The sequence below is a fragment of the Battus philenor genome, unplaced genomic scaffold (assembly GCF_028537555.1).
Source record: "Battus philenor isolate CCGP_79_NKW_IND1 unplaced genomic scaffold, ilBatPhil1.0.hap1 SCAF_5, whole genome shotgun sequence".
Taxonomy (NCBI): Eukaryota; Metazoa; Arthropoda; class Insecta; order Lepidoptera; family Papilionidae; genus Battus; species Battus philenor.
Window position 1 is genome coordinate 4,112,517 of NW_027181715.1, and position 144,179 is coordinate 4,256,695.

A 144,179-nucleotide genomic window follows, 5' to 3' on the forward strand; every position below is an offset into this window, starting at 1 on the left:
ATGAAAATTTAAATTTATCGTAGACTTCCTTCTTTATTCAGCGTGTGTGGCGACGGGAGAGGAATTTGAAGGTGATTTATTCTTATATTTTTATTTTTTTTTAATTCGAAGCACGTATTGAGATGTCTAGCACATAGTTACCCGAACACCGTTCACTTCGACATACCTTAGTTTAAATTTCATGTTATTCAACTTTCAAAGCGTGTGGATGTTCTGCAAATCTTTACAATCACCATTTCTTTTTACATTTATTGTATTGAAAATTTTTAATTGTATATTCAAATTATGAGATAATTTTAATTGAAGTTCATTTCTTTTTCCTTGTTTTCTTATGACTGAGGATCGTGAACAATCGTGCTAGGCTCCGTTATTATTTTTCTTGAAGATTTTAAGATACGATTTCGTATTTTATAGTAAAGCTTTTTCAATAAATATATTTTCAATATAAATATAAATGAGAAATAATATAAATGAGAAAACTTTTAAAATATAATGACCAATACACTAATCTTTAAATATTTTGAATACGAACGAAGGAAAAAAAAATGGGGTTAGTAGATCACTTATTTTAATATATACCAAGTTATTTAAAGACTATTTTTTATTTATATAAAGATACAACTAAAATATTATATTTCATGTTAATTGATGAATATAAACATACTCGTTACAAAACTGTATAAAGAAATTTAACTTAAACTGATATTAGAATTAGAAAGATTTCTGTTAAATACGCAGTTACATTATGTTCAACAGCCGTATCCACATAAACCATTTTTTTAACTTCTTTACTTTTAGTAGGCACAATGATTTGTTACAAGGTCTCGTATTTATAACCCTTCTAAAACCGGGTAATGTGCTGAATAAAAGATCTAGTTTTTTGTCAATAGTTTTATTTTTTTGTGATTTCAAAACCTATGAAATCGTTTGGATTATTTTTATGTTTGAGTTTTCGTAACTGTCCCGTTTCTTTTAATGAACTAATTACTCATTACTTATATCATTACTTCAATCAAATCTCAATTATTATTCTTCTTTTCAGACGCAGAACATTCGATGCTGGCCATTGGTTTCATCCATTGATTTCCGCGAAGAGTGTACACGAAGTTTTTTTTTGTTGATATTTTATTTTTATTATCTCTCATAAAATAGGTTTTAAATCACGCGCAATATTTGCGTGTATCAAAGGATTTAATTACTATTACATAAAAAACCGTAAACAATAATTTTAGATAATCTAAATTATTAAATTTTATGTAATAACTTCAACTGTAAAGTTAAATTAGTGCAACAAATTGTGATTCGAATAAATATATTTCCACGAAATTTCTAGAACAGCACATTTGAAGATCAAAGTTCAGTTTTATAATAGATGTACGAGGAGCATTTGAAAATTTGGCTATATGTAAGCCTGAGGACTTTTTGTGCAATGTTACAAAACTCTTCTATGCAATATCATCGACCGGAAGTAGAAATAGTCATCTAACATTATCAAACGTCATTACGTCACGCGCATACGCTGACAGTTGTATGGGTCATTTTTTATAACAACGCAATGAATGGTGATATGTCAACTTACATAAAGAATTGAAGCGTTAAGATATAATAGCAAAGATATTGAAAATTCTGAATGAATTTTTATATAACAATATTCATCCTATAAGATAATAAAAAGCTTCATTGATAGTAGTTCGTATTTTTCCTGATAGTAAATGTTGTTCTTAGGAAGTCATTTTAGCGGTAAAAAATGGGCTTTATTTTCCATCTAACCCTATGGTTTTCCAAATCGTTAAAGCAATATAACTCTCGTAAGATGATTATTATTTATATCCTAATTTTGTAAAGCATTCAGGACATAATTCTTTGGGGTCCCGTCTAATACGTGCAACTTAAACCACTAAACTAGCAATATTTCTTGACACTTCAAAGTAAGTAAAAGGACTGGACCCTGGAATTTGAAAGTCCTGACGTAAAAAAAAGGTTACAGATGAAAGATAGCTCAGCAATAGCAATTTACGTTGATCCTTTACAAGGTGATTCACTGGATTGTTGTAATCTATCTGTTTAAGTCTAAAGTTGTTTATTAATTTTATTTTATAATTTATTTTTTAAATTTACATTAAAAAATTAAAATAAACAAAAAAAGAAAGACAAAGGCCGGTTTTAATACAAACGGCGATTTCTTCGAGACAAAGAATGAATCGACTTATTTATCAAGGTAGTCATCGAGTAATGGAAGGGGTTAGAAATTCGATGTATCTGTATTTTATCTCTGTATCGAAAGATTAAAATAAAGAGTATATATATATAAAGCAACACGGTATTAATACTTTGGTAGCGGTTACATTAAGTATTAATTGATTTCAATGAACTTTTTGTTAGTTTTTTACCTTTAGTTATAGTAAGTGAATATTTCTTACTCATCTACTTTATGTATACTTAGTCGAATATGTGAAAAAGTTGATTGCAAAAAAAAGTTAAATTAAAAAACAAAACTCTAAATTATGTCAAGTTACGCGATCGTTTTAATTAAATCGCCCTACATAAATAGTAATATTTAGGCACAGATACAGGTTATATTGAAACTAAAAATTAAGCAATTATTATGCAACTTCTTACGTCAGTATAGACTTTAAAATACGCCATTTCCAAGAAATTCGTGTATTATTGTGATAACTATTCGTGCACCATAGTAATAAAACTCATTTACAGCAGTTATGTAGTCAATTTAATAAGTAAGGAATAGTTCTAAATACATTTATTTAGAGTGTTATTTTCACAAATCTCTTTTTGCCAAAGTATCTATATAAAAGCTCTCTTGAAATATTATTACAATGATTTGTGCTCATTAACAGTACACTGAAAGCTTTTAGAATACGAAAAATTAAGCTAAAACCTATTTATAAATGAGTTTTCGATTTTTAAAATGCCCATTAACAATATATGCCTTATTAGTGGGTCGACTTCTTTCTGGGGTATTTACAAATCCGTTTTCGAATGCCGCCACCACTCCTTGAATATGGTATTCCGTGAAGTTATCCTTTTTTATTTTGATTATAATTTATTTACGTTATTCGCAGGTTGAAGTGTCGGTCCTGTTATAAACATGACTTAATAATTCCACACCAGTATCTCCAGACGCGTTGTCCTGACCATAACTATTCAAGCTTCTGAATTTTTTTCAAACCAACGGACAAACAAATGCCATCGTATCCACTGTTACTGTTTGTTGTTCCTGCAGGATAATTGTTGCATAATATCCTGTCTGACCAAAGAACGATGCGGTTGTTGTTTCCCTAAATGCCATTTCTCTTCTCTTAATTTTGTAAGATTTTTTTTTAAAGTAAACGCTCACTGTAAACATTGTTTGTTTTACTTTGTCAAATATAACATTTGAAGTATCGTATGAAAATAAATATTAATTCACAAAGCCAATTATCAGAATGGTGTTTTTGCGCTTAGGCCAAAATATAAGGAACCTATTTAACACAAAGCTTTTTAACGATGCGCAAATAATTGTGAAAAATATTTTCAATTACACATACTAAAGCTTGCTTAAATTTGCTATTAGGTGATTAATTATCTTGTTTCTCTGTCATGTGTCGCATAGGTTCGATATTAATTTCAGTAGTCATTGTTTAAGGGCGTACCTTACGTGGATCATCGCTGAGATTAGTACGACCTCATTTTAACTTGTTAAATCTGTTGTAGTACAAAATAGAGCTTTATCACCAAAAGCTTATCGTGTTTGAGATAGCAAACAAAATCGTAAGAAATTATATAATTATAAAAAACAATGAATATTTTCTCGTCTTTTAACATTTGTCAATATTGTTAATTTTTTACTATAGATATCGTACTCTTGTGGGTGTAAATATAACATGTGTATCATTTAATAAATATCATTATAAATACATGCAGATTTAGTTAAAAACTTAGATGCTCTGGTTTTTTTAACAGTATAAAGATATGAAATAAAAAGTGACATCCATTTTTTTTACCATGAAATTTAGAATGAAAGTATTGCAGTGGTCATCAAAATAAAAGTAATTGAGTATATCTTCTACGCCCATATATACGAATGTTAAATAGTTTTTTTTTCAACTACATTAGTGTTGCGAATATTATTTTTAATATTTAATTTTTAGCCGTAATTTGGTGTGCCTGACATTACTATGGTAGGTCAGTCTCTTTTGCTTGAAGCTGTGTTTGGAATTTTTCCTGCTAAATAATAGTTTTTATTCTTTACTACTGAGCTAATAAATTATACCATTTAATCACTTAACTGACGGGTGTAAATACTCTCGTAATTTTAAACTATTACCTTGGTAGTGACTCATATGGGTGGGTTGTATATAAAGGGTGATTGTTTATCCTTGTAAAAGCCTTGAACGGCCGAATGTAAGGCACTATTAGTTAATATAATAAGAAAAAGCGTTTTAAAATTCGAATTGCTACATATTAAAATGAATTATAGTTACTCTATCTGTCCCTGCAGACGTAGTGGCTAGAAGTTATTGCTCTGTCGCATTCAATAGAAAAAATATTTAAAGTAACAGATTTCAAAGTAATCACTTCATACATAGTAGTGCTTGGCCAATGAGCTTTTTTTACATTTACCCCTTTAAAACACTTACATCTATGACCAATCACGCTGTATACATTCATTGAAGTGGTACGCGTTTGAACAATGACTCAATAAGAAAGTATGCAGACATTAATCAGGTTTTTGTTCATGCTAAAATGTGTTGGATATATTGTACGAATTGTAATAACGTATCGAACATTAGAGATGTAATTATAAGATGAAAAGTTAAAAACAGAGTACAGATAAATGTTATTGTTTTCTATAACTTGCGAATTAACGTGTTATAGTTTACCACTTTGTAATGGTTATAAATATTCAGTTTACCGGATGTTGATTTGTTAATGTTATTTTATGAATTTGTATTTCGCTAGAAACTCAGCTTCTGGATCAAGTTTTTAAGGTCAAATGATTTCTTAATATTCATGCAAAATTAGTTGTCTACTTAAAAAACTAAACGTTTCACAAGAGCAGACCATGTGCATTATTAAAACCGGTCCTAAATCTAGGCGATAAACTGACTTGCAGACAATAAGAGTGGGTTTAACAATGGGTACTTTCACAGTATGTGTTACTATTTGTATTTTTAAACGAATGATTTGTCACTTAACTTAATTTCGCATAGCGTTTTCGAATATTTTGTTTATTAGATAATACAAAAGTAATTTAGTCATGTGTTAATAAAATAGTTATAGTTTAAGTATTTGCTGTGTTATCGGTATTTGATTAATAAATTTGTAAGAGGTTTTATATTAAAAACATAACTTTGGCACGTTTTAAGATTTATTCAAAATAAAGGATGAGAGATAATTGAACTTAAATTAAATGTAACGGTGTTATACCGAGATATCTAAATGAAGACATATTTTCGGGCACGATACAAGAAACTGTTAACAAATAGTAATGAATTTTTCTATTGTTTCATTTCTAGTTTAGATTTTTTTATTTGATCTATATCTCGTGTTTGAAACTTATCTAAAATAGTTGTGCATTATAGTCGATTGAGAATTAAATTTACGTTAACATTAAATATAATAAGCTAGATTTTTGTGAATATACAAATTAAAGATAGTATTTAAATAATAGTTAGCTCTTGGTATTTAATAAAATTATTAACACGCGTAAAATTATAATTAGAAAAAAGAAACAAACAAATTACGAGTAAAAAACAAAAATACTTCTACTAACAAAAATATTATTGCAAACAATAGTCTAAAATATTCGCTATAAATAAACTAGGTTTATAAAAATATAAATGTTATGGATGATTTTTTTCCATAAAGTATTTATTAAACGAAGGATCACTTCAAAACTATATAAAATATTACCTTCATTGACATAACTTCAATTTCTGTTCTATGTCATTGAAAGTATAATTGTCAAAGTGAGATGTCAATTGTATGAAAAACAAAAACACATGATAAACATAAGAATATCATGAAATTACTGACGGACGGTGGCTTCTATCTTTAGAAGCGAAGAATAAAATTCAATTGGAAGCCAATTTGCAGAGCCCTGAAATTATTGTCAAATCCCAAGTCAAAATCGCTCAATATGATAGTTGCTCTGCAAACTTTGATATACTTCCGAGAGTCGCTGTTGAATGTGTTGGAACGACTGATTGGACCCTATTACAAACGTCTCAGATTTTCAAAAATAAAAAAAATCAGCAATCCAGATGAAGAAGACTCCGAGGAACAAGTATTTGCTGAATTTGATGAAGAAAAGGGGGTAGTGTTTTATCCGCCCATGTATGCTCAACGGTATGCTGCAGTTAACGATTGTCTTTTAGATGAAAGATGGCTTGCAAAATTAGAAAAGGTAACCGTTTTGTGCTGTATTGTAATAATGTTTCCATCTGGAAAGGCATACTATGGAATATAGCCATAGCTTGCTTCAAGTGTTTTATTTGTTGTTTAAAGAGTGTTCTTAAAACAAAAAATGAATTGAAATGTAATATGTACTCATTGTAAATACTTTGCCTTTTATAAAATATTAAATGTGGTACTTTGAGTTGTGCAGGGTATTGAATCTGGTCTTTTTTCAGGTTGTTGACCTTGGTTATCATGATATGAGTTTTATAAAATATTTAAAAGAAGTACCAGGAGTAAAACATATTATTGGAGTAGATATAGAAACTGTACCACTGCGGTGCTCTCCAGATCTACTTGCTCATGGAGAATATGTACCAAAACGAGAAAGTCCTTTGCAAATAACTGTATGTAATTTAATTAACAATTTCTATAGTCATTTAACTTATATTTCGTTATGATTATGATAAAGTCTAATCTGTCTAAATTAAAGAAAGAAAAATTTAAATAACTTCTCAATGACTGACGGATTTTCAGGACCTTAGGGAAGTTGTTTTAACTATATGATCTACATATTTTAATAGACGTTTTGTATTTATTATTAGCATATGCACCTACTATGCACATCATAAATATAGTTTTTATTCATTATTAATTTTCCATTTATAAACAGCTTAGATAGCTGACCATAAACAGAAAAACTGTTTTTTGACATTATAATTGCACATAGTTTAGTATAAATAAGCTCTTTCAAAACATTAGTATATAAAATTAATATTTTTTTTCTTATACACTTTTGACCCTTGTTGTAAAATTATTTAACCCATTTATACATTTTTCTAGCTTTTTGAAGGCAATGCAGCAGATCCTGATTACCGGCTTATTGGTTGTGATGCTGTAGTTGCAATTGAAGTGATAGAACATATGTTACCTCATGACTTGGATAGACTTGTTCACAACATATTTGGCTTCATACAGCCATGGATTGCAATAGTAACAACACCTAATTCAGATTTCAATGTCCTGTTTAAAGCTATGGAAAATAATGGTCTCAGAAGATGGGACCATTTGTTTGAGTGGAGCAGAGAACAGTTTCATGATTGGTACTATCTTTTAAATATTCTGTTTCTTGTTTAATGCTACTTTTAAAAATAAAGATAAGAATATAATTTGTAATTGAGAAGAGTACATAGAATAGATCAAGTATTGGACTGTATAATACAATTATAGAGGTGAATGTCTTTATTTTGTTTTGATTGGATAATATTTCCTATGCTATATAAAAGTTCACTGAAGCTGACAGGGTTATGAAAGATCTGTACTCATAAGATTTCACCTGGTAGTCATCCTCAATTTGGAGAGGCTCTGGAATCTTTTGCATGAAGGCCAATGCTGGAATGCTGAACCATTCTGGTACAGTTGCATAGACTATTTCTTGTCATTGATAAATAAAAATCTCTCTTCACACAATCAAGCAGAAATATATTACACGCAATTGTTTACATCATAATATGTAAAGATATATGCATCATTTTGTTTTAGGTGTAGCAATATTGTGGTAAGATACCCAAACTATACAGTGACATGCAAAGGTGTTGGGCCTGGTCCCCCGGGAACTGTTCATTATGGCTGTTGCAGTCAACTAGCTCTTTTTGTATCCAAGAATTATCACAAACAACAAGACTTAACTATTGACAGCATGGCCTTAGTAAAAAGTATGTTTTTTTAAATATATTCATTATTTCTGAAATTAAGCAAATAGTAATGATTGTAGAGTGTAACTGTACAATTTTTATGGTGGATACGAGGGTCAAACTGAAAGTTCTTAGAAAATCAAAAACTGAGCATTCTAGCAAGTTATTAGTTTTATTATAACTTTTCAAAATAGCGTCCATTTACATCAATACATCGCTGCATTCGATGGAACCATTGAGAAAAGCACCTTGCCCACTCGGCCTTAGGGTCTCTTCGACGGCGTTTTGAAACGCAGCCACTGCTTCTTCGGCGTCCATAAAATGTTTTCCTCGAAGTTTTTCTTTTATTTTCGGGAATAAATAAAAATCGCAGGGTGCGAGGTCGGGGCTATACGGCGGGTGACCCAGTAATTCCACGTCTGAGGTCGCCAAATAGTCGATCGTTTGCCTGGCGGTGTGCGACGAGGCATTGTCGTGATGAAGGAGGATCCTGCTGCGAGGTCGTTTCTCTCGAACTTTTTCCAAGACAAGTGGCAAACAGTTGTTAGTGTACCACTCTGCATTAACCGTTTTCTGATCCTCTAAGACAACTGTCGCGTAATGACCTTTCTTTCCGAAGAACGAGGCCACCATCTTTTTTCCAACACTTCGACCTCTCTTCACTTTAGTTGGCAACTCTTCGGAAGGAAACACCCACTGAGCAGACTGTCTTTTGGTTTCCGGATCATAACAGTAAATCCAGCTTTCGTCACCCGTTAGTATGTCGAACACAGCATTTGAGTCACCTCCGTTAAATTTTTGGATCATTTCTCGGCACCAATCAACACGGCGGAGTTTTTGAGCCTCGGTCAAATTATGCGGTATCCAGCGGGCACAAAGCTGCCTGACCGCTAAATGTTCATGGAGGATTTTGTGCACTTGACTCATACCTATGCCTAGACTTGTCCGAATCTGCTGATAGGTCACTCTTTTGTCAGTCTCTATCATACGCCGCACAACACTGATATTGTCTTCATTCGTCGCTGTAGAAGGCCGTCCCTCACGCAAATCATCGGTGAGATTAGTTCGACCACGTTTGAATTCATTAAACCAGTTGTAAACTGTGGCACGAGATGGGGCTTCATCGTGAAAAGCCAATCGAAGTCTATCATAACTTTCTTGTTGACTTATATGACATCGAAAGTCATAAAAAATCATTGCACGAAAATTTTCTCGGCTTAAATTCATTCTGACGTGCACAGACAATTTTCAATTTGCCGCCAAATCGTAAAACAAATGACAAATGAATGAAATGTATACTCAATATTATTGGTAAAGAGTTCTATTTTCAAAATTTAAACTTATTTTTTTAATATAATGCTTTTAAGTTGCCAGTTCTAAAAACTTTCAGTTTGGCCCTCGTATATATTTTATCATATTTAAAAAATAAATGTCTCAATGGATTTAAAATATTTAAACATATACAAATTTAATAATTCTGTATTTAGTGTAACATGAATCAACCAACTAATGATTAACAACAATTGTTTAATATTGTAATATACGGCAGTTATAATAGCAAACTAAATTATGTCTCAAATTTTTCATGCTAATTTCTTTTTTTCCGACTTAAAATAACATAATTATGTAAAACTATTTAAAAGATCATCATATAATTAATGTTAGGTAAGTTTAAATTACTAAGTTATTATAAAACAATAAATTACTACTTTTATTCAATTTTTTTTTTATAGAAAAACTAAAAGGTTACAAAAAATCTTTAAACTGTTCTAGCCTATTAAAATATGTTAGTGATTCTTTGAGAAATCAATATCAACACTGCCCACAGTTTGTCTCACCAATTTGTTCTAAGACTTCTAAAGTAATTTTATCTATATTAATGTACTACGAAATGTAAGGATGAATGTGTCTTAATAATGATTGAGTATTTAAGTATTTTTTCACTTGCACCATATTTAGAAATTTCAACACTTTAATTTTCTTTAAATCTCTTAAATGATATAATATGTCATAGTCATGTACATACATACATGCTGTCTTAATATTTTTTTAATAATAATCCAAATGTATTGTAAAATTAAACTACTATTTTTTTTAAATGTTTAACTTTTATTTAATTTTCAGGTCTCCCAAATGAAAACACTTTGAGTGACATGGAACAAAGCTTAGCACAAAGTGATTCAATACATGAGAACAATATGATATGCGCACCTTACAAGTTAGTATTAAACATGAAATTCTCAGCCCTACTACAAAAATTCTTTCCTTTTACCCATAAATTCCTTACTGATTTTTATTTCATCATCACCATATCCATATCAGCTTTAGGATGTCAGTTACTGGACATGGACCTCTCCCATAGAATTTTAATAAAACTGGTTGGAAGTACCTGCATCCACCATCTTCCAAAATCTTTTTGTTTTCAATCTGTTAAAAAATAGATGATCAGAATTTCCCTAGAAGCCAAAATTTAAGGACGCCATTATAATTTTTTTTCTTTTATACTGGTTTGACGTATTATGTATATTATGTTTAAAATATAGAATAAAATAAAGTTAAATCCAATTGAGAACAGCTAAGAGCTTGTATTTCATGCTATTTATTTTATATCATAATGTGAAACCTACAGTCTAATAAAGTAATGTAGATTTATGTTGTTTGAAGAAATATAATGTATTTACAGCCAGTGTGAAAACCCATAAAATTTCTTAAGAGTGGTGTACCTTTAATAGATACAGATAACAGATAATCTAGTTATTTTTGGGTTGCTTTTGAAAATTTGTTTGTTTTTTAATTATTTTCGTAGCATAGAGTCCTTTTCTGAACTCCCATTTCCTGAGAAAAGGTCGTGCATGACCATTGTTATTATGACTTCACCGCCACTGGATACTCTTGAGTACAGAGATAATACTTCACAGTGCAATATAGATAAAGAGATTGGAAGAAGCTATTTAATGTTTGACGAAGATCTCTGTGACAATGTACTTGTACCACGGAGGCGGATTAGTAATAGAATGTATGAGATTGAAGATGTTTCTAGCAGGTTATAATTTAGTGTTTACTAATCACAAACCTAACTTGATAAACAATGTATTGTAATTCTCATTAATATGTAAACAGTAAGAATTTATTGTCATTATCATTATCTGCTGTTGTAGAAACTATATGTAAACATATTTTGTCTTCAACATATACCTGGTCTAGCCATAAATTCTGTTACTGGGTGTTTACATATATTTAAAAAAAAACATTTATCTGAATTTCGAAAACTATTATTATTTTGTTTTTTGTTAGAAATTATTTGTTTTGAAAATCGAATGGGGCATTAAAGAGATTGGTATTGCAGTAATTGCAATGTGCAAAGTAGATAAGGAGCCAGCTCACATTTTTGATACATTAAAAAGCTGGAGATTAGCCGAATGTTTGTGTATAGTATCATCCAAAGGTTTACTAAAAAACCATGTCTTGATGATCGTGAGAAATCCTGCCGACCGCGGTCTATCGAAGAAACCAGGCCGTTAATGCAGTGAAGGCCAGAATTCGTCGAAATCCCATAAGTAAGCAGAAAATCTTTTCCAGAGACGAGAATCCCACGGGTACTTTCTCGAATTATCAAACAAAACTTAGGTCTAGGGCTAATCAGGCTAAACCACGCACTAAAACAAAAGAGAGTCGAAAGATCAAAACAGCTGTTGCATCGATTCGCGGACGAAAAGCACAGAAAAAATCTCTTACCGATGAAATTTTTTTACAATCGAAGAGCACTACAACACTAAATGATCGACTGTATGCACCCAGCTCTAAAGAAGCTTCCGAGGTAGTGGTCAAAGCTCAGCGAAGCCATCATCCAGCATACGTCATAGTTTGGTGGAGTGTCTCCTACCAAGGGGTTAGAAAATTCCATTTTTGCGAAAAATGGGGTGAAAACTTCAGCCAGAGTGTATCAAGATACCGTGTTAGAAGCGGTAGTTAAACCTCTCAACAACACCTGATTCAATAACGAAGTGTGGACATTCCAACAGGATTCGGCCCCGGGCCATAAGGCTCGCATTACCCCAATTTACCTTGAGCAAAATGTCCAAGACGCCAAAGGCTGATGATTGGCCTTCGGCTAGTCCGGACCTAAACCCTTTGGACTGTAAATTGTGGTCTGTGCACAGGACATGGTCTGCTCTAAGCTTTGTTAATATTGAGTCACTCGAGAAATCTTAGGAGGCAGCAGTGACCAATTTTCCAACGGAAACCGTTCGTAAATCCATCGACACATGGCCCGACCGTTTAAAAGCGTGCGTTAAGGATGGCCACTTTGAATAACTAATTTAGTACGTTAACATATCTTTTTCACTCTACATAATCACACATAAAACTTTAAAATAATTTTTTTTTTAAATTATCGGATATTTTCTTTGTAACCGAACTTATGGCTAGACTAGGTAATTTTCTTATTCATGCCTTTCCGTGTATTTAATTTTGTGAGGTATTTTCTTACTTAACATGGAAGAAAAGATCTCAAATTAGGAATTAAGAACTTGTACCAATTAAAATAATCAAGTTAGCCATCTCTGAGCGGGGGCATATGCAATTGTGGTAAACTGCGAAAAGTATAGCGGGATATCGTTATTCTAAACTCCTTTATTTCCAAAATTCCTCCTCCACCGTCAAAGCAAAGGCAGTGGCGCCTGTTCGACCCCACTATAATTAACCTGCTGGCTATTTAGATTCTCTTTCGCTTCACTGTAGGCAACGAGCTACCACAGGAAGCCTGGAACCAGATCAAGAGGAGCACTTGCGCAGAAAAGAGTAGCAGATATCTTAGGAATATGATTAATTAATTGATTATGTTATTAAAACAAAAATTAATTGGTACATAATTCGTTAATGTTAAAATACTTTTAGGTTAAATTGTTCCATGCTACAAGTGAGAAAGTTTTCCAAAATGACACAGAATTTGATGGCAAAAAACAAAATAGATTCTATTATTCATACCAGAGAAGTTGTCGATGAGATTAGACAGCTGACCAAAATGTTGAACTTCGATAAGAGTACATTGGATCAACAACCAAAAATGTATACTTGGAATAATATAAACTGGGGTGAAAACGCTCCATATTGGAACCAATATTACAAGATAGTGAAGGATTATAGCTATCCATTTGAAGTAAGTACAAACTCACCTCTTCTGTATAATGAATTTCAGATGGACAATCGGTGTATAAAAAGAGCGGTTATAGGTATAAAAGCTCTAAAGGGCAGAATATATAGCATATTTGTTATCAATTAATCTATGGTACACAAAAAATCAACGGTTTCATAAATAAAATTAATTATTGTTGACTATCTGTCTCTGCAGACTTTGTACTGCCAGAAGTTATTGGCCTGCGTCATTCTAAAAGAAAAAATAAATTATTGTAAAATATCTCAAAGAGGACACTTCATAAAGGCTGATTCAACTTACATTCACTCTTTCAAAACTTTTACTCCTATTACCAATCATCTGTATAAAGATTTCCTGAACGTCGTCAATCCCCGTGCGAGTAAGAGCATGTGTATACTAGAACTAATATTTACAACATCACTGTTTTTCAGAATAAATCTGAAGAATGCCGGATCATAGACTTGATATCAGATGAAATTAATTTTCTGATAGACGCTCAATGCTCACGAGAAGGTTCGGCTGGCAGTGAAAAATTAGAAATACCTTTAGATTACCTAATGAGCGCTGTGGAGCATATTACAGATGATGTAGAAAAAGTCAAGTGAGTTAACCAGAAAGAATCTTCAGGACATTTATTTTCATAGTCTTTTGTTAAAATCAATTAATAGATTTTTTACAGTCGAGTACATAAAATTGGTCCATATGATTAAACAAGCATCTTGATTTTTGTTTATTTACTTGATTTAACCAAGACAGAGAAAGTAAAAACTGTATTTATAATCGATAAAAGAAAGAATTCTAAGTCCAATGTTTATTGTCTCGGTTATTTATTGCCATCTCTGTGATTTATTGTTTGAAATATAACTTTACTAAGAAGAAAATAAAACAGCAGAATATTTCCAAATTATTATTTTTTTTTCAGAGATCTTCTTGAATGGAATGGATATGAAGTAACTAACAATATCGTGATACATTCGCGTCTTTTAATGGAAAATATTTCTATGACCACACCTGATAACGAATGTCAAGACAACGACTTGTACTCCGATGTAAAAACACAATTTGAATTTGTAGACGTTAATGATGTCATGTAGATTTATTACAAATGTAGCGTATATTTAGTAATCACCTTATTTGCTATAAATGTTCAGTTAATTCGTCTTAAGTTTTGTTGTCGTTTAAATTGAATAAGATTAATTTTAGTCGAAATAATAGGATATAGGTTTAAATGATTATCTCAAAAGCTGAAACTAAACGCCATGGTTTTTAAAATTAGCGTTAGGGTATTATTTTAAGCATCAGTTTAAGTTATATGTATGTGTGACTGCAATTATTACAATTTTGTTCCTGTGATGATTTTGGTTTTGATTTGAACTTTGCATTAATGGAAGTAATTTATGTAGTCAAAGACTGAAATTATATAGCTTTATTTCGTTATTTCTAGTTGCATTAATAAATTACTTTGTTATAAATTGATTATTTACGTATATGTAAGTTATTAAAATTGATATTCTTTGAGTGTTGTTTTTATTTAAAAAAAGGTTTTTTTTACTTGTCCAGGCCCTTCGAATTTATCTTTCTGGTGAAGTCCAAGATTAAGTACATTAAAATAATTTCTAGTGTCAGGTTTTCTATTATTTTATAATTATGAGTTCACTTTTTTCCAGTGGGATGTCACGGATTTACATTCCACTTCATACTCCAATGCAAGTGCCAATTCGTCTCAACAAAATGGTTGGTCCTAATTACCTCTACATTTTCACATTTTTGCGTTTTACTTTATTACAATAAAAATATGTAATGTAAATAGAATGAGAATAGGAAGTGTGTATTTCAATTAATATATATTGCAATTTAAATAGTATGGAGGTTAAAATATTTTTATTTGATTATTTGACACTGAAAAATATCATTGAGACAGTACAGGTTTCATTCATTAGACTAGTAAGCCAAGGTTGTCATAAAAATATTGGTTGATTAACATGCATATTTTTTTTCTGATGCTAATTAGTCGTTCAATTATAATTAATTTTCACTGTATCTCTCCTAGAATATCGAATAGGTAATGTAGCTTTATCATCGTCATTTCAACGGTAAAACCTCCACTGCTCCTTTATTTATTTCAAATATTGTAAGGGACACGCATCTTCTTCCGACGGTCTTAACAAGGTCGTTTGTCCGCCTGTCCTTATCTTCCTTGTTTTGCTAAATGCTGTTTCTTTCCTTAATGTTATGCTAAAACTACATAATGATCCATTAAAGTTTACTCAAATCTTAGTTGTGTACTTTTGGAATAAGAATTACTTAAAGAAATGCACAGCTTTTTGACATTAAGCCATCCAGGGAAAATGATTTCCAACGTACATCTTATTACGGACACGCCAGCGCGTCTGGCGTACGAACGTACGTAATATGATTGTACAATTTTAAAATTATAATTAACATTTGGAAAATATTCCTATCCATGCTATTAATTTACGCAGAAATACAATAATAGCTTAAATTATCCTGATCACTGGTTCACAACGAAGAATGCATATTTGTCCCAATTACGTGTATATCACCGCTTATTAATTTATTCATGTTAGTAACTTAGGGTCATTTAAAAATAGCCCATAACAAGCACAACCGTTTTTTTGATACATCCTTAATATCGTAATATGTACAAGATATAATACTTACGTAGTGAAATAATTTATTAACAAGCTTTATTATTCTCCCACTGCAGAAAATTTTTAGGTAAATTTATTACATCATAATTCAGAGACATTACATGGTATATTGCGATAAACTTCTCTTTTTTTAGTTGCTTACAATATTTACAAACAACAACAATTTTCCTGAAGCCTGCAGAAAAGTATATCTTGTTAATCTTATTTTCTGCTCCGAACATTAAGTATTAGAAACCAGAGTCACAGTTTTGCTATCTTTACAGTCTCTGGTTGTAGTTAGTTTTGTAGAGGCTTGTTGTCATTAAGTTAAATGAAAGATATGACAGGCTGTAATAGCTTTTGAAACATTTATTTTTATTTAGGTAAATGGCTTCAACGTTCACTGGACATGAAAGTTCGTAAACTGCGTTCTTTGCTGACGGCGGACGAAGATATAACAACCGAGTTAGACCGAGTCGTATGTCGACTTATGAAATTGGCTTTGAAGACGAGTAGGAACCGGGACATACCGCCCCCGACTACATGGCTGCAATGTAAACTTCTAGACCTGCTAACGTTGACGGAAAGAGCGATCGAAAGAAGGAAACGACATTTATTTAATAAAAATCCATTATCCGTCACTGTCCCAGAGGGTACATTTATTGTTTATTATTTTTTAATCATGTCCATAATTTTTGTAGAAGCCATACATTTCACAACAACAATTTTGTAACGAAAACATGCATCCTAACGTCAGTCAATAATATGCACATAATTTAAAGGAGGAAATGTTAATTATTATCGGTTTGTGATGTCGACCTTAAAATCTAAAATTAATTATTAAAGACTTTAACGAATATTAATTTTGCGCAAGTATCCTTGAGAATCAAAATACCCGTTCATATCATATTAATGTTTGCCGCACTTAATATAGGCGAAAGATTTTGTGATCATTCTCCACATTGTACGATATGCATTCGCTTGAAAATAATTAATATTAATAAAAAATAATTAAATTAATGCGTCATTATACCTAATATTTATTTTTCACTATTTAGATATTCGGCAAAACCATACCCTAGACAGGATTAAGTTTTCAAAGATAAACGATAATGATACGACGTAAGTACAGATCGGAAACATGAATTTTCTAATGTTTATATGTGACTTTATTGTTTCAATATTTACATTACAGGCAAGATATTGTGGACAAATACACACCGTATATACACACAACAGGTGCATATCATTGTGTTTTTATTTTGTCCGTCTCTCGGAGTAAAATTAATATATCAAAATTCGTGGATAATATCGATATATTAAATTTTAAAATTTTTCAGTTTTTAATTTTTGTCGATAGTTTCAGATGAAAAAGCTAATTATAATACATCTCCGGATGGATCTCTTCGGTATACACAGTTAGATGTAGAAGATGACACAAGCGTTACGAGTAATGAATTTATTAAAAGTAGGTACATCGTGTATATCTCTGCTTTATTCACTTGTGTTATTTAATTAACTGGTAACTCTTTTCAACAGTTTATGATTGCAATAATCGAGAAAGTAGTTCATCACCCACAAGTTGCGACAGACACAAAAGTAATAAAAACAAGCTAACGGAACGCAATAGTTCATCTGCAAAACATCATAAACTAGATATTTATTCGGGAGTTAGTAGTTCTGGTGACACTGATAGCATCAGAAACCATCGAGGCAGATACAAAAAATCTAGTAAGAAATGTAATAAAAATTCAAATTCAAAAATCACGAAAAATAAAAAATCGAATAGCAAAGAAAATAATAACAACGATAAGAGTGTTACAAGAAAGAGATTGTTAACAAAGATTATTAGAAAGAAAAACTTATGTGGATATGTATTTAAAAAAAACAGTTCGTCTATTGAATGTGAATATTATAAACTTAGAATTAAAAGAAAAATTAAGCCGCCGCAGCAATTAAACACTGTGCCGAAACCTGTGAGTATTTGTACAACAAAGTTTTTTTTTTTGTAAAATAATGAGAATATTATTATATTTACAAAATAACATCACAACTTTTTCTCATTTAAGATCTCAAATAGCTTATTGAATCTTTGCCAACAAAATGTTAATACGAAAAAAACCGTTACCGACTTGATACAACCAATAAGTTATAAAAGGGAAGAACTGCATTTTAAAAATAAAGAATCAATAGCTTTTACAGAACAGAGTTGTATTATTGAAATAGTTACGGACAATACGAATGAAACCATAGCTCTGCGCAGGACCGTTGCCACAGATTCTAACGACTATTATTTCTATCAAAGTGAACAACTAATGCCAATTGAATCTGAGCCCAGATTAGACGGCATCTCTGTTTTAACAAAGAGTGTTTGCTCCATTAATAAACTTGTTGTGAAAGCAGAAAATAAAGAATCACAAGCTATATTTTTGTATGGTAATTGTTATTTGCTTCTTCCTATTTTCAGTTACTTTGTTATCTTATTGCAACGATTGTCACTGACTGATTGACATCTATCGCCATACGTAGATTACAAATATTTTTAGTCCCAGTAATCGTTTCATTAATTTAGGCTGATTATACAGTAATTTTTTTGGGGGATTAAGACATTATGTGCCTTGGTTTCAGATATTAACGAACCTAGTACTTCAAAAGGTGTTCGTCATGTTAATATGGATGTTCAATGTGGCCCTGATACTGGTTTCCTATGTCCAGCCCCATCCGTAACAATGTCTTTGAACAATATTCCACATAATACGGATGACTTTAAAAATGAAATTGATTCTGATATTAATGAACGTGAACAATGTATTGAGCATGATATGCCCGAAGATGATTTAACAAAATCTGAAAACGTAATGGTTTCTCGAGGAAAAACGAACGGTATTCAAATTAAAGATTCTAATAATGCAATTCTTGAAGAGCAGGAGAATTTTGCTACGATGGCCTCTATTGAAGATTTTAATGTTGAAGGTGATAATTACACCAATTCGTCTTCACAAAAGTTACCCTTGGATGATTCTGTTTTAGAAGATAAAAGGAATTCTATTAGTGATTTGAATAAAGACATGCGTTTAAGTGATCAATGCGAAAGCGATATGTTAGAAAAGTTTTCACCGGATACAATAGGTGACACTAAATTAAAGCAAGAACATTTAAGTGAAACAATTGATGTTGTAAATAACATTTCTATTCCTAGCCACATTCAGCGTAAACTCACACGTGGAGGTATTTATATTCATAGTTACAAGGATAGAATAACATGCGAGGACATAATGTATCAAGGAGAATGGCAGCGTTTCACACAAAAGAATATTGCAAAGAAAGATCCTTTAAAAGTATTTCTCATCAAGAAAAATACAGAACAATATAGTAATGTGAGGAGAAATAAGAATAATTTAATATGTAAAAATCTTGCAAAGACCAACATTAACAACGAGTTTCACAACGAATCGCAGGAAAAAAATGATAATGTAAGAGTTAGGAAACAATTGTTTTCTAGGGACTCCGAGAAGTTCGAAGCACGCAAATCAATCAAACATAGCAAAAATTTGGATAAGGTAAAGAAACAATACTAACAAGCATTGTCGATTTTATATTTCCATATTTTTCTACTATTTAATTATTTATAATATTTCAGGTAACCTGTAAGACCGCATGGAAGTAAGTATTATAATATGTTTTATTAAGTATTATTAAGCTTTCGTAATTTAACCACTTTTTAAATTTTAGCTCTACTTCACCTAAAAATATAAAAAATGAACTTGCAGTGAAGAAAGATGCTAATAAATCTCAAAATGCTAAGAAAGATAAGAAATTTATAACTTTAACGAAAAATTATGTTCCCAAAGATCCACCTAGTTATAAAAATGCCATCACTATAAAAAATAAGCTGCAGCAAAGCGTGATGAGTTCACAAATAAATAAAAATCTTATTAAAGATAGTTACTTCTTAACAAGTATGAAAAAAATGAACATTAAAAAAGAATTATTAAAGTTCGTTCGCGACCCACGTCAAACCATTAGCTATGCTGTATTTCGTAATAAAATTGAAAAGGAAACCGATACTAATAAACAAAGTTCACCTATAAAAGAATTTCGCAACAATACAGATCTTAAACCTATTCGTAATATACAGTCTGCAAACAGTTCAAGTTCATCTACAAATAGTGTGGCTACAATTCGTCAGCTGTCGCCACAGAACAAAAGAAAGTTTACATCCTCGAAAATGGCTTTGAAAATCAATAATATACCAAAGACCTCATCGCCCATTAGAAAAATTAATACAATCGAATGTACTAAGCGAACATCTGTAATCTTTGATGATAAGGAAAACGACCCACAATCATCAAACCTTTGTGAGATTCCGATAAACAAAGCAAGCAAACAAGATCTTGAAAGAAGTAAAAGTACTTTAGTGCCCCGCAATGTCACATCTAAGCACAAAAATAGGTCTTCGAACAACAGTCTTAAAAAAACTTACGACACCTTTGAAAAAAAGATTTGTACGTCGAGTTCGTCCACATGTAAAAAAGTTTCTATATCTGATACTATTGAAAACGCAATTCCTACAAGACAGCTTCATTCTGATTCAAACCTAGCGAATTTGGTATTAGTTTTAGAATCATATAAAAAAGTTGCTGCCGTGGAAAGTGAAAAGCTACCTTCTTATATATCTGAATCTGAAATTAATAAAAAGTCAACTCTAGTGAATAAAAACTTGGAAGTTTTAGATGGTAATGGAAATATTGATACATACAATAACATTAGGGCTTTAATTGAGGAAAAGCTCAATAATGGTATCGGGGAGCACCTAAATAAGCCCTCTAAAAGTGTCAAGAATAAATACATAATTCATAGTGACCGTACGAAAAATTGTGAAAAAGTTCATTTTAACGAAAACTTTGACAATAACGCTGCTACTACTTCTCTTGACTCTGGATCAAAACAAGTCAATGTTGATTTAATTTCTTTTAAATCCTTTGCTTCTATATCAGGATATTCAGAATATTTCTTAGCTGACAATGAATTAAGCGCAAATTTACAATCTTTGCAAACTCTAACACCGCCTAAGAAGTCTGTGCATGAGTTATTTGAAAGACATGAACAAATACGTCTCCCGGTAAGCTTGTTTGACGAAATAGTTTTTGAAATATACTCTTTAAAAGTATTTCTTGTATGTGTTGTGTACTTTTTTATTTGTAGTACGCGGGAGGCACCGTCCAGGGATTTAGCGGATTTTCAATAAATGAACGAGTGATAGGCGATCAACCAGATTACGTGAATTTAATTGACTCTGAAACTGGAAGTGTGGCCCATAGCATGGATGTAAGGCGTGCTGTAAGTAAATTGCTTTTCGTGCAATTTAAAATCACGAATGTTTAGTTACATCGAAATATTTCTATCTTTATAGACGTCAGAAGAAGTATTTACATCTGGTCGATCATCTGATACTTACGTGTCTTGCCAAGTTGACGACGACACGTTGGTACCACAGTGGCTTTTCCATGCAATCAACCAACAACGTTCCGTAAGAGCCTTTTTTAATTTTTATTAAACTATCAACTACGTTGTTAATATTCAAGGTGTATTCATAAGAAAAAAAATTATGGTAGAGCTTATTATTGTTTTACAAAAATTTTCAATATTTGACTTAGTAATGAAAAATTTGGTTAGGTGTTAGTGCTACTAATTAAAATCGATTTTAGACTCAATACCGGTATCATCGGTACTTTCTTAGATATTTTTATCAAGGTTATTACTAAGATTTCTTATTAGGGTCTGTCATTCATTTTAATGTAAAATCATTTTAATGTAAAATGTCTAATATTTTCAATATCTATTTTTAGATTTTCTAGCCTATAAGATTTTTAAAATGTAGGTATGCAGTTGTTTGCTATTGACGTTTAAAAAATTTTGCTCAAATTTGTACTTTATGGCTCCGTTATCATCACTTCAGCAAATATTTGGGAAATACGATCTTCGAGCAAATATGGCAACACGTAGCAATGAGTCTAAGTCATATTTGGTTTTACTGCTGGTATGAATGTAATCAAACTTTATAGATCAAAAGCATAAGAATAGCGACAAGAGGTTTTTATTAAAAAATATTTGTTTTCCATTTATACAAAATTTGATAAATTTAATAAAGAAATAATATAATCAAAAATTAATTTATTTTCTTTAAATTCAGTTATAGCTCGCAGTGGTTGGTAGCCCTGCGGTAATGAACTACGAGTTGCGATCGTATGTCGCAAGTTCGATTCTTTGGATACAGTTTCTATTTAAATAAATGTTTTGGAAATGTAATTATCGATTTTTTATGTTGAAGTTCCAGTATATTAAAAATACTTCAGAGTTAGCTTATAAGGAATAAATAATGAACTGCACTTGTTGCACTTGTGCTATTTTGTAGTTTAACAAATGTGAAGTAATGTAGGTATGCTATTGTTAAAGCTAGCTGATTTCGCTAGCCCATACTAGATGCATTCGGTTGCAAATCTGATCCGGCCCCCGCACTGCATATATTATCTAATTTTAATAGCTACGCATCACAGTACACTTTTTATTATTTTTAAGACCGCTGGCTCAATATATCTGTTTCATTTTTAAAGTCGTCATAGTATTTTATTTACATAAATTCAACCTAGGGGTCTTCCTAGGGAGAATTATTACTAACTTAAAATACGCAATGAAACTGTTTTAGGAGGAAGAGAATGAACCACAGAGAGTTCTGTTACCTATGCCGTTACCTATCGTAGAACCTGAATTAGATATTAATGCAAACATTTTGGAGCCGAGTGTCGGTGTGGGAGCTGGTGCCGGCGACGGGCGTGGTATTCACAGTGACCAAGATAGCTCTGGACGCGATACTTCCATGAGCTCTACGGAAACGTCATCTGGACAGCAAAGCGAAGTATGTTTTTTTTTTCACTAAGATTTAGATGTAATAGGTCATAATCATCATTTCAATCGTAGGATGCCCACAGCTGGACATAGCCCTTTTCTATAGATTTCCAAGAGAACCAGTTACAAGGAATTTGCATCCAGCGTTTTCCGGCGATCGTAACAAGGTCATCTATACACCTTGTTTGATGGATAATGCAATTATCTTATTGTACTGTTTTTATAAATGAAACATAAACTGTAACGTTATTCTACACTGCAACTGTTTTGAAATAAATATAACTTTGTTTACAGGCTATATTGGTCGAACCCTCAGCCTACGCTACCAACATTGAATTTTTAAGAGAACCGAGTAGCCGTCCTTTCTTTCAACTAGCTTCCTCGGGTTCTCCTGATTCATCTTTTCGAACAGTTGAAGGTTAAATAATCAATTTATTTTACCCGTTTACCATACTAAGAGTTTTGATAACAAAGCGTATCGCAGCCAAAGTCAAACATAATTTATTTTATCAATAATCAACATTCGTTAAGAGATGTTACTTATGTAATTTCTTTATTTTATATTTTTATAACATCGATGCATGGCATAAGTCGGCAGCGTAGAATCTTCTAGTTTGTTATAGCTGTCAACTCACGGCGTTGAGCTGTGTGACTCTTAGTAAAATCCTGTCAAAATCATCATCATCGTCGATATCATCACTATGATCATTGAATATATAACCCCTAACACTTTACTATACCATCATCATCAGCATTTCAACCGTAGGACGTTCACGGCTTATTGGCATTCCCATAGATTTCACATCTGACGATCTTAACTAGATCGTCCGTTCACTTTGTGGTTGCTCGTACTTCACTCCAATACCACTTGACCTTTACGTTTGTATAGGTTCGGAAAATGAAAACGCATTCTCGGTGAGTGCGGGCTCAACCCGGAATGATTTAAACCTTGGAATGATACAGAGTGACCGAGATGCTGACGTGAGTTCCTTGGATACGGACATAGCAGATTTCTCTGATAATTAACTTTTGTCATATGTTATGTAATTTCAAAAATTTTTGTTAATGATATGTTTGTTGAATGTTTTCATTTTCTTGGTCTTATAATAAACTAAATTATTGAAGTAACTAGTATTTCGATCTGTAAGGTTTCTCTAAATGAAAATTTAATAAAACTTACCCTACCTTTTTATGTTGGCTAATGCCACCTTGGTGATGAAATGGTACCTTTGAAATTCGTTATAACCGGTTGCATGTAATGTTGTTACAACACAAATGACATCGTTGCACGACTAGTCAACACTGCACGTCAAGTTCCTTAAAATAAATGTCACATTGATTTGAAGTTTGTTTGTTTGTAATACATAAGCAAAGTAGGTATAATGATTTGTAGCCGCCAGTGTCACCGCCTAACTACAATGAGAAAAGCTTTCTAACGGGGCTATATTGGTCAATTTCCAAGGTGGAAAATTTGACCTTGACAAACTAGGAACTATTTTGACAATTATTAACAGCAATAAGTGACTCTTCAAGCTTAATGATGATTCAATGATAAAATATCACAAAATAATTAAGGATAAAATCGGCATCATAATTAACCAGTGAAAATGTTCCTGAATTTAGATTAGGCATCAAAAATTGGCGTGTCTGAGATACCCATCGAAATTGAGAACTTTATTGTTCTGCTTATTTAATCTAGTCATCTGCATTTTTTTAACTGCTTTCCAAGATTCTGCTGTGCATTCAAAGATTCTGCTAGTTCACGGCGGCTAAACGTAGAGGAAGCATTGATTATGACCTATTTAAGGTAGCGAAGCTCGAAGGCTCCCGCAGTGGCCTCGACTCGGGCTCATACATAGTACTATTTTACGAGATTAGAAGACTACCTTCATCTGCAGACATTATGCTCGGCTAAGAGAAATCTTGCTCGGACGACTCCGACAATACAGAGTAATACGAGAATAGTTCCCTCTACTAGAAACAGGGTCTTCGGATCCACGTGTGTTTATCGTAGAACCCCTAAATTCTCACTAGGCCCAATCACTCTGAAGCGGACAATGGATTGATGTGGTTTCAAACCATTGTGATAGCAACGCGATGGTTTCAGGAGTGGCGTGAACAACGTATGTCGGGGACGGGCTATCTATAGCACAGCGCAAGGGTCTGTGGGAATAAAAAAGATTTTTAGATGAAGTGCAAAGGCCGACCACTTGAGTACGTCGGAATTCCACATAACCCTTTCCTTCTCCCCGAGACAGCGAATCTTGAACATCAAGAAAAATTCTTCCGGGCACTAAAAAAAGTCATCTGGAGTCACAAGGCTTTCATTTAATCGACTGCTATATTAATAGTACGTAAAAACAATTTGTAACAGTGAACAAGATTAGTCTGAGATCTGAATTTATAATTATCACCAAATAAAACTGATGATGGATTGATATAAATTAACATACTTTAGTACAGGTTACAAATTAGGCTTTTTATGGTAATTCATGCCACATATCTTCTTAGTGCACGATTTTTTAAATCTTTACTTTTTTCTCACGTAACCGTTTTTGATAACTTGTAATAAAATAAAAGAGTAATCGCATCATTTAATAATATTAGTCTTTAGCCATTTTAATGATCTTAAGTTTGTTATAAAAATGTCTAAAGCAAACATTGATCGGTGTGAACAGATTATTCAGTAATTCGAACGCACGTTTACTTTATCTTTATACCTTTTATAACTTTATCATTGCGTTATTGTTATTTTTAAAAACATTGATATTTGGATAGGTTTTAATTAACTGACAGCAAATTGAAGAACACTAACCTTTTTTTTAAACCTTTCCCTTTCCAATTTTACATTTGTAATTACTCTGTATATTAAACCTTTTTTAATTTATTTTACTCAGAGTCGCAATGAAAATATATTTTTAGTATCGAGTATCGTGTACTGCAAAAATTAATTGTCATAATTTAATATTAACGGAATTACTTTGAAATTATAATCAACGATGATAAAGATGAAGAGCCTTTTACTTTTGTAATCAGATAAATAAATTGGACATAGAACATAAGGTTTGCTTGTTTTTTCCAATTGAAGGGTATCATACGTAAATAGTAAGTGCTATTGAAAATAAATACAACATTTCGAGGAAATTTCGTTTTTGCATTTATTCATATTGTACAATCTTATAATGACTCATTCTGCAAAATTTTACAGGCGACCAAGAATTCATATATAAAACAGCAGCTCCTTCGTATTGTACATAACCATTTATCAGTATAGTGAAAACATGCGTATAGTATTTAGTTTTAGGATAATAAATTACTTAAATACTAATTTTAAGTTTGGTTCTTTATTAATACAATATCAATAGGATCGCACTATTTTGCAAAGTTATTGGAACGTACCAAAAAAACTATGGTGCTTTTTCGATGCCGATGAACTTTCTATGCTAAACATGCGATAATAATTACAAATCCGTTATAAAATATAATAATTTTTCGACAAGCGGTTACACTGTATAAGGCAGGCATCAGGCTACCTGAGATCTGGCTTAACTCACTTCGGTAAGTTCGCTGATTCACAGCCAAGCTTACGCATAGCGACTTTAGGCGAAGGTATAGATTACAGTTTAATACCTATCAATAAAAATTCAATGAATATATTGAAAATTTTAATTTTATGACGAACACGCCAAATATGTTTGTACGAACAATAATAGTAATTATTTTCAAAGTAAGCCCCGCCTCTCCTTTGTAAACTTCGAACGAAATGAGTTAAGGCAGTTACAAATTCAATATTTTTTTTTTCGTAACATAAGTTAAAGAATGTTTATTGCAGATTTAATGTGAAAATATCGAAGATTTAAGTTTGTTTATAAACTACAAAACATTAACGTGTTCAGTGTGAATGACAGAAATCTAAATGAAATCAGAGAAGACACCATTTTGTATTGAATTATTAAATTAATAAATTTGTATTGCGCCTTACATGTAGTAGTTAGATAACTATTACATCAAACATTTTCTTCATTAATTTAAGGCAGTGAAACACCCAACGTAAATAAAGGAAGTTGGGAACGAGATTACCTAGCTAACATTAATATTAACTAGTAACGTATCACTAGACATTTTCACAGACGGCCTCTACATAGCGGCCGCGTAATATATTACAATATTTACACCTCTTAAACACGTATGTAATGAAACATCGTCGTAACCATTGCGAGGGAGTCACGAACACTAAAGCGGGACGCACTCTGTATTTCTATTCCACTCAGTCATCGAAAGTCCATCGGCTAACTTTATCCTAACACCCCAAATATGAATGAGAAAACGAAAAAACCCGTACATCTATACAATAACAATATAACATATACCATGAGTCAATCTGGTTAAACAATAAACCTACAAAGAAGAAATCTAACACTCTGAAATCGTGGGTAACAAGATGTATGCGGGATTCGCATTCCGTAGCGATTGTTATGTAAAACAATTGATTTAAAATTATCTAACGTTGCGGTTTTACACAGTAATATCGGTAACGGTTCGCGGTTCTGAAGTAATATCAGTTCACATTCGAATGCAATTCGAGAAAGATGAACTTGGTTCAAATGCCGTTTATAAACCTCAAAGAAACGGCGAGTAAATAAGTTCATTCTACCTCAGAGCCTTATTACTGTGACAAATGTTCAAAATGCCGAAATTAAATAATTACAAACGTCGATAATAACTCGAGGCCTAAATACTTTGTACTATTAACAGAGGTAAAATATAAAAAAAAAAACATTTAAAAGCTATTCTTACAACTCGCACATGGTCACCGTAACGATCAACAACAGCCATAATATGAGAGCATTAATATCCAAATCGACTACTAATATAGAAGTCTGCTATGGTAGTAATGGTCTTAACGACTTTGATTTGACGTCGTTTAAAAAAAAGCAAATTTCATTATTTCTTATTACAACATTTGTGTTCTCACTGTTTGAAATTCTCTGTTAGCCGGTAGAACAAAATTGAAAAATATTTAATATAAAAAATAATAAAGTTTAAATAAAGCAGTCGTAAATAACGCTACAAAATTGTTTCTTTTTCACGATTTTGACCACATTGTCAACATAAATTTCTCTTGAATAAAGAATGTCTTGACATTTTTCTATTACAACTAAATTCAGAAAAATAGACCAAAAAACTTGTCTCCCTATACTTGTAAAAAAATTGTCTGAACTTTTCTTGAGCCCGGCTAACGGAAAAGTTCTTAAACTTTTATTAAAATTCTTTAGTACTAGAGTATAAAATAGTAAATAACTATGTTGAGATAATTTCTAAAATTGCAATAGTAAAAACAATACAAAGTTAGGTAAAGAACAGAAGAAACCGACTCAGGACTATCAAAGTACAGGTACTATAATTTTTTGTAACTATTGTATTATGTTAGCAAATATTAACGCGAATCTGAATGTTTTATGTAATTATTTAGATAAGTATTTAAAGTGCAAAATTCTGAATTGAACGTCCTAATATCAAAGTCGCAAGAACATTTATTTAAATAATCGTACAGCGCCTCCGACAAATAATCAACTTTCCTATGCAATCACACAGTTCTAATAATCCCATTTTCCACATGTTATCACAGAAAATTATGTATTTACAATTTTGTCGTACTATAGTGACGTACATATTCTACAGTTTGCCGCGTAACAATGGTGGTGGATGGTGTTCAACAAATTAACCTCGTGCATCCACTATTGTATCGTTATTAAAAAGCGAAATTAAATAAATAAATTATGAGTTCGATTTAAAATTTTTAATATCGATTATACATAATATGGAATATATTATATACTTCGATATAATTACAAGTGGTTTAAAAACTTTTAAAGATAGATCGTTATTGTGTAGGATACTTAATTTGAACAAGGAAGATCGTCATCATTTGCATTATATTTATGAATCTCTAGACATTACGTTATCATAAGTATTCAGAAAAAAATAGAACTAAACTATGTAATCCCTTTTCCTCCTATAACTGAAAAAAATAAACCTTTATATCTTTTCGCTTGCAAAATATTTTAAATTCTTATATAATTTTGTACTTTTATTTCAAATTATCACACAATAAGTACAATAAAAATAATTATCATGTAACAGGATACAATAGATGGTTTCGAGGTAACCTATTGAAAATATATGGCGATGGATTTAATATATCGAGTCGTAATATAACATTATCTAAAGCATAATCGCTTCAAGAATTGGTTTACTACTTCAACTAAAAAAAATGAAGTTTTAACTGAAACACAATGGTTCAATGCGCATATATATGAAGCCGTAAACCAATTCGATACAAATATATTATCAACAGATTTTGTGCCTGGCGATGGATCCATTGCTTTGGTGCATATTTTTTGAACATTGTTACCATAATGAAAAAAATTTAAATATACGAGTAAATATTGAAGTAATCAACATACTTATATAAGGAAATTGTACAAAGAAAAAGTTAAAATCATTTTATGTTTGGTGACATCAACCAGGCTACAAAATCCCTCTTAATCCTATAAATATCGATTCAGTAAAGTAGCGACTTACAACAGATTTTTGTCACATTTGGTATTACCTTCCCAAATTCTTGTCGTCATGTGATAATTTATTTGTAAAAATTATTAAACGAGCATTTATCTTGTGAATTGTGCTATTTAAATAGTGATTAAATAATGTAAGAAGTTTGTAACAAAAAACTTTTTCTTTGTCCTTATATAAAATTAATCACCAAATGTAACAAAATGAGACCTGCCTATTGATTGGCCTACACACGATTTAACAATTTACGTAATAATATAATGTGGAAATATATTTTCAAAGTTTACATACAATCCATATTATTTATTTTTATTTGTATTTAAATTTAAACAACGTAGATATAAAGCACTTATGGGAATGACAGCAAATTCAATTAAAAATGTTTAATTATTTATTTAGTATAATATTAACTAAGTAAAATTATTTGCTATGTAAATATTTTATACAATACTAGTATTAATTTGTCCGACGACGAGTCACTAGTGTTTCTCCAACGTCAACTCGAAGTCGAAACGCGGGGAGCGAAGTGCGTCGAGCGCACACCGCGCCGGCCGTTTCAGCAGCGATACGTAATGACTTTATATAGTGCAAATTTAATGTAGAAAGTTTACTTTTACAATACAGACTAATAATTTCATTTTATGTAAAAATCCTAGCGCAAACCGAGTTGCCTGGCACTGTATTTTACAACGATCGTCTTAACCCGTAATATAAATTAAAGAGTAAAATTTTAGCGAATTAAAAATTAAATTTTCCAAAACTTTGTAAATACTAGAATTTGGATATAGCTCATGGATACACGACGCCGGCGGTCCAGGAGAACGTCCAAACTCCTGAGCAACGAGAGTCTGTACATGTAGAGGCGGCGCGCACTGCGCACACGGAGCGCGCGGTCGGCGGCGAACGACCGGGGCCGTCGGCAGCGACGCGTCAGAAGGTGTGCGCGTGAGGCCGCACCGCGCGCACGTCCCGCCGGGAGCGCGCGCGGCCGCGCTGCTAGCACCAGTCGTCCTCATCCGAGTCCGAGTGGCGCGCGCGCGGCTTGTACCCGTTGGGCAGCCGCGGCGCCGGCGCCGGCGACGGCAGCGCGCGCGCTCCCCCGCCGCGGCCCATTGCCAGCGCCGCCTCGTACGATAGCGGCGCCTCGTACGCCCGCCCACGTTCTGATTCGTAGCCCCTGCCACGTCTGCAATATTTATACATTCAAAAAATTGCCGGCAGTAGGCTAGTGACCGCTGGGGTCTTAAGGTTTTGGAGAGAAAACTACGGACGCACGTTAACCCAAGGTAGACAGACGGCCTGTGGGTAAGATCGCGAATACGCTGGATGCAAGTCGTTTCGCACCAGTTTTATTGTAAATTTTTGGTGAGATGACTATAACCAGCCGTGGACGCCCTTTGGCTAAAATGATTATAATGAAGAACTCTAGAACAACAAATTTTCAGCCTATTTAAAAACTATTATTATTAATCGTCATAGATAATGCTATTGTAGCACGTTACTGTTATTCCCAACACATTTATAGAGGTACATGTACTTTGAAGAGGATTGTACGACGACCTCAACGATCACGAATACTCTGCTAAGAGCATACGACTAGAAAGATCTTCTAGAGACATCTTTCATCGTAGATAGATTCCCGTTAAGCACCATAATTTTTCAAATGTTACACAATCCACTGCTAATGAACAAAAGGAAATAATAAAGGAATAAGAAAGGGTCATGAGGAACCTGAGATCAGAAAGATGTATGACATTCACTTGTCGCATCAGACCCTTGCGGTGAACAACCTCTGTCTGTATGTAGTTTTTCGAAATAACTAGTTAAATTTAAAGCAACGTTTGAACAATCCTCTCACCTTATAGACTATAAGCAGCGAGAAAAGAGTATTTGAGATATGCAGTTCCAAGCTGTCACGCTTTATAAATCGTAACACTTATTGGTGACCAATACATTATATAATAGCCTTTTAAGAGAGAATCTATTATTTTAAGTTTAAAAATTTAAATAGTCATGTGAGATATTAAATACTAAGTAAAATTAGTTAAATATTAAGAATATAAAAGGACGATATTGACTCACCTCTCTCTAGATCTATAATCTCGGTGTATCAGTCTTTCAACTTCTCGGCCATACTCATACTCATCGTGGAGAGGCTCTACAGGTTCTCTAACTGTATGCCTTAGCGATAACTGAAAATTTATTATAAAATTAAATATTACGAGTATTTTCAATTTAAAGAATAGAGAAGTGAGAGGGGAGTAGCAAATATGATAGTTACGTGGGAGGGGCTGTGGCTGATTCTCGTGAACGGTGGCTGCGGTTTGACTTGCAGCGTGGACGGCTTGGTAGGCGTTGGAGGTAGCTGGCGACCGCGGCCTCTTCTCGTACCCTCGCGCTCCCATGACCGCTCCCGCCACTCCCTCCACTCCCGGTCCCGTTCGCGATCCCGCTCTCCAACTATGGGAGCCCAAACTGTTCTTTGAATAATTTGGAAGTTCTTTTCTCCGAAAAAACGTTTGGATAACCATGAGAATGATTACAAAGTCTCTTGTCAACACCTTTTGATGAATATAAAATGAAAAGGAATGCAATGAACACTTTATAAACAGATGTGCAAACAATTTTCTTATCTAGATTATTACGCTCTCCTTTTGAATAAGCAAGCGCTTTTTCACTAGACAAATACGCATAAAGCCAATCTTTATATTGGTGTTATATCAAAACTTTAGACAAACAGATTAGATAGCAAAAGGTCTTAATAGGCAATTATTATTAAAAGGGCATCTGCCAATATTTTCTTATCGACAGACCTTTTGCTTTACAATTTTTGATAATTTTTAGACGTAAACAAATCAAGGCTCAAAATCAAATTAAAAATCTAATTCTTTTAATATCCCATAAAACGTTTTAAAGTAATGACTTCCGATTTTCAATTCTGCAATGTCGAGTGAACGGAATGATATAAAAGTGAATTTCAAAAGCGAGCTAGAACTGAACGTTACAAAATTTGATTTAAACAGACAATTCATTTCGGTTGTAGCTCCGTTTGGTTAGGGTTTGACATAAGCGTATTGCGTGTAGTCTGTGGTGAGGGTGTGGTCCGATGTGTGTGGCGAGTGGATCTCACCGTAGGTGTGGTGTGGCGGGCTGGGTGACCGCGAGGGCTGGCTCAGGCTGGTCGTAGGATGCGGCGCTCTCCACTCCTTTCCTGCTGTCAGGAATACCTTCATGTACCTTCCACCACGCTTTACCCTAAGCCCGTCGGAGATTACCGACCTAATTTTCTTGCTCACAAAGGTGACTCTAAAAGTTTTGGGTGTCTGTCGAAGGTGATTACAAACAGAAAGGTTGTGGACACGGATTTGGAAAACCAAGGAATGGATTTCTTGCTCTGTATGGAATAAGTTGTGTGTCCAAATGTTGTTATAATTTTTGTCTGACATATATTTTCCTAAAGTATTACAATAATTAAAAATAAATCATAAAGGTTTCTAAGTTAACTACATCATACAAATCTGCACTATTCGATTTTTAAGCTTTTACATGCTGCATGTGTTATTTTGGGTTTATTATGTAATTTACATGCGCTTCAGGCATCGTTGCTTCGTTCGAAATTTTATTAAAGCTATTAGATAAAGGTGCAGAGAACTATAATAGTTTATGGGCACCAAAATATTATTAGCATGCAGCAGGCAAAATAATTCCAATATATAATATTATAAAAAATTACATGTCAATTAATTTACGAGGTCAACTTTGAGGGAAAAAATTATAACGAATTTTCAATTATTTATTATCTATTTCTTAATCTAAATCTCAATAATAGGTATTGGTCATATCGATTTAATATCTAACAATAAATAATTAGCATATGATAGAGCAGTTGTAAAACAGAACTAAAATGTAGCTACTAAAAACTTTTTTACAGAACTAGCTTGTGGAATGTTCGTTATGGCTAGATTACACAATCTAAATCTAACTTCACCAACTTATTTATTAACAGCACAACGGCTTCGCACGTTGATCTTAAATACTACATCTACAAATTATGAATATCTACGTCTACTATAAAGCTAGACTTGTCGTCTTCTCACAAAACTTTCAGAGTACCTTTATGAGAAGAAAAATGTTTGCAAAACTGTTTTGGTCGATTAAATCGAAGCTAAATGAATTGTTACGCTTATTCTATGTATTTTGATGTGAATAAATACTATATGAGGTTAACGATGAAACTGGCGTATACATAGGCTCGGTTTGCTACCCCTATCTTGTAGGTAATTTTAATGTATTTAAATGCAAATGCAAAAATTTCAGTAGCTTCAAGCCGATATGGTAAATCTGCTGCTATAAGGAATATTACATTTGTAATGAAACTATTTAATGGGAACATGAGGCAAACAGCAGATTTACGTGATTGATCATTGAAATATTACAATGTGTTTTTAAAATTAGCAATAAGTTGGCTTAGTTAATTCCACCTACCATGTGGGTGATAGTGATGAGGAGCTCGATGAGTTCGCCCGTGCTTTTGATGCTCGTGTTTGACTATCTCAACGACATTATTGACAGTGTCGGAGAAACCAATATCGTGATGATAGCCGCCATAGTGGCCACGTCTTCGTGGGCTCGGAGTCCGCCTGTTATTATAAATCCTTTTAGTAAATATACAAATATTAGGATAAGAAACTACTTACCCAAACCCGGTCAAATATAACAATGCTCATAAAAAAATAAAAGATTAAATACACATAAAGCAAAAAACAATTTAAAATGAAGATATTCATGCAAATACTCAAGATAAAAATAAGATTGATGTTATTAATGGATAATTTTCCAATGGATGATGAATTTAACAGTATACATTTAATTTTTATCAAGCAATTTGGTAAAAGATCATCCAAATATCGTTTTGTAATGTAAAAGAATATTGATGATACATTTGTAACTGCTACACTTAAACCTACATATAAGTTAGAGTCCAATTACTAAGTAGTGAATGCTGTCATTGATAGACAACGGACTTTAAGTAACGCCTAAAGTGTAAAACGACGCGTATTGACAAACGTTGCCACAACGTGCCACTTGTGCGCCGTGCGACTGTGAGAGTCTTTTATGACACTATTCCCGCAGGCGTATAAACAGAAATTAACATTTTCATAGACATTACATGCGGTCTACTTCACGTCCCTAATTTCATTTAGGAAAGAAAATCTTCTTTACTTCAAGAGTCTCAATTCCTAAACAACTTTAAATTGCATTTAAAATTAGGAAAAACTTTCAATTGTAATGCATATATTATTAATTACGTGCCGAATTTCGTAAAATTTTATTGAATTCATGGCAAGCGTTACCAAACGTAGCCAACACGGATGAACACATGGCCGTGTCACCAACAAGAAAAAAAAGATATTTCTCACTTCAATAAGTACTTTACGTTTTAGTAAATTTTACATTTAATTTTGATTAATAATTTTAATAACATCTTTCTAGATGGACCATTAAGTGTTAAATTTTTACATCATTAAAACATTCTGCATGCGTTAGTAAAGAGTTAATAATAATAGGGTTAGTAAAATCAAAACAATAATGAAATAACCGATGTTATAAGCTGGTAGGGTTATTTTGGTCACCAACGGATTTTTGAATCAGTTCGACATACCCTTGTCTTAAAACGACAACTCTCACTTCCGTCAAATGATCGATGGCACTATAAATAAAAATAAAAGAATGAAAACAAAATTAAAATAAATGGTAAATGATTAAGCAAATTAATGAAACGACATTAAAATAGGTGCGTAAGGTACCTTAAACTCGATGATCTTCCGTGGTGACCATTTTGGTAAGTATGAGGCGGTTGTAATTTTGCTTCGTCTAAAGATTCCATAGACGCATGATGTGATCCAACATCTTGTAGCTCCAATACCTAAAATTAAACTCTTATTACGATCATGCCTTTTGTACATAATGCATGTAACAGGAAGTCTATAATATTCACGACAAAACTTACTGTCCCATATTTACAAAATCTGCTTTATTGTCACAACACCAACGCAAACACCATGTGTAAGATATGCAAAACATGCAATGCATACCGTGCACGTGCTGCAGGCACAATAACATCAATAACGTACTTACCCAACACCTCTGAGCTAGTGCAAGATATCTATTAGAATCATGCATATTAAAATTTCATAACTTAAATCCCATGCAATTTAATAATATATCTCTAGAAGATCTTTTGTTTACATGTTATTTAGTTAGTAATGACTATGAATGTAATGTGAGAGTGTTAGTGTATTGATTCTGAAAGTGCTGTCTAAGGAAATAAATTGTTTTAGTTAATTATTTATCAGACAATAAAGTACATAATACAACCACAAACTTAGTAGTTTCTAAATATCATTAAAACTTCTCTATTCACTACATTTTCATAAAACATTTAATCCTGTATTACTGTATTTTTACCTAAATTATCGACAACCATCTGTAAATTTGAAACAATTAATAACATCGTGTAAACACAATCTATTTATAATTTTGGGTCTAAGCCCCTAACTAGCGTCATTTACCAAAAAAAACTTAGCCTAGATTTCTTAAAATCGTAGCTAATACAAACAATATTCAATACAATTAATTATACCGGTTAACTAACAAAACATCGAAACAGCATTTTTCTAACATAAAACAACATCAACTATCTATGACAAATGGAATGCATCGGTATGACTTGTTACTAAACGACACACCCAGTAGCACATACGTTAAGAATTGAACATCCTTAACCCAGAACATTAACGAGACGAGTAATTATTATATATTATAATCAATGTTCCAATTGATTTTGCAACGTGGCTTAAAAAAGTTGCGGTTAGAAATTTTGATGGCGTTATTTTTTGTATTAGTGTATATAATGATTGGGTCAATATGTTCATCTTTTCGGAGGGATTAATCACCTTTTTATTGTTCCTGAAACAAAGAAGACAATTTTTAATAAGTATATTCTTAAATAAACCACTAAAGGGGACTTCAATTTTATTTAAGTCTCAGAGTGGTTAAAAACAGTAACAGTAAAATATGAGGATATCAATGTGTAAAAGGTAAGAAACTGTATATTTGATACTTCACAACAATGACATTTGAAAATATTTTAAACAAATTAAAAGCTTTATTTTATTTAAAATTAATCTATTGTCATCAAGCACCAGTCAACTTAATAATATTTAAATTCAGGTTGGTTTTATTATTTATTAATTTAACTTACTTGCTTGATTTTCTGGTACTGCGTCTTGCGAAGTTAGCTAATGTGTGAGGATCATCTGGATGACTTTCAGCAGTTGTTATCAGAGGACCTTCCTGACTTAGAGAACCTGTTCGTGACCCTGGCCCCAGTCCAGCAGCGACATCCAGCAGGCAGTTAAAGAAGGACGCCTTCTGCACCACCCACCCCACATCACGCACCAAACTCAAATAACCTCACACTTGCGCATTCTCATGTCACTCGATGTATGATATACTCTGGGCTCAATGACACTGGTCTAAGTCCTAAAGCCTACATGAGTTTGCGCAAACATCTCATACACCATGTCCATGCTGGAGTTCTTTTGATAAAATGATAATGTGTTTATCGTTTCGTGTCTATGTAAAGTGTAAATAGAAATTATGAAGAATTCCAACGGATGGACAGTGTAGATAGAGTAAGATGTTACCATGTTTATGGACATGAATCGCAGCTAGAGGCAGATCTGAGAACACAACTGTCAAATGTTTAATGTAGACGTGTTAAAATTGTCCGTGAAAATTGTTCTGAAATAACAATAAAATAGAATCCAAAAAACCAAAAAAATATAGAAAGTTCAAATTTTGAAAGGGGACAAAAACAAAGAAGCCAATTGTGGTGCCAAAGTAGAAATTCTGTGCAATAATATTGAAGCCAGAGGCAGATTTCCGCTGCATAATATATTTGATTTCTGAAGTGTACATTGTTATTAACAATTCGGCATGCTTTTTTAGTAGGAACAAAAAATAACAATTATAGTGAAATCCATAATAACAAGGATAAAGTATAATAACATTAAATATTAAGCAGTAATAAAGATTTCAAATTTATTTTAATAGCTGATTTCTGTTTCCTTAATTGAGCCAAAATGTAATTGAGAGAAGTAATTTTTGTCTAAAGTAGTGCGATAGAATTTTCTGTAAGTTACATGTAAGAGTATGCATGCATAACCTCTATTATAAAACCTAGAGTAAATATTTGTATTGTAATAAGTTAAGTCTTATATGAACTGTTAAAAACTTTAGTAAATCGGGCATCTAGATAACAGAAGCAAAAAGTAAACTGAGACGTCACAACTAAGAAATAGAATCAAATCTACGAAAGACAATTCTAGTACTACAAGAAACCAAAACCAAACAACTCTTCACACGAACACATTCTATATACTATTTAAGAATTTTGCAACTATAGGACAGGTCACTAATTTGTGGTTTACGATGCCCTTAATTATATCTTGTAGACAACGTTGTGCTGAGTAAGCACAAATTTGATCAATCTATTAAAAGGAAGTGCGATTTTATGACTAAAACTATTGTAAAATCGTATCGTATCACTATTCTACAAGATTTACAAATTCATCTATCAAAAGTTCAATTTTTGTACCATCATGTCTTTGGCTAGTACAATAAAAGAAGTTACTTATAGTTCAAACAAGATGCGAAAAAGTTATGATAAAAAAAGAAAATATAAGAGAAAAACTAGTAAAAGTGCAGGAAAAGTTGAATATTCGTTCCTTAAAGTTTTAAATACTACCGGCTGATTGGCCGTAGGGCTATTCTCGCTGAATGCCTGAAAAGTAAACCACCAATGTAGTCGACTCGATAGAGTCGATTTCAACTAAAGTGACTTTGTATTGTTGTAGTCTCCGAGGGTCGTATAGAGAGCCAATTGAAAGAAGACAATGTTTTTAAGATTAAATTCATTAAAAGAAATGTCAATTTACACAACAATACATCCACGGGAAGATAACACAAATTCTATTTAGCTAACTATTTAACGACAATTTGTCAACTAAATATAAGGAAAAATTACGGGTTATTAACAAACACTACTTTCAAAAGTGTAGTTAACCTACCCTCTTAGGGTTACATTTGGCTCAAAGTTACGAAATCTGTGCGGATTTAATACAATCAGTTGTAGCCAAACAAATAACTCTGGCTTCGTATAAATCTACGAACAACTCGACGACACTTTAGTATCTAATTAAGTTAACATAAGAAATAAATAAATACGGTGCGTAGAATGTTTTGTTTATATATCTTACCGGAACACCTTGTGGCTCAGTCTGACCAAACCTAGTCGATCTCCAGCTCTCTAGAATAAGCAATCCCGCGTAGATCTTCCCGACTGTCAATTTTCCTGCGTTAAGAACATCGTTGCGAGGCACCAGCAAGTCTAACATCTTCTTCGCTTGGAGAGGCCAAATTTGTGTTATGGTTTGTCTCAATTCCTGGTCCGCTTGATCCATTTCTTCGGCTTAAAAAAACATTTATTGTCTTTATTATAAGATTTGTACTTGAGCGTAACAAAAAACAAATTAAGTTATAATTACCTGATCTCATTTTAATATTTAAGTTTTCTCGGATTAAGGCAAATAATGTTGTCGTGAAGTTCACTTTCCCTTCTTCGTCAAGCGGCATGTTCATTCTTATTAATTTTTTATATGCTAATCTATTAGGGCACTTGTTGCCAAACCCCAATGGTGGATCCATGTTTTTTAGCATATCGTACATTTCCGTGTAATGGATTTTCCCCCTTAATTTTAATGAAAAAAATTAATGATAGATATAAATTTTAAGCGTCACGTTATAGTGCTACCGAAACTGTAGTATCACACCTAACCACCACGAAGCGCGGCGATGTGAGAGTTGACTCTCACTTGACATTGACTCTCAGGAAAAAGAGAATCAGCGTCGCCGCCACCAACCTTAACGGTTGACTATTGGATACTCCCTTAAACTCGCTGTGTGTACACCTAAGGCGCGGTACAGCGGTCCCGGTAGCACTTTTGACTATAATACTTACGTAGCATTAGGGTCATATTCGGCCCATATTCTAACAAATTCATCTAGATGATGCGCTCCTAGTATAGACGAGTCTCTTGTTAAATAATCAAAGTTATCCATGATAACAGCAACAAACAGGTTCAACATCTGAAAACGAACATAGAATATGTCAAAATTTAGAAATTACATATTAGAGATTTAGAAAATAAAGAATATATTACTTACGAGAAATGAACAAAAGAAGATGAAGGAAACGAAGTAAGCATAGGCAAGTGTGCTGCCGCATTCCTCTTGAGGTGGTTTACCGGCTTTTTCGTCGCATTTTGCCGGTTTTAAACAGTCCAACATAATGTTGGGCCACGACTCTCCCGTCGCACACCTAAATGGAAAATATATATATATTTAAAACAATTAAAAATTTAACCGTACTCTTCATATAATTAAAATGTTTTGATTGGTAATAGATTGCTTGGTTTTCTATCTTCCTTTTTATTTACAATGACAGTGCACGATGTAATTTACAAGAATTCTCTAGTATATAAGTCACGGGCTAAGTCTAGCTTACATATTAGATTATTGTTGTCGTACAGCTAAATAACTAGCTATCGATAAAGTTGTAGTAAAATAATATTAAGTTGATAAAAACTAATAGATTTAATCGTAAAACACAAAAATTAATGAAATAATGCATCGTTATATGGACGCCCACCGCTAGGCATAGGCCTCGCTGGTTGATTATCGAAGTGTGGTAATATGGTACACACAAGACACTGTAATAATATTGTATATTTTTTATTAAAACAATAAAGTTTAAAGTCTGCTAGATGGTCACAAAATTCACATCAGCGACTACAAACCAGAATAAAGCAACGCTTGTAATCCACTATTTAGCCGCAGATTTAATTTCTCTAGAGATATTTTCTTAGTAAGAGGGACCGTCTGCCTTTAGAAAATAAATACAATTTGACTTAAATAAAATTTCAATTCACTTACAAACCATTGAACTATCACTTGCAATGATTTGAAAGCTGACGAAAATACGCATATTTAGCAAATTTATGATAATACAATTTTTAACTCATGAGCATACTTTATTCTATTGAAATTATATTTCTTTATGTTATATCGCTTCAATAATTATTTGCTTGATTTTATTATTTTTGTTGATATTATTCTCATGCAGGTGGTTATTTATGGATGAGAAAACTTTAAACGGGTGAATGTATAATTTATTTGGCAGGAAATAACATCAGAGCTTTTGAAACCTATATTTCAATACCCTGAATAAAGTGTTTACTCTGAAATATGTCACATTTTTTTTTTCGGAAATTAATTTTTTTTTTATTGACTACAACGTGCCGTAGTACAAAGTCAGGATCGATGTTCAGTTCAGGGATTGATGATTGAAGTTTTGATATGTTATAAAATTGAAATGACAAATTAATTATTTTAATATGTAACCGTTTTTTGAAAATGATTTTCCTTAGAATAGGATAATTACGTTATTTATTATTTCTGAAACTATAAATGTTTATGTTGGGTCTACCATATATCCATTGAAAGCAAATGAGCTATACATTCACACTATTAAAGCAATTATACCTTTTTATTTATTTATTTATTCATTCATTTAGTTAGTTTAGTTATTCAATATTCTTATTTATATTACAATTGAGAAACACTTCAATTAATTGTTATAATGTTCTGCTAGAGGTCCGCTTTAAAACTTTTATCTATATTACATATATTTTATATTGTTTTATATATAAATGTATTATACATCTTTATTTAAATAATTTACCTGAATAATAACATCAGTGCTTGAATGAAACTCTGAAAATTATTATGCCTGTTCATAGCTGTTTCCGGTGCATTTTCTATATTGCCAAACACCTGAAATTACAAACATTTAATAAGAATCTTGTCGGTATTAATCAGAGGTAATTATTTTAATAAATAAGAGTTTTGTTTTACCAAAAAAATCTTTTACGCATGTTGTTACGTTCAATGATATTGTTAGATTTATACTATAATGCTATTTTTCTTATTACCGCAACAACCAACGGTTTGTGGATGACATCCTTTGTCAAGTCACAAATTATGCGTCGACTAATAATCGAACACGCGACCCACTGTTTCTATGTTTTATTTCAGTTAGGTGGGAAGAGAAGTTTGGTCGGAGAAGGTAAACGTCAATACATTGCAAAGAGACCTGAATTCTTCCATAAGCCTGCTACGTGGGCCATCAGCGCTACTACGATGGACTCGGCACTCATATAGAGTATCCATGAAACGAGAAGTTACGTCTCTATTTCGGTGTTTTTTATCTGTGCATGATTAATTTTGAATAATTTTGTGGGTTGGACCTATATTGCATAACCACAGCCTTTTGTAGACGGTAATAATAATAGAGTCGTACATATAATCCAAACAGGCCTGTCCTAAACCTGAGTCGTCTGTATTTTCTGATAAGCAGTTTGAAAACACACTGTGTACTTATTAAAAGTATGCTCACAGATATATGGTATAGGTTCACTCATATATGCATATATTCACGAGCATATGTATACGCAAGCACTATTCACTTCCCTACAACGCTATGGATCTTGCACCCTTACGGTGATTCCATACAAAGCTGAGAAGTTAATTTTCATGGTCATGCCAGCTGATAGATGCCCAATGCAAGGCATAGGCGCTATCCACCTTCCGCGATCTTGACTAAGTTGTTGATCCACAAGTGAGGGGTCTAGTTACGTTAAGTTACATATGTTTAAATTTAAAATCACGACTCAAAGCAATAAAGATCATACCTGCATTCCAATAATAGCGTATATGAAGAATAGCATCGCGATGAGAAGGCACACGTAAGGTAAGGCTTTAAAACTCTGCACGAAAGTCCACAGTAGTATTCGAATCGTGTACCCCTGTCTGAGCAGCTTGATCAGTCGCGCGGCTCGGAACAGGCGTAAGAAACCAACGTTGAATGTATTCTCCTGGAAATATAATACATACCGTTTATTCAATTGGAAAAAATAAATTTTCGTATATTCTTCACAAAACTTACACTAAAAGTAATCGTTACTTATTTATACTAGTATAAACTTTTAATCTAATTATATTTCTTTAAGTTAAAAATTATTTAAATACATTTTCTACGAAAACTAGTCAAGGGTATTTTTAAAAACAATCAATCAAAATATTTATAAATAACTTACAATAATAAAAAGTAATAAACAACAACAGTTTATTATAACAGGGTTGCTTAGTAATAAAGGATAAATATTAGTATTAAAATCCTTACGTGAAACTACACAAAAAGGTTTCAAAAGGTCACAAAATGATTATGTGTTATAAATCCATGAATTACATTCGACGACAAATTTTCTTTTGTTTTCTTATTTAATTAATTTTATGTATAATTCACAAATACTTGGTTTAGACCGTTCATTCGTAAAAGATATATAAAAAGTTATATTGATTACAGTTTGCATACCTGTCTCGTAAAAAGACATCCAAGAATTTATGAATTGCACTGGCAACAAAATACAAAGTGAAGCGGAAATGATTTAGCGGGACTACAGTTTATATAGTATAGTTGGAAAATATCACAAGTTCTCTATAAATTCTATTACACGTCACTAAACAATATCGAATGTGAAGCTCTAGTCGATCGACCTAGATGTCAGAACACACTTTTAAACTAGCCAATCTACGTTTATCTAAACTTCCTAATCGACGTAATTAACTTTCACAACAAACAGTAAAAATTTAAGTATATAGCAAATTTTACTAGATAGCGACAATACTCTCTATGTTTCTTTGTCAAAGACATAATTGTACCATAATCAATATTTACTAATCAAACCCACAACATGTACGAAAGTATCTCTTCTGTTTCTAAACAATCAATAGATTACAAAAATCTAACACTACCAACATCGTATCTTCCATAAAAAACATTTTCTAAATTTATTACAAATCTGATTCAGTACTAGTCTAAAGTTCCTAGCAGTCAAAAGATAAATTTTTACCTGCTGACAGGATATGTCAGCACAGTTTTCTGCAAGGTCGCTCTGGAATAAGGATATTTCCTTTACATAAACTCCGAGAAATAAAAATGTAGACAGTTTGAAAACATTTAAACCTACATAAATCATTAGGGTTATTGTATGTGTATAAGAAACATAAACAAAGTTTACTTACGCCAAACTCCATTATAAGAGCATCAATAATACTTCCAATGACCGTTATGAAATCAAAAATATTCCATGGGTCTTTGAAAAAATTCTGGAAACATAACATTTGAAATTACTAATACAATATAATGGTTAAAACAAACCGTGTACTGCAGGTTGAAAATTAAGTAAAAAAGATGGTTAGTCATCAATTAACAAAAATTTAAACAAATTATTTTTTAAAAACTAGTACAAAGATGGCTATTTATGGGTATAATGGAATACTAAAAATATTTCTTTCATATAATTGCACTTGCAAAAGAAATGAGTTATTCAACAAAACTATACCTGTATACAAATGTACTCTTCCTATATTCAACGCGATTTATAAACGGGAGAAATTAAGGATGGGATTAGGAAATTTCTCTCGACTTAAATTAAACGATGATAAAAATTCTAAGGAAAACTTATTATCGTGAAACTGTAAAACTATTAAGAACCTGTGTTTAATAAAAAGCGGCATCTCAAAATATGAATCACATAGTAATAACTCTATATTCAAGTCAAAGTTGAACTTAGTAAACTAAACTAATTTAATTTCAAAATGTGTACTTAAGTGGCAAACGCAGTTCGCATCGCACAATGAGTAAAAAGCGTAAACATACCTCGAGCTTAATAATCGCAAATCAAAGTATAGTGTGATATTGAAGATACATTCGTTTTTTACTCACATGGCGATGACTGTTTTATTCGCACACACAGAGTTTTAACAATATATCTTTAAAACTGATAAAACTCCGCGTATAACATAACATAGCGTTATATGCTTAAATATAAAATTATTTTAAACTCTTACCGTACATCCGAAGGCAATTAGCTTCAAAACGGTCTCGAGTAGAAAGAAGAACGTAAAGACGATGTTCATGAATGTTAACGTGTCCATGAGTACTGGTGGAGCCTCGTGAAACTACCACAAATGAAGACCAAATTTTTTAGACTTTTATAAGTCAAAATTAAAGCTATATGCTAGAGTCCTTGTATCATGAAAATGTCATAACGGTTATTCGATTTAGCATTTAGCTTTTATGCTGATTATAAAATATTTCATACTACTACCTGCTATATATAAAATAACTAAAACATTTGTCACACAATCATCATGTAACGGTTTTGTGTGTATGTGTGTGTTTTTGGTTTGGATCGATATTTGAGCCAATCTTCAAATTGTGTTGTGGTTAGTTTATGGCTAGTGCACGTGCTTCATGCAGAGCCGGAATACAAACATGCTCGTAGGGTTATAACAAACACATGTGTCGTTTCCGAAATATAGCAAATATTAAAAGCGAAACCCACAGTATATATACATTTACATTTCCCAATAGTTGTGATACATTATTAAAAAAACATTGATCACTTACCTTATTACTTTGACCGGTTTCACGATAGTCTGAACGTAGCCTTGAATTACAATGTTAGTTATTAAAGCATTTGTTAAATGTATCTTGTGTTTCAAAGGAGCATGCATTAGATAGGCCATGCGTTATACGTAATGCGCTGATAATATTTCAATGTATAAGATATACGTAGAGAGAAACCAGTAGAGGATGGTCGGAAGAAAATACTTTTACATGAACAAAAATAATTCCATACGGTCACATTATATACAACGTCACGATGTCAACAGAAAGTGTACATTTGTATCAGTTTTTTATTGTAAATATCTGCGATTTATTCAATAAATAATGTTTGAGTCAGTCAAACAACGCTTGTGTACTTACTTTGACACCATAAGCGATGATTTTCAACACCGTTTCCACGGAAAACATTCCAGTAAACCCCATATTCGAATACTTGAGGATATCCGAGTAGAGGTCATTTTGATTATAGTACTGCCATTTTGTGATCACGTGTAGGAAAAGCCCAATAAAAATAAATTCATTTTACTTGATAATCGAATAACGAAAACATGATTTGAAATTAGAATAAAGTTAGATTGTGAAGTATGAAAATGTAATAGACATGTAGGGTACAACTTAAAAACAGGGAGAAAACTAAGAGAGGCATGTTGTTATTGTATTGATGTAGTATTGACGCTATACGTGCATCGTCATTAAACAAAATTTATATTTTTTAATCCAAAATGAAATTAGATAAAAATAAAAAAATCTACAACATAAAAATGAAACTTATAATAATTTAAATTACATGCATAAAATAAAAAATATATATGTCCTGCTACAACTGAAATGAACTAAATAAGCGATTTTTAAGTATGGCGATCCTAGATATATATATTTCGAGTTCTTTATTATTTTCTTAACGATTTCGTAATAAGCGGCACAAGTTCCTCAAATAGTATAATGGCTCCTTCACTTTACTACAATCATGCATATACGTTACACCGATGACTGTAAAGTTTTGAAAAAACATCATGCAACACCAACAACATAAATGGCGCGCATGCCGCGGCCAAACGGAACCCGGAGACAATGTGCATTGACAGGCACAAACAACAATATAGATAGGTGTTATTCCCTGTGCCATGGACGTACGTAAATTTAAGCTTAACGTGCATTTATAGATACATACATAAGTCACAGCAAGCAAGGAGTCACAATAGGTTCACGAAACAAAACACCGAAATTAAAAATAAATAAAAATAAACAATCCTGGCGTACAATGAAGGGATAGGCTCGGTCAGATTTTTGAACACGGCGCATTCCATTGCAGTGTGTGTTGCCGATATATGAAGCTCGCTGTATACTGTCCGTGTGTGTATGTGGATATGTGGTTGTGTGTAATGTTATAATGAGAACTATAGGCAGTACTAGCGCTTGTCAATTAAAATTTAATTGACCGTTTCCTTTTTTGAAAAATTACACGAGTAATTAATAACACTTAATTGAGACAACGCATATTTCTATTCTACTTACAAAACATTTTACATGTATCGCCCAAGCTAGAGATTTTTCTTTACTTTATAAAAGTAATTAACTTAACTCTCTAGTAAGGGAGAGTGCAAGTTGTCGTACAACACAAATTTTGATACTAGTCTAACATGAAATATATGTGCACTGTGATTTCGACATACTTTTCCTTTTCATATATGTAAAAAGGACAATTTACTGCGTGCCACAAATTTATCTGTTACCATACTGACAACACATAGTGTTTGTGCTTCATCGTAATAATGTCATGTTTTGTGGACATATAAATTATGTATTCGTCGTATATTATGGATATGATCTTCTTAAATATCTTATACGTACCTTCATCATAAGTAATAATGTATTAAGGACGATGAGTGTCATGATGAAGTACTCGAAAGGCGTAGAGACAACTATTCTCCACACTTTGTACTTAAAACTTCCTCGTTTACTTGGCATATACCTCTCGAGAGGACGGGCCTCGATCGTAAAATCGATACAAGACTTCTGTAAACAAATTAAACATATGTGGGCAAAGTTATAATGGGCTGGTATAAGACATACATAAACACGTATTAGAAATACTAACCTGGTTTTTATCGATTTCACCATCTTGCAACTCAGCTTCACCCTGCTCTTGAAATGTGATAATAATAAGAGCTACGAATATGTTGACGAAGAAGAACGGAAACACCACAAAGTAAACAATATAAAATATGGACATTTCTATACGAAAATTTTGTATGGGTCCCCTGTCTTCATACGTTGCAGCCATTGAGTTTTGCAACACTCTGTAAAAATATTCATATATTAAATTAAATCATTTCGAAAAACTAAAGTTACAGGGTAATTTATAAAAGGAAGGGTATTATCATATATACATGCGATGCATCTGGTTGGGCCATACATACGATTCATTATAAAACAGTCGGACTTTTAAAACCACAAAGCACTCGATTAATTATTTTTCACTGTTAATTTTATTTACAATTAGCTTATCCAACGGTCGTAATATAAAATGTATTTCAAGGTGATCACTTTATTTATAAGGTTTTCTTAATAAAGAACCTTTCGTTACAAAAATTAAATTTTCTGGTTATCACACTATAATAATTGTTCACTTTTTTAATTTTATCCCTTTTGGATTAAGGATATTTTCTGTCTGATTATATCCAAACATCCCTTTTTTGCTACGTCGGATCACGTCTGGTTATAATTATTTTGAACAGCTTTTTTTTTAATTTTTTTTCTCGTAATTTTTCGTTTTTCTCTCTCGATAAGAACTTCCAAAAGTACAATAATAAAGGGAAAAACTACTCAAAACTTTTTCTAGTTTTGTGTTTAGTGTTTGGCAATGATTTTTAATTTTTCTTTAGATTCGTTCAAAAGAAGAACCGAATCACCCATCATATCTATATGCAATCACTTATCACCACTCCCAAACAGTATTTTTATGGCATTGGGTAAATAACAATACGCGAAAACAAATAATTAATTTAAACTAAAATTTGAAGATATTTTTGTGTAAATAATGAAATAAAGTTTTCGATACTAACTGTGGCCATCCTTCCCCAGTCTGTACTGCAAACAGGGTCAGCATTGCAGTTGCCACGTTGTCGTAATGAAAGGCTTGCGTATCCCACTTCCGTTTAACCACACGCGGAAGTAAACTGTTCGCCTCGTAGACGAAATACGATCCTCTGTGGTAACAAATTTTGACATAAATAGCTTTACAAGTAGATGCATAAGCAAAGTTGTTGGTAGTAATATATGAAATAACTTTCCTATTCATGAAAACCAATAGGTCGTTAGTTTCCTAACATAACACGAACGTTTACTAAATTATAGAATCTTAAATACATACAGTGGAATATTTCCATACATTACCATAAGGAACAAGGTTGGCTGGTTATTTATCTGTTAAAAACATAAAAATGCAGGGTAGTATAATAATTGTAAAATGTACTCACTGGCAGTCTTGAAGAGTATTCTTACTTATATCGTTGCAGTTAAAAAATTTACCATTAAAAAGTTGAACTGCTATTACAGCGAATATGAATTGAAACAATATATACACAATGAGAATGTTAATGACATTTTTCAAAGAGTTCACAACACAGTCAAACACTGCTTTTAATTTTGGAACACGTTTTATAGTCTTTAACGGTCTAAGCACTCTCAACACTCTTAACGACTTTATTGTTGACAGATTCTGTCCTGCCCCTTTTTTGACACCTCTGTAATAAGAAAAAGAGTTTATTTGAATATAATATTCGTTTTTGTAACTCATTGTTTAGCTTTTCATTTTTGTATAAACCGTAATCATTATCAGTGAAGATTTTTTTTATCTTTTACTCATATTGAATACTCTACCTGATCAAATACAGGAATAATGAGATTTGTAAACGAACGAAAATTTGAAGTTGCAGTGGTCAGGTCATATAGTACGCAGAAGGACACAGGATCCTTTTCTGGAGTGTAGGCCATAGATCGGCGAACATAGCGTAAGGCGTTCACTCATAAGGTTGACAAATGATCTTGTTGAAAATCTCTGAGAGAGGCCTTTGTCTAGTAATGGACGTCTTACAAATGAAAAGATAATTGAATTAGGATGATGTGAGATAAGACAAAGTTTTACATGAAATTGGTCGATTAATAAACAACAGATCCGGCATTTTTAGTTAATCAAAAGTTTAAACGATGTCTACAGTACGATATTTTATTTTGCCAAAATATTGGTAATTAGACAAAACTATTAGAATAAGAGGTTTGAACGAACCCAATTTCAAAACCGAAGCTGACAAGTGCGCAGATGACGACGGCCGCATCCATGATATTCCACAAGTCGCGTAAGTACGCGCCCGGATGGAACAGTATGCCGAGGTCGACAATCTTCAACAGCATCTCCACAGTGAACACCCCCGTGAATGCATAGTCAAAGTAGTTCAAGATTTTATTCCTATAACATTAGAAATAGAAAATAAAGTTACATTATATTTTTTAGATAATAGCATAAATATTTATTTATTTTAAATAGGTACGCCGATAGCAAGGCATCTTAAACGTTTACGTTAGTTTTAGATTTCGATCTGCTTGCATATTGTCTCCGCTCAGAGCCCTGGCCATGACTATGGCAGCTTATATTTAAAATGTAATAAATGAATTAAACATACAAGTAATTAAACGGATCTCTAAATAATAATAAAATAAAACGATAATAAACTGTGTTAAGTTATAGATAATATAAATATAAAACTTTAATTTTATAGAAAAAAGTTACTAATTAACGAAAAGTCTCCATAAATGTCCAACTCGAATATTTCTTCATTGAGTTGATTGTAAAATGTATAAATTTGGAAAACGGGTGGTGTAGTCCCAGTTTAGCACTACTTCGTGGAAAATTTCCTATTCATTAATATATTTATTTATTTCATTAAATGTAGTGCCAAAGTGCACTGGAAGGTTTATGATACATTTAGGAAAAGTCAGAGCAGTTTTATGAAAGATACGTCTCCACAATGAATATAAAGACAACTGTTGACATAAGCATTTGAGGATTACTCTGTCAATGATAGAATAACAATACAAATTTCACTAAACAGTTTACATACTAGTTTGCCCGGTCCGCTATGCTCTTTTCTGTTTATAAAGTGTGTGCTCACCGTGGTTATTAAGATTACTGGACTAATAAAAATCATAGGTTAACTTTGTAAACATTATACTTCCATGCACATACACATGAGTGATGGTGAAATATATAACTCACCTTTCACTTTCTTCAACTACTGGATCTTCTGCCGCTAAAGCCATTGAACTCATACATATAACTAACATGATAAAAACATCAAAATATCTTAAATTTACAACCCAGTGTGCGCCTCGCCTAATTCTGTGAAAGACAAAAACAGAAATGAAAAAATGTCTTTTTTTATTATACCAATAATTAGTAGCAAAGGAAACTTACGGATTGGTGGGTGACAAAATAAACATTGACGAATATGGCAGCATTGGTTTTGGTCCATCTGGTATCTCTTCCTCTTCCTTTTTGGCCTCTTCTTTCTTTTTATTCTGAAAAATGTTACACGTTGGTGTTATTTAAAATAGCCTTTAAAAGCTGTAATGAAATGTTTAACTTCTGGTTAAATATTGTTAATGCAATTGTTGTTAGTATATATTATTTCTTTTATAGCTTACAGATCATTAGGTTAAGCATAAGCCAATTTCTTGTTAAACTATTTAAAATAAACCAGAAAATGATTGCTTTTATAAAAATTAATCAACAAATGAATTTATCGACTTATAATCATGCATTACATTTATAATGAAATAACAAGTTATGTACATAATAGCGCACCTTTAAGCTATATCATGATTAAATATCGCTATCCCAAAACAATAACAAAATTAAAGTGATAAAACATTTATATATTTACTATAAACCAAGTTACATAAGTTTTGTTAAAGTACACATTATTGTCTATTAACTGTAGACTCACATAAGCGACACTGAATTGCTTTTCTTAGATAACATCTAAAATATTGTTGAGAAATATATGAGAGTATAATTTTATTGCAAGAGTTTAGATAATTTAAATAGGAATATTAACTTAGGTACAGTAATTACCCTAAAATGGCAAAAATTGACGAACTTTTTGAGTCAAGGAACCAAGAAGCGTTTTAATAACAAATCAACAATATTTTATAATGTCCCAATACGGTTAAGCATAGCTGAGCACCATCACCAACAGCTTTTACCTTCCTACTTGCCGCTGATGTAGGACTTAAGTCTATCCGAGGTGGAGTTCCATCTACCGCATGTAATGCCCCCATCTCTTTCTCCAATTCCTAATTAGCCGAAACAGAGGTTGTCGTATGAAAAACAATTTTGGCTTCATTTGTATACAATCGAATAGTTTTGTTCATACAACAACCGTAACTTTTGCGGAAAATCGTATAAGCACAACCGACGATTATCATGACGCACAGTTAAAAGCTGAAACTTACTTGTAATTGTTTTTCCTTATCCTCTTCGACCTGTTCCTCTTCGGCTGCGGTTAACTCCTGGAAATACAGAACAGCAACATGTATGCGAGAAGCCGCGTCCATATACAATTAGCATTTACATCAATACAACAAAAATCAATCCAATTTTCGATTTGTCATGATTTTATATATTTTGACAATCTGTACATCATGTAATAAAATTCGTTGTTAATACTTCACCTGTGCATTAGCCAAATTGTCGACAGCGATGGCAAGAAACACGTTTAGCAATGTGTAGTTTCCAAACAGTACAAGAATGACAAAGTAAAGAGAATAAATCATGCCTTTCTGTATACCACCCTGAGATTGGATTCCGTAATACATTACTTCGTTCCAATCTTCACCTGTTAAAATCTAAAAAATAAATGTCAGCGTCATTGTCTTATTATTACAAAGTTTTACTTTTCGTTTTAATAAAAATGTTATCAACTCCATACCTGGAATACAGTAAGTAAGGCAATCGGAAAAGTATTGAAATTGGTCGGCGGTGTGCCATCTTCGAAGTTGAATTGACCTCCGAATAACTGCATACCGAGAAGAGCGAAGATGAGAATAAATAAGAACAGAAGAAACAGCAACGAAATAATAGATCTCATAGAGTTTAGGAGTGATATCACAAGATTCCGCAGCGACGACCAGTATTTTGTAACCTGAAAATTAAAAATTTAAAGTCAGTATTTCTTTTAGATTTTTTCATATCAATATTTCGAAAATATTTTACCTTGAATATCCTTAACAATCTTAACGCTCTAAGAACAGAGAGGCCAAAAGAACCACCTTTAACCTCTGACCATACTACTTCAAAAATAGAGCCGGATATAACGACACAGTCGAAACGATTGAATGATGACTCAAAATATATACGTGGACCTAATGCATATACTTTTATCCACATTTCCATCATAAATAGTCCGAGAAACACAAATTCGGCAAAGTCTGTAAAAGACAAATTGAATAATTAGATTTCAAATTAAAAACATGTCATCGATAAATTATGTAACACTTACATAAAAAGGAAGTTAACCACGGTGGTTGCCCGTAGTGTTCAACTGCGACACATATGGTGTTGAACAGTACCAATATGATGACGAACCAATAGAACCATTGTGTTTTTACGGTGTGTCTGATCCAAAAACGAAACCTCTTCTCAGCTCGCCAAAAGTCGGCACATTTGCCAGCTGAACGGGTTTTGCTTTTCAGAAACCCTGTTTTAAACATACTTGTTAGATATAGAATAGAATACATCTTACGTTGCACTAATATGTGTATATACCACATTGTAATATTTACAACTTCTTTTTTACGGCACCGTACATTGTGTTGTAAACATATCCTGTTTATTATTTAATCTACTCTAGTTATGCTAGTGTATTGTCAATTTTGATGATGACTTCAAACTTATAAGATGTTTGCAAAACACAACGGTTTTTATAACCGAAAGAATATTTGAGGGATATTGTTGGTATTTAAATTTTATTAGTGTATCACTAAGAGTTACGTTTTATGGTAACTTTTTGAATGATAGTGATAAATTTACGTAACTAAAGCTTTGGACTTACGTATCTAAACAATTTAATGAAGTAGAAAGTAGAAATTCGTTAGTTAAGAAAATCTGAAGAGGAAGGAAGAGGATGATTACAGCTAATGTTAATTCAGCTGGTATAAAGGGATCACTATGCCTACAACTACAACTAAACTATATCGTCTACTTAAAAAATGAAAAGGAATATTCTACCAGCATCACGTTTGATCCCATACCTTGCTTTTTCTTTGGAACTGTAAACAACCAACACACAAATACATCACCGTATGGAATGAAATGAACAAGAAACAGTTTAAAGATTCAATAGATACAATGAGTCATGCAACATTCTAAAACATTACTTTTAATGGACTTTATGATACTACTTTTTTAATGTAAATATACATCGATTTTTACTTATAACTTTTAATAATTTCGAAATCTATATTTAACTAAAGGTTAATTAAATGAATGTACCAATTGAAGCAAACTGTTTATAGTGGATATAACGTAAATAAATGATAAAAAGAGAGGAATGGTTAACTCTGACACACAACACACCGAGCAATACAATTGAGTGAATAATTTAAGTACGATATACTGACCATCATCACCACAGTCTTCGTCTTGTTCCTCTTCTTCTGTATCTGTGCTTTTACTTTTACCGAGATTTTTTAACTTCTTTTTTGCCGCTGCTCTTCTTCTAGCTGTGGATTCGAAAAAAATTATATTACTATGTAACATAAATAAAACCCTCGAAAAGTTTAAGCTCGCCCCCTGCGCCTCCTAAACTTCATACTCTCCAACTCCAACTCTTTTATCATGGTATTCCGCCATTATCATCATTTCAGGACGGCCATGAGACTTCCACTGCTGAACATGAGTCCACCCTAAAGATTTTCGATAGGACTGGTTAGAAGCACATTGCATTCAGTGTTTTCTGACAACATAACATGGTTGGCTCCTCATGGGAAGGCTTACCCTGCACTTAGTACTAATAAAATATATGAGGAGTGACAGAGAAAAATATGACAATAAGTAAGGTTATTCGTTATTGCTCAATTCATATATAGATGTATTAAATCTGATGACATTCAAATTATTTGTATTGTAATTGTTTACCTTCTATTATGTGCATCTTTTCTTCTTCTGTAGTTCTTTCTTCTGCTAATATTACTTCCTCTGTAAATTAACAATAGATTTTAATGTTCAATAAAAATATCGTGTCTAAAACTAGGACCAAAACTTTTTAATTTCTTACCTGCTTTACAAATCCACTCAACATAACCATTGAGTTCTCTCTCTAATTGCTGCTGTCTTCTTAACTTAAGAAATTCTTGTCTATTTTCTACTTTCTCTCTTTCTTTAGCGAATTCACTGCAAAATAGCGCATATAAAATCTAGCAGCTACATATTGTTTCCAATATAAAAACGTTGCTCTTCTAGCAAATTACATAATTTAGCTTTCAAAACGAAGTAATTATAAATGTTGTAAAATTTTACCATATCATTAAATTTTATCTATTAAAAAATATTATATTTACATTATTAAGGTTGCTTGCCTTATCTGACAAAATAGAAAAAATATAGTACGTCAATGAAATAGCAGCTCTAGAGGAATTACAACAAGGGTATCTTTGTTGAATAATCTAGCAAATACTACCTGCTCTGCCTAGGATCATAGACTATGAAAAAAACGCTATTTATGATAATTTTCACACAATGCTATATATGAAATTTGTGACAATAGCTTAATTTTTATATAACTGCAGTCAACTTTTTGCCGACCTGCTTCGGTAATCCAATTAATATAAGCAGTGAAATCTTGATTAAACATCTGGCGAGCTCTTTCCTTCTGGAATTGAGCACGTCTCTCAACTCGGGTTCTTTCGTTAGAGAATTCGCTGTATTTGAATTCAAAATTTACACTCAGCAATAATATTAGTTAAACCAAAAATTAACAGTATAAAATGAAAGTTCTGTAATGTTTTAAAATATTTAAAAATTAAATAACTCACCCGCTAAGAACACCGAGTACTAAGTTGAGCATGAAGAATGAACCCAATACTATGAGAGGCACAAAGTAAATCCAGTTGAACATACTACCTAACGCATCATTTGTCTGAAATTAAAAGAAAACATCGGATAAAATAATTATTTTTAAATTTCATTTTTACTTAAAAGAAATTGAGAAAAATATGTGTATGTGTGTTTGCTGCAGGTATTAGTTACCCTTTGTATATATAACCAAACTTTTATATTGAAATTAAATATCGTAGCAACCTCCTCGAAGAAATTTTTGACGTCTTCGGTGTAGCGCCATTTTAATATTTAGAATGAAAACGTTAGAAAAACCATTTTGAATTTAGAATGACCTTGGCTATAAAATAGCGAGACTCGGGCATAATTATTGCATCCATTAATACGATAATCTTGAACCAATTATAATATATACATTGCCATACAAAACAACTAACTAAGTTTACGTTAAAACATATATTATATTTTAAGTAAATAGTATGTAAACCGAGATATATAGGAACATGAATATTTAACAGCAAGCACAGAGTCCACGCGGTGGTTTGAGGTCCGATCTTTCCATAAGGTATCCCAGCAGTAGGACTAGATTTTGGAATCTAACTTATAACATTAAATACTACGTAACAGGTTGAGGTGTATTAATTTTAATTCAATCTTCCACCGTAGTACTAGGATCTTGGCCTTTAATATACAATATCCCACTCCCTGAAAGGCTGACAAAACAAAAGAGAAACGTAATATTTCATTCGATATATCTCTTAGCTTACCCAATAAAGGATGGATGTCCAGCCCTCCATTGTGATGCATTGGAAGACAGTGAGCATAGCGAAACCGATGTTATCAAACGACGTGATGCCCCGGTTTGGCCCTTCCCACTTCTCCAAGCACGTGCTTTTATCAGACGCACACACGTTCGCACCTGGAGGTGCTACTGTTTCGTTGTCGGCATTACACGGCGTTGGATTCTCACCTTCATTCACTATTTCATCTATTAAAAAATTAAATAATATAGCTATCGATATTCATTAAAGTTATAAATATAAGATTTAAAATTTCTGTAAGTTATTTAAAAATTATACTAACTGCATTTTAAAAACACTTCTTAATTTTTAAATAGGTAAGCATGTTCGAAATTGTGAAACATATGAAATAAAAAATATTTTCCGAAAAAAGTACTTACTAATATCTTCTAAACTATAACAAGTCTTATGCAGTGCCCCTGAATAAAATTCGAGGCCAATGATGGCGAATATAACGATTGCAAAAAGCACCAAGAGGCCGATCTGTAGCAATGGAGCCATCGCCTTGATGATGGACTTCAATACAACTTGCAGACCTAGATATAGGAAAATAACATGTAATATAATATCTTCAGAGGATGCAATCCCAAAAATGACTCATTTAATAAGAAATGAAATTTTGCGAAGATTAGACGAAATGTTGTGGATGATATACTGAGATGTATAAAAATTTCATTATATCCTTGTTAGTGATGATTTTATAAAGAATATATTTAATGATACAAAGCACAATAATCATAATCATTCTATAAGGTGAATAGATAAAAATCTAAAGGCAAAAACAAATGACAATGAAAATAGTAAGACATCGACAAGTCAAAGATGAGAAATAACGTGCAGGTCGAACACTGATATAATGCTGCCGTATAACTTCCATGATAACATAGCTTGAGAATTGGATAACATTCATGATTAAAAACCCAATTAAATAAAATATGGTGCAGGTGTGGAATGTGTTAAAGATGTTTATACGTTTTAAAAGAAATGTTAAACGTGAAGGTTAAAAGTAAACAAGAAACATGTTAATATGGATTTTACACAACAGCAAATGGGTAAGGCCTCGAAAACTAAACTAATAATGTTCTAGAACTCACTAGGAACGCCCGATACTAATTTAAGGGGCCTCAGCACCCTAATGGCACGCAAGGTCCTGAAGTCGACGTCGGGCGCGACCGGCAGCTGCGTGATGATACTGCCAAACACACATCACTCGATACTATAGCCTGCACTAGCAGCTAGCTTATATAAAACTTACTACCAAGAATTGTGCTTGACATTACAATATCCAATACTATAACAACTGAGTTGATTCTTGCATATGCTTGCAGTGTAAGAAGTAAATTTTCATCTAACAAACACAACCCTTTTGTTAACAAATTTACAGTTTATGGTCACACTAGCTTATTCTCTACTGTCTAGGTATCGTGTCTAATAATACGATATTATTCACATGTTAAATCAAAAGAATTTTAATCTAAATGCGCCATGGTTATTCACACCTATATTATAATTGTTTTAACTAAATTCTTACATTTAGCCTTTATTTGATATACCTACACAATACACAATAAAACAATAGCAAGTCTTAACTATTATGCAACACGTAAAATAGCCGAAATCCAAATTACGTACATTAAACATTGTCCATTAAAATCGTTCAAATCACACATCTCTAAGTGTAAACGAATTTTTTCATAAATTGCAAGAAACCGATGCTACATTCTCACTAAGAATCAAAAGAAAAAAAAAACTATTATCAAATCTAGAGACATAGTTCCTCTACGTCAAAAAGTTCGAAGATCGAAAATGTCTAGCGAGAATGTTCTATACAATATAAAGGTAGTTATTATGTGAACTTTCGCCAATTACTGTGAATTACTTGGTATCCGCGAGACGAGCTTCAGAGGCCGCAGCACTCTGAACGAGCGCAGCATCCGCAGGTCAACGTCGACGTTGTATTCGGCGAATATCGTCATCGACCTATTTTTTTTCATCGAATGTTTCAATCATTACAGAATTGACCTCTTCCCTATCTAAGCAATTCGAATATATGTATTTAATATTCCAATGTCTGTAAATTATTTTGCCAATCACCAGGCCTTTAAAGATAGACCTGTTTTAGTGTTCATTGGGTCCTTTTAAACAGTTAAATAAATTCCGAATTTATGAATTTTATGAGTGATTAACATCGACTGAACTTTTGATGTAGACAATGTATATACTATAAAGATCACTTACCCAGTTACTACAACGAAAAAATCCATTATGTTCCAAACGTTTCTAAGGTACGATCCCCTGTGTAAAACAAAACCTAAGGCTAATATTTTTAACGAGGCTTCTACACAAAATATTCCTAAAAAGTACGCCTCTGTCTTTTCCTGTAACAAACAAAATTAATATTTAATAAAGTGTGCTACTAAAAACTTTTTATCTTTACTTAATTCTTAAGGTTATTTGTAATATTAAAACTAGGTAATTTACATTTTTTATGACATATATATGGGGCTTCGAAAAGATTGTATCAGTTAAAAATATTATCATCACCGTTTTAGGCGTAGGGTATTTATTTCTGGACATAGCCCTTTCCCATAAATTATTACAGAGACATTGAGAAGCGACCTGTATCCGTCGACATCTCGCGACCATAACAAGGTCGTCTGTCCACTTCTTTTTGCCTGGGTATTGCGTATTGTGATTGTTTCAATATCTTGCTTTTGTAGTAAACACGTTTATGTAATATGTAAATAGATGCATGCCGCTTCCAACTAGTTATCTTACAAAAAAATGGGGGAGGCTTATGTCCAACAGTGGACTACCTGCGGCTAAAAAGATGATAATAATTAACGATACTGACAATTGTTTTGCAAAAATTACAGACAAAAAAAATAAATTTTTACGTATGTTTTTCATAATAAACAACTATTTAGATTTCTACACTGACCTGTTTGTGTTGTAGAAACTCAAGAATAAATAATATAAAATAAAAAGGAGTTGGCTTAGTAATACAAAATGAATAGGCATCTTAGTCTACGGCTTAAGAAATACCCCAGAGTATCATAAACTATAATATATCAAGAAATGTAGTCAAGGTGCATATATGCAAAACATATTTTATTCCAAGCACCATCATTAAAAATCTTTAAATTGCGATTGTTTAGATTCAATTGATAAAAAGGAATTCCCGATAATGACAACGGCTTTTCAATGAGCATTACAATAAATATTTCTTATAATCGTACCTCTAATTTGGTTTATTCACACATTTAAAATCAATTGAGTGTGTAGTAAGCCAAATAATTATATAGACAGCGTTTTGAAGCTTCAAAAAACAAACGTTAAGTTTCCATGTAAATTAGATTATTATTTTTAACGATTTTTGTAGCCATATGTGCTGTTTACACATATGGCTACAAAAAACAATTGTTAACTTAAAACATTGTCAGTATTGAAAAAAAAAGTACTTTTACTGCTCATATGAATGCTTTGATCTTAAAAACGAATTTAAAATAATAAAGGTCTTACAAGGATTTACATTTTGTTCCACTGATCAAACAAAACAAGTTACCTTGTGTTAGTTTATTAAAAATCAATCTGTATAGAAGTAACTAGCTATTCCTAGCTTCGCGTATTTAAATAAAATAAAATAACCTCAACACGTCAAAAAAATCGGGACAATTTTTTTTACGTATAGCTCTATATATCTTTGAGCTATGTTTAAACATATTTTTTTTATACGAATACTACTATAAATATTATGCTTTTTTAAACGAATGCACTATCATCTGCTCTTGGGGCGGAATATTGTAAAACTCGTTCTAAGTAAGTTCATAATTTTATTCTTCAAAAGGTTTATTTCTACCAAATACCAATCTTATGGTTCCAGGGACATCATGATGAGAATAAGTATATTGATTAGGTATAGATTGATGAATAATACTCGTATCTGATGATTAAAAGGGATACCTTTATCTTGGTTTTTATTAAAAAAATGGACATTCGTGATAATTATTAGTAATAGAAATTTTTTATTTGTTAAATGTACCAGATTCTGTGCTAAGATGGTCTTATCGCCGTTGGGCAAATGCTCCTCCAGCGCCAGCACCACGCAGTTGGCGATGATGGTAAGCAGCACCGCGTACTCGAAGGGCGGCCACTCGATGATGAACTTTGTATACCTGAAAAATAGGTTTATTTTATTTTAATTATATGTTTTATAATAAATATTTTTATTTAAGAAATAGAGTGATTTATTGATAAACAAATTTCAATTCAAAATTTCTCCGTTTAAGTTATCTAACATTTACATGCACTTTTGAATCGTTTATTTTTTCAACATACTACTAAATATATTACGAGTAAGCTACCACCGGCTCATAGTGCTGATTTGTAGAGAATTAACGACCATAAATTCAAAAGTTGCTATTTTTAAATAAAACTTAATAATGTTTGACGTATACATTGTAATATATACAATCATGCAAATGAGTTAACAAAAAATTTCATACATTAAGATCAAACATACACTTTGAAATGTTATAATAAGATTTATATAATAAAAAAAAAATGGAACATAAAAAATATCATTTGGAATTTTTTATATATGCGTAGATTCAGACCCATGAAGGATTTGTTAATTATTAACGAAATTGATTGACACAGTTATTTAAATTATGAAAACGAGTAATAAATACACATATAATATACTTATTATCTAAGGATAAAAAACTATGTACGTTTACTATTTACTTCTATCTGTTGATAATCAAGATAAAATCCTTAAAACGCGAAAACGTAATTTAAAGCTTTTATTATAGCACTATAACACAATTGAAGCTAACAGAACACCCGCATGATGCAGTTAGAAGGTGCATTGTCAACTTAATATTATAGCGTGCTATTATCGCATTAGCTTCTATTACACGGCCCATTTCGCACTGAGACCGAGCCACCGGCACAAGAGGCTGATGCACTTAATGACGAAGCGGGCCTTGAGATGCCGTCTAGGTTACTATGGATGTAACCTAATTTAAATATAGTCGCTGTATATTACGTACATATATATTAATGTCTTAGATTTTACATTTTAAATTTATATTTTTTTATGAAACGTGAAACCTTTTTGCAAATAATATTTTTATGGAGATCGTTTTGATTTACGTGAAATAACATAGTGAACTCACCTTGTTATAGAATTTGAAATAAAATACGTATAACATACGACAATATTATGGTTTAATATAGCAGTTTTTTTTAAATATATTAGATCTTTCACCGTGTGGTGTGTCTCATTTAGATTTTGATAAAAGAACTACTACGTGTGTGAAGAACTTTTGTTATGACTATTTGGAAATATTAAAAGGGTTAAAAGGGTAATTGTGACTACACAATATTAATTGATAATACACCTATTATACACTTGTGGAAATACCAAGTTAGTAAGACGAATACTCTAAATGTGATTTTAAAGAAACGGTAGGATTAAATTTAAATTTAGTAAGATGACTGTAGTCGGTGGAGATGGCCAATCCATTACACGAAGACTGAGCATCGTATCTTATTCCCTACATCGTGATGGACCCGGTATTTGTACTATGAATATTTTAAGTGATAAAGTTCGGGGAATTAATTTTTCTACTATTGTATTAATGATATCGGGTAAATGTCTACAAAAAGACCCATTTGATGTGTGCTCTTTTCAGACTAGGATAAGTTTGGAACCTTTGTTATTTTAAGTTACATTCTATCAAATTTGCTCTATTAGCATTCTTTTCAAGATTTAACACTTGCGTGATCACTGTAAATGATAGGATTATAATATGAATAAATGAATGTACGCAATGAACAAATTCAACAGTAATTTCAATAAAAGGCCAAAACCTAGAGGCAAACCGTAGTACTTGAGCCTCTTCAACGGCTCCAATAGATTTTTACTTCCAATAGATTAACGTGCCTTTCGAAGCTCGAAGTGGCTCGAGAATAAATGCTACTAAAGCGGACAACAATTGTTGGCTCGCGGAACCTTACTTGACTTTGATGGTCGCTTAAACTATCGTCGGGCCACAACGCCACAAGCGAGCTTTTCATCATTTTGTTCAAAATAAAATAATATTTATTTACAGCGTGCGAACTTTTTTTCCTGCGACTTTCAATGACCCACTTTCCGTATTTGCAGAAAGTTGTCACAATCCACGATGTAATTTTAATTTAGACATGATGTAATTATTTCTGTATAACGAACTATGGATTACATTGGCTTTAATCTTACTATTATACAATTTACAACAAATTATTGGCTTTATCTTACTATTATACAAAAAACTAGATAGTTTTTTGTATAATAGTGAACTTTAATTTACAAAACTAACGTTTATATCAAGTTTATGGGAATAATTGTTGTTATATATTTCCAATTGCAAATCTTATTCACAGCAGTCGTTTCATTTCTAAAGATCGTGTCCCTCTTGAAACGCTGTTACGGAATCAGCTTTCCTCGGAGCAGTAGCTTTCTATTGCTACTGCTCCCCGAACTGCCCAGTTGATGATTCAACTTGATCAGACTAGCAGATAGGTGATCGTTCACGTGGGTACTAGAGAGTGAGAAAGTAGAGACTTTCTTTATAACCAGTAGTTTGTCGAAGTTATCTAGTTATCTGCGGCCGATGTATACAAATGCTGCAGTACATGTCATTTCACTTACCTCCGAATAGGGTTTTCGTCGGAGAATATAAAGAGCGAGCTGGGCCCTGGAGTAGCGGGCTGGTGCGCGCCGCCCATGGTATCAGCTGGCGCCGCGCGAGCCTGCGCGCCCGCCGCCTCCTGCGCTGCCGCCAACCTGGAAATCACCGTTTTCATTTTTAAAAATTTAATTTAAATACAGACATATATCACGTTGTTTCACTATAAGAGATATCAAATTTACAATGCGTTACCCACATCCGGAAGTTGTGGTCTTTATAAAAAAAAACGCTGGAATACATTCTTGGCCAACAAACCATCCATTACAATTATTTTACTCAATTATTTACATTAATAAATTTCAAGTCTTTTTTTTTTCAATTTTCTCTTATTAAATCAAGTTATAACGAATAAAAATTTGTTTAAAATAAAGTAAAAAAGTACCTTATGGTGTAATGACAAATTTAAAAGATATCGCGTGTCAAAAGTAGTGTTATAAAATTTTATTGAAGACTGTCTAGGTAGTATTGGGTAAGTAAGGTCCGATTAGAAGGATTATTAATAGTACATACTTGATGAAGTAGATAGAATAAAACAACGTTACTGAAGTCATATATTGACGGAAAACAATAGTGTTCCATTCAAAGGTGTAATTAATGTTAACAACAGCTAGCGATAGCGCAAGTTGATTCTTATTAAAAATCCTTGACAACACAACACTGTAATGGCAGAAGAAAAGAGGGGCGTGTATTTCTTATCTCACTTCAGTTCTTCGTATAATTATTTTACGAGAAAACATTTTCAATACAAATTTTTAGTTATCATTTTAACCGAATGATGTCCACTATTAAACATAACCTCCTCTATATTTATCCGTGGTCTCCACTCTATAACCTTAAGGCCATCTCAAACCTTAAGGCCTAAACCTCACTGGCTATCTGTTTATTAAATTATAATAATTATTGTTACTGGCAATCTCTGATTGGTGAAAAGTTCTTTTGTTTTTTTCATATAAGAGTATTTATTAAACATATATTATCCACTGATTCAAATATAGAACTAGTAGTAATTATGAAACAAAGATAATATGTAAATAAATAGTATAACAGAAATACAAAAGGTTGTAAAGTGATTCTATAATATCGGTACCGTAAACGAATACTGATACGAAGTGAATAAATTTAATTTGCATCTGACCGCCCGTAGCGTGCCGTAATGAAATAATGTGTTTTGTGAAAGCAACGAAATGTCGGACGTTGTAAATATGACCATTAATTAACCACTATATTGTTGTAAAACATCACAGACACAAATTTTACACTTCTACCTTATTCCTTTACAAGAAAGGCTTGCCTTCTATCATTCAGTAACTCTCTACAAATACCATCCTACTATCATTTAGAAATGTTTATCGTCTTTCATTGCGCCAGTGCACCACTATAAACGTTTTAGATATTTTACTTATCAACTTTTTAGTAATAGTGGTAGCCCAGTGGTAGAGGTGAGAGAGAGAGAGAGATAGATAGAGAGAGAGAGAGAGAGAGAGAGAGAGATTCTCACTGTGTATTAATTATATAGGATTACCACTTCCCACAAACAAGTTTCCAAAGAATGGGAAACACCATCCTCGGCGTATTACAATACCAAACTGCGATCGCCAACCCGCCTACCAAGCCTGGCGATTATGGTACGTATATGTCTATGTATTATCTAAAGTTACAGCAGCTAATTTAATAATGATATATGTACAGAGTGATTGGTTATAGGTGCGAAAGCATTAAAAGAGCTTTTACACCTTTTTCCAATCAGGCTGTATAAAGAGATTACTCTGAAATATGGTACATTAATTTATTTATTCTATTGGAATGTGAAAAATGATGACAGTAAAAAGTCTGCAGGAAGTGAAAGTAAAATATAATTGATTTTAATATATAGTACTCTGCATTATTTTTTAATAATTGTAGTTTAGTTTTGATAAAGTGTAATAGAACGCCGTTATGTCCGTCACGATATTATACTAAGAAATTATTGTACATTAGGCCATATAGAGAGATGTGTATGTTAAAAAGCCATCAAGAGAATCAAGCTGATAACTTTTTAATAAACTAGGTGCTGGATAGTGCTTTCAGTTTTCAGATAAGTAGTGTAGATAGTCATTAAATTGGTAGATCTTTGATTAATATATAATGCATAGTCTATTAAACTTGGTGAAGCCCGTAGGCTTTCATATTATTATCTAAGTTATACATAAGTTGAATAGACAAGGAAAATGTAGGTCAGTGCCTCGACCCCGCATATCATGATTCCCACATGAGGGCGCCAGTGGTGTTCCTAACGGGCTTCGTCAATTTTTAAAATTTTTAATTTTACTTATAGCTAAGATATAACGTATATTTGTAATTCGAAATTCAAAGATTTTTTTTTTAATTTTGCCGTATTTAATTTAGAAATGATATTATAGATTTAAATTTAATTTGTTATTTATTTTTACTAGAGTGTTAATTTCTGTTTATTTATACATATACTATCTAGTACGTTGATGATGAATTTTTCTATAGACGAACTAGCATATAAGTAAATGAATCTCTTAGTTACTTTTATTTGCAAATATTAATATTTAGGAAGATGAAGCAAGCGGATTCCTCAGTCCTGCAAGAAATCTTTACGGGAACTAGGGCCTTTACTGGGGCCCAGCTGTGAACGTCATATGAATGTCCTGAATTGCCCATGATGATGAAGTACGGTGATGAATAACTTAAAAATTATTTTTCTAATTATATCATATAGTTAAATAGTTTTTCTTTGAATCCACAGATTTAAGAAGAGCAGCGGCAAAAAAAAACGCTGTATGCTGGCTTCTGCGAGATCCTTCTGGAAATCTATAGAGTAAGCCTATGTCTAGTAGTGAACGTCCTGATGTGTGACGATGGCGATGAATATTTAATACGATATTTAATTTTAAAAATTGCCTTCCTGACTATGATTTATAAGACCGAAGAAAACAACTTGTATTCTTGGTAAAAATTTATTTTGTTAAAATTCGATAAAAAGTTGTAAAGCTTTAGTAAGATCAGCTGAATGACAAACTCAAGAATACGCTGATTATCGAGCAGTTCTCGGTAAAAACAATTTAGAATTAGCGTCTTGTGAAATCTCAGCTAACTTTTATCATAAACAAGATTAAGGGACTGAACTGTTGTGAAGAAACAGAAAAACAATAGTATAATTTGTTAACAATGTACGCGATGATTATTCGTAAAGTACTACTAAATTTTTCACACGTCATTTATGCTCATAGACATCCACTACAAGGCACAGGCTTCCCTCAAAGATATCTATGGGGGATATACTATAATCGCCACGCTTGACAGACATGTTGGCGATCGCAATGTGGTATTATGGTATGTAAAGAAAGCTGCTGGCCATCCTTTAGAAATATGTTTGTGAGCTGTTTCAATTCTATATGATTAATACACAAAGTGTGAATTATATAAGATTGTATCTCAGGAATTAAACCCAGTCTACCGCTTCTCATATTTTTACAAACACTATAGTTATTCAATAATAAATAATATTAATTTTAACAGATGTTTCCTCTGTTTTATTCATGCGAAAGAATATACAAGCTGTTATATAGAAGAGTATAATCTTGTATTATGCTTTTTATTTAACAAATAACTCAAAAAAGAGCAACTTTACAGGAAACAGGTTTTTCAATATAAATAAAAAACTGGAAGGAGTTGTCTATTCTACATAACACCCCTGTATAATATTATATGTATCGAAAAGAAAGAATATTTCATTTTTTGATTGTTTCCCGTAAATATTTAGTATGGAAAATTTACAAACTGAAACACTGTAATCTTATTCTGACGTCGTGATTATTATAAAAGCATAATAAACACGGTTTTAATTAATGAATCCGGACAAGAAATGAAAGGAAAATTCGGCGGTGTAAAAATATGAAGAATTCTTTACTTACTTGAAACAAAGACTCTTAATATCAGATACAAGCTTCTTGTTTTATTTCGCTGATTGGACTCGTTGGGTTTTACGATGAATACGACAACTGAACAACAATCACCGTAATTGAAAAAAAGGCATATTATTCAATAAATTAATATTTAAATGACAAGAATACTTTAAATTGATGTTGCTTGATTATTTTCTTTTTTTTAGGCTATATCTAACAAAAAGTGTATATTTAGAGAAATAGGAAAGAGTTTATGTAAATGTAAATAAAAAATATAGATTGGATGTGATAATTTTTTCAAAGAATGTGATGTTGTGGCGTTCCTTTCCGCTTTTTCTCCAAAGTTATGCCTTGCCAAGCAGAGTAGGGTCAAAAGTAAAAAATGTTAACGATTTATGAAAGTCCTATTAAAATTTCCAATGTAAAATATATGAATTTTATCTTAAAATAGTACAGATTCGTACCATAAGGAAGACAAACGTTTTTTACATGTTGTTAGTAAACTTCTATGCTAGTACTGCTTTTTTAGCAGTAATAAATAGCAGCACAGAAATATAGCGTACTAAGATTTTGCGTTCCATATACCTTTATCTTCAAGTCGTAGGAATAAGTTTAATTGTTTAACCGTAAAAGAACTACATCACAAAAGATAAAGTGTATAATATTCTCTTTATAAATAGCTCCTCAAGCGAATAAATAGAACAGTTTTGAAATCTCTTTTAATCTCTTACGTTTCGACAAATAAGTGCAGGTAGCAAATGCCAGAGATAAGCTCTATATTAGTTGTCAAGCATAAAAGAGTCTACAAATTCTTTATCGCGAATAGTAAAATATATTCGTTTCTGATGCCATGACCTAACATCAGGATCCTATTATCCAAAATGCTACATAATTCAAAGTCATATGCAACAATTTATCTTTTTTAATTAGTAGTAAGAGTATTTTCATGTATTATTCTCTATCTACCATTTTAATCGCCACGTTATATGTGTATAAATTAAATGTAAACCAGTTGCATACAATTATGTAAAACTCAACATATCGTATGTTAATGTTAATGTAGAAATTTGCATACAAATAATTAATTAAATAACTTGATGCATAGTTGTACTTAAATATGATGATGTATTAATACAGAATAAGCTATAACATAAAAAAACATATAAAACCCTTAAACTTTGTAATGTTTAGCTTTTGATAAAAATTCGACAACGCTAGCGACATCTATCAAGCCATAAATAATTTATAAATTATTCATAACATGCATTAAGATCTTTCCATAAATTTATATGTCCTAGATAAATTAAAATTGGTGGTAAATAAGCAGTTAATTAACAAAAACGAAATGCTTGCATATAGATACTTCAAGCGTAGTTGTGGAACAAAGGAAATAATGAAAAGTAAAAAAGGGCTTAGATAACAAAGACGAAGTCAGCACGTTGTTTTATTTACGCACTCCAATTTTCTACCACTAGATAACTTCAATTGTAAAAGGTACACGAAATATACATTAAATTCGAGTGTTAATTAAGCGAGTGTTCCTGTGCTTATCAAATAACGGCATATAGAGAACTAATGGACGATTTGTAAATGTATTGAATCTTTTAGAAGTTAAAAGTAAAGCGGTATAAAACAATTTGCTTACTTTCTCGCTTCTTTTATTGCAAAGATAAATTAAGTTTGGTGATTTACTAAGGAAATAAGTTACTTGTACATGTTTGTTATCGATGTGTTTAATTAATAACTAAAAAGTACTGGAACTACTAAATTTATATAGACTTAAATTTGTAAAGTTGCAATTATCTAGGGTTAAGTCACTTTACACCTTGCTAACTTGGTCACAGAAAAGACAACGGGTGCAGACAGCTTCAATCCGGTCCTATTGGAAATCTACGGAGGAAGCAGAAACGGTCCTACAACTAAAATGATGATGATAATGATAAATGTTATATCTTAATCTTAAAACATCTCATAAGCAAAGTATCTTTCTAATAGGTAAATTGCAATAGAATTTTTTTTATCTTGAACTGTCTAACTTTGACCATTGTCATATATTAAACAAGGAGGAATTAGTAATGTTTTGTATAATTTATATCGATAATTTTATTTCTCAAAACCATATATATAATATAATATGTGGAATTATATTTAGTAAAGCCTAAATAAGATTTCATGATAGTATTTTTAAATGCATACAGTCATCATAGCAATAATAATTTGAATATTTAAGAAAAATTGTAGTAGATAGATGATAAATATAGCTTACATAAATATTTCTATTTCTATTGGGAAATCAAAAACGGGGAGGAGCATTGTACGGCGAGCCTATTGACCGCGAACGAATGCAGAACCGTTGTATAGAAAAGCCGTTAATGTGATTCTATTGTGAAAAGAAAATATTGCCAGATTTAATACATTACGGTGTAATCAGAAGTGGGTTTTCGAAAAAGGATTTCTTTGATAATGGGTATTCCATAATCGTATAATATTTACATATTTTACAATTAGGAATAAAACCTTTAGGTACGTTTCCATAAAAAAAAGTTTATTTAAGAAATCTTTTACTTTTACAGTAAATAGTTTTCAAATAATTCTTATACAGAATTTAATAATATATTTTATTAACGTACAAGTTGCCAGCTATTGTTGATTCATTTACTTCATAAAATAAATTATGACATTCAAAATTATTCACCCTTCACCACCAATATATACATTTCACCCGTGCACCATTTTTAAGACTAATGTGTAATGTTTTTGTGTGTATATGTATTTTACAATCGACCGCCTAAACATTTATATATATATATATATATATATATATATATATATATATATATATATATATATATATACATATATACATTTTAAAATATTAATTTCATTAAAAAAAAACATATGTACATTCATAATAGTAAACTAAATATAATAACTATTAGGAATTATCTGACTATCAAAGATAAGGTTAGACAAAGGCCGTATATGATTGCAAAATACGATAGGTGAAATAATTACATTCTTAAAATACACTATTATTGAACGAAAACCGATTTCTACTTACTCTAGTGCCTCCATTTTATAGAAATCTTTAACAAATAAAATCGCAATTGATTCTATTTATTCGTAAATTAGCATATTTTGTGTTATATATGACAGAGTTATTTATATAATGTTTTTTTTTTCTTTTAACTAACACTTTGCGCTTAAACATCCGAGAGCGCACGAAATACTAACCGCGCTTGCCGAACCTTTCTTCGAGTTAAACCAAAAATGACTACCCTCAAAAAATATTCCTTAACTACAAGACTCTCAAAAGTACTAAAATTTAAAACTTCAATTAAAATCTTGTAAAAAGTCCTTAAAATATTTTTATAAATAAGAGATTATACAGAGTAATTGGTTATAGGCGCAAAGGCTTTTAAGGAGTGAATGAACTACATTTTCTATCAATTAATACATGTACGCCCTATTTAAAGATCAGTGGGGTACAAAGTAATAAATATCGTAATTATAATATAGTAAAAAAGGCATTTCGAAATTTGAATTACTACATATTGAATTAATTATTACTTATTATTCGTATCTGTATAGATCTTATGCTGCCAGAAGTTATTGGCTTGTCGCAATCAAATAGAAAAAAAAAGTTGATTAAAATTATTTCAGCCTGATTACTCTATACAAGTATACATAGATGTAAAAGCTAAAAAGTTTTTTCCTGACAAATGATTTAGGCAAATACATTAATCCCTTTAAAGCCAATACTACACCTATAATCAATAATAAAATAACTTTATAATAAAAAGCTTTCATATTGTAGTACACAATTTTGAATAATTGTAAAAAAATGTCGCTTTGCAGAAAAACAACAGTTATTGCGCACATGCGAAACCATGTATGGATTTTACTGTAAATACGTAGGTTTGGCGGGGACTGTTATGAATGTGACGCACTAGGATATCAGTGGTATGAGTAATCGTGACGTCACTATACACTCGTAGAAATCGATAAACCATACGATTTCATTTTGTTTATCGTATTGATTAAATCCAGATTTTTTTGGTTTATGAAAAAAATTGTATTATTGTTTAATTCATAATATTATTTTGTAATTGCAGAATAATTTTATAAAATATTATACTTTATTAAGTTAACCTAATAATAAGTTATATACCGTGCCAATAATATGATATTAATTATTGACAGCTTTGCAATTCAAAATGTAATAAACTTTTAATACGAGAGATGTGGTGGTAGTCCTCATTTAGATAGCGTTTATCAAAGAAAAATCATGAACCCATAAGCACAGCGTAGAACGTGCACTTATAAGGTGAAAAGACAACATTGTTAAAGTCGTCCAAAAACTAAAGCAAGCTGCTTCCAAACGGCACTATTGGAATCCATGGGGAAGGCTTAGAAGTGTATGTTTTGCGATCAAAACGTTGTTGATGACGTTACTTCTACACTTCGAACACTACAGCTAATTAAAATAATTATTTTAAGAATACTTTAAAACGGAGTACAAACTTAAATTCATAATTTAACAGCTTATTAATAATTAAATCAATCCCTCAATACTTATATCAATATTATGTAACAAATACTGGTTAAAATAAAGCATTATTAATTAAATGTATTTTGTAGACTTTCGTAAATGTCTGATCAGAGAAAAACTACATTACTAGTCGCCTACTTCATCGTCTAAACGTTATTCTTGTATGTTAATGATACGTTATTTAACAAATTTTGGCTAGCCATATAGTTGAAAAAAAAAACATTAGTTTTTTGGCCAAGGAATCACATAAGGTCATGACAATGGTATTACCTTGCCAAGTTATATAAAAGGACTCGAATTAAAGCATTTGGCCCCTTTCCATTAAAACTGTTTTTATCGCTAGACTACAATCTTAACTTATCAATATTATTGATCCATCTATACATAACACATATAAATTTCTGACGTGTTAATTTTACTTAGGTAAAGTAATATGCTCGTAATTTGTATATTTATAACATACGAGTATATATTATTTGCGAGAAGTTTTTAATAAAGCTGGTATTCTTACAGTTGCGTCACAATATAATTATAATAATATTTTTTTTGTTCACAAAAACATCACGAAATTATTAAAAAAAAAACTGTGATGAACACGGTATTAATACAAGGAGTAATAGGTGATTACTCCTAGTCTTATAGCCGCTCCTGATCTTCAAAAATTAATTAATTATTTATGGCACAAGTTAACGTATATAAAATATAAATACTTCAAACAATTTGAGATCTACTATTGGAGAAATTTAAAATCAATGCTAGAAACATATTATTGAAAAAAGTATATTATTCTATTCAAAAATACTATAATTAGTATAATGTGTGGAATTAAATGTTGTTGATGCTCACTCAAGAAGCTAATCATTGTCATGGACTCATTGTAAAATTATTTTTGAAAAGAGCAACTGTTGAGTTTCTCACCGGCTCTGTTCAGCAGAACTGCTTTCTTAGCCGGTGGTAGCTTTCTGTAGAAGTGACAATAATGACATTTTATGTTGATTCAAAGGTGCTTGTAACAGCTTATTTGAATAAGGAATATTTTGATTTTGGTTTGACATGTCTAGCAAGGTAAACAGATGGCTTTATTAATATCGCCAGAAGACGCTGGTTGCAGGTCGCTTTCAACCGGTTCCCTTGGATATCTACGAGTAAGTTATATATCTAGCAATGGACGTTCTATGGACCAAATGACGGAAATAGATCGAGCGTTAAATATTATTTTGTAAATCTACTACTATGTTACGAATTCGTCTGTAATGAAATAAAATTTATAAAAATAACAAATCATTTTATAAAGAGTAACTAGTCAACAAACAAATTATTTCTATCAATGAAATATGATTAGACGATTTTATAACAATAATAATTATTTTATTACGATAATTACACAATACCCTTTAAAAATTTCATCGGAGAAGAATGCAATTTGGTAGTGACGAATGAATAATATTAGATGTCAAAATATATTAGGATTTATTAAGAAACTGCTATAAAGATTTATGTATAGTTATATATTCTGTATATCGATCGAAGTTTAAAGTGACGTGAGCAATTTACATTTACCTTATCTACCTTGCATATTTTTACAATAATTGATATTATTCGCATTACCTACATCGCAAATGAAAGCAAGAAAAAGTTATTGTAAATGTCAGAATTCATTTTAAATAAAGACATATAAAAGCAGATTCTTAATATTCTTTTTAATAATGGGAGAAAAAGAAATTTATGGATCACATTTGGTTACTTCAAAATGCAGCATGTACCGCGACTTCAATTCAATGCAAGAATTTAAGCTGCGTTAACAATAAGAAATGAGTCCGCGCAGAGGCGGGCGTGCCAGAATATAGGTCATGTGAACGTCACGACATTGACAAATTATAAGGGTATCCACGCCATAGGGTTTTCTCAGCCGATGTCCCATTAACATAACAGCCGAACTGGCCTCGAAGCTTACATCAATAAGAAAAAAATATTCCCTGGGTGCGTTCCAAGACGCCGGGGCTACGCCGAAGCTGGGCAGACGAGACGGCGCCGCGGAACGCCCGACTGTCAGACGCCGCGCTTCCAACTAGGGTAACCACACTGGAGATAAAACTATGTTGAGTTATGATGCGCACTTTTTGTGTACATGGCTTAATACTGGCGACATCATGGACAGTCAATACACATAAGAAGATTTATGTAAAAAATATTGTTAGAATACGGCTTAATGGTTTTTTTTTTCATGTAGCAGTAAGTTTGGAATTTATTTTAAGATCAAAGTTGTTTTATATAAGTTCTACTTAATTCATCCTAAAAATGAACACGGGCTTTCAGTACGTGTTTGATCCTAAGGTGCTTTATGATCCCAGTTATATGCGAACCTCTGGCCATCAATATACATAAAATCATTGGTTTTAGCTAAGTAATTTTACAATAACTCTCCTAGAAAATCTTTTGCATACAAATTTTTGAATATTTTCTTTGTGTACTATAACTCGGTACTAAAATAATGCCAAAATAAATATGAGGTTAACCAATAAAGACGACTACTTCGTTTTCGATAGTTACACATATTTCTGTTTTTTTTTAAATACATTTGTTTTATAAGATAATTACAATAATTGTCAGCTTAAAATTAAATTTACGTTAGTTCGCACTCACCACCTAATGTGAAGAACTAAAAACTAGGTGGAGCTTGTAACTTTTTTTTCATGGTTGATTAACAAAAATAAAATTTCTTTAAATTATTGGTTCTACGTGTATTAATTATATATATATATATATATATATATATGTATATATATATATATATATATATATATACACTTATATATATGTAATATACAATAGCGCACGTTAATTTCATTTTAGTTAAAGTGCGTAATTCATATTTTTATATTTAAATAAATTCTCTATGATTTCTTTAGTAATTTACGGTATATAATATTTAATCTACTGTTTCAAATAACTGTATTAGTCTCTAACACTATGTTCGTAATTATTACGTATTCATCATACAAAAAGGTTTATTCCTGATAAAAGTAATTAACAATTTTTAATATTTTTACGTAAACGCTTACGTTGACTGTCTATATCCGCGAAGAGATGAATTAAGTAGTAAGATAATAATATTAACCAGGTAAAACGAGATTGTCTCATCAAACCTTACACTGAGTTAAAGTTAAGGTATGATAATTATTAGTTGTGCATAATTATGGAATATAAAATAGGCTACGAATATTACAGGGGTAACACCAAATAAAGCGGACCGACGCCTACACTAAGCCGTGTTCTATTTCTTGGAATTGGCAACGTGAATGTGACGTAATATTATTCACGAAATGTCTGCGATCAGACCAGAGTTTTTATAAAATTATTTATGTAAATAAAATTACTAATTATAGCTACGCTTGCCTATTGACTATTGTTACATGTTAGTAATTTATCATCTTCATCATCATCTAATCTGGACGTTGATCTCCCCCATAGATTTTCAATAGAACCTGCTGGAAATTGTGTGCATCCAACGTTTATCGATGATCTGAACAAGTTCGTCTAACCAAATTGTGGGTATCCTACGCTTCGCTTGTCGACCCGTGGTTTCCACTCCAAATCATCAAGAACCCAGCGGTCATCTCTTCTGCGGGCTGTGTGACTTTCCCACTGCCACTTAAAGTTGCTAATTTGTAGGGCTATCAGTTACTTAGATTTATCAACAAATCTCTTTTTTAGTTAAGGGACTGCGATATTATAACCTCAATTATATGGTTATACGCAAGAAAAAATTAAACCAAATGATTCATTAATAATAAATAATCAAGTAATAAATTTATACGCAATACAATAATATAATAAAGAAAACTTATTTACAGTTATTCTTTGATTCCAAAATGCGTTATTAATTTTTCTATAATTTTGTTATGTATTAATAAACGATTACTATCGTAATATTCGTATATTATCAGTGTTTTCGTTTATATTAAAATAAGAATAAATAATTATTTCAGAAGTAGACTTAAAACGTTACAGAGATAAAAAGTTTGTTATATAATAAAACAAAGTAAATTGCTATGTAGATAATAATAATACTGAAGATATAATTTATTATTTAATTAAATGCGAGTCTATTTTGAGAATTCAGAGTTGTTAATGAGTCTCCGTGATTTGCGATAATGTTATGTAACAGTTTTGCAGTCAGTTGCCTGGAGTGTCGCCAAAATCTCGTGTCCTTCGGATCCTTCCTGTAAGCGAGATAAGGCGACTGACTGGCGCCACTCAAACTATACAAAGCGACTTATAGATATTCGGAGGTCAAATAGGTGAAAATACTTTGATTTGTGATTTTTGGTAAACTATTAATTTAGTCAATCAATTTTTTTACTGTTATAGTATAGTTAGTTTTAGAGAAATTAACAAAACTAATGTACATATAAAAATAGGTAACTTTAGCGTTATCGATTAGTATTTTCATGTACGTAAAACAATTATGTAACATTTTCACTTCAACAAGTCAAATGTCTTGGGCTGTTAATTAGATTTTAATGATAATGTCACATAAACAAGTTTAGTAAAGGCCACCTGCTTTGAATTCTACGAAGTGCGACTCATAATTTTAGGGAAGCTAACCAACAATTTATCGAATACATCGCTCAAGCCTTATTGCATGACTTTTACCTTTAAATATTCAGCACTATTTTGTTTTTGGTATTTTCGCAATAGTCACATTTCGTAATAATTTTTCTATTCACTCGCTATTTTTAATTATACTTAATTATTATTAATAGCCATTACAAATTTCTATCGGTGTTTAATTATTGGCGAGAAAATAATAAATTATTGATTAAAATTGTAAATATTAAGTTTCTTATTCATTTGAAAGATGATATTTATTGACAGTACCAGATTGTAGCAAAAAAAAATCATATAAAAATGGTAAATATTTTAAGAATGAAGCAAATCAATAAACCTAAGTATTCAACTTTTCTTACGAATAAATGTCTTCAAAATACATGATGATTACTTGGACAACATCCAGAGCTGTAAGATGGATTACATATTTTATTGTTAAAAATTACAATAAAAAACTAAGACATAAAAAAGAGACCACAACAAAACTTGAAATAATAACTTTACATAAAATGATTTAATTTTTTTAGTTTAGTTTTAAATAAACATTAGTCAATACAAAAATAGAATTTTGACCGTCACTTCGCTACCTATAAACATTAATAAAAAAAGCTTTAAATGTATAGTTCATTTGCACGTAATCGTAATATATTACGAAAAAGCGTTTTTAAAATTCGAATTCCAATACTGTAAAAAAATTATTGTTTACTATAAGTTCCAGCAGACTTTATACTGTCGATCGTTATTAGCCAGTCGCATTCCAATAGAGAAAACGAATTAATGCAACATCTTTCACTTTATATAGTTTGATTGCAAGTTTAAGCAAGGTAAGTACATGCTTTTGCTGATAATAATTTATTACATTCTGCTATGAATTAAGCCCTTTAATTTTTTCACATATATTTACAATCAACCTATACCTTTTTATATTACCACCGATAAAGTTACATTACTACTAAAATTTATTTATTAACTGGTTTGCTATTAAACGCCTCATTAATCTATTTTATAGCGACATTATCTTCTTCGGTAGGATTTTCAGTACTTCCGAAATTGCTAAAATTCTATACGGATAAAGAAAGCAACTATAACTTAGGTGGAAGTGCTTCGGCAACTACTTCGGCACCTCCTGCTAAAGAGTAGCTCATAAACACGTTCTCTTTTTGAGGAAGCTGTAACTTGTAAACAAATAAACGAAACATCCCCAGATATCTAGCGAAGTCGTGGTATTGCGGATAGGATAAGTAAAATTTTACGGCGAAAGATAATAATATAACAACATCATTAGAACATTCTCGTCTACTCTGGTAATTCCATAACCACATGTGTTATAACAGCCTAAAAAATAATTAAGTTGCTAGTAAGTTTTAAGCGTACCTTCTTATAAACATAAACATGGTAGGACTACCAGGGATTGACGTCATTGAAATATGAATTTCTGTATAAAACTGTGCTGTATCACCGGATCTTATACATGACTCACTCCCAATTCTACTAACTACAACATGCATCCAGTTTAACCATTGGTACGTTGGCGTACGTTTAAACGAAAGCATGAACTGTATTAGAATTATGTTTAAACTGTAAATAATTAAATATATTACATTATGTACTCATTCAATTGCACGGGTGTATGTTGGAAGTGTATGTAAAATACGTAGGCTGTTCTAAGTAAAAATAATATTTTAGTTAGGTTTATATAACTGACTTACGGCAGTTGGAGGGTAAGATTTTTGACAGACTTAAATGTATGACGCCACTGTTCGAAGACAATTTGAGGCGACACATGGTGTCTATCTATATCGACATATCTATTAATATTTTCAAAGATACTAATTTGAACTACGACCTGCGGTGTGCTCGTTTACGATCAACGCTCTCTCTATACCGCTTCCTCTTAATGTAGTCTAAGGTCTCACTAAAACATGATTATTAATTATCAAAACCAATAGTCTATTTATGTGGCGTAAGATGATGCATTGTATGCTATAAATGCTAAAAATCCGGCGGCAATTATTCTCCTTCATTATACGAGCAGTGGTCGCGCAGTACTGAGACGCGTTCGTAGGATACAATCCTATATAATCCACATTTTTTGCATTATTTATATAGGATTGTTGAATCTCACAAGCTTCCAGAGGATGGGTAGCAGCGTCCTCTGCGTACCATAATACTAAACTGCGATCGCTATACTCCTGCCAAGCGCAGTGATAATGGTATTTCCTCCCAAAGATATCTTTGGTAGAAACGTATGACTTGCTATTAGCGTCTATGGGCTAAAAAGAAAAAGACTTACATAATGATTCAGCTTTAAAAATTATGTTAGTTTTAATAATAAAAGATAGAAGGATAATACGGAAATGCTTACAGAATAGGTAAAAGCAATAACATAAAAAGTACCTCTTTGGGACAAAATTATTCTTCATTCATTTCAAAGTTGATTATTGGATGTGATTTTCCAAACATGTGCCGGACGCACCGCAATCAATCGACCCGTTGTTCTAAAGTCGCTTGCGCGTAAATAACCCTGTTTCCACGGCTAGCCGAGTTTGTCCGTGTATTAAAATAGGCATTGAGTGAAGTGAAAGGCTTTATGTGCGTACATCGTACATAAAAATGATATAGTTAAATATGAAATGCAATCAGGACTGCTAAACAGATTAGATGCTAATACTTTTATTATAAAAATTGTCCTCATATGGTTTCTGCCCAATAATATTATTCCATTTTGCTGATTTGGGGTCAAATAAATATCATTTATTCTACTTTTTTTGTCATTGCGTATGAGAAAAGCGATGAATGGTTTTTAAAAATAACGTGAGTGCTTTCGAGAGAAGTTTGAATAATTCCAGAACCTTTTACATTAAAAAGCCTTTCTTATTAACATTACGATAAGGATAAGATAAAGATTGCAGTTAGTTGATAGATATTTAGTTAAAAAATTACTAATTTTAAATAAATTGATTTATCAGAGTGGTAGCCCAGCCGTACAGGACTGAGACTAATCGTGTGTCGCGGATCCGATCGATACATTAATTGTATGGGATTGTCACCGTTCACTAACAAGTTTCCAAAAAATGAATAGCAGCGTCCTCTGCGAACAAGATATATATACGTGAATTACGTCCAATACATTTTTTTAACATCTTATGACAATGGGTCTTTAAAATTATCTACGAAAATAAAATATTTCAAAGTTTATTCGAAATCCCGTAGATGAATCCTTTCATACGAAGCATCTGTATCCAATTTTAGGTCATGCTCTTGTTTCGGTTTACTCTCTTGTATATTTTTTGTGCAACCCTTAAATTGAAACGCCTTCGACCGTTTCGCGCCCGAGGCGACGAACCCCTCCGATCTAAGAAAAAAGTACAAAATAGACTGCCGCCTTTACGTAACCTTCTATTCTAGACGCATAGTACAATTGACTATTTTATAATTTAGAAACTTCTAATATTAGCTCGACGCTTAGCAAATCAATCTGGTGTATTACTTAAAACTTGAATAAATTTATAACTAACTTAAAATATTTTTTCATATTTAATCCATTTTTTTATTCATTACTTAACTATTATTACTACATTACATACTCACGATGTTATTACAAAACATTAGATCCTAAGATTTGCGTATTTCAAAATGGACTCTTACATGCTTGACCAAGAGGCACGGGAGAGAAAGTTTTATGTAATTAGTGTCCAAAATGATGTTATTGTACATTTAAGACTTGTTTCATAATTTCTCGAGTAGTTTACGTATGTGTTATTTCACATTAATTTATAACATTTATTCATGCTATTACTTACAGAGGAACATTTATAATGACCACTTATACAAGTTATGAGGATATTGCCAGATAACGCCAAATTGATTGTAACTGGAATCAAATCGGGCTCTTTTATAACGGCATCCTTCAGCTTAAAGCAACGAGCATTACAAACGCGTCGTTATTTGAGAAGGATTATAATCTCAGTCACTTTTTTCCTTGTTTAAAAAATGACAATATTAATAGAAAACCTCTATGTATTTTGGACGATTTTTTTAAATAAAACAGTAGTCTTTTAAATTTAAACGTGACGGAGGGATACAATTTTTTATATTATTTTAGCAATTGTAAAACCTTAAAAGATTTATTTAAATATTTATGTGAATTATAAGTGACCGGTATTAAATTAATGATTATTATATATAGAATAAGATTATTATATTATAGAATTAAAGATTTAATAAAATATTTATGTGAATTATAAATGACCGGTAAAATATTTAAAAAGTGTTTGGTAAATTTATTACAGTAATAAAAAAGATGATTGCATTATGAGTGTATGAGATTAAAGCGACCGAAATAATGTATATGCTAACGTTATTTGAAATTCGAAATAACCATTTCGTTATATATATCTTTCAACTTATACACATACACACACACATGTATGAGTATATATATACACATGTGTGTGTGTGTATATACATATATATATATATATATATATATATATATATAAATATATATATATATATATATATATATGTATATATGTACAGGTGGCCATACCAATTTCCTACAAAAAGATCGCTATTAAACAATGTTTCTGTACTGTTCTGTTAATGTTAGCTTTTTAAAATTTACAGTGCTGGGACGAGACTTTCTAAGAAGATACAGACCATAATTGCACAAGCGGGAAAAGTTTATATCACGAAGATGTTACATATCCTATTTATTTATTTACTCTTTAATGTAAATCAAAACAAGAAATGAAAGTAAATCAAATGAAACAGAAAAAAATGTGGAATACAAAGGATGGTTATATCGTAAACGTAATTTTTGTTACCATCATATGCCTGTGTAAGCTTTCTTTCGCCCTTCGATTTATAATTTACACAAAGCATACGTTTCCGCCCTTAACCACAATTTTACCTTTAATCTACGCAGCTGGTAGCAAGTGGGTCCCTTTTTCCTTTGCTTAAATAAAATACGCTTACGTATACGCGAATATACGTCTTTCACGACTTCGCAATCAGAGTTGTGGTTCCTCGTTGTGAATTTGAAACTTATAATTGCTTTAGTCCGCGACCTGCAGTTTACTACTTAATAATGGAATTTCAATGCACTGCGATTGACAGGTAAATGTTGTGATTGTTTGAAAGCACATTTCCTAAAAGTTAGTCTATTATCCGTTCCAGTATTTAGTGACGATATATATTTTTGGTGTTTATATCTAAGGAAAATCGTAAAACTATTATTTTTATAATTCGTCGACTGACCTATTTCCCAATACTGATAAGTCCATGTCAGGTTAATTGTCGAATCAAATTCGACTGAGTAGCGTTCGGAAAACTACGAAAAATCTTCTCGTCCAAATTCCTTCGATGCTTTGAGACGAAGGTCTGTGAGCAATGTTTGTTACTAGTGATGTCTTAAGATAATGAAACGTGATCTCTCACTTCGGGCCTCATTGGCATCTCACAGTTGCTCAACAAGAAACGGAAGACCTGTACTCTGAATTTTCTAACAAGATTTCATATGGTATGAAGAGAGCCGTAGACAAATGAAAGTAGTTGTTATAGATCCGCGAATTGGCAAGTTGAAATGGCACTGGATAGGTTAAATAGTGCGAAGAACAGAGATTAAGATTCTAGAATTGTAATTGCAATTATAAGGTGGACAGGCCGCTTCCAACTGGTCTTTTTGGTCTACGTCCAGCAACGACAGATAGAATATTTATCATAACATTTATTTTATATATGTCATAGAATGAATGATTAGACTATGTATTATTACTGCCCTATCTTATAAATTAATACAGGTAAGGTGAAAATAAACACTGAGATATTTACCGATGTTTATTAACATTTGGTAATCTACAAATTACGCACGATACGCGTATATTATGTGCGTATATCAGGAAGTAAAGATATAAACAGGTCAATTGCCTGATAGTGATACCGATGGTACATCATGTGTATACAGTTTTCTAATTTATAAGGTTGCAGGACCAGTGGCAAGTGATTAGAAACAGATGACGTAGTAGTAAAACTATGAGAATATTTTAAAAGAAGAAGAAAGAAAAAGAAGGCTTCGAAAAATGTAAACTTGTAGTCAATGGTATATAATAGCACAGACCTGCAATCTAGACGAGCAAGAATTTTTATAAATCAAGTAACAACACGACTACTACGTTTCTTCAGGAAAAAGTTAGGAGAAAAACATTATAACGACGAACCGAAAATCTGAAAGGGTTGAGACATCCACCAAACCGCCACATTATTAAGGTAAGGTAGCTTGTGCGTTAACAGTGAGAACATTACAGGCCTAATAAGAAGAAACATCAAAAACATATTTCTATTAACATTTATGAGCAATATGTTTTACTTGATAACTCTTGTTCTAATAATAGGGCTTATGTTTAATTTAATGTTACTGGCGACATAGTTGAAATTTTCCTTTTCCAATTCCAAATTTAAATAGTTTTTACAAAGCGATCTAGAGGACATTGTCCTTGCATGAACTCGAAGCAAAAGTAAGCTATGCATAGAGGTCAACATATCAAACAAAGCGACTAATGGATGCCGTCAATCGATTGCTGGTGCAAGGTGGTTCATGACGTCATAGCTTAATGTGTTTGTGTGAGTCTATGTACTATATTTAGTTCAAACATTCTCTTAATGATAGGAAAGTTTGGATTTGGATGTACGTTTTATGACAAACGTCATATGTAGCACAGACTGTTATTTGCCTAAGCAATATTAATAGGATTTTTTATTTATTAATGTTATCATTTTACTCAAGAGTGTTTTGTGTGCATTTTAAAAAGATGTAACAAATTTATATTGATCTTTTGGTTTGTGTAAAATACTATCTATTATCAATATCAATCTAAACTCGGATGATAGTATTGGAATTGAATGAACTAAAAAAAAAATCGAGGTCGTGTATTTTTAAAATAACAGGTATTTAAAATTGTGAATGAATTTTATCCATCCTGTAATGTTCTTTTTATTACTGTTACTATTTTTTTATCGTGAGTAATCCTTCCGTAATGTAAGGCGAAAATACAGAGTACAATAAGTTGATTTCGAAAATTTTTCATTAACCATGAACTTAAAAAAATAACCATGATCGTTTAAATATTGATGTTATAATAATTTTTAGTACATGATGAAATTAATTTTCTGATTCTGGATAGCCATTACTCCTGATCTATCACCCATTTCCGGCACGATGTTGATATCTTGGACAACATTCCTTATTTATTATAATTTTTATATTTTTCTTCTTGCATGTCTCTTTTGTCAGATGCTATCTAAGTAGACACTGCGACGTCTAACAAAAATTATAAGTAATGATTATTATTTTATTTTTTGATCGATATCGCTGCTAATATAAATTAAAATATTGACAGGCGTAGATATCGCGTTACAAGGGAGAGGAACTGAGTACGGTGCTCGGAGCTGACGACCCACGTTACGCTTAAGGAAGCCAACTTGTAAAGCATACGAAGCGTTCAACTTCACAGATCAGACTCCTCTCCCGACATTACCAAATTTTAAGCAAATCTACCAATTTCCTAATTAAAACAATTGGTATCCATAAAATAAATAGCGTATTCGTCCAGCCACTATTTTAAGTAATTAAGAAAAAGTCGATAAATTATCGATTAATATTAGTGTTTAAATTGCTCTAAATACCATCTATGTGTAAATAGATCGTAAGCACACAAGTGTGGGGAAATAAGGATCACCAAGTTAGATAATAATAATGTAATTTAATTAAGGATAGAAAATAGTAAGTATCAAAAATTAATAAAAAAAACTAATGAGTCAGAAGTAAGAATTAAGTTGTTATGTGATTGATTGTAATAAAAATCAAAAATTTTGATTAATTATAACTTAGATAAAAAAGATTTCCAAAATAAAAAGCAAAAAAAATAATAAGTCAATAACTTTGATGTAAAAGTGTGCTAAATGCCACCTATTTTTCAAATAGGTCGCATACACACAAGCACAAGAAAACAAAATTTTATGTTAATGAATTATGAAAATTAGAAATGGTAAAAAAATTGTAGTAAATGTTATAAATATGGCATATATTTAAGAACTAATTACTTATAAGATTAATAACTAAATAAAAATTCTGAAAAAATCACTACCGAAGAAAAAATTACTCTGCCATTAGGCGATACAGGTTAAGACAACGACAAAAAATAAATAAAAAAAAGTCGTTAAAATAAACGGCAAATCTGCCTCAAATGTACACAGGTATAATTTCAAATCACGCTTCTTTCAATACATTACTAACAGAAGCGCGCAGCAGTTAGTGAAACAAAAACGAATGGCACCAACGTATCGACTGGAGTATCGGATATAGAGCAATTTCCCTCCAAAAATGAACGCAGTTCACCCGCCAGTGATATCATAGAGAGCGAAGCCGGCAGTGACCGTTTTTATCTTCGATTAATCTCAGATTTCAGCAGATCTGTCGATATTCTATTAGCGATATAAATCTTGATTCTAATTTCATTTTTGAAAGTAGAATATTGTTTAATTTGACGGCAAAAGTACTTCATATTCTCTTAAATTTTCTATTTTGGCTTGTAATTTACATGTATTTTTTTTTACATTATTTACATGTATTTGCTCTATTCAGTCATCTATGATATAAATTTATGAGTTACGTGATTATTCAAGAATTTTTATCTATAAGTAGGTATCAAATGGAATTAAATCAAGTTCAGTACTAAATATTACTAATAATTACAGCTCTTGAGTAGGTGTGTTGGAAACTTCTTATAAACGGCTAAGAAAAAAAGACCTTCGGTACATATCACAGAGGTAAAAATAACAGTTTTAATTTTTATTGCTATAACAGAAATTTACAATATTATAAATGAATTTTACAAATGTGGCGGTAAAATCAAATTATGCAAACAATAACACTGCGTTGAGTTTGACCACTAACGGCGAATTTTAAGCATACTTAATATTATTTCATAACAGTATTATTTCAAAAAGTTAAATAGCTGTTATTATACGATTTAAAACTAGCGAAAGTTTAAAAACACATCATGTTATATCTTCTATTAAAATAATGATCTTAGGTACTAGGAAGTTCCTGCCTTTACATGACATATTATGATATGCGCTAAGTTCATACTGGGCCCTTGATGTATATTATGGGCACTTTTATATTTGTGTTCCAGTTGGTTACATTTTAAGATTAAAAAAAAATTAAATAATGCAAATTAAAACAATATAATGAGGAGCTGAATATAAGTAAAGACTTTCAATGGTATAGAGAAAATGAATTGTATTTATATCGTAAAATGAATAAAGACACGACAAACGTAACATAGGACATCCGCTCAAGGATGTATGTTAAGGACATCGGTAGATACCGGCATTCAGCCGGTCCGATTGGAAATCTACAAAGGAAGTCTATGTCCAGCGGCAGGTAGCTCTAGAAATGAAATATAATGATATTTTTAAGTGATACATTATTTTTGAACCCACTACATATATATTTTAATAAACAAAACAGTAATTTTAATTCAACAGATACGTGTAAGAATTGGAAGTATTTACTTTAAAATTAAGCAAAGGCGATGATGATGTCGGATTTTTATGACTGCAAACAATAGCCAGAGTAGAAATTAAGAGCAAAGTTCAATATAGCAATGACTGCGATCCAAATAAAACAAAAGAGGGACAGAGAGAGATATTTAAAAATAAATTCAACTAAACGGTTTATGTTAATATTGTTCAAATAACTCAGAATATAACGGCAAAGTGTTAACACTGTCAGCTGTTTGCGATGCAAGTCGCAGTTTATAGAGGCGCTACAGTCATGCTCAGGCCTGCTATAAATTTGATTATACTTCCGACCTACTGACTCATAAGCGCAACGCGAGTTTTAAGATATTCAGCCGTAGCCAGCGTTCGCTACGTAATATCGCATACAATGAACTCAATTATAGATAATCTTTTTGATTTTCGTATAATAATATAGATAAATGAAAATTTTAAATACCATCTTATTACATCTTGATTACGAATTTTCATTATTTGTAATAATAATAATTATAAAAATACGGCTTTAATTTAATTACATTATAATTTAGTAACTTTGATTTTAATTTTAGTTATCGTTTAATTCAGTTTCAATTTTAATTTCATTTAATTATTCATTATTTATTTTTTGTATGGATCCTCTTAAAAGCTTGGGTAAAAAGCTCCCCAAAGCAAGCCACGTTTCTTTATCCTTAGGTCTGTGCAGCCAACTTTTTCCCGCGTTATAATTTCAGCTGCTCATTTGGCCTCTGGTCATACTCTTGGGTTGGTACCACTTGACTCTGACACTTTACTGACCTTAATGTCCTTGTAATAAGTTTCAAGTATGCAGATCATATACTTTCATTTAGCATTCATAGCAAAAGTAAGACATCGCATATTTTTATGTTTTTTTCAGTATTCAACAATCATTTAAAATAATAATATAGAATGAAAGAAGAGGAAAATTAGATCAAATGACGAAATGACGAATAAAAGTGTAAAGAACGTAGTAAATAAATTATAGTGTATGTGAAAAGAATTATTAAAAAAAATTAATGCCATATCCCAAAATAAGATAGGGGAGCAATATAATAATCATCCTCTGGAAAATTATCCCGGGAAACTGTATCCTGAGAATCAAATCCACGGCCAACCATCGCAAGTCTCAATCCTTTGCCACTGAGCTACCGTTGCTCGACGTTTCTATATATAATTAATAACGCTTTAAAACAAATTGTTGCACCGCATAAATTGTAAATAAATATAAGCGCAAAGCAAAAATGAATTTCAATTAATATACGTAAATAAACATAAGTATCACAATTTATTAACAGCATCTAAGAGGTCGATCCGACGGTTGTACTTCAAAACGAATAAATTCCGTTACTACAGTCGTGTATGGTTTCTTTAAGTTGTTTTCAGGCACGGTGATAGTTCTTTTTTATAGTAATATTGACCTTTATTCATTTATTTGGTTTTTAATCATAAAAAAGATATTTATAAAGGCATCTATGTTTATTTAACAAATAAGGCAAATAATATTTCATATTTAAAAATAGAAATGTTGATAAAAATGTTATGTACATATATATATATATATATATATATATATATATATATATATATATATATATATATATATATATATATATATATATATATATATATATATATATATATATATATATAGAGATATTGAGATAAGAATATATATATAAAATGAAAATAATAGATATGTAAGTGTACAAATACTAGAGTAAAGTAATAACGAATATATTTAAATAGTTCCGGGTATTATTTAATAATTACTACATAACTTTTGCGAACCCGTATTGTTTGGTTCTAAATCATTAAATCATCTGTGACGTCATATTTATACAAATAAAATGTACACCGTAACGTTTGTCCTAATTAAGTTGTATTTGAACGGCTAGTTCGCGTTTCTCTACGCCACGTGCTCGGCTCGGGCCCAGGCGGTTGCGTTAAAATAAATATTAGTAGCGTATTTCGGAACGCAGCTTTCAGTTAGACTCCAACCTATGAGAGGGAAGGAGACAAAAGAATGTAGAGTTAGAGGTGAGAGTGAGACGTGACGATTTTATCGGATCGATAGCCGCAGCCGCAGAGTGCCGCTCGTGTGACGTCACACGCCAGACTCGTCATCTTGACTCTGTTGAAGAAATTGTCACTACATTTTTGTGTGGGCGACTGAACATCGTTATCAGATGTTCGACAGGTACTGTTTTGTTGATCGTTTGCCCTTAAAATTTACGTGTGGAGTGTAAATAGAACATAAACTTTAATATCTTTCGACGTCGGTGACATAAGAACGGCATAGAGACTATTCGGTGCCTTACTGTCTGGGAAGCGAATTGAGAGTTTAATGACTTTGTGAACAATTTCTTAATCTTATAAAAGTTAAATCAGTATTTATTTTTACAAATAGAAAAAATACATTTAAGCCCACTTTGTAAAAATATATTTTAAATTTTTATATGCTGATCAATACCCTATTTATAAATTAATGAAACATAAATAGTAGAGCTACGCCGTAGCACTTCATAAGGCGTAGACGCTTGGGTTGAAAAATTAGTTTCAGGATTTTTTTTGATTACTTACAATACATTGCTATAAATAATCTTTCATATAAAACAGTCGTTTTATAGACACTATAAAATTAATTTATAGCGTGTAAGTAGTTAGTAATAGTTTAATAAATGTCAAATCATTTTTAAATAAGGCATAAACAAATTTCTTCGAAGGTCGATGCACTTTTGACATACAGAAAGATCAAATCACAAATACCTTGTCATTACCGGTATCATATATGACTAAAGCTATGTATTTAAATAAGATTAACTATTTCATATTCATATTCACATTTCATGTTACTAAAAGATTAATAATAAGTATAGTATATAATGAAACTTTTTGTAAGAGTATATTCTTTAATAATGATTTATTATTTATTTAATTTCAGTGATTTATTTACATGTTTAATATACAAAAATGTTTATGTTGGCGTGTTTATTTTTTCAATAAAGCGGATAAGTGAGCAGCCAGTTCATTTCGAAATGTTTTAACATTATGATAGAAATTTATCATGAATTTATTTACAATTAAAATGCTGTTAAATGTACGATCTCAATAAATGAACTGGTTTAAATAACAATCACGTGTCACTCGACGTTGAGAAGTTTCTTATGTTTATAGCCCACAGTTATAAAAAAAAAATTAAGGATAGTTTTTCGTCCAAGGGACTTTTGCTGTTCTTCTAAAAAAAGAATAGAGAGAATATTGCTAAACCTCCCAATGTAAAATAGATTCGCACGTCCAATAAAAATACTCATAATGCCGTAAGAAGCCTGCATTACTGACGCAGGGATTATTCACTCGCTTTGCCACGTGTCATGCGCCACGTTTAAATTGCTATTTTGTTAAAAAAAAATCGCACAAAGCGCGAGTATGTCATATGCTCGTAAGTAAAACTTTTACCTATATCATATCTTGTAATAACATCAATTGACCGGGGGCAAAAAAAAAATTAATTAATTATATGAATCTAATAGTTGATATAAAAATCGAATAACGTGTAATCTTCAAATTTTACTTACGAAGTCAAGACAAATGTTATTTATTATAACAAAAGTTTGGAGACGGACGCGGTATTCCCCAAAAAGTATCAGAAAACTTAATCACGAAATTGATTATTGGATTACCCGAATTAAAAACACCTAAATTAAATTTAATGCAGACATGTCCGAATCGGACATTTTTGCTGACACTGAAAGTAGTTTCAAGGGTAAGATGCTTACGTAATTAGTCGTCGTACTCGTAAATAAAATGATGTACTTTTATTTAAATATTATATTACTGTAATGTAAGTATAAAATGCTCTATTATTTTAGATTACCTATATTTTATACAATATACAATTACATTATATTAATAGGCAGAGATATTTTACATTTTTGGTATGTTAAGTGAAAAATATATACATTATATTTTTCTGCTGGTGTGACTGATCGAAAAATATATACTACTACTGTATATAATACGCGGCTTCTCCCATTTGGTGGACAGAACTAAAGTCGCGGGAAGTCGCTGTAAGCAGGCAGTGCAAGATCGGTCATCGTGGCAATCTTTAGAGTAGGCCTTGCAGTTGGCCTCTATCAGCTGAAATTTAGAAGAAAAAGAATACGCTGTGTCTATATTTTTTAAATACCCGTTTTTGTCTTTGTTACCTTAGGAAAAGTACGAAATATTAACACAGAATTTTCGCAAGCCATGACGTTCTTGAAATTTAAAGGCTTTTGCACTAGTATTTGGCTATAGCTTCTAGCTATCTATTTAGACAGCAAAAGGTGCATGCGGGTAGCAAAAGACCAGCAATCGTGGTGATCTTTAAGGAAAATCTTTGCCTTGCAGTGAATGTCTTTCAGCTGGACCGATGATGGTGATAATATAAGTAGCATATCACCTTTATAAAACGTTAAGTATAAGCATCATTGCTTAAATTAATCTACTCGTTAGGCAATATGTGTTGAATATTTATTTATCAAAATAAAACTTTCAAAATGTATTTAATTTTAATGCGGTAGTTTAAAGGATAAGTATGCTAGTTTATGCAGTTCGAAACACAAACTGGCAAACTCAATATCCCTGTTGTAGTGTGACCTGATTTGAGAAGTTGCATGTATTTAGTTCAGACGCGCAATTTATTCCGGTATAACAGCCTAAAGTCAAAGTTTAAAAATTAAAGGAATAAAACCGTTTAAATATGCAGCAAAAATACCTGCAAAAAAACCTGTAAGTGTCTAGCAAAAGTGTAACAGACCATAAAATACTATTAAAAATATTTCATAATATCTATGTAAATTTTAGATACATAACGTCTGAACATGATTCGTCGACTTGATGTTATTGGTAAATTAATGAAAACCTTTTTTGATAATTATAATATCGTTGTTATGCCGTTTAGGCTCAAATACACCTACTGTATGGCATAGGCCTCCCGCATACCCTAATCGCAACGCTCAGTAAAGGGGTTAGCGATATAGTATAATATTACAGAACGCAGAAAACGCTGCTGCATATCCTCTGGAAGCATGTTTGTGAGCATTGACAATACTATATAATTAATGCACAAAGTGTGTACAATCGCAATTCTGAGTTCTCTATTGCTGAGCTCTCACTGCTCCTGGTCTAACATTATTATATATATTTACATAATACAAGGAGATTTGTTTATCATAAGCGTACGAGAAACAATTTAGAGTTCCTTTGGATATGGCGGTGAAGTCTTCTAGACTGGATTCATTCCTTTCAAAAAAATTGAAACCTATGGTAGAGAACGTACTTCCCGTTCCCTAAGTAACAAATATACCTAATGCCCAACGCAAGTAAAGTGAATAAGTGCTACGATCTAGTCAATAAAATAAATAGAGAAAAATTTATAATGACTTCGAAAGAGGAACGACCTTCAAAAACAGCATCAGTAGCATTATTTAAATTTGGTTAGATAGAGAAATCTTGTCGGCGAAAGTGAACGCAAATATATTTCAAGAACAATACCATAAGCCTGCTACGCGAGTTGACAGCATGCATCCTATCCAAAACCTGTTCCTTTAACGTTATGGATTCGGCACCCGCACGACATATTAATGCAACGCTGAAAAGTTACTTCCCTTATTTTAATATATAACTATTTGCTTTTACTTTTCAACTTATTGCTTAACTACAAAAAAATTGTTTAAGCCTATTTTGTAAAAATGCCCATTGTATTTTGTTTTTGAATTTATATCAGTATTGAACATCTAAATAAATTCAGTAGGACGTAATCGTTCCACCACAATAATTGATTTTTGCTACGTAAATTTATTGTTTTACAGAATACGTGATTTCAAATTAAGCTGTACAAAAAATACTGGCATTGAGTTATGACTTGCGGAGATTACGGTGCATGTTACATTATTAAACAGTTAATGGTAAGTGGCAAACAGTATCTGTGGTACCCACACCCATTGCAAGATTTTTGTTGTAATTTCTGTACAACCATTTTATATGTATTCTATAATTTTTACTTTCTACCTTAAGTCGCTCCCACAAATAAAAAGATAATCGCCGTTGTCATTTTTTTCGGATATTTAAATATTTGCAATCTACAAATCCCAATAGGTCTTATTAATTTTTTCTCTAATTTTCGAGCAAAAATGGCGGAGGTAATGAAAGATGTCTTTTATTCTAAATAAATAAGGTGAAGCACTAATAAAATTAAAAAAAAAAACTATGAAATATAAGTAAAAATTTAACTCGTGTTCAACTAGCAAAGAATAAATAAATTATGTTGTAGCTATACAATGATTATAATTTTAAGTGTATTAATTTTTGAGATATAAACAATATTTAGTTTTTCGTCTCTCCTGAAAAGTAGCATTTTTGGACTTATAATTTTATTCCTTGTAGTCGAACTCAATTTTATTCTAGTTTCTTTCTTAGTAATCACTACAAATGATCTAAAGTAATCAATAATATATTTACGTATCAATAAATTTATAGAGATGTTTATATCGAACGCCGTTGATTTTGGGAATGTACTGTGAGAAGTATGTGAATATGAACCCGTAATAACAACTATGATATCAAGTAATAATATTAGAAAAAAAATTTCCTACTAAATAGTTACTCATAAATTGCTAGGAAACGATAGTTTTAATACTTATCATAATTTAGTATGCAACTATTTTACAAATTAATCTAACGATAAAGTTATTCTATGAATGCAAATAAATTTAGTTATAAAAATAAAAGTATACATTTCCACTAAATTAAAGCGAATATTATTTAATAAAAAAACATTCTTTAATGGATTATGTTGCGGTTTTTTCCCCTGGAATCACTATGTAACTTTGGGTTAAGGTTTAAGGTTCAACATCTTGAAATCATCCGTGTCGTATTGCAAGTGACATGAAACGTGGGAAAACAAAAATAAACCTTATGAAACATTTGTGCCCAAATTATTTATATCAAAATAAAAACCAAAGAACACGGTATTTTTTTAAAAAAAATACCACAATTAACAGGAATATGAAATTTTTGGCAAAATTAAAAAGGAATTGGGAAAAGAATCGATTTATTGTTCATTATTCCCACTTCTGTCTTGTTTACAAAAGCCAACCTATGTGATTCACGCACACGCAATCGCATGTCAGAAGGTGAATTCGTTTCCAAAATTGAATTGTTTTATATGTGACATGAGAAAATGTATTTTTATCAAGTGAATTTATTTTTTCCGATTATTAGTTTGTAAACAAATTATAATTATTATCGTTTAGTCGTACTTCCTTTTACATAAAATAGGTAAGAAAAGTTAGTAGTTTTAAGCTAAATTTAATTTCGGTAATACAGATATGAAACAATTACAATAAATTAACCGATGAGTAGCGTTTTTTATACTTCGTATAACGAAACGAAAAAAAAAAAAAAGTTGTTGAAGATATTTTATTTATTTATTCATCAATCTTACATAATACGTAACTTAGCCTATTACAATAAATGATTCATTTGAAATTAATTAGTCATAAAAGTTAAATTTATTTACTTAATTTAAAGATACGAGTAGGTGTTACTTGGGTTAGATAATAACCTTAGATGTCTAGATCACAAAGATTCTAACCACGGACGGTAAAAAAAATTAAAAGTTACCACCCGTGCGTATAGTAATATACAAATTATAAGGAAAAAAGGAAAAGAAAAAAGTGCACAGAAAAGTTGTAGAAGATTCTATGAAAAAACTTTTATGAGGTTCATAATGAAATCAAACAATATACCATATTATGTAAAGGGAATTCCCCTAGCTTTCTTATACGTCATCATCAATGAACACAACGCGTAAGCCACACATAAAAGGTGCGGCACGCTACGGCCTTAGTTTACCTATCGATTTCTTTCCCCTATAACTTTAAGTAATTAAAAAAATACGTGCTTGTATTTTCACAACATTTAATTACAGACTACTGTGAAAACATAATGGATATTCCGTATCCACTATGTTTTTGCGATGACATTAACTTCAAGTGAACCCTGCTCTTTGAATTATGTAGTTTTAAAATACAATTTAGATTTGATTCTAGTTAATTACTATTTATATACTTTTCAATTTATAATTAATGATGTTACTTCTAGCAAATGAATATTAATTAAAACATAAAAGACCTTTTTTTAAAAGTAACATACGGTTGTCACTGAAATACGTATTCGAGTAGTTAGTCGGTAATTACTTGAAAGCAATTAAGATGTCATCGCACGCCGCGCCTGCCTTCCTCGCTTCATTGCTCCTTTTAGCAAATTGAATCATAACAATGCGCTCTCTGGCCTTTTGTGTGAGGACAATCTATGTGAATTTAATGCCTTTTCGTCCACAAATTCATTAAACCGATTTTAAGTATAAGGAAAACTAATTAAATAGGCATTTGTATATTCACTGATTTCCAACAGCTAAATTACCGTTTAACGTTGGTTGAGATTGTAGTCAAACACAGGACTGTACCAATAAATGATATCAGTTTTCTCTTCACGTAATAAATCATAGTTTTTTTCTGGCAGTCATTATTATTATCATTTCAGTTATAGGTCCTTCGCTGTAGGACATATGCGTCCCTCATTAGAATTATAAAAACACCAGATGGAAGCTTGTTTCCAGCGTGTTCCAATATAAATAGGATTGTCTATCCACCTTGTGGATACACACCCTAAGCTGCGCTTGCCGCTCCGAGGTCTCCACTCCGGAAGACCCCAGCAGCTATCTGTTCTGCGCGCTATGTGACATACACTTCTACGTTTTGGCAATGTTAATAATGATTCGGATTGCAATTTTAAGGTTCATCATCACTCAAATGCAGACGGATAAATGAAAATGTAGTAACAAATTCGAAACGGTTATTTTAATTACTTAGAATGAAATGTCTTTGATTAAATAAAAAAATAAATTATGAGAATAAAATGTAGTAAATGTGTTATAAATAAAGAAAATGCAATAAAATGTAATTCCATTGAATAATGCTAACGAACAAGGTGTCTATAATCGTCAGGGAAAGCGTAACTTGTGAACCGACTAAGCTGGCAAGTGCCTTTGTAATTGGATTTATAATTATACGCCAAGATGCAGAAAGAGTGCATTCTTTCGCGATGTTTGAGAAAATTTACGTAATATTAGATTTTTTTTACGTTTCTACTCTTGAGAAGTTACAAAATATCATCATCATCATCACCATTTTAGTTGTATGACGTACATTAATGGAAAAAGGGCTTATTCTAAATTGCAGATAGGACAGGTTGGAAATGGCTTGCAAACTTTTAATAATGTCGCCTTTACCTTGTGTCTGGACTTCATACGCTACACTGGCCGATCCGTGGTCTCCTTATAAATATTAAATGTACAAAATATATCATAGCATATAATAGAGATTAATTATGAAAGTACATAATTTTCGTAATTATTTTTTAAAATCATAAATAACACATAAATTGACATTGCTAATGTCAATTTATGCACAGTTTTCATTGCTAATGAAAAAGTCCTAGCGATAAAACACGAAATAAATTAAATTCTTTTCAGAAGATAGATCAAAATCAAGTACAGAATTTTTATTCGGTGTAACAGACTGACAAACTACCTTACTACCTCATCAATGTTAAACCTTTATGTTGAAAGGAACTAAAACTAGACTCTAAAGTCTCCTTATTTTCGAATAGAAGTGTGGTGACTTAATCACATCGAGTCACAATGTCAGATGACTTGGTGTAACGTGAAATTTTTACAACAACCAATAAAGGTTTAAGTTTCACTTATGCAATTATTTGTCAGTGATCTAGAATTGATTTTTCTATTTTCCCCGACTTGAATAATTTCGGCATTAATTTTATATTTTGTACATCAAGAAACTAGAAAAGAAGATTCTTCAAATAAAATAGGCTAAGAAAGAAGAATAGATGACAGTCTTACCGATTTTTTCCCAAACAACCATTGTATTTAGAATATCTATATTGTTGAATTATAATTTAATTAAATGTTTTTGATACATACATAATCATTATATGTTATACATGTTATTATTGTTATATAATTTTCCTTATTTTTTTCTCTCTAATCGATTCAAATCGTATCCAATTAATTCAAAGTTTGTTTATAAAATTCGTGGAATAAGATGAGATCACCATTTCTACTTTTGTTATTGTATTGTTTTTTATGAGATGTTGCTTTTATGTGTGTCACAAGACTAGCTCTACCACTGCAGATAAGGGGATACCACTTTTTTTCCAGAACAACAAAATAATATGGTATGTAAGACTTGGAACACCTTACTTCACACTGATTCCTCAATTTCGAAGAACATAAAGATATTTTTTTTTCATAAGAGATGTTGCAACTCAAGACTTCACATGCAGTCTTCGAGCATGGGACTTTGCCTTTGCGTATTTATATTCAAGACATATTTTGTAAAGTGCTTTAATAAAACTATTATAAAAATATATTTATACTCCATTTTTTAAAAACTCCTAACCACGGTCTTATATCGTAGTCTTGGCTAATAAAATCAAAAAAACGCACGAATTTATCCAATAAGTGACATAAAAATAAAATATCTTCCACTATAAAAGACTAATTCTTTACATTAACATAAAATAAACTTCGAATACATCGGAAGATATATTTTTAGTCGATGTCTAGACAGATCGTATCGTAACACCTATTTATACCGCCAAGCAGTTGCATTTTGTTCCGGTTAATGAGACACCGATGCTAATGAAATCGTTAAAGAAGTAATTATACGTCTAATATTATTAGTGAAATAATATTCAATCATATAATAGCGTGCTCAGATATTGGGTGTAAAGTGGGTTGGTAAACATTTTTTTATTTCATATGCCTGGACACAAATTGCATTATGCTCTCTAGGACTATCTTATCTTTTTACTAAATGATAAAGGAAATTAAACTAAATACGTTGTTAAACCATTATTACGTTGCCTGATTCTTTTCTTTTTTTTCACTTATAAAGGGATTTAAAAGGGGAAAAATGCTTTAAATGCGTGAATACAAAGCTTGTTTGCCGCTCTAATTTATGATTAACATCATATTGGGAAATCGATGGTTTTAGAAATATTAAATAATGTAGTGATAATATAGTAACACGCTTTCAAAATTGAGATTACTATGTAATGCAATAAATTAGTATACTATCTATCCTTGCAGATTTTTTATTGGCAAAAGTTATTGACTTGTCGCATAGAAATAATAAAATGATGTAACATATTTCAAAGTGATCACTTTATATAGGTTCTCATACTATTAGCTATCACCGTGTTTATTCTTAGTTTGGCAGTTTATTTTATTACAGTAAAAAAACATATTGTAACATTTCAATTTCTAATTTCTCATTCTTTTATGTATTTATTCTAAATTTTTTGCATGAATCGATGCTAAATGTTTTAGATATATTAAACTAATGTCAGGTGTAAAATAGAACCGAATTCTAGTAATACTATTGCACAAGGATATGAAATCTGATGCTATTTTTTAAACTATCCATTCGCTAGGCATTATTATTTTATATATTAGTTGAAAATTTGTGACCCAGGCGTTTAAAGCTACAATAATATTTTCCCTGTTTGTGGTTAAAAAATACGAAATACAGTACGAAAAGAAAAAAATCTGAGTATATTAATATAGCAATAAGTCGCGAATTTTAAAATAAAATTTAAGACTTTAAGAACTGAACTAACATGAGATGCACTAGCGGTCATTTATTTAACCGATAAGTTAAAAATGAATGAGGAGTAAAATCAAAACAACTTCTGAAGCGGTGCACAAAAGAAGGTCTCTATAAGTATCTGCATATACAGCTAATTTTAATAAATGATGGCAGCTTTTTAATACTTCACCTGTTGAAAAACAAGCAAAGGTTGCAGTCGATGGCACAGGCTGCGTTAATTATTTCATCATATTTATCTAGTTATCTTCATAGTTGATGCCTTTCTTTTAATGTTTATGAACAGCTATATGATATTATATATTCACAGTGTGCACTATTTCCTAGTACCCCAATCTACTACTTTATTGATATAAATTTGTACAATATTTCTATAAAAATTGGTGACCCATTGAAAACAATATTAAGTATATCCAATAATGTAGACAACAACAGATAGAGGCCCGCTGCAAGGAATAGGTCTCTTCTCAAAGATCGTGACGATGACCGGTTTTGATATAAAATAATAATTCAAAACAATTGAAATGTTACGACTTTTTTGTCATAATGACTCCCCATCGGTTTGAAAGCTATTCGATACGAATCGTTTTACGTGAAATAGCTCTTAAAGACGTTACGTCATTACTCGCTTTGTTTATTTGGCTCTTATAAAATGTAAAAGAGTTGAGTTCACTGATCTACGGTATACCAATTCGTATACTGAGCCAAAACAAAGGGAAACGTAAAGTAGGTCGCATGTGTAAGTCGAAGCCAGAATTTCAGTCAAAGAGACCTACTTCGCAAATTGGTTGAGTAAGAGACGTTCTACATTAGTGTATAATCGAATAAATGACTTTTATAATACCATAAAGAGTGAACTTAACTTTTTTAAAACAGATTTGCTGTTAATTTTTTTAAATAATTATAAGTACTAGATATGACATGTCCTGAAATTTGTACCTTTTTCACTGAATATTCTAAAACGTTCATGAACAAAAAATATTTATATTTTTATGACGCATTTCGTTTACTTCAGAACAATGAATAAACCTTTTTCATGATTAAATTACATATCGGTAAACAAACCGGAACGAAAACAGATTAACAATTTTTCTTTAATATAGAATAAGGGCTGAGCTCATTGGAGATAATATCCTCGTATGTTTTTAAACAATAAAAAAATATTTATTTACATTTAAATTACTATCTCGTAAGTTTTAAGTGACAACTATTTTGATGCTTATACGTATTAAATATTATTCATTGCATTTAATTAATAAAAATAATGGCACTCGATGAGATATTTTCATAATAAAATCAATGAGATATTCTTATAATACTCGTATTTACGAAACATTTGATAAGTCAGAACTCTTACAATGTGTCTACTCATTTTTATAATACTAATAATATCTTGATTTAATTGTTTGATTGGTCTCATCGAGGTGACCATATCCGATTTTAATTTTCTTTTTCAATTTACATAAAGTAAAAGTAGTAATATCTTTTTGTTTAATCACAAAACTGGCGGGTTGCGTTGAAAAATTATCTAAATATGGTCTTACCCTAACTGATGGAATTTTTCTTCATAATAGATATATAACACTGTTACTCCGCTTACACTGACAAGGCACAGTCTTTCGATTCCGGTACTGTGTTAAAGACTATTGATCATTCAAGCTCTCACGATGATTTAAAAACGATGATACTGATTACAATCTCATATTATTTATCACCGGTAACCAAATTAGATTAGTTAGGCTGAACTTATTAACTTTGAAACACTAGGGTCACTAAGCCCATATATGCCTTTTAGCAAGTTCTATGTTCTAGTAATGTTTTTTTATGTTAAGTAAGAGGTAGTTTTACGCAAGATAGAGACGCTGCGATAGGATATATAAAGATAATGGAACAGTTACCGCTATTGTACATAAAAGAAGTAACAGTGTCTCAATCAACTAAAAAAATTAAAAGAATAAGTAACTCGCTTCCGCAGTTTCTGCTTGGCCTATTCTTTAGTACCTCTTTCATTATCCTCTTCGTTGGTGCGCTCTACTTTTGGTCTCGCTGACTAAATCGTCGTGCCCTATTTTCTAACTTCCATATAACTCTATTATTTTTATTTGAACTGTATTATACTAATTGTTAAAGCTCAACTTCTTGTAAAGCATTCTCATGTCACGTTTAATATTGACTAAACTTGTATCAAATTTTCTTTTATTTGTTCTTCATGCATCATTCTGTTATTTATTCAATCATAAAAAACTCTGAGATAAAATAAGCTCATTATAAAGCAAATGTTAATAATAAAACGATAATGTTCATATCTATTACAGAGACAAAGTTGATTCTTTGTTTTTTTTTTCAAATTTTCTCGTGTGTTTATTGTAAATTAGTTCAATACTGTAATAATTCTTTTACATATTAAAAATGAATTTAAATACTAGCACCCTTAGTAATCTGCCATATCCAATCCAAGGAAACGGTAAATGACAATACTAGAGATGTTTAGTCGAGAAAAGCTTGCTGTTAGTAGCTTGTACTTTACAAATAAATAAAAATCTTCCTAAGCATAAATAGGTTATAAAAGATTAAACATGCTGTGTATGAATCTATCTAATTATCCTGCTAAAAGATTCACGAGTAATAAAAAATTATTTGTAAGTAGAATGTTAATAATTTTAAGCTTAATCCTATCTACTGCTAACAGGCTTGCACTGTAATGATCGCTGATGATTGTACACGTTCAAAAAACGACGTATTTTCTGATACGTCTCCGGCCAAACAACTTTGTGAAAAGAATTTTGATAATTGTTATAATAATCTAAATAAATACATAATTTGACATTATTGATTATGATTTAGAATAGCCCTTAAATAAAACAGACAACTTTTAGAGAACAAATTCTAATATCAAGCTTATTTATAACATATGAAGTTCCTGGTGCAACAAAAATAATGTTGGAGCTAACCTCAAAGCACACAGAATAACAAGCTCATTTTCGTAATATTTCAGCTTTATTAAAACAAGTTTCTGATGCGAATTTATTCAACGCAGAACATGTTTTAATTATTTTAAAAACATAATTGTAATAGCCTTTTGTATCTTCATAGAAATATGACGAGATGTTTTGTAGTTTTATCGCAACCAAATAAAACAGAGTTTGTGTGTAGAATAATATTATCTGTTTAGTAAGTGACTTATATTAATTGGAGACGTACTCTTTGATATTAAAACGCACTAGCCTCGTCGTAACAGCTAAAAGTAAAGGTCAACATCGTGTAACGTTCATAAGTGTAAAACTAAATATAACGTATAGTTTGTAAAGGTGAAGCTCTTTTGTACTAATTTATTCATAAATATAGATAGATGTTTTCACTTTATACCCTTTAGGGAATAAATTCATGTCAGTATTGATGCAACTAAAATATTGCGAGTTATCGGAACCAGACCAGAGATTTTATAAAAAAATTGTGTAACCTGAAATTAAATAGGTCAGCATCTAGTGATTACTATAACGCAACATTTTCATCAAGTTTTTTTTTTAATTTAAAAATAATAATTAAATTAAGTGAATAAATTAGTTACGGGGAATACCCCGAAATATATTTTAGGTAATAATATATTTAACTTGAACTTTCGACAATACAGATTCAAACGTAGCAGCCAATAATCATTTAAATACCAGATTTATCGTAACAATAATTTATTGATAGTATTTTTATAAATATAGTAATAAATATAAATGGCGATGATCAATTGAGGTAGCGACTCACGAGACTGCGACTTACAATTGTGTTACACTGAATTAATTATCTGTGACAATATTATGCAGGAGCGAACTTTATGAAACAATCCTTGTATAATCAAATTGTCTACATACTAAAGGCAAGGAGACGGGCGTTACCTTCGAAAAACAGTAGTAAAAAATATGAAATACTTTTGATCAAATATCATTTTTTTTTCTAATTATAATTGTCTGTTTTTTTATTAATTATACTTTAAAGTGACAGCGATTGCTGGTGGGGCCGACAGGTTTTCGACTGGCGACCACAAGCCAGCAGACGCGGCGTGAATAGACCACCGACAGGGTTGACCGACAACAGTTAAGATTCACCGGTCCAAGGATAATACTTAATATTGCAGCGCAAGACCGGACATCGTGGCGATTTTAGGAGGAAGTCTATTATAGAGGAAATCTATTTATAGTGGACGTCTCTCGGCTTAAAAGAAGAAAAATAAGGATAAAGTGACACTAGCGGGGTTTATATAACTGATGGTAAATAAACATTTTTAGCTTATTACAATATAGTAGTAAATAAGTTGATTAAAAAATCCTATCCTCAGCATCGTGTTGGTTACCGTTAGTTTGGGACTTAATATGTGTATAGTAAATCTTACATTTGCTTTCCGTATAATATAACATATTATTTTATTTAATACTTATAATCAATGCTCAAAACATTAGACAACGGTTGAATCTACTCCAAGATAAAGACAAAAACTTTTATTCAAGTTTTCGGAGATTTAGCACTCAAAATCGGCTTAATGTGATAGAGTTGCAATTTTATTTTGATATCCGTAGTGAACTGCAGTAACTTGCGAACAAAACCTGTACAAAACACTCACAAATGTAATTTATCTTAAAAGAAAGAATCATTGACTGATAATTATCTAATTTTTTACCACGATTGGATAGGTCTCTGCTTAAGTAAAATAGTTTAAGAAAAATCAAGGATCGTAACAGACTATTAAAAAGATCAAGTAGAGAGAAAAATACATCGGTTATTACATTTCTTTTTAGTGTTGTATTGTTTAAATCCCGTAAACGGCATGAGAAGCCAATAGAAATGCAAATTAAATCGTGTTCAATGGCACGCTCATAGTGCGCTCGTGTGCCCTATATTCCACAAGGCTGTTCTGCACGAGATTACAATTATGACAATTTTAACAATGTTTATAACAAATTAGAGAAACTAGACTTCATCGAGTAAATGCCAAAACTGATGCCATACATAGACTGATTTTTAAATATTGTAAATAACACAATTCAACAATAATTTGATAATAGCCGCCAATTTGTGCGGTGCGGCTCTCTCACGACCCCTTAATATGCTAAATGTGTATCAAGTGACAATTCAAACTCAGGTTTCCTCTCAAAGGGTGCTTGTACCCGGTCACACTGTGACACATTCACCGACCATCCAAATCCGTGAAATTAGTAATTTAATTCATGCAAGAGCTTTTTGCTCCAAAAAGGATAAGTCCGAGCGATCTCAGCGCCCGGACACATTGAATCTGATGAAACTGGAAAACAACATAAAACGATGACAAAGGAAACCACTGTACCCATAGCAACATTTTAAGAGACATTTGAACAAATAGTAGAAAGCATGATGAATTACAACGACATTGACAAGCATACAGTCGTGCAACGAGCCGGCAAAGAGTTAAGTTCATGATTTCACAAGTATGAGAAGAGCCTTAAACGAATAAAAGAAACTGACATGGTCTACCAGATTTGTAAGTAAAAGCGACAATGAGTCGGCCACATAACGAACAAAACACATGGCCGTTGAGTCCTTTGAGTGTTGGAGACCGTGTATCGACAAGCGCAGCGTAGAAAATCCTCTCACAAAGGTTGACAAATAACTTTGTTCAAGTTGTATGAAGATGTAGAATTCAAAGCGCTTCTTATTGAACCTATTGAAAATTTGCAGTGGAGATCTATGCCCAGCTGTCAACTTCTTACGGCTGTAATGATAACAATGATAATGTCTGAGGATATTACATGTATAATATAGCATAATAAGTGGATTGCAGAATAGACAGTAAACGTAGGGGTCAGTCTGACATAGCATCGAAAGTATTTGAATAACATCCATCAATTGAGATTTATTGAACATATCCTGCGTGCAACCCATTTCACACCTATAAACATTCGACTTGAATTACAAATTTATTGATCAATGATCGCAGTTAAACATAATATACTTGTTGGTATAATTTGTAATGAGTTTCGTAATAAAATATTTCGTTATTTATGCAACATTGCGAATTTTACCTGACGGTAAACGAAATCTAGTTTAAATGACTTAAATTGATGATCTTTAATGTAATTGAGGCCAATCCGTCACATTACAGATCCATGGGAAAGACTTATGTCCGCAATGAGGAGTTTACCGTATTGTAGAGAGAGAGTCCGGATACAGTGCTCGCATAGAACATTTAAGGCGGCCCGTATACAGCGCATTGACTTTCACCTTTGACGACTAGACTTCTCTCTCCAACTAGCCAAATTTTAAATGATCCTACAAATACCCTGGAAGTCTATTCCAATAATGATCTAGTTTTTGCTCTGACAGGCTTATATCCGTCAGAAGTTACCTCCTGCGTATACAAATTTACTATTTTTTAATTCGTTTACTAGATCGTAGTACCTTTCCACGTTAATATTGTGTTCTTTAAGTATATATATACTTAATGTACACAATATTGACGTATTGTAGTTTTAATACTGTTCCCTTTATTAGAACTAAAATACTGCCATATCATCTGATTATCTATAAATATTATTACTAGAATAAAGTATTTATTTTTTTATATTCTAAACCAAAAATAACATCACAGATGCAGTTAAGATCATGTAAAAGTACAAGTTAATTTGCAATCAAGAAAACGAAAAACTTGTCAAGGAGACAAACCAGCACAAGTCTAAAAATTATTCTTTGAACCCACACAATCGATCCCGGCAAACAAAACTATTAAAAGTGATGTTTGTTTTAGAAATGCGTTACGATAACATTTTTTGTTCTTTATGGAGTAATTGCCTCGTCTCTAATGAGTAAGATAACCATCGAACAGTTCAACGTTCATTAAACAGAATCGCAGTCAAGTGCATTATTAAAACTTTTTTTGTGTGTCTAACATATCACATAGGTGATATGTTAGACACACAAAAAAAGTTAGTATGTCACCTATGTGATATAGTACACATTTTACGAATACTATTTTTTCTCACTTTTTTAAAACTTGACTTACTGGCCACAACGGCAATTATGCTTTTTAAAATTAAATTATTATGTGCATCAAATCCAAATTCGAAAATTATATTTGGACGCTAGTCAAATTACCGATTAAAAATAGTATAATATATATAAAATATAATGTACAGCACATAGATCGTAGTTGGCATTCATTTTTTGTATATTTAAATGTTATCGATACATATTATATTATAAACTATCAGGAATTATATTAAAAAAGAAAACATAATGGATGTTTCATATCTTACTTCCACTTTTAGTGTTCTCCAAAAGGCGTAATTTTACATTGAAGATGTTTGCATATATTTAAACGATTTAAATGCGATAGATGCAATAGAACTTTTCAATAGATATGTAAATACTAAATATTAATAAACATATACTTTTACTTTTGAATTAAAACTAAGGAAAAGGAGAGTCAGAGATATTTTGTGGAACTTAATATACAGACTTATAATGCGTACACCCAAAGCCATAAAGGAACTTAATTTTTAAAGACGAATTTTAGGCGTTACGAGTTTAATATTATTTCTTGTATTAATCATGTACGGCAGACACTTTTTTCATATAATATTTTAAATTAAGGCGTATAAATAATTATTGAAAATGTAGAATGTAGAAGCAACCGCTGGAATAGGTACCAATTTCTCAGGAAATCTCTACTTCTTAAGTTATAAATGATCTTTTGTTAATTGTAAATACACAAATATTGAAAATATTTTATTGTAGTGGTTAAAAACGTAATATAATAAGAGATGACAATTATCGACAAGATATTAAACATCGGTATATTACCGAATTTGAAGACAGCACTAGTTAGAGGTGGAATTAAAAAAATTAGCAGGAGTAAAAATAGTGGTTTTGCTAATTTCAGTTAGTTTTTAATTTAGCATTACAACGAGTACGGATTTAAAACGCACGATAAAAATATTAACGTTTTCATACAAAAAAATTGGTTAAACACGGGTCATGTTGATTTGGATAAAATTAAATATTTTACATTCAAAATCACGAATAAATAATAAACTTTAATACTCTGTTCATGATCTTTTTCGACGTTAACCAAAATTAAAATTAAAAAATCTTTAAAAAATGGTGTAAATTTTGCAAGGAAGTGTCGGGAATGCCTCAAATGTCGCGTTTCTTGACTTGTAGAGACAATACCGTACTTAACTGACCCAATTTCATAGGTTGCATCTTGTCCTAATTCCAAAGGGGCCTAAAACCTAGCTGGCCGAATGCCGCTCATTGTGACCATAAATTTTGTAAATAAAACATAAGTCTTCATAAATAATATGTGTATAAAATTGTATGATTGAACAGTATTAGCAAAACTTCAAAGGTTAAACTTTAAACGTATATAATGAAAATTAGCACCATAGTTAACATTTCTTCAATAATTAATCTATATAATAAATGAATGAAAAATTGTAAACATATTCGATTTAACAGAAAAGTATTATAAGAACAAACCTTTTGGTTAAACTTGTTACTTTTTAGGTATGAAAAAAAATGTGTGTCATTAACATTAATAAGAAAATAGTACCAGTTTACATTTCAGAAAAAGATGTCAGTAATTAACACGTTTTTGATATATTTTCTGAAAATATTGCAGCAAAAAAATGTTATTCATAACATTTTTAAAATTTTCTCCTAAAATAATAGCGTAAATTGTAAATGTATGCGACGATAAATAGTATACGAATACACATTATATTTTTTTTATTACTTCTATTAAAATCACATTGTTTTTTCATAAAAGAATAGGTATTGTTATTTCTATACATTTCAACAACAGTCAATAACATATCACATATATAACAACGGAGTACTTTTAAATATTACCTTCTCCATGCGTGGCTATCTACTATGAAAGTGTTTTAGGTTAATACTACAACAGGTTAGTTAATGGTTTAATCAACTTAATAGTGATGGTACATACCTTTACGCTTTGTAAAAAAATCAATCCACGTTTAACTAACAGAACCTCTTGTCACTCTCAAACATATTCAAAAAGAAAAGGACGAGACGATCGCTTTGTTGAAGAATATTTAAAAATAATGAGGATTAGTTAATGAACATGCTTATAAGTAGACCTATTTATTCCTTGTCTAATACAAATATTTGGACAACTTATCGTTGGTGTAATTATCTTGTATAGTATAATAATTAATAGTCCATGAAAGAATTTCTTTTGTACTGCCGATTATGCTCGTATATTTTAAACCAAATTAATATATTATAAACGAACTAATAAGTTAAACCTCCTTTTACTAATATATATATTATTGGTATATAAATTAAATCAGTTGTTAAATGCGGTGAAATAAATGACTGTTTTTGAAACTGTAGTGTATATCGTTAAGATATTCGCATCTAACAAAGTGCTTCTATGCGTATTTCATGCTACAATGGCACGCTGAACGAAGCCTTACAATCTACCACTCACCAGACTTGAGGGCATGGGCGCGGCGCGTCGCTCACGAGCGCACTCCTTTAACTAAATGAATCCGTGATAAAATAACGCTCCGAACCTCCCCATCTCCTTAATACCAGCACCGGGTATATAATTAATTTTAATTTATCCGAGCTACTCCGCAGCCCCGTAACGTTGTTGCTAGGTGCAGATAAAACGTCGATCTTTGTCGGTTACATGAATGAAACCTACACATTTCCCTAAGCGTAAATATTTCGCCGTCAAATCGCGCCCGATCTCTAATTGTACTAAGAGTTCGACTCCTAATGATGAGTAATATCACAATGATTTTAGTTCACGCGATTTTGGCACGACGATCGCGAAGTTCGCGAGAGAGAAGTGGCGGGTTAGTTGTATGGCCTGAGCCTGACGTGTCTGTGTCGTATGTCGGACGAGTCGTAGACGGCGGCGGCAGAAGGTCGGGGATGCCGGGAGCGCGCTCGGCGCGAGCCCGGGCTCCGCTGACGTCAGCGACGGCTCGGCGCCGTGCGGCCCTAGTCACCACCGTCGCCGGCCAATTATTATTTTATATACACGAACGAAAACGGCGTGAAACAAAAGGCGACGGCGGCGGCGGGGCGCGGGCGGAGAGAGCTCGCCGCAGGAGCGATGCGCGGCGCCATCTAGCGGGCCACGCGTCGACCGCGCGAGCCTACTCCTTTCGGGTCTGCGGACGATCGAATCGAGACGAAACGTTTAGACCCGAAGCTCACTGAAGAACACTGTCACTATTTAGGAGCAACGCACGCCGTAGATATCGTAGTAATGTGCGTGGTCGAAGAGCGATTCGTACCGTCGTCAGAGCGTGGCTGCGTGTGGTGGTGGCGGTCGGGAGGGCCATGCTGTCAGGCGGCGCGTGAGAGGCGCGGGCCGGGCATGGCGGGCTCCTGCTCGACACTGCGGTGCGGGCGTCCGCGGCTCGCGTTGCACGCCACTGGCCCGCGCACCGCCCGCGCCCGCACGCCGCCCTGCGCACGCACGCCCGCCCGCCCGAAGATCCCCCCTCGCCCCTGCCGCCGCCGCACCGCGCCTCCGGCCTGCAGCCGCGTGCACCAACACACCACCACCACCCACACAACACAACATACGCTACCTATCGATTGTCAACTCCACTCGCCTCTGCACTTTTCAAAAAAGCTCGCTATGCACTTTACCGAGAGAAGTGGTTACAGCTGAACCCGAGAAAATGTTCGTGTTTGCAACAGTTCCTAGAAGCCAATGTAATGGTAGTGTAAAGTTTAGGGAAGTTTATGTGTCGACGTGATCACAGTTTTAGTGGCTGAATTTTGTTTATTTTCAACAGTTTGTTGACCACTCTATTTACAACAGTCTTGTTTACGACTTCTTTTTACATGAACGTATTTAATATTGTTCATGTATATGAAAAACCTTTAATATTGCAATCAATTATATCGTTAATACCAGAAAATAAAATTATAGTGAAATTATTATTCCTTGACATGAGTGAAGTTTTTCATTTTGAGTAATAATACGATTTCTTTTTATATAGTGGAGTTGCATTAATACTCCTTTTAATGTAAAAAAATTAAAATCTTTTTTAAATTTCTCATAAATGAAGTGAATTCATAACATTAACATTTCTCACATTACATATACAGTTATACATATAATATTATAATACAATCTCATTACAATACATATACATTTCTCATAATTTCAACAGATTTTTTTTGAATTTTTGGACCCTTATATATATTAGATACAATTGTAGAATATTGGTGTAATTATAGTCATTACTTCTTCGTACTGAATCGATTGTATTGACAGCTGTTATAATGAAAATGACATAGCTTTGCAGTGGGAAACAGAACACATCGACAGGTCATGCGTTACGTAATCATGGGTTGAAAACCCTTCATTTTTTATCAGTTTACTTAACGGTATAACTTTATAGATTTATCATAATTTTTATACTTTAAGCTTTATTGTATAATTGTCAGATAAATTGCTAGCATAAGTTACGTAAAATATATTTATTACAAAATAAAACCTAAGATGTAGATCGTTTAACAACCACGCATTTATAACAAATACTATATTACTTTTTCAACAAATATGAAATGATTCTTAACTGTGTATATAATTTTATTGATCCTATTAAATTATTTGTTTTTTTATATACTATTATATACTCCGGTATTTATTGTATATTATAAAGTATACCTTACCTTAACCAAAAAAGTAGATTTAATTTTATCAATTAGTTTTCGTTATTTTATACTATAAAAAAGATTACATGCACTTTTGAATAAAAATAACAAAATTTAAAATGAGGTATTTTAAAAATTTCAAAATCACCTCAACCTGAAACTTAATAATCATACATTTTCCGCTCTATCATATTGCATGAAGTCGAAAGAGATATTTAATTAACGGTTGTACTAGAATTATGTACATATTGGACTGTCTTCAGTAGTAAATCAGTTCATGTTATTTATAAAAAGAGGAACAATCTTTTATATAACGTTCTTATTGTATTATTTTTATATAAATTAAGCAAAGAAGCTTATAGGCGACTAGTCATTTTATCTTTTGACGTTAATATTAATTGACTGCAAAACAATATGCGTCTACGCAGCTTTCTACGCCGTAGCCATGATGATATATGTAGGCAAGATAAACTGTTAATAATCCAATATACAAAAAATTTGGTAATGAAATTTGACATTTCTTAATGAAATATAGATGGATTCTTGTAGCGGTTAATTTTAACCTTACCGTATACCTCAAAAAGGATATGTTATTGCTATAACTTAAACCCAATAAATAAATAACAATTACAATAGTTGAAACTGAGATGATAGCAGTCTAATTTCTTAACTTTATCTAAATTTTAATTGTTATTATAGCGAATCTAGTCGACAGAAATGCGTTGTTTTACAAAATTTTTGAAACACCGTTGGTTTATGTAATTCAAAATGATATGTGTATTTTATAGATATTTATATATAATAAGGACAAAAATCTCATACTTCAATTGTTTACCCGGTTCGTAACTAACACCACACACAAAACTAGAGAATAAACTTTATAGTGCAACTATGTACTTTGTTCATAAATATAATAAACTAGATCTATAATTATGTACACCGCGTTCAGGTGTGGCTGGGTTGTACAAAATTATGTATTTTGTTCAATCGGTATTTAATATAACTACTTATGCAGTGCAACCATAAGGCTCAGAGAATTATAATTATATTAAACTAATATAATAAAAATACCGAGCAGTGGTAACCCTGCGGTAGAGGACACAGACATGCAATCGTATACGTGGTGGTATAACCGTATACGTAGATCACGTGTCCGATCCCTGGGATGAAATGTTATATTTGGATTGCCACTGCTGACCAAAAGTAGGCGTGAATGCGCTAAAACGATGACGACTATAATGATAGCGTACGTACGTAGCATAGCTTACAGTAGGCGTATATCGGGTGACAAGATGATTGAGGAAGGTGATTTTTGGAAAACTTAAAGCTAAATTGATTAAATAACATAAATATGAGAAGTCTATTTAAAAAGTCTTAAAAATTTTATATAAAAATACAAAATGATGCCATCAGTAATATAAACGTATATTTTCAACTACATAAAAAAATTGTATAAATGCTTATCAATTTACAAATATTTACTCATTTTACACGTGTAATGGCCAAATTCATACCTTATAAACATGCTCTACCAATCAATCTAGAATACATGCCGATAATCAGACAAAAAAAAACTAAATAATGCAAAATATACAACTCGTAATTTAAAAACAAGTGTAGTTTAGACTAAAAAGATATTTAACACGTAGTAGGTTGATAAATGTGACCCGCGATCTCTTGTCTTTATTTAAACAAAATGAAAAAAAAATTCATGTTAATAAATGAATATTAAATAAATAATGAATACACAGATGATTAAAGATCAATCACATACTAACTTTTTAATGATTAATAAGTTATATAAGTACATATATTTATTGTAGTTCTGCTTATTATTTAAAAAAAAACTTTTTTTGTGCTTACCTAGGCAGCCACAACATAAGCCTTGTCACGGTGACATGTCACTGAATTTGAAATTGCTTCTGTATATTATTTAATTCTTAATAAATAATATTTTAGAAACTTTGACTCATATTAATATTTGGTGTAAATATGTTTTTGAATTTTTAGTTGAATTAGTACAAGCTATTCGCACTTCTCTGAGTCACACTGTACCTCAATCGAGACTTCGATATCGCGAACTCTCAACGCGCTCAATGACCTCTCGGGCTCTGCACCCTGTTCAGATGTATTTACGGTTGAGTGGACAGTGATTTTATCACAATGCTTGCGGTAATTTGATAACGATTATTGTTGTTAAATGGTAGTAAATACAATAAATACTACTTAAATTAATATTAACCGTCTTGAAATAAATGATAACAAAAAATTAAACGTAATATACTCGCAGGAAAACGATCAAGATACCATGCATTCACTGCCATTAGCAAATACGTATGGCATAACGATACTCCCCCATATAATCGCCCTAAATCATAATGAAATAATTTTAATGACACTGGTTACAGTGACTATATTTACGGAAGGTCTTACAATAGGCGTCCATCGGCTAACGTGATTGCAATGAAATTAAAAAGTTCATTAAAAAAAAATTGGTAAAAAAAGGAACGTTTTATATTCATACCAGAAGGATTTTTGATTTGAAAATATTACTATTATATTACTATATTAAGAATATTACAAAAGTGATCACATTAAACCCGGCTGAGTTCATTATGATCTCTACTGAGATCTGGCTGCTTTTTTTTAGCTTTTAGTTGAAGGAGATAGGGGTGCTCAGTCGGATTCAAGTTACTATCCTATCTGTTAAGGTTTTCCAGCATTCATCTGTAGCCTAGTGGACAGTGTAATGAATAAATGACTGGACATGGATTTATCTATGTATGAAAACCGATTTCATTAAGAAAATAAATTCTTTTTATAATAACAATACTTTCTTAATGACAGAAATAGTATTCACTTCTCGTAATTTCAAATTGAGACCCGTTTCATTATCTTTTGACAAAGTACGGGCGTTCTAAGTAAGCTTCCGAGTAAAAAGAGGTCGAGTCGTGAAAGCTCATGCATGTTAGCGAGCCCGCCACTCAGCCAGGGAGATGTAAATAGGGACCCGAGTACCTATGTTCTGAATACGCCTTAAATGTACTGTGCTTCGGCTACATACTGAATATAAAAAGTATACGTATATAGTTGCTACCGTGAAAAGCCCAACAAAACTGTAATGTAACAAACAGGCGTAGACTTCTTTATCATTTAACAGCAAAATAACATTACCTATTATTTAAACTCTATATTAAAATTACGATTTCCACATATCGATGTTACATATTGATTTTTAGGCTACTATTTGTTTGTATAGACGTAACTGACAAAGACAAGCTGATTGACATGTTAAAACGGCAGATTATATAGCAAACAGAACGGAGGGTCCCAAGTGACCCTCCGTTCTGTTTAAAGTTTTATAGTGGGCACGATATAACGGCAAGCACAGCGTAGGACATCCACTCGTAAGGTAAACGTCCTATGTAGCGACAACGCAATACGACCTTCTTAAGTTCATCGGAAGACACTAATGCTGGCTGTTTTAAAGTCATTGAAAATATATGACGGAGGCAGTAAGCGTTGTATATACGAAAAGATAATGATATACTTGGTATATGATATAAGCTACAAAACTTAACTCAATTGGATAGCTCTACTGGTGGCCACCACGATATAACCCAAGGAAGTCCGCTTATATAAAGTTCTAGACCACGCTTCGCAGCAATGTGAACATCGATGCCAGGGAGAAAAGGCAGTATTAATGATTAATATAATGATGCAATACATCGCTAGTCATGTTTATAAATACTTCTATAAGTTGTATAGAACATACAATATGATAATTAAAATTCAAACTTTCATTTTAAGTAGGATTGTGAATTAATTGGAGGATTTTGTATGAATTATTTAGTACAGAAAGACAAAAATGCAATTTGGGAACTAAAGCATTGTAGAGTTACGGGTAACATATATCATTAGCCTGTTTTCGTTGTAAGTATTGTGCACTTTGAGAGTAACAAAAGAGTACGCTATGTTCGTACCGTGCCGTTGTAGTTGCATGCAATATGAAGTGCTCCGTGAAACTCAAGTAGGAAACGAAACACCCTGCCGGTTGAAGCCTTCTGTTTGTGTATGATTAAAACGTCTTCTGTCTGCGATTTTTTAAAGTGAAATATTAAAGTTTTTAATATTTTTAGACTAAATCTACGTCGTAAATAAATAAAATTATGCAACAAGAGTATTCACTATATTCTTCCCTTTAAATGGAAGATAAGAAAAACTTTTATCTACTGGATGAATTAAAGGCTCCTTTAGTAACGGGTTCAACAGCCTTTAAAAAAATGTTTCTTACAAATTTGTGTGATGTCGTTTTAATGAAATCAAATTGTCAAAAAATTTTAAATTGGAATGATATTAGTTATAAAACGTCAAGATAAGCCGGGGTTTCCTTCGGAGTCTTCGAGCATCGCTACCTTAGAAATGACCAAAGCCTAGAACTCACAGAATCTGCAAATTCCATTTCGACAGCGGTGATACTCCGAAAATGAAAACTACCACTGTTATCGAATGAAAGCCTGCATATCAAATACGACAACATTTCTTTATTTTGTTAAAAAGTTTATTTTAACCACTTATGCCGGGAGAATAATAAAAGTTTAAAAAGTTAAATTCAATCAAAATGATTAAATAAATGTATGAAGAGTTACAGTTTTAGCCACAAAACTTCAGGGTTACAAAAAAACTATTTTTTTGCTAATTACAATTGTTCACACTAACATATACTTAAACACAAAGGTTAGACTGTCGGATATAGTTTTACCTTTCTTTCTAGTCTTAAAAAAATAGAAGAAATAGTTTTATTTACAAAGCATTGAAAGCCCAACGGTATAAAACCGACGCTTTGCGATCGTATGTTGCAGGTTTGATTCTCGGGATATTATCTTATATAATTCACACTTTGTATATATACATTAACTATGTAAAATTGCTACTGCTCCCAACCAAGTTTCCATAGGATGGAAAGCAACATCCTCTGCGTACGATAATACCACACTGCGATCGCCAATCGGCTTGCCAAGCGTGATGATTACGGTAATTTTCCTATAGACATCTTTGAGGAAGGCCTATGACTTCCAGAGGACGTCTATAGGCTGAAACCACGACGACTTAAGCACTATACTTCTTATATTTTGTTTCCTTGATCAGTTTTCTTTTTACATTAATCTATGTATAAAGGTTTCTTAAACAAATCACCTCGCCGTTAAATGAAAGTATCCCACTGGTTGATATGTATCTACGAAGTTTACTGATGTGCGTCTAAATGATATACAATTAATAATATAGTTTTCATTGCTACTTAAAATACGAGATTTTTTTTATTTGTAGTGCATTATAATGTGAAAAGCAACATTGCATACAAAAAAGCAGTCCTACAAAATATACAAACTGGTAAAGTACTTTGTAGTTAGTACTAGCTTATTTTGTCTTCGAAAAAGAGGATTCTGTCGAACTTTACGAAGCTGCTAAGAAGATATGACGAGTATTTTGTTATACGTTAATTTTGTTCTGCCAGTCATCTGTTTTATTATTTTTTATTCAAGATACTGACAAGAGTCTTAATGTGTTCATCGTATGATAAATAGAACACAGAATAGGGTAACATACGGTTTTTTTTTTCAATACTATATATTACACAAATGCTCTCGTTTACGTAGATATGAAACGGCGCTTGCAAGACCAGTATTTAACTAGTTCACACTAGGAATGGAACGCAATGATACTGACGCATTACTGTCAGTCGACAGTTATAGGCACCAATAAATTGAACTAGAAAGTTAACATTAATCCATTTATATCTACATAAATATTTAGGAGCCACTAAATAAAATGACGAATATTGCAAAACTCGAAAATCGTTCCTCCAATTATACATTATTTTATATATTTTCATTAAAGCGCGAAGAACGTTTATTACCAATGAAAACAAAAGAGCACGTGTTTAATCAATATAAGATATAATAAAATTATTTTTTAAATTACAGTTCATTTTTAATAAAAACCAATAACTAATGTCATCATTCTGAATAAAGTTTTATTTATTATTTATTTTACCATTAACATTTGGCAATAGTCTGCTGTCTTAACAGCTACTATACAAATAAACGAAAACGAACGACCCATATGAATGCATAGCAATACATAGTTTTGTAATACTATACAAGCACATCACACTAACTCCCATTATCAGGACATGTGATAATGGTTTTTAGACAAGTAATTTAACTAACGCATTAGAATCAGAATATCGTAAACCTTATGTACTGTTGTGTGACTTTGTTTGTCAAAAATAAAAATTTATTTTAATATAAAACTTATTGTAAAACTGATATCACTTTATTTATTATGATTTAATATTTAAAGGAAAGGAAGCATTTAGACTTATCACATCGCGGAAAATTTAAATAATGAACAAGATAATAAAAATGGGTTTTCGAGTGGACAGGCATATGCATAGTAGAACGTCCACCTACAAAGTAGACAGACCTTGTTGAGGTCAGAAGATGTTGCAGGCAGGCTACTTCCAAACGGTTTTATTGGAACTCCTTAGGAGGTGCATAAATCCAGAAATCTTATGACTGAACTGGCAATAATATAGACATAATGTCAATAAATGAAAGAATATAACAATAAACGAATATTTACTTTCATACTAGATCTGTATATAATATGGAATAAAAAACAATAATATATTTGGCCTAATAAACAAATGGGAAAATAAAATCTGTATGAATAGACAAATACTTATTACTCTTGTTCACAACATTGCTTGAGAACGATTAAATAGATTTTAGTATTTTTTTAAGTTTAGATAAATATTCTAAATAAAAGATTGTAAATATCAGAATTTCTCATAATTTTGTTCGCTTAGTGCTAACAATATTTTCATTGTTTTATTATATCTTATTCATAAAAAATTAGCCATTATGTAGAGAATAGACTATTTCAAATTTTAGAACTATGTGAACAAAATATATTTCGTCTATATTTTGTAGATTTAAATATATATGCAAACCTCGCTTAAACTACATTTATCAGCATAATGAAAAACATTTTCTAGCATTTCTTGATAATCAATCTAGCTGTACGCAATGCCACTCAAAAAAACAAATACCTCCTAATTTTTGCCTATGCCCTATAAAGGTACAAAATTATATTATTTCCACCGGTATTCATATTATCATATCCATTTGTATCATTTTTGAAGTAGCAAGGATATCGTAATAAACTTAACCTGAACCTTCTCAACAGGATATTTGTATAAATTATGCCTAGGGTTCCAGATCTGTGAAGTTCGTCTGGTTGTGTATATAAAACCAATAGATAATCTTCACTAAGTTTAGAGAATTGAAACAGACACTATATCTAAAAAGACCCCATGCCTTAGACGCTATTTTTACAATAAAGTTAATATGATAATCCCGTAGTAATATTCGTTATTTTGATTATATTTATACCATTACAATTATAACCATGACTTATTATGGAGTTCATTCGTGAGAATTAATAGATATGGAAAGACTTCAACATCATCACCTTCATGTAAGACAACAGGCGCCCACAGCATTCATCACCTCCAAATATCGCCACAATGACCCGTGACCTTGACTATGTCGTCTGTCCACTTAGTGGGGTGCCTACTCGCACCGCGTCTACTGTTTCGTAGTTTCTTGAGATTTAGAATTTTTCAGCCCCGATGGGAGTCAGTTGAACGAGAGATAAGCTCCGCAACTTCAGACGAGTTATACTTCGAGCTGCGTCAGTGACCTTTTTTCTTCTGCGGATTTCTTCATTTGAACCCACAGCTCGCCACGTCCATAGCCCTCGTCATTACCAATCATAAACAACTATGTCATCACCAAAATCACAAACATCCATATGTGAAAATATATATCAATATTTAATAATCCTTTCGAATCCCTGTATTCCTTGATTGTTATTTAACTCTTAACGGGATATACAAAAAAAGGAAAAAACGAAACAAACGCTCAATTTTAATTGTAAAGGTACTTCTACACCTTCCCAATTACAAAGTTCAAGTGTAGGTATAATCGGGACGTCGACGCTGCAGCGGCGGGGTTGCGGCGACGACCTACTGACCGAGGTCGACGCCCGATGCACCGCGCCGCCCTGGAACCGGCACGGCCGCAATTGACCCATGAACCTAGAAATGGGAAGAACTACCTAGGCTCGCTCATAAAGACCCTTTTATCGCCTTTTAAGCTTAAACCGGTTTAAGCTTCGCCGCATTTGCCTATTCGGAAAAATTTTCAAATAATGGCGCGTTATCTGCGCAGCGGTTAAATATCTGTATGAATCAACTGCACAACGTAAAAATAAAATGTGATACGCAGATATGTGTCTTTTTAAGGCACTATCTAACGAGATACCTATATTGATAACGATCTGTACACGTTATTATTTCTTAAAATTCATTTAATACATACCACTCAATAAGTTCAGTTTACTTGTGTATAGTATATATGGTAATATGTTTAACAAAGCCACGTGATTAACTGGTAGTAGTAGTCCTACTTGTAAATCTTAACTTAGGATTCAAACAGTACTGGTCAAATTTCGGCGCAATCTGTAATTTACTTTAATAATAACAGCCATTTTAATGACTCTAGATTTGTATTTTTTCAGACTATTGATAGGACGGGGGATAAGTGAGAGTAACAAGTGATGAACATGTACTGTTTATGATCGTACGCAAACAAGATTTGATTTGATAAACACTACACGGTCAAGAAAAAATAACTTTTATTGATTGGTATGCTAAATTAAAACTGAATCGTACAAGCGCCGATTATTATCAAAGATTTGTTCGCCTAAAATTGATAATTACTCAGGAAAATACAACTACAAAAGTCCATGAAGTGTTTTAAAAAGTTGTGTGATATAGTTGACATCTTGAAGATATTATTTATAAAATGAATTTTTTTAAATAATATCTTCAAGCACCCATTTTATGAATATAATTATTTGTAAAATGGGTGCCGTACATAACAACACGTAACATAAAATACACAAGAGCAATTGCTAAAAGTGTTGATGATTTATTCTGTTTGAAACTATTTCATATACCAGTACACGTCTGAATTAAAAATATCGTCAGCTAAATAAACAGCAGCCGTTGAAAGTCATTCAGGCGACCAAAGATTCAAAAATCGGCGGGCAAGTTTATGACATCCATATTTAGGGATGAAACTGGAGCAAGTAAATTTGTTCATCAACCATTTTAAGAAGGGCGACGATATTAATAGTAAACATTATATGTCATTTTTGAATTAACTGAATGCATAAATCACGAAAAAAACAGTCCCTTTTAGAAAAATAAAAAATAATTTATGTGGTGCTCTGAGTTTACAGTAGATATTATTGAAATGGATATTAGTGAATGGATGATATTAGTGAAATGGATGATTAAAGAAACTTTTTTTCCTTCCTTCTCACCGTATTCTTTAAAAATTACAAACACCCAGTGATTGCCAGCATTTGATTTTATATTCCAGATATGTGGAAGATGCTTCAAACAATAAATTTTAGACAAAGATATGATTGCATGTATTGCAACAAAAGTTAGTGAAGCATTGGAATTAGACATCACTTGAAGAAGATGATAAAGTGGAAAAAATAGACTTTTTGAATGATGTGACGCTTTGCATTGCTTTCGCTTCCGCGGTACTCTTCAGATTTAGGCCCCAGTAAATATTTGTGTAGCGAAATAATCACAGTCGTCAAAATGCTTTCCCTTATCTGTCAATCCATTGGTCTACGCATGCGCAAAAACTAAGGACTCGCGGCGTATGATTGGTAGGCGGTTGTCAAAACCGCGTCTCACGCCTAAAAATTGATGAAATATAATAATGGCAAACGGCGTCAAGTGACATATGTGTTGTTGTTTGTGAATTTGTATAAAATCTTTTCGTGCTTGATTTAATATGGAATTAAAGACTATCTTATAATAATTTTGAACCAATGTTGAATATGTACCAATGAGTAGTGAAAGTCATATGTAAAAATTATTTCATTCGCATGACAACTAATTTATTACGGCGTTGTATCTGAAGTTATAGGCGGATGACTTTTAAAATAAACTGTCTATCTTTCATCCAAGCGTTTTAATTTTTGTGCTCCTGCTCACTGGGTGTTGTCTCTAACATTGCCTACCTAACCTGTTAAACTCCACCACACTTGCATTATTGTGACACGAAAAAGATGGTCCAAGGATAATGATTAGGTTCCAAGAAAAAATTGATTACCGGTACTGAAAATTATTTTAAGAGCAAATATTTGGAGCAAAAGTTCGATGTAAAGCTTTAAAATGGATGTACCACTCTTCAAAGCAAAAGCAGGGGTAGCCCAGCGGTGGACTGTGACATGTGATCATAGGTCATGGGTTCGATTCCCGGGACATAGTCTTATGTTATATAAGTCCCACTTTGTGTTTTAATAATATAGGATTGATATTGCTCACAATCAAGTTGCCAAAGAATGGACTGCAGCGTTCACTGTGTATCATAATATCACATACTGCGATCGCCAACCTATGCCTATGCCTGGCGATTATGACATATCCTCATAGATATCTTTGTGCCAGGCTAATGCCTTGCAGTAAGTGTCAATTGCTGAAACGACGGCTCTTCAAAGACAATATTTTGGCTAAAAAATAATTATGCAATTTCCAAAAACAACTTTGTTTTTCTAAAATCAATACGATGTGTTAAGTCGAAGGAAAACGTAGATACGGATATTATGTTTATTTAAAGAGTCTTGAAACATAGTATTGCTTCGTAATCTGCAGGACATTTGTCTCACCGTTAGATTTAAAATAAGACCGACCTGCGCGCATCCGATGTTCAGACGAGCTTACCTAAGTCGTCTGTTTTTTCAGAACCTTAAGTGTCTGCTTAGAGGTTACTATAAATATCACTATTTTTATATAAAACTTAGTAAAAAATGTTGTTTATTTTGAGTATTTTAATATCACCTTCATAAATTATTCAGAATGATTGTTAATAGATGTAAAAAGCTTTAAATTAATAAATAGTTCACTTGAAGTTAACATACGTTACATACTATCTAAAAATCAATGGTTTCAGATATATAAATAACATATTGATAGTTGTGTAGTTAAAATGCGTTTTTAATGTTCGGTTTACGTAAGGGTTACGATATGTATTATAATTAATTGTTTGTTAGCTATCTATTCCTGCCGACTTTGTACTGCGAGAAGTTATTGCCCAGTCGCATTCCAAGAAAGTTTCAAGGTGATCACTTTAAACAAAGTAATTGGAAAGAGATGTAAAACCTTTATAGTTTTTGTTAACACAAATGAAGTATACATTTTCCTCCTTGCAAGCCTTTAAAGCTTTAACATCTAAAACCAATTACCCTGTACATCTAAATCGTTCTATTAATTAATGAAAATTGCTGTTGGTCGATCCGCCTTTTACTATTTCAAAAGCCGTTTAAGATATGACATTGTTTGGTATAAAAAAGGAAACTATAACGCTAGTTTTAATGGCGCACCCTGGTTTAGACACGAGCCGTGAATAGTTCGAAATATGCATTTGCACTCTACCCTGCGCCAACAGCTCAGCGACGTGCACAAAGCAAACCGTTGATGGCCTACAAACGAGCGCGGCATTGTTTCCGGATTCACAATTATAGGCTGGGTTTTTAGCTGTCTTGGATGTTTTAGATTTCTTTGTTTGTTGACAATGAAGTTAACCCCAATAACTACAAAGGCTGAAGCCAATACTGAGGTGTACTATAAATAATTTCGTATCTTCTATAAATAATTGTGTATCTTCAGATGATGTATAAGAAGGCACAAGATCACCAAGAGCGCAATGGGGAGGTCTAAGCTGCCAGATCGAATCAGAAGTAAAGAGATTTGCAGAAGAACCAAGGTTACCAAAGTAGCACGAAGAATTGTTTGAATCGTTTCAAGTGACAGTGAGCGAGGCAAAATGCTCGTATGATCGACAACCGTAGAAGCCGAAACGTTCTCGAGCGGCGACTACAAGCCGGTAGATTAGGCGTGGCCTATATAAACTACAGGATACGGGAAGCGCAAGACATCATGGCGATCTAGGATTTTTTATGGCCCCCGTTATTGGAGACGTCTCGTATATTTTCCTCTATAGGTACGCAACGACGATATGTTCTCAATAATCCTATAACTCATTTTTTTATTTTCATCCTCCACCTTTTATCCCTTACATTATCTTCTATATATCTTTATTTTATTTGTCACATTCTCTTCCATTCCTTATCATATTTTATTTTCCTTTCTTACGTCACCTTCCTTAGTTCGCTTTCGCCTCCAGAGTTCTACTTTTACACTTTTTATTTTCGTTTTATTTTTATTCATTTACTTTTGTTTATTTAAACATTACATTCCTTTTTTTAATGTATATTTTTATTTTGGCTTTGTTAAATTCGAAGTCACATACTATTAAAATTTGTTATCTCATTCCAGTCTTACCCGTCTGGGATTTGTTGCATTTAATTACCTTATTTATTATCTTTTTACAATACTCCAAGAAGATTTCACGCCTTTCTTCTTCCTCTAACAGCTTAGCGATGTTTCCCTCCTCTATTCTCTTCTGCAACCAAAACTGGCAGTCTATACGCTCCGCGTCAAATACGGGACAGCCGGTGATCAGGTGCGCTACAGTGTGGTCCACCGCAGAGCACAAGTGCACAGGATGCTCTCGTTTAATTTAAACCTATGCAGATACTAACCGAAAACCGCGAGCCCCGTGAACATCTGTACCAGAACCGTGTCCAGCTGAACCCAGCAGAGCATCCACGTCACCGAAGCCATTGACCCATCCACATATCTCATATTCCATTCGCAAGCAGTCGCTTGACGAATGAAAAGGTGGATCTTTCGTACTTTGGTTTCCTTTTACTCTTCAGGGCAGCGTCCTTGGCGTTTTTACACAATATATCTTGACATTCTTCCCTTTTTCTTTTAACTTTCATAATATTTTCTTTCACTCTTAACGCTAAGGGATTGTTAAAAAAGCTAAATGATTCAAAATAAAATAATCATGCGAATTTGTGTCTGTAATATATTGAACTACATGTTAAAAGCCAGAAATACAACTAATGTTCTATAAGCCACGTTCATGTCTCTTCTACCAAAGTAAAAATTTAGTAGTAATTTAATAAACAGCTAAGTTTTTTATTTCATTTTTGTAATTTAATTTAAAGCCGCTATTTTATTTTCTTCGAGTGTATTTGGACTTACAATGTCTTATTCTTTAAACAATACACATCGTATCGACCCCGTATGTCTATCTAGACTAATGTAGCTTTCTAAAAGTGAAAGAATTTTTGGAATACGTCCAGTAGGTTCGATATACGTATAAACAAACAAAAACAAATACTCTGAAAATTCTAGTCCAGATTTTAGTGTCACAACACGACTTTCCAATATTCTATTTGATACACATTGTTTTTTTGTATAAATTAATATGATCACATTTATTATTTTCATTTTGAATTAATTAATTTTACCTGCATAGTATGGTGATTTTCAACTTATTGGTATAGGAATACGAAGATGGACTATTTTTATACCATAAACAGTGTTTTTTTACTATAACTTTCCGCGGAAAATATTGTGAGGAAAAACTTCTAATTTAGTCATTCATTTAAATTACCATTATCTCAAGGTATATACCCTATCAGCTCTTATAAAGACAATTACCCGTAAGCAGTGACTATTTAACTTTTTGTTAAAAATTACTTTTTTTGGCAATATTTTTTATATGGGGCCATTACACATACAGACAAATTAATACGTACATTTGTTAATTAATTTTACGTTTCAACAGACATTCGGTTCGGTGACCTAAAAATATAAACACAACAATAACATATCCTGAAACCAGTTCCTGATTCCACATAATGGACATGTTAATCCCTGAGAATATGACGGTAAATTCTGAATCCAAATTCATATTTTTAAATCAAATACATCTAAAGATCGCACGGTTACGGTAAACAAAGACTTTGAAATAGTGCCGAATAAATTCATAGTGAATCTGCATGCGGTGAGGGTAAAAACGATAGATATAACAGCGAAATCTTTCCGTAACCTGCTGAGAGGTTAAAACAAATCGAAAGGAATCATCGGGTCGTTTCTGGGACGAGCGTACAAAGTAGTATTGGCAGGGTTATTTAAAATTTGATAAGGTGAAGGGAGGAGTCGGAGGAGTTCCTTTACTAGGCCTTCATAGTAACCGACGAAAGGGTCCCTCCAGCGCGATGGACTTGGCTCTTGCGCGCCTTATCAAGAAACGCTGAGAAGTTACTAAGATTTTCGTGTTCCTCACCTTGACGGGTGCAAATAAGGATAGTACCAATTAGATTTTGATTTTTACAGAGCATATCTCTTACTACCATACTAATGCTCAGATCCCTTAACGTTACGGTAAACAAAACATTAAATTAGAAAACAAGGAGCTTAAAATCAGAAGTGCTGAGTGAAATAAATCCAAATTAACTTTCAGCCAATTAGTGCGGTGTTAATCCGATGTATTTGTTTGTAAAATCGTGGTCTGTAACAATTAATGCAAAACCTGTACACGTTTATAACAGCCATAATACTTTGATTTATTTCATTGAATTAATTTGCTTTAAAATTGGTATATTGTACTCGTCCTTTATGACATATTACAGCATAGAGTAGAAAAATACCATATTTGTGAAGAACGCAATTTTTATAAAAGAAATCATTGTAAATCATTCGTTACAACGTCTTAATGCATTTTGTCGCAAATTGTTTATTAAAAATTAATATTGTTCTTGTATAAAATAATCCGTTAGTAAATTAATTACATTTTTAATTTTATTTAAATTAGAGTAGATTAAATATTCCTTCCAATAAGAATAGTTTCTATTTAAAATTGGTTTTAATTAAAAAAAAAAAACTAGCAATACTTCTAATCTTAAAAAGTAAGTAAAACATTAACATTTAAACCGAAATTATCGTTTCACAAAATTGAGTTTTATTTTAACCTTTTTTAAAATTAAATCTACCAATTAAGGTAAAATTTAATACGCATAAAATGCCAGTTTAGATTAGATCGACAAGTTAACTTCCACCTAATTACTTAGCTGTATTAATATAGGGAAAGCAGCATAAAAATAGGTCATATATTGGCGACAAAGCAGGACAGAAAATAGTGCAACAAATTGTGGTATTGCTCTGTCCCTTTCTACCGCCGGAAATCAATAATGGCATCTGGCCACGTGGAGCAAGGAAGTGAAGTCTGTTCCATTTACACTAGTCAAACGCGAAAAACTAATAGCTTAATATGTTTTATTATACGGAAAATAGCCACATGCGTATAGTACTAAGTAAAAACAGAATAAAAGCAATAAAGCTAAAGATGGCCCTTTCACGTACAAGCTTTTTAACAATCGTTGTCAAGAACAAAATTGATTTTGATATAAATGGTTCTAAATTAGTTAAAGTATGCCTTTAATAAAGTATCGCTAATTAAATTGATTTAGAATCTAACATGATTTACTAGCAATCTTCATTCAATTAGAAGCACTGCTAGCGCCATCTATGAAATTTTAAATATTTAATTCATTCCAGTAAGTAACTTGTTTCTAGTTATTCGTCGTTCAATGTTTTCTGCCTTTTGCACAAAGCTGTCACTAGAGGACATTACTGTATTAGCATGGAAATCCAAAGAAGTTTATTTTCTTGACGTGTGGCGCTAGTATTGCTACGATTTATATACTGTCCACTAGAGGACATTCATCTAAAGAGACAACATTGGTTCCAAATTTTACTACCGGCGCTGGCACATAAATTGTTCATAAGACCATTACAGAGGGCGCTGATATAAACCGTATAGACAAAAATGTAACTACCCACAAGTACTGTACCGATTTTATATTTCATGAAACATGTTTCTTTTACTATTGTTTGTATTGCCTTTTTAGGAAAATTGACTACTGAATAGGAAACTGAATAGGATTTTGACAGAGTAATTTTTTTCAGATATTGAAATAACTGAAACACTGAATAAAATTGCGGCGAAAGTTGACTATTACGAAACAGAAGTAAGATTACGAAATAGAAGTAGAAGAATTTATTTACTTTACTTTTTTATTTTTCCATAATTTATCTCTAAACCCCTCTTGTAATTACGATTACGCACATTCACGACCGGCTATAAAGTTAGATAAATACAAATAACTACCTCCATTACAGAATATCAGCAGTGTAGTATAAGTTACGCTGTACGGCTATACGTAGCTCAGCAAGACTTTCATTTCTTGGTACTAATGTAAGATCTTGTCTCTGTTAATTTTGAGCTCAAAGAAAGCAATAAAAATTATCTTCATTTCCTTTTTAGAATGGTAATAAGGATGTCCTGCTTGCCTCAGGTAGACCCACAATTGTTGAAGGATCATGAGCTGAGTAATTGAACGAAATTGATGTAATTAATTGACTGTAAGTAAACTGTTAAATACGAAAACAAAAATGATTATTTTAAATCGTGAAGTAAGCAAGTTATAGTTATATATCACACATATGTAGATTCCCAATAAGTGCAACTCACATGATGTCGCCCAGCTTGACGCGCGTGTGTATAAGAGCGCATGTTTTGTGGTCGGAGAGGGCGAGCGCGGCGCGGCGGCGGCGCGGCGGGCGCGGAGAGCCGGGCGGCGACTCGCCGCGCCGCACGCCCGGCGAGCTGCCCCGCCGCCGCACCGACGCGTGCCGACCACCCACGCCGCCCAGCATCCTGAAAAAAAAGGTACAACTTCTTTAAAGACTTGCATATATTTCCACGTAACTCTCGGGCATATGACCAGGAATCGTCAATGTTCGCCAGTTCATAAAATGGCCAACAATGACACCCTGTACATTCAAACGACGTACCGTCCTGAGACCAATAAACGTACTGGAGTTTCCGGACGATGTGACGAACTTAAGACAAACCTTTACATTGTTTGACTAGACTACATCGTCATCGTCTCCTTTCGATACGAACCGGTATCATCGACTACAATTTCCAATCATGCTAGAAAGAAGCGTTGCTGGCGTTTCTTCATTCACTTTTTCTCTTAATACTATCGCTTTACGAAGTGGTAGGAATGTTATCAGCCAAGCATGCCGAGGTGCCGTTATGGAGGCTTCTGAGCATAGTCACTTCACGGAACCTCCATCACGATATTAATTGGTTACTATTTTAATGATATAAATAAATTGTCTTTCTAAAAGGTTTCTTACAAAATAAAGTAGTTAATAATAGTCCGAAAGTGGCAATGGCTGAAAATGGCTCCTAAACTGGAACACTAAACGAATATAAAGTGATAGTGTAAACTGAGTTTCGCTCTTAGGGATCCTTATAATCGTTCACTTTAAGGAGCTTCCATCTAAGCAATCTAAGAGATTTGTGGTCTATTGGAACGTCACTTAAGGACAGGTAACGTGGCTCCTGAAATATCACTCGAGTTTGGTTACCGTTAAGAAGTTTAGTTGCAAACCCCTTCGGCGCTCTTCTCTTAAAATCTTTGACGGTGTAAATGACGGGCAGACACTACGAGTATATATGAACAAACTACAAAAGTAGCGATGGACGGCGAACAGGTAGTATATCGTCGTAAAACCAATATTAATTACTTTACTTTGTTTTACATTTACTACCTAATGTTTTAACGATAAGATGCTATGACAATATATATTACATATATACATACATAAATATATATGTATATATATATATATATACGTGTATATATATATATATAGCTCATTGGATTTTTTTTGTTTTTAATAGAAAATTTATACTATAGTACCGTGATATCAAACGACCTTTATTTAATTTATTTCAAAATAAATAAATATCAATATGTCTATAAATCATAGATATATGGCGTCATGATAAAGTGGTCAAAAATAAATTGGTTTCTTTATAATGGAATAGAGAACAAGAATATAGAACAAGGCTTTCTTAACACAAACAATGCTTGGAAAATAATACATTTCAAGCGGCGAACTATCATTGGATAGCAGCTACCGCAAACTAAAGCATCTCGGAACAAAATAACCTCAAGTGGCTTAGCTCGGACCGTCGGTGGTTCTTAGCTAAGTTTATAAGGATTATATTTGTTAGATATCTTCATAGAAATGTATGAAAAAAATATTAAAATATAATAATTGGACACGAAGATAAACTTCATTCCTTAGTAATCGATATAAGTAATTTAATTATCATTACAAACGCCTTCCGAAAACTACAAAAAGATTCGTTCTTAGCTAAAGATCTTTATTACACGTTTTCTATTGTAATTAGCATAAATATAAATAATTAAAAGAAACATTACCATCTAGCTATCTATGACGCGTCAAGTAACAATAGAATTATTATTGACGATTTGAAATGGCAGCAGATAAATTTACATAATATGTCCCTTTGTGACACAAATATATGTGACAATTATAGAACACGGAACGGCTAAAAACCACGCGGTATTAGTGATGGTTAGAGGAAATAATTTGTTCTTCCTCCTCGAAATGGTTCCAACCTTATCCTCGCTCTCTATAGTGGTAGAGTCGCGGAGGAAGAAGTGATGGTAGTACAAAGCGCCGCTCTTTCTATCCATCGCGACTTAGCAAGGTTAAACCATGAATACGTCGGTGTGTCGGACACGGATGTGAATTCGATACGTTTGTTAAGTGAAGAGGTTGTGTATGGTGAACTTTTTCGCCCCCGAGATTAAGCTACTTAAACGGCCGTTGGTAGGGCCGTGGATATGTGAAAGCGTTCACAGGGTCATGATGGAAGAACATCGCGAGAGTTTACGGCAGTAAAATCCCGGCCTATCTAGTTTTGCTACAAATCCCTACGCGTAGGCATTTGTAAGACGTTTACTTGATGTAAAACTAAACAGGAGATGTTTTTCTATATCGTTTGTAATAACAGCGGCAATAAACCCTAAACACATAAAGTTTACGCATGGAAGACAACGAACACATGAGTTACGATATTCAGTAATCCTTCAACCATTACGTTTCTATTGTTTAAGATTGAATTCAATAGGAAATATTTGTCATTATTCACATCCCTATTTCTAAGAAATTAAGTAATATAAGAATTAATTAATTTATTCGACTGAAGAGAATTGGCCGGATTTTCATCACATGGATTATTACACGATTTTGTTTTGCCTCACTTGAGCCTGTTATTAAACCGTTTCGGTTTCCCAATTACAATTTAAGCTTCGTACAATTCCTTTCTATTTAATATTAAATCACAAAGATACGTATTTTAATACTATTCCTTTATTTCGTGTAATTCAGTTATAAAAAACAGTATTTAAGAAATCACTTTTAATGTCTCAAAATTCATTATATGATAACTTTATCTGCATGTTTAATTATGAACATCGGAAGAAATCAAGACCAATTATCAAATAATGTCCATTACTTTCAATATGAACATACATATTTTAATTAAAAGAAGAACATTTAAAATTAAACCTTTTGTCTTATATATAATATTTATTTATATTTTATTTGTTTAACTTACTGTGTAACTTTTAATTTATCTATTTTGTTCTTTTTATTATACGTGCGGTGTACGATTTGTGGAATTTTTATATGAAATATCTGTTATAACTTTCACGTCGTTTACGTACTTCACATATTGAAAGTAATAACGAAAAATTACTACTTAAACGGAAGATTAACCTGTAAAAATTAAAGAAAGATCACTAATATTTTAAATAACAATAATAGTGTAAACAGCTATCAACTTACAATAAATATTAATCGCCTAATCATTTGTGAATTAAACAAAACTTAAGAAGGGCTCAACAAGTTTGGTTATTTTTTTTTTAAATTTTGTTTAAGGTATGCGAATTGTTCATATAAAGGGAGGAAAAAAACTCTGTAGTAAAACGTAGCGCGGAGTACAATTAAAATACCGGTCCCCAAAAGTGTCAAACATTTAACGTCAATCAAAATTAAATAAAGCGTATATGTACAATAAAAATAAATTCAAATTACTATCGAAGACTTGACACAACAGTTTATGAAATATAAAACTTATTTACATAATAGTTGTTTTTGTATTAAAACATAAATTGATAAATAATCATTCTGAAACACGTGTTGTTTTTTTTATTTTTTTCTATCAAACTGCAGCAGGATATTAATTTTTAACAGTATAATGTTTGTTATCGCACGTTGCAAATAAAATTTCAAGTCGTAATGTCTCCAAAACATTTAATCTATTTTTTATTTAGTGCTTTTTATTTTCTATCAAAGTACATACGACGCGTCCCCGACGTTGCAAAGTGTGAGAATGTTGGATTAATCAGCTTATGTGCTGTACCAGTTAAGACGCTCTACAAAATGAGCCATGTTTACGTTACAACTTTGTAACTAAATCGTCGTCGTACTCTTTATGTCCCTAACTATTATCATACTTACCTAGAGTAGTTTATTCCTATTGTAAATAGTTGAAAATTTGACCACATTTTTTCAGATTTAGATTATATTTTTAAAAAATTCAGACGGAATTGCCCGGAAAGCTTTATTAGAAAGTAAGCGTTTTTTACTATTAATCAAATGGCTTTATCATTAAGGAAGACTGTTAGTGTTAAAGCAAAAGAGTAATTTAGATCAGCTGGACAGAATATTGGTGTGTAATTATGTATCCAGTATCCGTCTGGAAGAAACCTCCAAACTATTTTATTATAAAGCTACGAAGGAGAATTATGTACAACAATAACCAAAAATTATGATAAAAAATGCTACGTAGTCATGACAATTGTTTAGGTGGAATATTTTATTACCTTCAAAAATTAAAATTTTTGACATTGATATAAACACTAGTGTAACTTAATTAGTAGTAATGTTCTTTTTCTATCAGCCTATTACTTAAGTACCATGGTACAAAAGTGCATTAGTTGGAATTCGGATACGTTAGCTAGTCCAGGATTTTGAATTGGTAAATTCATTTTAGCATTATATTATATAGTACGTATCATCAGGCGATTGCTCTACTCAACTCATCAGTTCAAACAAGAGCTTCATGATAAATGTGAGTCGCTTTTTTGAGCCTAAATCATTAAGGTGCGTTGCAATTTAAAAAAATCGAATTTTAAACAATCATTTTCGCATTTAATTCAAATTACAAAACTGACGTATAACTGACACAGAGATTTAACATTAGAAGCTCTTAAGAGAAATGGATAGAAGGATTATCTTAAGTGCACTTGAGCAAAGTGCACGGGCTCGTGTAATAGTGGCAATATGAATTAATGCGGCTTTACACTTCCCTTTTATGTTACGGCATTTCTTAGTCAACGTGGGAGGCGTAAAAGAAAACTATTTGCTTTAATAACGATAACACCTTATCGACGCTTTCAACAAATTTAAAATTGCAAAAAGTTGCAAATTTAAAAATAAATATATCTTAGTTCCATTATTATTGTTAGAGACAAATAACAGAAAAACAAGTTACTTATAGTTGAAGTCAAATTATTTTATAATTGTATGTCACTGTTCATTATTAACATTTCAGCCGTGAGACGTCCACTGATATAGATAGATTTCCAATAAAGCATGTATGCAGCATCTTCCGACAGTTTAACCAAGATCGCCCGACAGTCCATGGTCTTCTCTCCAGAAACTTAAACCTCTTTGGCCACTACTACTTTAAGTTACCAGTATCCTCATTCCTGACTCGATTTGGTAGGTCATTGTCTTAGACATATACAGTTTCATAGATAGTACAGCAAAAAATATTTATTACTAACTAAGCTCAAGAGCCACATTAGGAGCGTCAAATCGAGGCCGATGTACAGACGTTTCTTCGGATTACAAGGCCGCTAACCTTTGGTTCGCTTGGGCGGATGCTCTTTTGAGTGACTTTGGAACATCGCAAAGACCATGGCTTGGCCTGTTACTCAATAAACACTATAACCGGTGCAATAAATTAAAAAAATGTATAAAACAAAATATCGTAAAAAATTAAATTACAGTTAATTATTATGTTGTACAAAAGCTTGGTAATTAATAGTAGATCACACTACTGGATTTAGGATATTTCTTAAAGTAACCACAAAAAAAAACTTGATTAATTTTTTTGTGGATTCTTTTTTAATAAAACGGTTGAAGACATAGCATTCTTAGGGGAACTGTTTGATTTTAATTTCTATCAAATTCAGCTCTTCTGGTATTTATCTTACACCCTACTAAATCGATTACTACTTATGATTCTAAGCTGTCAACAGTATAAATAAATAAACCATCACGTATGTGTTTCATGCAAGGGTACCTAACAGGGTCGTACCTCATTCTTTTTGCTGTTTTCAGATTAAATTTCAACTGAAAGTTGCTACGTTTTGTAAAAAGTCTCTAAGAAGTATCTAGAAAGGTAAACGAAAATGGTATTTATTTAGACAGCTTAACAATAATGGTCAAGTATTATTGCAATCTAGTTAGAGCACAATGTCTAGTGGAAATAATTTTTTACTATTTAACGGTGAAATGCATTAATCTTTAGTCTAAAACATAGAAAACAACATAATATTTGGTTAAATAAAACATAAGTTTTTCTTATATACAATGTATTATTCCAAAAACTAATTGGTTAATTAACAATTGATAAAAATGCTGTTTTATGTCAACCATATTCAACGCATTGCACCGAGAATTATTCAGTCTGCTGAGCTATCTAAACCAAGTCGTATGCCAAAGTGAATTTCGTTTTAGTTCAATGAATTTGAAATCGTACACGTCTCATATTGGTTAGTGTCTAACTTTGTGCAACGGTTCCTATGTTCTATAATGTAAACAGTTTCAGTTGTCGACATTCTGCATCTAATTGATTATATTTGATCTAACATAACATTTATTGTTTAAAAAACGAAAAAAGATATATCTAATGTTGAATGAATCAGTAAAAAAAACCAACTACTAAAATCGTATTATATTTTTACTCTAGGCTCCAAAAACTTAATGACTCCAATGTATCTATTTGTATAAAATAAACTAACACAGAAAATTTTAAATTTATTTAATCAAAAACTTAATCGAACGAAAATAAAGGAATCGAACCCGCACTATTAAAAGTCACGGCCCTTGACCACTAGAATACCACTGTCCTTAACTTTCTCAATTCACCCAGAATTAATAAAAAAGCCTTTGTAATGGAACTTCTTATTCCTTGAAAAATATTTTGACTTTGGCTTCTCTTTCCTATATAATTGAATAAAACTCGTCTAACTTGTTAAAACTTTTTTCAAATTTAACTAACTTTAACAACAACTACACTTATTTCAAATTATTGAAAATTCTAGTAAGATTTTTTCGTTACATGTGTTACCGGTGTACATATATATATATATATATATATATATATATATATATATATATATATATATATATATACGTGAAACATATGTTGATTATAATAAAAATGATTAACTTAACAAGTAAAACACAGCACAATTACTTTTTTAACTTTCATTCGTACTCCTTATGTCAAAAGAAGAATGCCAAGAGAACCCAAATTGATATAACCTAGAATCAAATAAATTTCCTCAACAGTGGATACCTTCATTTTAAAGCTACGAGTTTTACAAACGTGCCCAGATATGAAAAGTGTGAGCTACAAACTCAACGCTATTTATTTGAGCTCACTAAATCATATCATGTAATTTTAAATGTATTGTGTTTCCTATATACGAGTATCTGAATAACTTGACACGTCTGCGTGTTAAATAAAAACAAAAGCTTTAGATCAATTAATTGTTAACGTAGAAATTTAAATAAATTGAATTGAAAAAAAAAACTGTAATAAAAATGAATCTTAAAAAAGTGTTATTTTCCTTTTTAAGGAAAATACAAGATTTTTTTAATAATTATAGCTTTGCAATTTCAAAGGAGATTGGGAGCTCGTTTCAAAATTAAACTATCAGATCGTCGTCTAATTCAGTACGACGGTTTATTAAAGTTGGCGATTTTCATGATTCATCTAACCGGGTTTGACAGTTTGATACAAATTATTTCCGGTGTCATAGTATCAGCGACACAGAAACGGATATAATTTATAGGGAATTAAATTATAACCGTCTCACCTATAATATAAATGTAAGCTTTTGAAAATTGATGAATATCCTTTCATAAAAACTAATGTAGTTATTTTCTACACGTTACTATACATTTATTATGTTTTAATACATTATGTACATTTATTGTATATATACATTAATTATGTATAAAGTATTTATTATCATAATACAAGTAAATTTACATTACAACAAAGTATTCAATAATCAATAAAATTCGTGATTTTTATAAACAAAAGTTTTTGTATTTAAAAAAGACAACTTATTTCCCTTTCGCATTTAAAAAAATAGACTCAATTTATTTCGTTTGTTATTTACTTTTAATTTTCATATATCAAGGTAAACCTATATTTTGTAAAAACCTTTGAAAAACCTCGGTTCATTTATGCACCATAGCCACAAAACTAACTCAGTTGTGAAAATAAAGTTCAAATCAGGTTCAATATAGACACAAATTTGTAAAATTTTAGTTAGAAAAGTAATTTATAATATTAATATTTTCTATTTAATAAATGCTATTAAAACCATTTTATATTAAAAAAATGGCAATAGCGATTGCACATGTGCAGAAAAAGTTAGTGTTTTTAGAATGGCAATAAAAACATTGTAATAATTTTTTTAATATATTTTTTTCTTTATATGTATTTTACGTAACTGTATAGTTGGATTTTGTACCATGATAAATTTAATAAGGGATCGTAATAAACTCTGTTAGTAGTAATAAAGCAAGTTAGACGCAGCCGGGTCGGAAAATGAGGCATAATGGTTAATTAAATTCGCTTTGAACGTAGGTCATCAAATTAGGTATTAACTCTTGTATAATTTACACAAACTGCTATTATTGAAACGGTAATGTTTCCGCCGATACAGCCGCTAAAATCTTTGCATTGACAACATTTCATTATATGTTAATGCTAAAATAGCTTCTTGTTAAGGGAAGACGTTGTATACAGATTGCTTTCTACTGATCCTGTTGGAAATATATAGAAGAAGCCTATATCCAGCTGTGGACATCCTACGGCGGAAATGATGAAGGTGTTGATGAAAATAGCCATAAAAGAGTTCATAATACATTCTTCTATTACTCAAATCTTTAAAAAAAGCTTAAATTTAATTTATAAAATAATTTAAGTAGAGCCAAAATTAAATTAGCTTGGTAAACATACAAGAACGTGCGCAAAAATTTTAGGGTAATATTAAGTGTTATTGTAAAATAAAGGCGCGGAGGCGGACGTCATGTCTGTGATATATAAATGCAATAAATAAAAATAAAGAAGTTACAAAATTTCTTGAGACGCTATTAACATATACATTTGCAAAAAACTATTTTCCTTATATGGCTATGTCTATTCCGATCACTGTTTAAATTCTTCATAATAGTAAGGTAACGAAAATAAAAAAATAACTAAAACCTTTTTATACAATATTACGTAAATAAAATAATAATTTATATAAATCAAAGAAACTTTTACAAGCGTAAAGAGATACACATGGCGCCTAAGGTGTTAGTTAATATTAGGATAGATGTACAACGTTTTTTAATGACAGTAACAAATATTGAATTACATTAAATTGTAGTCAAATCCTGCTAACATTTCTCATAAAGCAACCCATGTGAAACGTGGACGGCGTTTAACTATAATAGTTAAACTATACCGCTCTTTTAAGCCCCAAGAACGCCAGGCCCGGAAGTTAGAAATACATATGTATATATAATAAGCACGAAAATATCTAAATTTTCTTTACTTTTTCGAATACTTAGAAATTCAGATAATGACTGTAAAATTATTATACCGTAAACACATAGTGGGACCGGAAAGTAATGTAGTTTCTGTCGACTTATTTTACAGAAAAACTTTTTAATTGATTTTTATCGCCACGGCATTAAAAATTTGTATAATAGATGGCAAAAAGTTGTTGATAACGAAGGTGAATATATTTTTGATTATTAATAAAAACTTGTTAAAATTTGGTCGTGTGAATTTAAATTGAGAAAACGACAATACTTTCAGGTCTCCCTAATATATGTATATAACTATGCGATCGCTTAGGCCGATACGAGGTAACCTGGCAAAACGCGTCTATAGGCTGTCAATATTCATAAATCAATTGTTTTCAAAATGCAGCACAATTATTTAATTCTTAAACCTTATATGAAAGTATTATTAATACGTGTAATGCATTCGGCTGTTATTTTTTGCAAAGTATTTTTTTATCAGTATTTGTTTAATATTTAAAAATTTTATTATAGTAGTTAGTTATTTATGGGAGTTATATAACATCTTTCTTGAGGGCCAAAATTACAAAAAATATAAAAGATTTGTGAATTTTATGTGACACACACACTGTGTTCGCTTGCCTAATTACTTTCCGTATTATCTCTTCTACCTAGACAATCTTATGCCAGTAATTAAAACATAACAAAGCTGACATTAACAAAACAGAGGTAACTATTATATGGAAACAGTTTTATAACGACATCTTTGAAAGAAATGTTCTAACCTGGTGTGGCGTCATATTTCACGTCAAATAACAATTCATTTATCATTATATATATTCATACAATTTTTATACATCGCTTAATAAATCGCTAGGGCGGTCGTTGAATGTTTGTGTCTACCAAAATTATAGCTAAGAGAAGACAACGTTTATCGGGTCAGCGTTCCTTGTTTTTTACTTCGACTGTTTTAACCTCGTTCACGTTTGCTTTTAGTAGTAAAGACAGCTCTTAAGTATGTACGTGGCACAAGATGGTCATGTATAGAATACTGTAACTATCTGTGAGATGGATTAGCAAAGCACCAGCTCGAATCTTTTCTGTTTACTCGATTGGTAACGATGCTTTGGTGACCGCTAAGCTTCTCAGCTTGGAGAATCGACGAAAAGTTGACAGTTTATCAGTATTCTACAAACTATATTTTGGTAAGTATGCAGCGAAACTACACCAAATAATACCCCACCTCCTTTCTTCTATCGAGCAACAAAACGCACGGATTCTACTCTAAGCGTTTAGCTAATACTGTTATAGTGCGAACAGCCAAGAAGTGGAGCCACCTGCCGGCGCCAATTGTAAGTTAGGAGCCTTCAAGACAAGAGTAAATAGATTTCTTCTAGGCAAGTGTGTACCATCGTAGACCTCGTCACCGCTTAGCATCAGACGAGACTGAGGTCAAATAATTCGCTTATGAAGAATAAAAAAAGTGTTTTAAATTACTTGCATATTTCATATTCATATTAAAAGTATTATGATCAATTGTTTGAATGACAATCGCGCATTTTATACTTTTATTTTAAAGTAGCTAATGAAGTTTAGTTAAAAGAATAGAAAGATAAACAATGGTTTAAGTTGTGATTTGCGATTCAACGGTTTACTACCAACGGATAACATTTCAGGCGATTCCAACGTTACATGTTTCCTAATAGATTTGTTTAAAGAGGAATGCGACAACCATCTGTGAGATACATAGAGATTTTCATTACTACAGAATTGAACGGAGATGCAAATTTCAATTGAATTATTTGTTACAATTTAAGCATTCCGTTTAGTACATGATGATTTGTTGCATGCAAGAATGCATGTAAAATATTTAGGATTTATTGTAGTTTAACTATTTCAAGAAAATTAAAAGATTAATTTTTAAATTTAAATTTATTTTAAGTGTAATTAAATGTTACAAACTTTATTTTTTATTTCTCTTTTCAGTAATTAGACGTTCCCAAGACATAGACCTCCGCCAAAGATATCTATGGGGGGTTATACCATAATCGCCACGCATGGGAGGTAGGTTTGTGATTACAGTATGGTGTTATGGTACGCAGAAGACGTTGCTACGAAAGCTCTGCAAACTTTTTTGTAAACAGTGACATAATTTATGCAAAAAGTGTAAACTATATAAGATTGTCACCCAGAAATCCATCCTGCGACCTACGATCACAAGTCTTTGTCCTCTATCGCTGAGCTACCACTGCTATTTTATAAAGTCATTTTAGAAATATAATTGTATTTACAATCTAGTAAAGTAAGAACTCTATTTATTTTACATATTTTTATTAGTTTTCACGTCCGCTAACATTTTCAGACTTGAATTCATAATAAATGAATTACAGATTAGAAGTTAAAACGATGTTTTGAGTTTTTTTTATATTATTTTGTTTGCATAAAAAAAGAACGTTAAAAATAATGAATTACATTTACATGTGAAAAAACAGGGGTTTGTATTTTTGTGACAATATAGCCTTCACATAAAATTTATTATTTCATGCTCTTTCATATATTGACAGCGCCTGTCATCCGTCCCCAAAACAAACAATTGAAGGCCGGATAATTTAACAATCAATCACATGTTCAATAAATTCCTGAAATTTGTACTGGGTAATACTTAGAAGTCTAAATTAAAAACAAATTGAGTGGAACAACTTTATCTCGTAGTCTGCAATTATCTTTTCATTTGCTGTATTCTAAGCGTCTTTTACAGTAAAAGTATACAGCTTATATACTATATGCTTTGAATTTATTATTACCACATTTGACGTTTAATTCAAAAAACAAATTTTATGGCAGGAGAAAAAAAAGAACACGAAAAATATTTTTTTTTACAATTACTTAACTTTTTCTATAATTAACATATTAAGCTTAGTGCACATAGGCTTAGTTTAAAAAGAAAATATTCTTGCGAACATTATGCTGTTTTAATCTGTATTATAAGTGACTGTCTAGCATCCATCACCGCTATATAGCTCGGCGCCTCCCAATCCGGTAAAACAGTAGTATATAGCGGCCCGAAGCGAAGCCTGCCCAGGAGAGCACTGGTGCTTTGCTAGCTTATACGCGGTCTTGGACCCAGCGCCCTCTGCACCTGCTGTCTCGAAATATAATAGATTTTGCCACAATTCGATAATTATTGCAGCTATTGGATTAATTACACGTACTAACACTATTAGATAATAAATTTAAAGAAAAAACTCCGTTCTTTTTACTACAAAAAACTGAATGAAATAGCTTATTTGTGACCAGAAAATATTTGCTGCTATCAGATTTATGACCTGGTTGTAGTATTTATTAGAAAATTTCATTTTAAAAAACTAAGTGCAAGTAGTAAAAATATATAAATAGCTTAAGAAATTGTAAACAACTACCGAATTTTATTTATTTTGTATATTTTATGTTTCCGTATATAAGTTCGCTTGTATTATCAAATTATTAATTTCTTGCAAGACCATGTAAAATCTTTGTGCGTAAAGGGCTTCTCCTTACGACATAATAGCAAAAGAAATGGAGTAGGAGTGATTCGACGATTTCTACGGGTAACCTTTTTTTCGTATAGACAAAGTAACCTCATATAGCTATTTATTAATATTTTATTTTAGTAAAGGAAACAAACGGTATGATAAACACAAAAGATATTAACGAATTATTTATAAAATAATAGCAGTAAAGTTTCTAACATCTTTATGGCAACAATTTCAAGTCTCGGCGGCAGAACAGTAATGTTTCATTCAAATTCGTCGCCGTCGTTTCAATCTATAAACGCCTACTGCAAAGGCCTCCCCCGACGATATCTAAGAAGGGAAATACCATAATCGCCACGCTTGGCGGGCGGGTTCGCCGGCAGAGGAAGTTGCTACCCATCTTCTGGAAACTTGTTTGTGGCCAATGGCAATCCTTTATAATTAATGAACAAACTATGAATAATAAAAGATTATATTCCGGGAATCGAATCCATGATCTACGATCGCAAGTCACACTCCTCTACCACGGGCTACCACTACTTATTCATATTAATCACTAATTATTAATGTTGCAAACTCGTACACCCGTTTTTTTAACGTTTAATTTATAAGTTTATTCTTTTTACTTTGTAGCAAATCTAAGTTCTACTAAGCTATTTGTTAACCTACATAGAATTCTAAAAACCTGAATAGACGCTTTAAACAGATCGCAACAGTACGTGCCCGGTAAAAGCAATTTGAAATTTAGCCCGTAATTTAGAAGGATGAAATACAGGCGTTGTGAGTAAATAGAACTGCGATCGATGATCCGCTTTATCTAGAGGGAGGCTGTCGGGGTGGAGGGAGCAACGTCAACAGGTGCCGTATCAACCAACCCTTTCGCCCGTATCATAATACAAAATTGACTTTCGGAAATCCTCTAGCGTCAATCTTTTTTAACGTTAAAGACTAATTAATTTTACTTATCCCTCTCTCTTCTGCTTATTTTGAAAAGAAAATTTATTAATGTACAAAATAATTTAGTAATGAAATTTATTTTATCATAAAGAGAACTTTTGAGACTCTTGTAATAAAGACTTAATTTATCAATAAATAAATTGATGATAGAATTATTAAAAATTAAAACAAGGAGATTACCAGAAAATACTTAAGCAATCCAAATCCAGAGTTGATAAATATTAGAAAATAGTTTTTATCGGTAGCCAGGCCTCTTTGATTCACCATTCCGTACATAGAGACATGAAATTGTAATGGCCGTGATTTATTAGTTCGTACGTACAAGCGACACTTAACATTAAAGTTTGCAAATAGAGGATCCATTTGTCACATGCATTTGGAGTGATTTATTCAAAGACATAGCAACACCCAAAATAAAAACAAATCTTCGAAATATATCACACAGTATATAAGTAAAACCCATTAAAATGAAATAATTAGTACAGGAAAAACAGTTTTATAAGTGTTATGTAATATAAACATAACTATAGCTAAAAATAACGTATCTTTACCGTACAACAATAAGACCAAAGGAGCGGTAGCTTAATGGAGGTATACGTTCTGGCCATAACGCGTTCTAGTCATGCTGTTTAAATTAAAAGATTCATTTACATTCGACGTTCTTTTAGGGAAAATTTAACTAAAAGGTCGTCAAAGAGACTCAATGCCTTTTAAACTGGAATCGGAATTACAACCAATTTGGTCACTATATTTACATGCATAGATACAATTTTCTTTTATCATTTTTGTACCAATAAATGACGAAAGTTAAAGTAATCGGAAACACTGTATGAAAGCCGCTTTAACCGTTTATATTGGAGATCTATGGAGTAGGCTTGTATTTAGTAGCGGTCGTCCTATGGCTGAAATGACGATAATGTTGAAATGGCGAAAATGTTTATATCGAATAAATTGCGATCGCAAATGACTTTTTACTGTTTATACTTACTTTTGTATCCCGTTATACATTAAAGAGTAAATATAATAAATAAGACGATAGGGTGCTAACCTGACAATTTATCCTTACACTATCTAAAATGAGATCTTAACAGTTAGTATAACATTTTGTTCAATCATGGTAGTCTTCGCTATTTCCTAGAAATACACTACTATAGTACATTTCTATAGTGTTAATTTAGTCGTAATTTTATTTGCGACGTCGACGTTAAACTGCAACTTAAAGCTAACTCAGTACGACTATTATGCAATTGATATTTCGAACAGTTTTCAGCAAAAAAACTTCTTGCATTATTTGACCCTACAAAATACCGTTTTTTTAACTTTACACCTTATATAAATTATTATTACTACCAAGTAAACTACTTAAACAGTAATTATAATTTATATAACAGATTAATATTGTCTCCATAAAGACAGCCCTTCCGTGTGCGTCCCAACAAATTGATTTTCCCGGGATTGTTTAAGGGAGGGATAATGATTTGTTTGTTTATCAGCCCGTTTACTCCAAATTAAATATATTGGTTATGAAATAAGATAATTAAATAAGTATTTATACATAATCATAAAAAATATGGAAATACTTTTTATTTAAAATCTTAACATTTTAATTATAATTATACATTATAGTAAACTTAAATTTTACAGCAAAAATTCCGGTAATCGACCCAAGACTGTAAGGCTGTTACGGCTTTGAATTCAATTTATCAATATTAAATGAAAGTCATATTTTAATTTCGGTAAACTTTGACAGTTATAAATAATTGGCTATACTGAATTAGAAAAAAGCTGAGTAACTAATCAAAAAAGTGTTCAGGAATGTTTAATAGCTATTTTAAAGATTACATTTTTGTATTAAAAATTATATGTTTCTTATAAAGAATAATGATGATATTTTTTTATATATTATTATTATTTTTATATAAATTTTAGATAAATAAGTGCTAATAATTTCTGACATATACTATCCTTGAAGAAATAAAAAACGCTCAATTTTTTAATAATAAAAATATATATATACAAAGATGTTTATACTGATTTTTGCCTATTAAGTCTTAAGATAGTAAACTTGTCTGTATCACACTTTAATAACACGATATTTAAATATAGTTAATGTACAACGTACATCTGTCATAAAAATAAAATTTTTCGTTCACTGAGCAATAAGCTACAATAAAAAACGCTGTCCGGTTTAATAAAAAAATGTTGTTATTATCATCAACTACACGGTTTTTTAATCTTGTATTAGAAGAATCATCGTCAAAAAAACAACTTCAACTTGATGTCGCAATACATCGTATTTAAAAACTATAAATTAATTATTTTTTATTAATATCATTATCCACTAAGAATCATTTAAAGTGATTTCATTGTTTGATACATATAATTACATATATTTCTTCTTTTTTTCAAACGATAGACACCCACTTCAAGCCATAATTCTCCCCCAAAGATTATCTACACGATCGGCCTTGCGTTGCTATTTTAATATTCATTACATGTCGTCATAAATTACATAAGAATGTATAACTGTTTATATATACCAACAAGAGTAACATAAATAGTCACATAAAGTAAATAAATGAACTGAAGTCTTAAAAAATGAGCAAGAATCGGTATCACAAAGCAAGTGGTATACCGAGAAGTCACAGTTAGATTGTTTGCGATGTCAATAAAAGGAAGAACTCTTTCAGCGAGTAATTTAAAGAAAACCTTTCACGAGTCCCGGCAAGCGACGGTTACTAAGAAACCTGTTGATATTGCTTTTGAATCCCCCTTTACCTCACCCCATCGTGCGTTCGATACACCCGAACCATCGATCTGATTTCCAATTCTCACAACACTACCAGGTTTGTCATGTACTTCAATTATTACTCGCCGATACAACAAGATGTGTCAAATATGTATCAGTGATTAATAGTTTAAAGGAAGATTATATCCGATATTGTATTATAAGTGCTTTCTTTTAACAAACAACATAAACCAAAAAAAAAAAGTTTACGTTAATTTCAAAATATGAGTTTTTTTGTACAACTTTGATTACTGTTGTAAAAGCTTTAAAGGGGTAAATACACACACCCACACACAATCATTTTTATATTTATATATATATATATATATATATATATATATATATATATATATATATATATATATATATATATATATGGTTTCAGAAATAATAACATATTAATATTGTGTTTCATTAGGATTACTGCTTATTAAAATTCACAATTGTTTACACCTGCAACTGCAGAAATTGTACTATAATTGGTCTGTTACATTCCATTAAACAAATTAATGTGACATATCAAAGTTATTGATTTTGTACGGGCTAATTATAAATATATGTAAACGATTTTTCTACTTTTTCCGCCGTCGTATCTAGTAAGGAGCCTACCCACGCCGCGTCTACTGGCTCCTGGTAGAAGAACTAAAGAACCTTTCGGCTCCAACTCCATCAGTTGCATGAACGAGGTGCCCCGTTTACTGACACTTCAGTTAAAGATTTTTACTGAAATCTAGTATCTAGTGAAGTATTCTAATGACAATAATTTAGTCCGGCTATAGTTACAGATAAAAACAATGTTCGTCTCTTATCGGGCACCATTTAATCTAAATGATAAACGCGTCTGACAACCCATTCTGAGATTTTCTCACGGAGTCCCTAGCGCCTGGTTACTTCGTGGAACACCCGCCCAGGCGATCTGACTGCTCAACGCCCAAGTAATCTGATTAAATATTTACGTCATAGCTCCAGCCGATGTTCCCAAGCGGACAGGCTAGCTTATTTTACTATTTTAAGTTTAGGCTAAGCGCTATCAACGTTATGCCACTATTAATTTATGTAATTGCCAAATAACAATAAATAATGGACAAATACGTTCGACCACCAATTACTTTCTGCCCCATAAAAAAAAATAAAAACAATTATTCAGCCATGTAATTTTTTAAAACTTAATTCTCAATGTTATTAGTTGCATAAATATTTTAAAAAAATATTCCTTAGAGAGGAGTACTATTAATTAACTAACGAGTATTATTATTACCGGTACTCAAGTTTTTACTATTTCTTTTCCACTAATTTTAAACTTTTAATTTCTTTTTCGAAAAGTAAATATTTTTAACATATATTTATATGATTTATAAAAAATAGGATGTCTTAATAAAAGTCTATTCTATAATCCCTGAATATGTAGACCCGTATCGTGCCGACGGTCATAATTATCCTATGTACACTCCTTAATTGCATCCCTATTCTCTGTTAAACGAATTCATTAAAATCTTTATACCGCTATTCAACACATTTATTGCTTTAAATTTAAATTAAAATATTTATCGCGGACTTAAAATTATACATTTTACTGCAGACAATTTACGCGCACGGAGATATTTTTAAGAGAGAATTTTATGACCATACTTATAAAAGTACACAATTAAATTATCAAACAGAGATTGGTAGTAAACATTCGTTTTTTTATTGCAACGTTAATAAAAAATATTATTATTTTAATTTTAAAATGATATTTATAGATTCAGTCAAAAATCATTAAAAGCCTTGGACATCGCCAGCTGTATGCGGTCTCCAGCGACTTCCGACGTCCATTGCTGCGCTTGCCGGTCTGTAGTCACCATAACCTCAAAGCTATAGCGGCCACATGTTCTACGCGCTATGCCAACTACGACTTCTACTTGCAAATGACCTGGGTTAGGTCGGTTATTTTAGTTCCTTTGCTTTGAAAAATATTACTAGTAACCTAAACTTTTAATACTCGTTAGATAGTTACATAAACATTACAATCTTACAATCATTAATAAAAACAGGAAAGCATATGAATTGAATGATTAATAAACAAACCTGTGCCTGAAATAAAAAAAGCAATATATTGAATAGAGCGCCGTACTAAAACTGTGTCGATTGGATTTGCGGTTTACAGTTTTATTGGTCCGGAAGATCGTTACTGCTATCCTGCCGTCGACTCTTCTTCCTTCCTTGTATTTTAATTACAACACCGCTTAAAGTGGAAATGCTCACCACAATTGCCCACCAAGACATCTGTTCTTTTGTGTGAGAGAATTGTTACATTTTGCATTATTGATACTCATGTTTATG

The 144,179-nt window shown here is 31.8% G+C and overlaps 2 protein-coding genes across 2 annotated transcripts; one reads left to right on the forward strand and one right to left on the reverse strand.

The window, feature by feature from the left end:
* Positions 1 to 5,969: 5,969 nt before the first annotated feature.
* Hen1 (Hen1 methyltransferase) lies at positions 5,970 to 23,828 on the forward strand. The gene is given in 22 exon segments (XM_068772952.1): positions 5,970 to 6,406; positions 6,633 to 6,803; positions 7,240 to 7,499; positions 7,939 to 8,111; positions 10,215 to 10,308; positions 10,897 to 11,133; positions 12,987 to 13,248; positions 13,677 to 13,846; positions 14,168 to 14,294; positions 14,913 to 14,965; positions 16,254 to 16,549; positions 17,257 to 17,364; positions 17,436 to 17,872; positions 17,966 to 18,332; positions 18,525 to 19,456; positions 19,537 to 19,559; positions 19,629 to 21,018; positions 21,102 to 21,236; positions 21,310 to 21,432; positions 22,606 to 22,812; positions 23,097 to 23,220; positions 23,692 to 23,828. Coding segments are annotated over 22 exon segments (6,093 nt in total). The 5' UTR covers positions 5,970 to 6,139.
* A 2,119-nt stretch (positions 23,829 to 25,947) lies between these two features.
* cac (cacophony) lies at positions 25,948 to 107,422 on the reverse strand. The gene is given in 40 exon segments (XM_068772232.1): positions 25,948 to 30,442; positions 30,444 to 30,564; positions 31,461 to 31,570; positions 31,660 to 31,838; positions 32,509 to 32,592; positions 33,864 to 34,018; positions 35,041 to 35,088; positions 35,186 to 35,304; positions 38,702 to 38,913; positions 38,990 to 39,192; positions 39,463 to 39,590; positions 39,669 to 39,822; positions 41,245 to 41,336; positions 42,254 to 42,436; positions 43,647 to 43,730; positions 45,397 to 45,507; positions 46,888 to 47,052; positions 47,135 to 47,336; positions 48,102 to 48,245; positions 48,516 to 48,782; positions 49,325 to 49,504; positions 50,312 to 50,434; positions 50,510 to 50,613; positions 51,301 to 51,390; positions 51,550 to 51,606; positions 51,769 to 51,942; positions 52,026 to 52,238; positions 52,310 to 52,524; positions 52,596 to 52,793; positions 53,716 to 53,817; positions 54,233 to 54,292; positions 54,372 to 54,487; positions 55,129 to 55,232; positions 55,918 to 56,138; positions 56,331 to 56,486; positions 57,045 to 57,142; positions 58,189 to 58,328; positions 59,993 to 60,125; positions 62,648 to 62,782; positions 107,374 to 107,422. Coding segments are annotated over 39 exon segments (5,688 nt in total). The 5' UTR covers positions 62,725 to 62,782; positions 107,374 to 107,422; the 3' UTR covers positions 25,948 to 30,076.
* Between the last annotated feature and the right edge of the window lie 36,757 nt (positions 107,423 to 144,179).